This window comes from Tasmannia lanceolata, unplaced genomic scaffold, assembly GCF_043159265.1.
Source record: "Tasmannia lanceolata isolate RefF3 unplaced genomic scaffold, GAP_Taslan_0.1 ptg000018l, whole genome shotgun sequence".
NCBI classification, from domain to species: Eukaryota; Viridiplantae; Streptophyta; class Magnoliopsida; order Canellales; family Winteraceae; genus Tasmannia; species Tasmannia lanceolata.
This window is the reverse complement of record NW_027518695.1, coordinates 620208-747737: the sequence shown is the minus strand read 5'-3', so window position 1 is coordinate 747737 and position 127530 is coordinate 620208. Positions and strand designations below refer to the sequence as shown.

General features: G+C 38.6%; 6 protein-coding genes, 1 long non-coding RNA gene and 1 pseudogene across 11 annotated transcripts; 5 read left to right on the top strand and 3 right to left on the bottom strand.

Moving 5' to 3' along the window:
• The first annotated feature begins 8911 nt into the window (after positions 1–8911).
• Positions 8912–20867, top strand: LOC143851702 (protein transport protein sft2-like). Its single transcript, XM_077361185.1, has 4 exons — positions 8912–9393; positions 17079–17346; positions 19564–19668; positions 20607–20867. The coding sequence occupies exons 1-4, from the start codon at positions 9197–9199 to the stop codon at positions 20715–20717; spliced, it is 681 nt and encodes a 226-aa protein (XP_077217300.1). The 5' UTR covers positions 8912–9196; the 3' UTR covers positions 20718–20867.
• Positions 20868–24988: 4121 nt separating this feature from the next.
• On the top strand, positions 24989–46501 carry LOC143849368 (uridine kinase-like protein 3). Of its 2 annotated transcripts, XM_077358373.1 has the most exons (16): positions 24989–25261; positions 26156–26324; positions 29881–29972; positions 30703–30772; positions 33037–33155; positions 33752–33848; positions 34538–34617; positions 36212–36406; positions 36586–36669; positions 36756–36816; positions 42184–42244; positions 43189–43282; positions 43359–43431; positions 44148–44230; positions 44917–45110; positions 46257–46501. In XM_077358373.1, exons 2-15 carry the CDS (start codon positions 26171–26173, stop codon positions 45088–45090), a joined length of 1437 nt encoding a protein of 478 aa, XP_077214488.1. In that variant the 5' UTR covers positions 24989–25261; positions 26156–26170; the 3' UTR covers positions 45091–45110; positions 46257–46501. The 2 variants fall into 2 exon arrangements, with proteins under 2 accessions (XP_077214488.1, XP_077214489.1); XM_077358374.1 differs by lacking the exon at positions 36212–36406.
• A 2988-nt stretch (positions 46502–49489) lies between these two features.
• On the top strand, positions 49490–51718 carry LOC143851146 (fructose-bisphosphate aldolase 5, cytosolic). The gene is made up of 4 exons (XM_077360482.1): positions 49490–49644; positions 49952–50415; positions 50897–51115; positions 51214–51718. Exons 1-4 carry the CDS (start codon positions 49617–49619, stop codon positions 51574–51576), a joined length of 1074 nt encoding a protein of 357 aa, XP_077216597.1. The 5' UTR covers positions 49490–49616; the 3' UTR covers positions 51577–51718.
• Positions 51719–54399: 2681 nt separating this feature from the next.
• On the top strand, positions 54400–59387 carry LOC143851046 (sufE-like protein 1, chloroplastic/mitochondrial pseudogene; annotated as a pseudogene). Of its 2 annotated transcripts, none has more exons than XR_013236192.1 (2): positions 54400–55744; positions 58803–59387. The product of XR_013236192.1 is annotated as a sufE-like protein 1, chloroplastic/mitochondrial pseudogene, transcript variant X2 (transcript). The 2 variants fall into 2 exon arrangements; XR_013236191.1 differs by having other exon boundaries at positions 58525–59387.
• Positions 59388–60332: 945 nt separating this feature from the next.
• On the bottom strand, positions 60333–71010 carry LOC143851441 (putative membrane protein At3g27390). Of its 2 annotated transcripts, XM_077360878.1 has the most exons (10): positions 70794–71010; positions 70164–70272; positions 67190–67382; positions 66934–67070; positions 66018–66306; positions 65381–65487; positions 64909–65080; positions 64623–64818; positions 64301–64541; positions 60333–60825 (listed from the first exon to the last, which is right to left on the bottom strand). In XM_077360878.1, the coding sequence occupies exons 1-10, from the start codon at positions 70888–70890 to the stop codon at positions 60582–60584; spliced, it is 1785 nt and encodes a 594-aa protein (XP_077216993.1). In that variant the 5' UTR covers positions 70891–71010; the 3' UTR covers positions 60333–60581. The 2 variants fall into 2 exon arrangements, with proteins under 2 accessions (XP_077216993.1, XP_077216994.1); XM_077360879.1 differs by lacking the exons at positions 70164–70272; positions 70794–71010 and adding an exon at positions 69200–69374.
• Positions 71011–74318: 3308 nt separating this feature from the next.
• Positions 74319–75203, bottom strand: LOC143851906 (uncharacterized). The gene is made up of 2 exons (XR_013236556.1): positions 74788–75203; positions 74319–74527 (listed from the first exon to the last, which is right to left on the bottom strand). It is a non-coding gene; the product is annotated as an uncharacterized LOC143851906 (long non-coding RNA).
• Positions 75204–77422: 2219 nt separating this feature from the next.
• On the bottom strand, positions 77423–85132 carry LOC143849427 (ATP-dependent 6-phosphofructokinase 2-like). The gene is given in 8 exon segments (XM_077358428.1): positions 77423–77581; positions 77583–77730; positions 77732–77881; positions 77883–77943; positions 82862–83088; positions 83090–83199; positions 84425–84479; positions 85011–85132. Coding segments are annotated over 8 exon segments (1032 nt in total).
• Positions 85133–87520: 2388 nt separating this feature from the next.
• On the top strand, positions 87521–90064 carry LOC143851223 (disease resistance protein Pik-1-like). Its single transcript, XM_077360570.1, has 3 exons — positions 87521–87887; positions 88110–88185; positions 89630–90064. The coding sequence occupies exons 1-3, from the start codon at positions 87882–87884 to the stop codon at positions 89959–89961; spliced, it is 414 nt and encodes a 137-aa protein (XP_077216685.1). The 5' UTR covers positions 87521–87881; the 3' UTR covers positions 89962–90064.
• The last annotated feature ends 37466 nt before the right edge of the window (positions 90065–127530 follow it).

The following is a 127530-nucleotide window of genomic DNA, read 5'->3' as shown; positions in this document are numbered from 1 at the left end:
GAGGCTTCGCACAAGCGACGCGAACTCGGGTTCGGTCAAAATGGGGTGTCTACACTAATAAGACAAATTTCTGAATACATACAATTGCAAACAATGGGCGAGACATAACATTTGGAGAAGGTGGCTAGCGAACATTCATACATTTTTTACCCTCACATAGTATGTACAGATATGTGGGGAGGGCAAAAAACGGTAAAAAGCATCCACTTTGACGTGTTAAATGGACAAAATTCTCTCATTTTCTTCATATCCAGGTACTCGCTGTCCATAATTTCCCTCCCAAACTTTATTACGTAATGATTATTATTGATAGCTTCTTTCTTTACGTATTATTGCTAGCAAGCTTTCAAGAAATAGTATTTTCGTCCAGTTTTTCAACACATCTAATAAGACAAATTTCTGAATACATACAATTGCAAACGATGGGCGAGATATAGCGTTTGGAGAAGGTGGCTAGCGAACATTCATACCTTTTTTACCCTCACATAAATAGTATGTATAGATATGTGGGGAGGGCAAAAAATGGTAAAAATCATCCACATTGACATATTAAATGGACAAAATTCTCTCCTTTTCTTCTGCTATATAGTAGTAGATACTCGTTGTCCGTAATTTCCCTCTCAAACTTTACTACATAATGATTATTATTTGATAGCTTCTTTCTTTACGTATTATTGCTAGCAACATTTCAAGAAATAGTATTTCCGTGCAGTTTTTCATCACATTAATAAGACAAATTTTTGAATACATACAATTACAAATGATGGGTGAGACATAGCGTTTGGAGAAGGTGGCTAGCGAACATTCATACCTTTTTTACCCTCACATAGATAGTATGTACAGATATGTGGGGAGGCAAAAAACGGTAAAAATCATCCACATTGACGTGTTAAATGGACAAAATTCTCTCATTTTCTTCTGCTATATAGTAGTAGAAACTCGTTGTCCGTAATTCTCCTCCCAAACTTTACTACATAATGATTATTATTGATAGCTTCTTTCTTTACGTATTATTGCTAGCAATCTTTCAAGAAATAGTATTTTCGTGCAGTTTTTCATCACATATAATAAGACAAATTTCTGAATACATACAATTGCAAATGATGGGCGAGACATGGCGTTTGGAGAAGGTAGCTAGCGAACATTCATACATTTTTTACCCTCACATAGATAGTATGTACAGATATGTGGGGAGGGCAAAAAACAGTAAAAATCATCCACTTTGACGTGTTAAATGGACAAAATTCTGTCATTTTCTTCTGCTATATAGTACTAGATACTCGTTGTCCGTAATTTTCCTCCCAAACTTTACTACGTAATGATTATTATTGATAGCTTATTTCTTTCCATATTATTGCTAGCAACCTTTCAAGAGATAGTATTTCCGTGTAGTTTTTCATCACATCTAATAAGACAAATTTCTGAATACATACAATTGCAAACGATGGGTGAGACGTAGCGTTTGGAGAAGGTGGCTAGCGACCATTCTTACCTTGTTTACCCTCACATGGATAGTATGTACAGATATGTGGGGACGGAAAAAAATGGTAAAAATCATCCACATTGACGTGTTAAATGGACAAAATTCTCTCATTTTCTTTTGCTATATAGTAGTAGATACTCGTTGTCTGTAATTTCCCTCCCAAACTTTACTACGTAATTATTATTATTGATAGTTTCTTTCTTTACGTATTATTGCTAGCAACCTTTCAACAAATAGTATTTCCGTGCAGTTTTTCATCACATATAATAAGACAAATTTATGAATACATACAATTGCAAACGATGGGCGAGACATAGCGTTTGGAGAAGGTGGCTAGCGAACATTCATACCTTTTTTACCCTCACATAGATAGTATGTACAGATATGTGGGGACGGCAAAAAACGGTAAAAATCATCCACATTGACGTGTTAAATGGACAAAATTCTCTCCTTTTCTTCTACTATATAGTACTAGATACTCGTTGTCCGTAATTTTCCTCCCAAACTTTACTACGTAATGATTATTATTGATAGCTTCTTTCTTTCCGTATTATTGCTAGCAACATTTCAAGAAATAGTATTTCCGTGCAGTTTTTCATTACATATAATAAGACAAATTTCTGAATACATACAATTGCAAACGATGGGCGAGACATAGCATTTGGAGAAGGTGGCTAGCGAACATTCATACCTCTTTTACCCTCACATAGATAGTATGTACAGATATGTGGGGACGGCAAAAAACGGTAAAAATCATCCACATTGACGTGTTAAATGGACAAAATTATCTCCTTTTCTTCTACTATATAGTACTAGATACTCGTTGTCAGTAATTTTCCTCCCAAACTTTACTACGTAATGATTATTATTGATAGCTTATTTCTTTCCGTATTATTGCCAGCAACCTTTCAAGAAATAGTATTTCCGTGTAGTTTTTCATCAAATCTAATAAGACAAATTTCTGAATACATACAATTGCAAACGATGGGTGAGGCATAGCGTTTGGAGAAGGTGGCTAGCGAACATTCATACCTTTTTTACCCTCACATAGATAGTATGTACAGATATGTGGGGACGACAAAAAACGGTAAAAATCATCCACATTGACGTGTTAAATGGACAAAATTCTCTCCTTTTCTTCTGCTATATAGTAGTAGATACTCGTTGTTCGTAATTTTCCTCCCAAACTTTACTACGTAATGATTATTGTTGATAGTTTCTTTCTTTACGTATTATTATTAGCAACCTATCAAGAAATAGTATTTCCGTGTAGTTTTTCATCACATATAATAAGACAAATTTCTGAATACATACAATTGCAAAGGATGGGCGAGACATAGCGTTTGGAGAAGGTGGCTAGCGAACATTCATACCTTTTTTACCCTCACACAGATAGTATGTACAGATATGTGGGGACGGCAAAAAACGGTAAAAATCATCCACAATGACATGTTAAATGGACAAAATTTTCTCATTTTCTTCTGCTATATAGTAATAGATACTCGTTATCCGTAATTTTCCTCTCAAACTTTACTACGTAATGATTATTATTGATAGCTTCTTTCTTTACGTATTATTGCTAGCAACCTTTCAAGAAATAGTATTTCCGTGCAGTTTTTTTATCACATCTAATAAGACAAATTTCTGAATACATACAATTGCAAAGGATGGGCGAGAAATAGCGTCTGAAGAAGGTGGCTAGCGAACATTCATACGTTTTTTACCTCACATAGATAGTATGTACAGATATGTGGGGAGGGCAAAAAACGGAAAAAATCATCTACATTGACGTGTTAAATGGACAAAATTCTCTCATTTTCTTCTGCTATATAGTACTAGATACTCGTTGTCCGTAATTTCCCTCCCAAACTTTACTACGTAATGATTATTATTGATAGTTTCTTTCTTTACGTATTATTGCTAGCAACCTTTCAAGAAATAGTATTTCCGTGCAGTTTTTCATCACATATAATAAGACAAATTTCTGAATACATACAATTGCAGAGGATGGGCGAGACATAGCGTTTTGAGAAGGTGGCTAGCGAACATTCATACCTTTTTTACCCTCACATAGATAGTATGAACAGATATGTGGGGAGGGCAAAAAACGGAAAAAATCATCGACATTGACGTGTTAAATGGATAAAATTCTCTCATTTTCTCTTCTGCTATATATATATATATATATATATATATATATATATATATATATATATATATAGAGAGAGAGAGAGAGAGAGAGAGAGAGAGAGAGGAAACTGTTGGTGAGCTTAAGCTCACCAAACTTATGGTGAGCTAACTTGCCCAATCACATGGGTCCCACATTTTGGGGAGTGATCCAAACCATTCATTTGCAAGGCCTTATCGTAGATAGGGTGTGTACCAAAAATCAGCTCCATAGGATCATCCTAACCCCTCCATTTGTGGAGGACAAAAATGGACAAACTTGTGTCTGTCCATTTTTGTCCTCCACAAATGGAGGGGTTAGGATGATCCTATGGAGCTGATTTTTGGTACACCCCCCATCTATATAAGGGACTTTCAAATGAATGGTTTGGATCATCCTAACAAAGTGGGCCCCCATGTGATTGGGCAAGCTAGCTCACCATAAGTTTGGTAAGCTTAAGCTCACCAAGAGTTTCCTCATATATATATATTAGCATATGACATTGTCATTTCTTATGGGGGTCTAGTCCAGACGAGAAAATAGGGGCGTAAAACATCCATTTCCAATATTGGACCGGGAATCAAGGGAAAAAGAGAGTAATTTAGAGAAAAACTATCCATTTTCTATCAAAAGTTTTTTCTTCGGAAAAGTTTTTCTTTCAGTGATTTAAAGAGTAATAATATGATGATGGTTAATTTAGAAGGATGTCATCATAAATTGAAAGTCCTTCTAAATAACATTCAATAAGGTTAGTTAAAATTATCACTTTTTGTGAGCAAAAAGATAGAAAATTTAAAATAAAAAATTCCTCTGCAAAATTTTATAGAAAATTCCTACGATCCAAAGAGGGCCTATAAGTCCCCTAATTTTATATGCAACTAGTTTTGAAATTAAAAACGAAGGTAAGTATGACCTACCCTCAAGATAGACTTGAGATGATGGGAGTGAGTGGAGCATGAAAATAAAAAAAAAACAGAAAAAAAAGGAACCCAATTTGAAGGCTTCTAATTCTGGTCCAGATAAACGGGATGGAAGCGGATTGATGAGAACATGCTCTTCAGAATCCTATCTGTTACTCTTGTAAGAAACTTAAACTGAGAAAATTTGGAGATGGGCTTTGTTGGTAGGGTGAGGCAGTGAGCTAAACGAGATTTTAGGAATTCTGATCTTTTTTCATTCTTCACACCTAAAAAAGAAGAGGAAGTCATTATCATAAAGGTTGTGGAACACAACCTTATTATTGTTTACTGGTTTTGAGGGTTTTTTCATGCTGTGTCCATGATCTCTCCACTTGGGCCTCATAACTCTCTCTCCACCTTCCTTCTCAGCTCATCTTTTATCGTTGGGCCCACAAATATTCTATGGAATAATATTTCATGGTTGTCAAACATCCCTTAAAAGTTGGGACTTTCCATTGAACAATAATTGTACAATAATTGCACATTGGTTCACATCCTACCACAAATTGTACAATAATTGGATGGCATGGGTTGACATCTAAGAACATATTGTACAATTATTTGATGGTAGGCTTGCATGACTGATGTGATTTGTGCAAACAAGGCCTAACAAATGGATGTTTTCAGAAACATCAAAAGTTGGATCCCCCACAAGGAACTGGTAGAACTTCAAACAAAGGATCGTATCCATCCATTTCAATGATTCCTTCATCCTCAACAAAGTAAAAGACTTCTGCTAGCAAAACAAAAACCCGTTTTGGATTCGAGAGTTCTACTAAATTGGGTTGCTGTTTTACATTCACATTAATCTCTAGCAGACTTTGAATGGCTTCACTGGGTGAAGCCGCTTTCATGCGCCTCACTCGTTCCCGCCTGTATAAAAAAGAAACCAAACTACTTTCAAAGAGAAATACCAAAGAACAATGACTCTCTTATTGTTAAGATATGATTATATCAGATCTTACCCTTGGGTCTAAGGATAGATTTGTTTGATTAGGTAGTTGGGTTGGGGGAAGATTGGATTAGGATAATCTTCGCTAAATCTTATCTTTATCACTTTCCTTGTTTATCTGTAAAAGCTTATTTAAGCACCTTTACTGATTAATGAAAATCATCCGAGATTTATAGTGAAAATCCATATTTTAACATGGTATCAGAGCAAAACATTCTGACCAACAACTGATCACAACCTATAGAGCGTACGCCGTCCGACGGGCCCTAATCCCAATCCTTAGGCATCAATGTTTCTGTGTTGCTCTCTTCACCTAATACATAGATCTCTGGACTTTATCTTTGCTCGGCCACCATAGATCGATCCCTCCGCAACAACTCCAACCACTTCTCATTGGCTAAGAAAATAAAATCCCAACCAACCGCTGCAAATCAAACCCCCTTCTCTGGGCCATAATATTGAATCACATCTCTTTGTTAGATCTGAAAGCCTTCTCCTAGGCTCTGTTCACTTGTTTTTCCGGGAAAGGAAAAGAAAATGTTTCTTGGGAATCTGACGTGGCATTAGGAAAATAAATCCAGGGAATCTGTGCAGGAAAAGGTTTCCCTGGACTGTTTCTGGATTGTTCACTTCTGCAGGAAAAGGTTTCTAGGGAAACTGCTTGCCCTTCTTTTTGCACTAGTTTTCCAGGGGAAAAAAATTCGAGTGTTTTTGGTCGGAAATGAAACCACAAAAGGGGGGGGGGGGGGGGAGATGGGGTTTTCCATGTCATTTTTTTGACTTATTACAGAAATTCCACATGTGTAATTCTATTTTCCCTGGAAAGAAAGTGAACACCAGAATTCTGTCTTGTCAAGGAAAAAAGAGGCTGTTTTCTAGGGATTTGCTTTCCAGGGAATGCAAGTGAAAAGAGCCCTAGAGAAAAATCAAGGGAAAAGGATGGAGTCACAGTAACAGCACTGGTGGGGTCCTGCCGGAATTGTTGATTTACTCGCCTGCTGCTGTCTCTTCCGAACCCCTTCTAGCGCTTGCATCCATGGTCGTATTAGATCATACAAAGGAAGTCTTCATTCAATGCACTTTCCTATGAAAATGAGGGTGAAAGTAAATGCAAGTAATGATGTCGAGGTAAGAGATCTGGCACCTTGGGATATAAATCATTGGATAAGATATTCTTGTGATTGCCTTGTTGGAAAGTTTCTAAAAGTTTAGGAGTTTCAAAACTTAATGAAATCCCTAAAAGCAAGGATTCTATATTTAGACCTTCTAATTTGAGTGTGGCCTTGCATTCTTAGCAACCTTTTATATCTATAGGGTCATCCCTTAATTTTAGAAGTGTTTGGTGAAGGAAACTTACCTCAAAATCACTTTCTATTTTGGGTGTAAGTGAGCAAACGAATTCAACATTAGAATAGAAGCTCTAGGGAGCTTTAGCCTATGAAAGAGACCCTTGGTCCCTCTTTCTACACACCATTGATTTGAGAACTCATTGAGAGAGTGAGAGTTTACTTTGAGAGGTTTCCATAGGCCGGTTGGTGTGGAGGTAAGAGAAGAATCAAGGGGCGTTTCTATCCCTCTTGCCGTGCTTGGAAAGGCTACAAGAATTGTCGGAGTACACACATTGAAGGACAAGCCATGGCACAAAGTACAACAAACCCATCTCATTGATTTGAATTTTCTTTGTTTTCAATGCCAAAGATCCAATGGGATCATTAAAATGATGTTAAACAATAACATTATCCTACTTTGATAAGTTTTATCTTGAAATTCTCTTGTCTGCTGTTCACCAATGTTGTTTTGCTAAGATTAAATGGTAGATGAAATTTTCACCCCCCTGAAACTTTGGATGTTTTGTTAGCAGTGTAGTGTAGAGTAGATTTTGGACTTCAATCAATTCTACATCACAAGACATATGTGTTCTGTTGGGATGTAGGATCGATTTGAGTTTAAAATCGATTCTACAATTACAAACTAATGCCCTGTTTTGCCAAGAGTAAATTTTGGACTCAATAGCTAAAACAAACACGGCCTTAATCTCACTCTTATTCTCCCATTTTAATCGAGCTATTTATGTTCTTAGCTAAACCAGCTAAAGCAGGATTTCCTTTGGAAGAGCTTAACCCACCCAATTGGCGGTGGGTACCAATAATAAAAAGTTCACTAATGTACGATAGTCTAATAAAGTGATCAATACCTTGGATGGAAAGTCGGTCGTTTACCAATTCTTTAACCCTACTTGCAAATGCTTTTTCACCTTTTTGTCTGATAAAATTTTTAAAATGCAACAATGCATTCTGTAACCTCTACCCAATTTACGCCGCTCCTCTAAATCTGCCTTCAAATGCTGCTTGCTGTTGAGATTATACAACAAGCGTTAAGAACACAGCCTTTGAGATTATGGGCTCAAGCCAGCTTAACTACTAAACAAAAAATTAATTTTATAATCTATCGAATGACGGATGATAATATTCGAGACAGAGTTTGTCCATTTTTATGAAAAAGAAGTAAGACTTTCTTGTTGTTGAACTCAATTTTCAAATATAAGATATAGAGGTGTATTTTTTTACATACATATGTTATGGCTTCTTCTTTTTTTTTCCTCCCTTTTTTTTGTTTACCTTCTTTATGTTTAACTCAATTTTTTACTTCAAAATTCCCAGGGGTAGCTAGGGGTGTTTGTTCGGTTATAACCGAACTGAATAGACCGAAATTTGATAACCGAAATAATTTCGGTTATCAAATTTCGATAACCGAAACCCAACCAAAATTTCCAAAAACCGAACTGAAACCGAACAGATTAAAAATTCGGTTATTCAATTATAACCGAATAGTGGGAGAAAAAGAGGAAAAAAAGCAAAATCTTGATTTGGATCATAGAGTTAGGATCATTCTATCGAAATAGTTTTTTGAGCACAACCTAATTAAGTTGTGATAAATTAAATGGACGGTTTTGATCATCCTACAGAGTGACCATATAACACTTTTTTTTTTTTTTCAAAAAATAATGGTTTTTATCCATAATTTCGGTTATTTGGTTAATAGATTTTTTTTGAGATAACCGAAACCGAACCTGAATAACCGAATTAAAAAAAAAAAAACTGAAACCGAACCGAAAAGAAAAAAAATCGAACTGAACCGACCAAACCAATTCGGTTCGGTTCGGTTCGATTCTTCAGTTATAACCGAATAACAAACACCCCTAGGGGTGGCTAGCTTTATATATGGGCGATGATTTTTTCACCCCCTGTAGGATAATGCGCCCCACTGTTAATGTGAATTGTGGGCAGACATAGACTATGATAAACCGTTCAGTAAATTTGACGCCTTTCTCTAAACGCGAGTGACCCTAGCATCTCCATTAATTTCGGCGCATTTTAGTAAATTCGCGGCAAATCCGTACGACGGATGTTACGCTCAGCTGATTCATCATTCGGATCACCCTCCTTTCTGCTCTCAAGATCTCAGTTTCCACCGTTTCAGAAACCGAAGTCCCTCTGCTCTTATTCTCCGCAAAGAAGAAGAACTACGAAACCCGATCTTTGGTGAGACTTTACGAAACCCTAATCTCTAGCCATATTCGGTTCGAAAGAGCTGAAAAAATCGCGTTTTTTCGCTCCCGAATTTCTCCTCAGACCATGCAGAAGACCGCACAATCGTGGTTTATGGGAGGACCGAGCAGCAACGATCAACAGAAGTCTTCGTCTCTGCTTTCTGATTGGAATGCGTACGCCGCTTCGAAATCTGCCGATGATGCTGGATCTTCGGGTCTAGGGTTCGATCTTGAAGCGGCCGTGAGAACAGCAAACGACAAGGTCACCGGAACTTTCAGCGTGTAAGCCCAAACTAACTAGAAATCCTCTTTCTGATTAATCTAGGGTTTTGATTCTTGTTTCATTTTGTTTTAGTCTGTTTCTAGGGCATAGATTTGATCTGAACTTCCATTTGGGGTTTAGATCTGATTCTAGGCAGAGATTTGTATTGAATCACCCTATATTCTTGTTTCATGGTGTTTTAGTCCGATTCTAGGGCATAGGCTTGTAATGAAGCCTGAACTACTTATCTGAACTTCGATTTGGGGTTTAGATCTGATTCTAGGGCATAGATTTGTATTGAAGCACACTAGATTCTTGTTTCATGGTGTTTTAGTCTGATTCTAGGGCATTGATTTCTATTGAAGCCTGAACTTCTGATCTGATCTTCGATTTGATGTTTAGATCTGAACTCTTGTCAGCTATCTGGTTTTGTTGGTTTTATGGTTTCGGATCTTCATTGGCTTTCTAGATTGAATCGAGTGGTGTTTCTTTCTTTTGTTCTAGTTTTCTGAAACTTTAACATAATTTTGTACCTGTAGAGTTAGTGATCATGTATTTCTTTTTCGTCTGCTGTCCGGCTTGCTTGTTTGTGTAGTTTTGAAAAAAATTGTAATTTTAATTTTTGAATGCCCATTGTGGTATAGTATTACTATCTCCTAACATTTTCTTGGTGATTTTTTTTTGAAATTTGTGTCTATTGAACTATGGACCTTGAATTTGTGTTTTGTAATTTGTTTCTGTAATTTGGTGGAATTTTTATTTTGAATTTCCAACTCTCGTCATAGATATCTTATGTATTCATATGTATCATTAAGAAACGAGGGCTGCACTGTCAGGTTTGGACCATGTGATAATGTAAAACTAGCCTGCTTTAAATGTTTTTTTTTTTTTAAATGGGTTCTTTATTTTATTTTTTTTCCTTTTTGGGTGTCATTCCTTGAATGGGTTCATTGGCTGTTGAAATAATGGGCAGTTATGAAGCCAAGTTTGCATTCCCACAATCGTTTGGGGTGTGATCTATATGAAAACCATCATGATTCAGCATGGAGATATTCTAGCGTACTTTCCAGTAACGATATTGGTACTGGCACTGGTTTGATGATTCATACATTGAAAAGGCTGGAGTTCATGTGAAGATTGATTTTAGGTTGGTACAAGGTCGCTATCTAATTTTATCTTTTTGAGGATGCATTTTAGGAATTGAGCCAGTATGAGGTCTGTTCTGTTCCTATTTTAGATGGGTTGCAGTAGTTTGAATGGCTTCAGATATTGTATTGGAATTACTTTATCTTTTAATTTGGATAGGTTGCAGGATTTTGAATTGGGGTGGTACGATGATTGATAAAGGGTTTCAGGCAAGGTTTGCTACTATAGCTTAGAAATAAGGGATGGTCTTAAATTAGAAATTAATTGTTTGAGGGATTGTTGGAACGATAAATTATAGATTTTGACTCAGGTATCTGCTCAATTTTATGAGGACAAGCTTTTTTCAAAACTCGTTGACTCGGCTTGGAACTCAGCTGAATCGACACAGAATGGGACTAGCATCGGTCTTGAGTTTAGAAATCGGTGTGTTTTAGTAGAGTCAGCACATATTCACGCTTTTTTTATTAGATGTGAAGACTCGACAGTCACTCTCGCCAGTCCGTAGACAATTCCTTACAGTTTTCAATGTACCCTAAGATAAAAAAAAAAATTGGTTAGGAATCTCACCTCAAAATTTTCAGTCAATTTATTCCAAAAATAAATTCAGGCAGACAAAATTTGTATATAATTTCATTTGTGTTCCTCTTCAAGCTTTCAGATCCCAGATTTTATTGAACGTTGACACCTGATCTTTTGTAGTTCCTTTGGAATTTATGTTGTCAGAATGGAGTGGTTCAACGAGTCTCCACCATCTTCCTTGGCCATTTCTCTGTTTTCTCTTATCATTGCTGGGATTATGTGAAAGATGATCTTTGTAAGTTCTTTAAGGAGTTCTATGAAGGTTGCAACATAGTGAAGGGAACTGGGGCCACTTTTATCACTCTAATTCCAAAACTAAAAGGTGCAACTAACATAGTGGATTTCTGCCTTGTTAGCCTAGTGGGTTTTTTGTATAAGGTGTTGTCAAAGGTGTTGGTGGAACGATTAAAGAAGGTTTGACCTTCGACAATATCGAGTACCCAATCAACTTTCATAGGGGAAAGACAGACTTTAGATTGTGCCCTTATTGCCATTGAGGTGATTGATCTCTATGAAAAGAAGGGGGAGGAAGGGCTAGTTTGCAAATTAGATATGGAAAAACCTATGACCGGGTAGAATGGGATTGCTTGGACTACTTGCAGGAAAGAATGGGGTTCGGTCAAAGATTGAGAGCTTGGATATGGAGGTGTCTCTTTGGCATGATTTTCTATTCTAATTAATGGATGTCCTAAGGCTTCTTTAGATCATCTAGAAGGCTTAGACAAGGGGATCCTCTATTGTCTTTCCTCTCCGTGATAATAGCAGAGACTGACCTACCTTGCTAATAATTATCTAGAGTAGTAAGTAAATTGGGTTATCTCACCCGATAACCTAGAATAGCCATACCTTACACTATTATCCATGGTTTTAAATTTCAGTCGAAACGTTTCATTTCGGTTGAAATATTTCGTTTCGGCCGAAATATTTCGGTTTTGGCACTAGCCGAAATATTTCGGTTTTGGCACTAACCGAAATGAAATTCACATGAAGTCGTTTCTTTACAAGATTTTGCCGAAATTTTACCGAAATTTCACTGAAATTCTGAAATGTCGCCGAAATTTCATTTTTGACTTTTTTTTTACAAAATTTCCACCGAAATTTTAAAAATGTACACCAAAATGTTATAATTTCAACCGAAATTTATGAAATTTCCACCGAAATAGCCGAAATTTCAACCAAATCACCAAAATTGACACCGAGATTTTAGACATTTCGGTTGAAATTAAGAAAATAAACGAAATCATAATCATATTTTTACATATTTTGGCCGAAATTTCGGCCTGAAACCAAAACATTTCGGTTTCGGTGGTGGCCGGCACCGAAACTGAAATTTAAAACCTTGCTATTATCTTACTCACAGTGTTAGCCAGATGATTGACAAGGGTAGAGCTACGGGTTTGATAGAGGGTTTCAGGATCGGTATCGAGGGTACGGCTTTGTCCCACTTACAGTTTGCAGATGACACTCTCCTCTTTAGCTCACCTGAATACGGAAAGTTTCTGAAATTGAAGGCAATCCCTAGATGCTATGAAGTAGTTATTGGGCAAAGATCAAATTTCCAAAAATCAGGAATCATCGGAATTCATATGGCTGAAGGACAGGTTGAAGTAGGGTGCAACTCGGGTCGGGTTGGACCCAACCCGAACCCGACCCGACCCGACCAACCATTTGTTCAACGCGAACCCGACCCGAGTTCCAGCCCGACGAGGTTCAACCCGACCCGACCAACCATTTGATCAACCCGAACCCGACCCGAGTTCCAACCCGACGAGGTTCAACCCGACCCGAGGAACCCTTTTTGCCAACCCGAACCCTAGATTTTAAGCTTAAAAAATAAAAAAAATTATTAAAAATGTCGGGTTGACTCGGGTTGGGTTGCCCAAGCCCTCAACCCGAACTCAATTTGGTCTCCTGAGCTAATTGAGCAAATTCAAAGAATTCTTTTTTTTTGGAGAAAGAGAGAGAGAGAGAGAAAACTGCATTTGGTCTCCTGAGAGGAAGTTTGCAAACCCATCAAAGCAGAAGGTCTAGGAATTTAGAAGCTCAAAGCGGCCAATAGTTCACTCCTCGGAAAATGGCTTTGGAGATTTGGTGAGGAGTCAGATCAGCTTTGGGTTAAGGTAATTGAGGGTAAATATGGGGCCGTGCTAGGTAGATGGGAATCAAATGATAGATTCAACAAGGGGGGAGTAATAGTGTCGAGGGATATTTTGCGATTAAAGCACAGATTTGATGAGGGGATTAGGTGGTTTATTCCGGGCATAGGATGAAGTTGTGGCAGCACACGTGGTGTGGTGACTCCATTACATGTGGATTTTCCCAATTTGTTTGCGGTTGTGGTTGATAAGGAGGTATTCGTAAAGGAATGCATGGTGGGAGGGGGATCCCAAATGGCCTGGAGGATCAACTTTAGAAGAAGCTTCTTTGACAGGGAACTGGATAGAGTGGGCCGTTTTTTTTAGAGATTTTGCTGTCTGTTTATGACGAGAAGTCAGAGGATGACACTAGGGTTTGGATCTGGAGCTCTTCCGTAACGTTTAATGTCAAGTCTTTCTACGACCAAATTGCACCTCTCTCTCCTCTGTCGCATTTGGCTAGAATGTGGACTACCCTGCCCCTCAAGGGTTTGGCATTTGGGTGGGTGGCTTGCCTCGTCAAAATCCTCACCGTGGACTATCTTCGCAGTTGCAATATGCTTATTATTGACCATTGCGCCCTTTGTGTGGAGGCGGGAGAATTCGTGGGCCATATGTTTCTACATTGTGAGCTGGCAAGTTATATTTGGGGTAGAATCTTGGACAGGTTTGGCATTTCATATGTATTTCCACGAGCGAATTATTAGAATTAGAATGTTGGCAATTAGCTCCATGGCAAATGAAAGGAAAGATTATTTGGAAAGTGTATTGTTAGCCACATTATGGGTGCTTTGGAAGAAGAGGAACGTAATAGTATTTAGGGGAGAAGTAAAAAGTCCCAACTTCTCTTTTATAAAGGTTCTAGTATTGGCGATTGCATGGGTGCGAATAGGGGTGGCCAACCGGTTCGGTTCTCGGTTCTCGGTTCATTTTTTTTCGGTTCTCGGTTCTCGGTTCCATGAACCGTAAGAACCGAACCGAACCGTAGTACACAGTAGGACCGAACCGAACCGGACCGAAAATAATCGGTTCGGTCCGGTTCGGTTCTTCGGTTCTAATGGCTAATTATTAATTATTAATTATAATTTATAAAAACTTTTAATTAAAGTTATAATATAAGTTACTTTCTTATTATAAGAATAGTATTAACTATTACTTATTAATATTATAAGTAATTTATATTATTAAGTATATATATAATAGAATATAAAAATATTATATATATATATATTCAAAGTTCGGTTCTTCGGTTCCGGAACCGAACCGAGAACATTAGACCCGGAACCGAACCGAAATTTTTCGGTTCTTCATCAGTGGAACCGAACCGGACCAAAAATATTTTTTTACAGTTCGGTTCCGGTTCGGTTCTTCGGTTCCGGTTCGGTTCTTCGGTTCTGGTTCGGTTCTGGCCACCCCTAGGTGCGAATCCTTCCCCCTTTTCAGGTTCGTCTCAACATTTCAGCTATGGCATGGGTGGAGAGAGATATGTTGGGGAAGAGAGCAGAGACCAACTATCTCTCAAGTTTGTTACCCTCCTGAGCCTGCCTTTTGAACCTAAACTTCGATGGCTCAAGTCTAGGGAATCCAGGTTCGTTCGGGATTGGGGGAATTCTCAGGGATATAGTGGATCAACTAAGTGCGCTTTCTCCGGTCCCATTGGTATTCCCGATTCTAACGAGGCGGAGGTGAGAGCGGTGCTCCAAGGATTAAGGAAATTGGGATCAGATATCCTAGATAAGGTTGTGGTGGAAGGCAATTCTCTCAATGATCTGTTGGCTAAAAGGATCTTCTTGTTCCCCTTGGCGATTTGCACATTGGATGTACATGATCTCAGATCGTATTGGTGGATCTAGGATCTCATTTCATCATGTTAGAAGATAGGCTAATAGTGATGCCAATAGGCTTGGTTTAGATGGTATAGATAGGGCTTCCTTGAGCGTTTTGTACATTATGATGTAGTTCTTTCTCCCCTTTCGTTGCTTGTATTGACCATCTCGGTCACGGGGTTCCGACCGCTCATTTTATTGCTTAATTCAATCTATTACCATTCAAAAAAAGGAAAAAAAAGAACACCAACCCAAATACCTAGAGGACCCACATGATAACCCTACTGTATTGCATACTCCCCCCTTTATCGCTCTTGTTAGACATCCAAATGAAAACTATACTGATTAGGGTTAGTGGAGCTGATCTAAAACCATATTTAAATAGAAAAACTTTCCACTCTTCACAATCTTTTCAACGAGTTTCATTCTCGTTCTCATTTTAAACTTGATTCTCTGGCTAAGGTGCTCAAAGGGCATATGACCAATTCCTCCACACTTAAAACCCTAAGTGTTGTTTGAGCTGTCCTTTCGAGAATCAGAAAAAAAATTTCTCATCCCCCCGGCCCCCCTCTTACAAACACACACACACACACACACACACACACACACACACACCACCACCACCACCACCACCACACAACTTGTAAGCGTTGATCCACTGCTTTGATTACCAACTTGAGTTTTTATTCATCTTTAAGGGCTAATTTATAACCTTCTTGGGCTGTCTAAATTCAGTAGGCCATTAATTCAGCATGAATTTGAATGCAAAGGCCACCAACATAATTGTTTGCAAGTTGCTTTTCCATCTCTACTAGATTAGATCAGCTTTTGTTTGAAGTTCGAAAAATTCATCCATATACTCCTCCGCGCTTCTGCCTTGCTTCCACAAGTGGTATCAATTGAAGAGAGCTTGGGCACAGTGTTCTAGTAGAAACCTTTTCCTAAGCTACTTATTTTTTGTTTTATACCAAAAATTTGCTATTTATCCTTCATATTATGGGATTTGCTAGCGACCATCGCAGAAGGCATTTTGCAGATGGTCTGTTGCATGTGAGAGCAGCCACACAGGCTCACTTTTCAGGATGTTTTGTCTTTATTCATTTAATTCATCTGAGGTGGCTGCTATCACATGCAACAGCCCATCCGCGAAATGCCTTCTGCGATGGTCCCTGGCAAATCCCTCATATTATTATTATATAAAAAGTTTCCGTAGAAGTTAGAAATGCATCGTCCTTGTATGCAAAGTTAATACACTAGCCATTTCTTGGGCTAAAGTCCTCCCCAGCTTCAGCTTGTACTCGGCCATCAGGCGATGGAGGATTGGAAGGAGATATGCCTTAACGGAGAGTGTGAGAAGGTAACCGCCCCTAGATGGAAGCCCCCTTACCCCAGATGGCTTAAATTAAACTTTGGCGGGTCCAGTTTGGGTAATTCAGGGCCATCGGGCATTGGGGTCATCCTTAGATATGAGAATGGTTCCACCAAGTGGGCCTTTTTAGGGTCGGCTGGTATTAAGGATTCCTGCGAGGCGGAAGTCACAGCGGTCCTTCAGGGTATTACGCTATTGGTGGACAGAGACATGGACAACCTTTTAGTGAGGGAGATTCACTCAATGTTATCAGGTGGCTAGGTAGGAGATACCCTCCCCCCTTGGAGATTTTTAGAGTTTATTGATGAGATTCTCGACCGAAGGTCGGTTGGTTCAATTCCACCATGTCAGGATATCAGTGAATGGAGAGGCGGATAGGCTAGCTCGGTCGGGTGTGTCTAGATCTGCATTAGAGATTTTTTATTGTATTCCCCTTGAGGCCTGGACTTTTGTTTATGTTCTCTTTTTCTCTCGTACTCTTGTTCGCCTCAACTTTCTCGGTCATGGGCTTGCTCTTCTAATAATATCTCATGATTTTTTTTAAAAAAAGGGTTCTGTATGATCAATAAATATTTTCCTCCTAGAATTTATAGTCTTTTTCCATTTTAGTACTGGCTAAATTTGCTATCTGTTGGTTTTGTATTTGCTAGGGTTTCACAAGGAGTGAGAGAAATACCAGGGAACTTCCAGTCCGCTACTAGCAATGTTCCTTCTGGGAAATCTCTCATGTACTTTGGCTTGCTACTAGCCACTGGTATTTTCTTCATTTTCATTGCATTCACCATGTTCCTTCCTGTGATGGTGCTGATGCCTCAAAAGTTTGCTATCTGTTTTACTCTTGGTTGTGCCTTTATCATTGGATCATTCTTTGCACTCAAAGGTCCAAAAAATCAGCTTGCACACATGTCATCAAAAGAGGTATGTCAGCTCCTTTTTTCATTTGATTAATCTTATTGCTTCCTTTTTTATCAAACATCTTAACATTTGCACTTTCAATGCTCCTTTATTGCGTTATTTATTTATTGCACGCACCAAATATACTATACTGGATGTAAAGATAACGCATAAATAGATTTAGTATGCACTTGTGACAAGAAAATGTCTCAATTTTTTATTCTCTTGCAATATAGAGTATTTTGCTTGTGATAAAAAAATATATTTAATTGTGCATCCAATCAGGCCCCATTAAGTAAGATGAAGCTTCCTATAATTTGGTTACTTCTAACTTTCCGAACTTCAACTATTCAACTTATTACTTTGGAAAAGAGTACTGTAATTGTCTTGGCTGGGTTGCCATGCTTGGCGTTCAGGGGTCTAACGAAACAGTTGGTAATTACTAGTTTAGTTAACCTACATTGCAAATTACTAACTGTACATACTTTTCAATATTTACATTGTGTACCACAAGGCCATATGAAATAAGTATTTTTTGCTGTAGTGGCAAAGTAACATTACAAAATTCCCTATTGAAAGTTGTCTTTGTTGTAGTGGCAAAATTGTGTAGTCATCTTTCAAAAAATAAAAAATTGAAAGTTGCCTTTGTTAACTTGAAAATTGAAAGTTGTCTTTGTTAAGACAAACTACAGTTATACTATTCCAAAAAAAAAGGGACAAACTACAGTTATCAGGGGAACATGCAAAATGTGCTAGTCTGGAAATTGTTGTTGTTGTTTTTCCTTTGTTTTTTGAATGATGAAGATTACATTAAAAGATAGCAGAAAAAGAGGAAGGTCCAAGGCGGTTTATATCAGCAAAAGAAGGAAATAGAAACAAAAGGAGGTCTCAGAAATCCCATGGAAACTCAGAAGAGTGGCCGCCCAATCGAGAAGATTCGCCTCTGAATGCTGTGATTGCCTCTAGAAACTCCTTTAAAGACTAGACTGCGAAACTCCTTTAAAGACTAGACTGCAAAGGAACAGGCCCGTCTGGAAATTGTTATGAAGAGTTCTGAACTAGACTTTTGCAATTTTTTTTTATACATTGTGAATTTAACAATTTATTTGTGAAATTTAAAATTTCTGTCTGAAGTTGATTCCATTAAAGACAATTTCCAAATGAATAGGGGTGTCAATGGATCCAGACAGCCCGATGGCTCGTCCGAATCCGAACGTTAATGAACGGGATCTAAACATATGAATAGGATCCATGGGCATATTTCGGATCATCAAATCTGGGATCCGAAAATTTTTGGATTGTGTATGGGCACGCCACAAATGCCCATTAGATAGTCACGATCCGAAATGTTTTGCAAAAATACCCTCCAAATTTTGTTAATGCTAACCATTCTATGAAAGGCATTTTGGTAAAAACCTCTCTTATCACTTAATGAATTGGATGGGAATGTGATTTCACTCATTTCATTTCATACTTTCACGGAGGAAAAGAGAGAGGGGTTTTAAGGTAATTTATTAGTTGATAATAGTTATACATTATATTTGTGTATGTAATTTTGATTAGTTTTAGTGTTTACTAGCATTATTTTACACATAGATTAAACATAGATTAAACATAGACAAATTTTAATTTAGTTGAAGAAAATGCATAGAGACACACTAATAGTGGATTGCCATTCTAACTCTTTTTAAAAAAAAAAAAATTGTTTATTTAGCTTAGTGGGACATAATAGGACACTCCGATGGACGGTCCGAATTAAAATGGATCGTGATCATGACGTGCAAAGTAGGATCCGAAGAACAATCTGACTCCGACCCGACTGATAAGGAATTTAAATGGATCGTGACTGTGACATAGGTGGATCCGACCCGAAGTGGATCCGTTGACAGCCCTACAAATGAATCCTGCTTCAGTTCTCTGTCGTACTTCCATTTGTAGATTGGATTGGACCATGGATGGGACCTATGACAGACTGGAGGTCCCATTGATAGGTCCTAACATTGGGTGGAAGTTTCTCCTGTGGAATACTGTATCTTTTCCAAAACAAATGGCATGCGGGAAGTTGCATAGAATTGCGGTTTCTGGAACTGCTGCTTTGTTGTTGATGATATGGAAAATGTAATAATTTTATGCTTGAGTGTGCCTTGTTTTGACATGTCTATTCCGAGCATTATTATTATTATTTTTTTCTAATTTACTGTATAATTCACTGTATAATAAGTCTGTTTATGGTTTTGGCAGAGGCTTCCTTTCACACTTGGATTCATTGGCACCATGGTGGGTACTGTCTATGTGTCCATGGTGCTTCACAGTTACGTTCTCTCTGTGCTCTTCTCTGCCTTACAGGTATCAAACCCCCTGTTCTTAACCTTTCCCTCTTTTCATTTCTTTTTAAACTTTCTTGTTTCTGTATCACTTAAATGATCATATTGCTTTCTTGCTTTAATGAAAACAAACTGATGAAACACAGACTTTTCTCCTCCCTCCGTCCGTTTCCTCCCACATCAACCCTTTAGCGTCATGAGTCTCACTAACTGTAGCAATAGGTAGTGCAGATCAGTGCATTTATACCTGAGGATTGGCATGCTGCCATGCACCCATCTACGTTTTCATTCCATTAAATTTGGCGATGGCCAGGGACAGTGATTAAGCTTGATTTCTTGGTTCTTTTCTCGTACATGAGTGCTCTAGGTACTAGTCGGTAAGGGTGCTAGGAGCCTGCCCCATTGATGAGCATGAGACCTGCACGATATAGTGACATGACACAGAATTTTGCTTCCCCTCTCGTTTTGTCACAAGTCCAATTACTTATTTGTGGAGTGCTGATCAGCATATTCATGCTAGACTGATCCAGGTATCAACATATCGGCACTCCTCCTTTTAATCCTCTGCGTAGTGCATGGCAGCTTCTTCCATTTAGTTTACTTTATCTATGATTTTCCTCTTTGTTCTTTGTTCTTTGTTCTGCATCCCTCTTCAACCTGTTACATTGCAGCACTATCAAAGAAATTGATTGATCCCTGATTTCTTAGTTCCCATCTCCTACGCAAGTGTGTTCGATTCTAATCTGACTTGTTAAAGAGAAAACTATTGTTCTATTGTCCATAGACAAAAAAGACACTATATGTTTGATTCTAAGCCATTTCCTACGCAAGTGTGTTCGATTCTAATCTGACTTGTGAAAGAAAAAAACTATTGTTCTATTGTCCATTGGCAAAAAGGACACTATATGTTTGATTCTAAGCTAACTTATGGAATAAAAAATTATTGTTCTGTTGTGCTAGGTTCTTGCGCTTTCATACTATGCTGTTTCATACTTCCCCGGAGGATCTGCTGGAATGAAGTTCCTTTCTTCAACACTTGCATCTTCAATACTGAAATGCTTTGGCAGGTGACATTGATGTCTATTTTTTTACTTTAATTTCCTTTTTCCCTTTCCCTTTTCATTCCCCCGAGGTACCCATATGAGATTTAGAAGGTTTGTGAGATACATTCTGCTTGTAAAAGCAGCCAGATTTGTGGTATATGTTTTTTTTTGGTGCTTCCATTGTTTTTGGTTTACTACCACTTCTTTCGAAAAGAGAAATCATACGCAAAGATCATTGCAACTAGGACCATGTTTGGCTACCATGAATTTGTTTGGGAGACGGTTTGACCTGAGAGGGATTGAATGAAGAGAGGGTTTCAAAATCTATTTTTTTTTTCCCTTTTTTTATTCACTTGTCACCCTCTCGTCATCCTTGCCCTCTCCAGTCTCTCCTCAGTCTTCTCTATCCCTCTCTTGCCACTCGATAATCTAATATTTCATGGAAAAGACTTTCGTTGTTGCCAAACATGGCCTAAATTTTACTGTTTACTCGTTCATGTAGCGACAGTATTTATCAGTGAAATGCTATCCTCACACCCTTAGTTTTATATTGGGACTCCCTTATTTTGTTATAGGTTTGTTACAGTGGCCTATATAAGTAGTTTTCACCCAGCCAGGGACAGTTTAAAATTGGAATGTCAATAGCAGGAGGGACTCCCTAACTACGTCATCCTCTTTTAAAACGCAGTAGGCGTTCATGGTTTCTCATATCTTCATTGGGGACTCAGATTAATCCTTGACCAAAGCATGAATTTGCTGCTCTATTTGGTTGGAAGATCTTTAGTATGAGAGTTTAAAATGCTCGAAATGCTGTCATTTTTAGGAAATGAAGCAAGCAAAAGTGGAAATGCTGAAAATGGGGTTGGAAGTATTATTTCACCTTCAGAAAAAGTATTTGGTCTACCGAGGTAAAAAAAATTAAGATAAATTAGGGTAAAATATGTCTGGCCAACCACTTGCTGGTGCAAGATGTCTTTGCCTGTTCTTCCATTTTTTATGGGTATTTTGGTTCTTTAAAAAGGGGGGCACTAAAGTGAGAATTTATATGGTGGCCGACTGTTAAACATCAAGGGTAGAGAGAGAAAAAACTCTCCCTCTTGATTTTTGATCCAGGTCGAACCCTCTTTATTGACTTTCTCCTGGATAAAAAATCAAAGGGTGGATATTTTCTCTCTCCGCCCTTTATATGTAAAAGGGTGACAGCCAAATAATTTAATTTCTCAAAATGAGGTGCATTGAAAATGTATATATATATATATATATATATATATATATATATGAGTTAAGTGAAGCTACACATACGTGTAGCTAACTTATCTACACCGACGGCTTAAAATACAGTGGGCCCCACATTGTTTGGGTGATGTGGGCCCTCACATAGATAGGGTGTGCTAAAAAAATCAGCTCCATAGGATCATCCCAACCCTACGATTTGTGAAGGCAAAAATGGACGTGTAAAAACCTTTACAAATCTGTCCATTTTTGCCTCCATAGTTTGAAGGGTTGAGATCATCCAATGGAGCTGATTTTTTTGGCACACCCTATCAATGTGAGGTCCTATCAAATGAATGGTTTGGATCACCCAAATAATGTGGGCCCACTGTATTTTAAGCCGTCGGTGTAGCTAAGTTAGCTACACGTATGTGTAGCTACACTTTTCTCTCTCTCTCTATATATATATATATATATAATAAATTTACGCAAGAGTTAAGAGTTTTACATGGCTTTGGAGTCTTTTTTTTCTCAAAAAATGTGTAGATTTACATTTCCATTGCACCGAGTGCCCTCCTTAACAAAAACCTAATGAAGTTGAAACGGTCGAGAATAAGGATGTTGAAATTTCCAAATAGGGAAGCGATATATTTGCTCCCGTTTCTTCCCGGGCCACCCCCTCTAGTGTATTTATTAATCTATTTAGACTACAAGGGGGTGGCCTACGGAAGAAAAGGGGGTGCATATAACCGTCCATTTGACATCTCTTGCTTCGGATCTCCCATTGCCAAAAAATCATGCCAATAGAAGCGAGTATTTTCACTTCTTGTTTTTTAGGCTAAAATCTATCAGGATAAAATAAAAACTGGCTTTCTATCCTCATGTTGAACAGCCCCATTTTTTTGGTAGTGCTATATTATTCTTGTGTTTTTATTTCGTGTGTGGTCGTATAGTCCAATATTTTTCATAAGGTACTGTACGGCCAACACCATAGGATGATCCAAACCGTCCATTTATTGGGCCACAACACAAATAGATTGTGAAATGCACATCCGATATGCAGTAGAACTGCACATTATAGAAGCCTCTATAGATATGAGGGTTAGTATCATCATAATGAAATGATATATTAGTGCACAACCTATTTACGTTGTGGCCCAATAAATGGAAGGTTTAGATCGTCCTAAGGAGGGGGCCGTATAGTACTTTTTGAAAAGATACTGGACCATGTAAAATCTCCATTTCATTTTTTTTTGGGTATGCTAAAATTGAAAATTACATTATACACATTGGTGAATCATAACACACACCATTTCCGAAAAAAAAAAAAAAAAAACTTTCAGCCCAACATGTTTAACATATGTTGGGGCGCCACGTGATAGCAAAGATCCCACATTGGGGAAGTGAATGGATCTGGAATGGCTTGTAAGTACTTGGGAACTGTCCTCTTAATGGCTAGGTTTTAAGGTGAGTTCCATCACGGACTCAATGGAATCAAAGCTGGGGGGCAATGTAACCCTGGTTTACTCTCGAGGACTGAGAAAATTCTTCAGGAAAGATCTCAATAACCCCCATCAAAAAAATGAGACAGTCCCTCAAGAAAGATCTCGTAGTTCACAGTGACAACCTCTCCTAAACGGCTAGCTTTCAAGGGTGACTTTTAAGTGTCCCAACAACTTATTGGCCAATACATGAAGTAACAGAAATTTAAGGGACAGTAATGTACGAGGGATGTGATCTTTGTTGGAAAAAATTGAGGGTATTGTTGTTGATAGAAAACAGAAACTTGTTGCTTCAAGGCGTGATATCACTTTCCTTAAGACAAGATTCGCCCCCACTAATAGTGTGCAAAGGGGATCTGCGAATTGCCTCCAAGATACAATGAAGCCTAGTAGGGAAGCCCTACTAATGTTTGATGACGCGTAGCACTAGCGGAATCAAACCCGAAATGCCCTTCCGAAATTTCAAGCCTTAGAGAAATTTCTAGATAATGTTTCTGCAGAAAAACAGTATCTAAAACAGTAAACAAAAGAAAAACAGTATATAAAAATACTTGGGGATTTTGTAGGAGTGTAGAAGAGAGTGTAAAGTGTGTCATAATTGCCAATTCGTTTTTCAGTGTGAAAACACCTCTACAGGGCACATTTTCAGAATGTTTGAAATTTGACCGTTAGATCGCACCCATTGATATTGAACGGTCCTGATCGATCCTAGAGGTGACTGTTGGTTTGAGTAAAACCTCTCTCCAACCCAGTTATCGTTAGATCAACCATCTATGGTGTGGATCGCACCCCCTTGGCACTTGACTGTTGGGGGAAGGGACACAACCCATTTGATCACACTCTTTGACCGTTGGAGTTATGGGCTCGTTGGGCCGACCATTAGGCCCGAACCGAAGCCCAACCCAACCGAACCATTTGGCTTGATGGGCGTATGAACCATTTGAAGTGCAAAGTGCGCCTAAAAAAGCGCCAATAAAGCGCCACTATGTACCTTATAGCCCATTGCCCACGCCGCGTGTGTGTGTGTGAACGGTGCGTTGCACCATCCCGCGGGTCCAACCATGGGTTCAACCCAATGTGCAATCAACAAGCATTAGAAAAGTGTAGTGCTTTATAAGCCATTCTCTTTCCTTTCTCTCATCCGGTACGGGACTATCTTTTCAACTACACTTCTACATCCTTTTGTAAAAGCAAATCTTTCCAAGAAAACATTGTCTTTTTTCCAAACGCTTTTGATAAAATATTTTCCAAAACACTAAAACATGCAAAATCCATGATTTTGAAAATCCAAAATCACTAACAATCTTATCTTAGAGATAACATTTAGCCAAAGAGAAATGCTCGTACAAGTTTACATAAAGCTACAAACCTTCATGTCAATAAAAAAGAAAAGAAAAAGGGAAATGATGTCAGCACTACCATGTTTTGATATTTCCACTAAAGCAGGTTGTGCTGATGTCACTTCCCTAAAACAAAGGGCAGTGATGAATCGACCCCCAAAATGATAAATCGACTCCCCATGTGTCTATCTCTCTCCTCTTTCCCTCTCTAACCCGGAGGAGAGAAAAAGAGACATGGGGAGTCGATTTATCACTCCCCAAAACAAATTGCTGAGATTAACAGAGCTTTACAATCTCAGCGGGGTATTTTTGGAACATAAAAAATTCCGATTCGACTATAAAAACCGAAATGGCAAAATATCATTAGTCTTCATCTCTTCTCCCTCGCCGCCTAAGGATTTCCTAGACGATTAAAAAGCGAAGGCGGAAAAAAATAGTTGGTCAAATTACTGTTCAGATCTCAATCTCTCTCTCTCTCTCTCTCTCTCTCTGCATATCTCAGAAATTCCGTTCCCAAGGTATATTTATGCATCTGCATTTGATCTCGATTCTTTCTTTTTCCCTACATTCGAGTTCCTTCTCCGCTTCAGCTTCAATTTTCAGCTTCTCTATATATTGACTTATCGATGTATGATTTTGTATCGGAAGGTCTCTGTGGATTTCTTTCAGAAATGTTAGCTCTATGTTGCTGATTTTTATTAGATCGGTGTGTTGCGATTGAGTGGTTTTGATTCCATTCTTCATTAGATTACACACACACACACACATACATACCTACACGCATGCATACATACATACATACATAGCACATGCATACACATGTATGTCATGCTGTCTGGCAGTTGAAGTTTGAGATCTTACGATTGATCAGATTGTATTGACATTGATGTTCAAAGTAGAACATACTTGGCAATTCCATTCTCATTTGACCTGTTGTTTTGTTGCTTTGTTGATTTTGTATTCTGTGTGTATTTTTACTCTATTGGATTAAATGTCATGCAATTCGGTGGCATAATGTGTTCTGATGGATGATTGCAGACTATACATTGAATTAATCTTTCACTTATACAAGCATGCTTACATACATACATAGCACATGCTTTGCACGCATATATGTGAGTACTGACTTGCCGTTGCAGTTTGAAACAATGGAATTAGTCGGATTGTAATGGTATTGATGTTCGAAGTAGAAGACTGTGATCTGATTCGTGTTTGATGTTTTTTTTTTCTTGCTTAGTCGATTTTGAATTTTGTATGTTGTTTATGTTATGTTGGATTGAATGTTTTGTAAATTGGGTATCATCAATTTGTTAGAATGGATGATTCCAGAGTAATTCATCATATTAATATCATGTTCATATTCTTTTCTCTAGCGGCTAGTGATATCTTTATTCTGGAAATGTTTTTTCTAGGTTAGGTCCTTGCATATGGGTTCTAAATCAGTAGAGGATTTGCTAGAGGTCTCTACAGGAGTTCATTTTTCAGGATTTCACTTGGATGACTTGGAGCCAAGAAGTTTGGGGGTGGAGCAACCAACAACCTCAGCAGCTGAAAGTGTGCCTAAGCAACCTTTTGTAATTGGTTAGTATTAGAAATCCTTAAGAAAGATCTTTTAGTGTTTGGGCTGCATCTGTTGTCAGATGAACAAAGAATGGTGTTGAACACTAAACAAACCCGTGGGTGTTTCACCTTTAAATATTAAGTCTAAATATGATAAGCCCAATATCGGGATGGGGCATGCCCGTTATGTTTTTGGTCATCAAAATATGGTCTTTTTATTTCTCTTTTTATTTTCTTTATGTCATACCTAGTAATTTATCCTTAAAAATTTCATCAATTCACATCTTTTTTTTGCTTAATTGATATTACTGCCAGCAATATGCCCTTCATGAAGTAGAGTTAAAAGTTAAAACTGATCATTTTAAAGTTTAAAGCACATGATATGTCAAAAGTGCTGACCCCGACTAGTTTGGGACAGAGGCTTAGTTGAGTTGAATTGATATGTCAAAATCTTAGGTAGAGGTAATGGATGGCAATATACTTCTCTTACTTCTTTGTCGATGCCCTCATCAATTTGTTGAAAATTTGGCTTTGTCTATTATTCCAATATTGCAACAATCACTTAATTCCTATGAGGGGTTTTGAGCATTTTCACAGAGATGTTCAACTTAGGATGGGAGATGGATCTAGAATCCGCTTTTGGCATGCTCTACGGTGTGGGTCCAACACCCTGATATCTGATTTCCAAGGGATCTATAGTGTGCGGGGGAAACTGGAGTTAGTCGTAGAGTTAAAAAGGGGGGGCAAGAAAGCAAGGTTTTTCAGAAGGTGAAGTTCCACTGAAGATTCTTTGATAGGGAGATTGACTCAGTTGAAGCAATAATGGCTTGATTTGACTTAGTGTTAGCAGAACAAGTCAGTTGGGACGTTCTTTGTCTGTTCTTTTGACAGCCAGTTTATTATGTGTTCATTGACTTCATTCTCTCCTCCATCTAAGAGGCTGTGAAAGATTCTTGTTTCCTTTCATGTTTGCTCATGATTGAACATTCGGGTAATAGAAGGAAGTTTATTACTAATCATTGCAGGATGTGTTGTGTTGGGGAGGAGACCGTTGATCATCTATATCTTCATTTTCGTCAATGAGGCATTTTCATTTATTTTTGGGCTTTTTGGGGTGGATTGGGAGCTCATGATGCATATTGTGGATTTGTTAGAAAGTTGGTCTTTGCACGTGGCCTCTCAGGGGAGGTTTCTTTGGAGTATTCTCTTACAAAAACTTTGTGGTTTGTTTGGAAGGAGAGGAATAGGAGGATATTTTAGGGATCATATAATGGAGTGTGCTTCCATTATATGGAAGCAAAGAAACAGCCTCTCTACAAAGCAGGGGTAAGGCTGCATACATCTAACCCTCCCTAGACCCCGCAATGGTGGGAGCCTCGTGCGCTGGGCCGCCCTTTAGAATGGAGTGTGCTTCCTGAAGCAATGGATTTTCTCTTCAATAATGCGATGGGCGGCAAATTTATTATTTATTGGCTTTTAGAAATATATCTGAATCCTCCATTCGATTCTCTTGGGATGTGATTTGGTTGTGCCAAAGTCAGTTGTATCGTCCTTTCCTGAGATGCAGTCCACCCCCCCCCTTCCGGATAGATTAGTTTAGATGAATTTTGATGGTTCAAACTTGGATAACACAGGGCCTGCTGGGATGGGGAGCCTTCTCTGAGATGAGAAGGGTGTGGTGCAATGTGTGTTTTTTCAAGCCGCTTGGTGATACAGATTCCAAATGAGGCTGAAGTTCATGCTCTTTTGAGAGGAATTTGGCTTGTAGATTCATCCCATCTTGATTCCTTAGTGGCTGATGGAGACTCTCTCAATGTTATTCGTTCGATTAAGGGGTTTGCTTTGGAGTTACAGATTCCATCGAGGAGATTTTGGACTTGGTTGAGGGGCATGAGACTTTATTTCAGAATGTCTTTCGAGTTTCGATCCTCCAATGGCAAGACAGACCAGCTGGCCCGTTCTGATGCGTCTCGGGCGGAGTTGGAGGTGTTGATCATCTCCTGCCTCAGAGAGTAGCTTTGTTTTTCTTTTTCCTTGTCTGCCTGTTTGTTTCTCTTGACCATCTCAGTCTCTTCGTCTTTTGTTCCTCTTATTCTTTAACAAAAATCCACCATTAAAAAAAATTCACCTAATTCCTTGTCCAGAAGGGGCTAATGGTAATGTTTGTGCAAAGCATTCTTTGCTATTTAGCAGTCACCCTTACTGACTACCAATGGGCATCTTCTTGGATAAGAAACTAATAGTTCTGTCATACTAGTGGAGATACTACTGTGTTATTTTTTATTCTCTAAGATTTTTGTTTTTGGCTGGAATTTTCTTCTGATCATTGATTGGGCCAATGTTTTTGGAAGTTATAAATTCTAAGGTTAACTGTTATTTCAAATGTCAACACCATTGAGAAAAAAACTTAGGAATATCTAAAGTTTGTATAAGCATACATTTTATCTAGTATTCTGTTTGGGTAAATTGCAGGCAGCCATTGGTCTTATATCTTTAGACAAAATGATTGGTTGTTCCTTGCTATTGCTACTTGCAGTCTGGTCAAAGCCCCTTAGCATGTGATACATTATCAAATCATGGGTAATCAAAGAGTCTTTTAACTGAACATAGCTTACACTACCTATGCTAGTTAGTCTTCCAAAGTAGTATGATTCATGTGTCTGCCCGTATCTGTTACGCTGACCCCTGTTGTTGATTTAGATTGACTTTTCTGGTCATTATTTGATATGATACGGTAGATTAGTAGAATCTACAAATTTAGGGTATATTTTCCTAAATAATTTTGTTGTTGTTGTTCTTGATTTGTCTGAAGTTGAAGTGTTGACCTTGAACACCCACTTGTTGTCGATTTGGGCTGACTTATTTGGTTAGTATCTAATTTTAATTGGCAGATTTAGTAGTATTTTATTTATCCAGACCAGATTTACTTGCGTATGATTTTGTTGATTATTTTGACTGAAAAGCATTGAGGCATGCCTCATGCCTTGTTTTTACCAATACCTTTCGAAAGTTATTCAGCCTAGCTTATGGGTAATGTGGCTCAGAATGTTAGAAAACCAAAAATATTTGAAAGTTATTAGAATTTAGATTTGCGGTGAAATATAGCTGAGACTTCAGTTAATAATACTCCGGGAAATCATTTACGAGTTGCATCTGCTCATACCTATTTTATTATTATTTTTCAATCAGTACTCAGCATGTATTGTTCCAATCAAGGATTTACATGACTTAAAGAGGAAGTTTGTATCCAGGAAATGATAAAACCAGTTATTAGTTAACTAGTAGTCCACTGCCAGTATACAAAAACTCTAGAAGGCATGCCCTAAAAGCTTAGCTTTTCCTTGCAGTTTCAAATATATCCCTAGATGCATCGAATTTCGGTGTTTTAAATTTTGCTGATCCTCAATGTGACATTGGCTCCAGTTATTTTCATTCATTGGTCTATCAATGTTGCTCCTGGAGTTTATGTTCTTTGAAAATAATGCTACATTACATGAATTTGAATATGTTGTAGCTTGTTTTCCTTTTCTTGTTGGGTTAGTTCCCGACCTTGATGCTTTTAGTGAATGCTGTGCAGGAGTTGCTGGTGGTGCAGCATCAGGGAAGACCACTGTCTGTGATATGATTATTGAGCAGCTTCATGATCAACGTGTTGTCCTTGTCAATCAAGTAATCTCTGCTTCTTAAAAGAAGTTTAATATTTTTATCAGTAATAATTGATCCATTTCGAAGAAAGAACAAAATATAACGTTACTCATCAGGATAAGTGATTTCTACATTAACCTTCTCTACTAACCCTAAGATTGCTGACCATCAGCCACCAGGTTCAGCTCTCCACGCATCTGTAAAATCATGAAAGCTTTGAAACCGTACAAAAGGATGAGCCACTTTATTATCTGTCACATCTTTCAGGGAAAATATCTCCAACATTATGATTCATCTCACCCTAATTCCATTTTCTTTGCTCCCATATTAATTAATATTTTGATTCAAAAGAGGGATCCAGGTAAATGACTACTGAGGGCCGTGGCTAACTTTTCCAAATGGCTCAACAAATTGAATATCCAACATCTTTCTTTGCAGATGGCGATCCTTCTGTCCTTGAAGAGGTTTCTATGTTTTAATTTGTTTATAAGATGAGCTATAAACAGTGGGTTGATATCACTGTGGTAAATAATGACAAGTTCTTTTGGATTTCTTAAGCCAAGATATAGGAGCCTGTTTGAGGCTATTCATGGGAATTATGTAGGTTTCTTTAACTTAACAAGTGACTGAAAAATAATACACTGCCCGGTTTCATCTTTATTTATCTTTTACTGAATCCCCACATGCTTTTGTTTATGAAAATGAGCTTTTCTTTACTCTCAAATTAAATCATTTTCTGTGCATATTTTTGCAGGATTCCTTTTATCACAATTTGACTGAAGAGGAACTAATGCGAGCTCATGATTATAACTTTGATCATCCTGGTAATTTCCATCTTCTAATAGAATACTAGAAACAACTATTGATGAAGAATTTCCTCACTTTAGCGTATATTTTTACATTTATTATCAGTTTCTGCAGTCCTTTTTAAGCTGTGTAATGTTTCTACAGAATTTTTACCATCTGTGAATTATTTGAAAGATGTTCAGCTCTTACAATAATATTTGAAACAGGATCATCAATCATCCATCTACAAAAAAGGAAAGAGTAGGAAGAGAAAGGGACAAGAATCTGAGGGTATTTTATTTATTGTTATAAGTTCTATCAATTGCATATGTCTTGTTAGGGGGAGTTAATTTAAGTTTTAGGATTTTTTTTAAGTCGGGCTTTGACTTACCCTATCAATTTCATTCGTTTTGTTAGGGAAGTTGGGGTTTAAGATGATGTCTAAACTAGGGGCACTTTAGGCAGTGTAATATTTTCTAAGTTATTTTGTGTCGTTTGGGGGCAAATAAATGTAATTTGGTTGACCTTTAGAGTTTTCTTTTGAGCCAGGTTAGGTCTTTGGAGAATCTTGATCAATGTTCGATAAGTAGGGTTCAGGAGTATTGGTAATGAATGTAAATTGTTCTTTTGCTATAACTCTCAGTAGCTTTTCTGATATTGGAATGTGATTTCCTTCTCTGAGTATGATACCGGAGGTTTTCATACAGTGATCGTATAAAGATCATGTCTTGTGATATACATGATCAGTGGTATGATTCTAACAAACCAATGAGTTCTTTTGTTCTTGAGTTTTCAAGGGCAACTTTTGCTGGAAATTTTGTGACTTTTCATGTAGATTTTCTGCTATTTTTTTGCACGAGTATTTGAACAAGAAAATTGAATGGGAGTTGAAGGTACATTGTTGTGAATTAATCTTTCCTGCATTAAATTAGTATCCAAGCAAGTTCTGATTCCATGGAAAAGGAAGAACTTGAAGTGAGTAAATATGAACTTGAAGTTCAGAGGCACGTAAGTGATGCAGTCTTTGGGCTGGGATAAAATGAATCATCGTGGAATGGGAAAGTGATAATGCAGATTGGAGAAGGAAAAAACTGGTAAAAAAAATTCATTTTAATTCAATTTATTGGAGATAAGTTGTTTCATAGTTGAAAGTTATGAGGTCACACATGACGTTCATTCAATTTTTTTCCTTTATAAGCAGCACAAGGAGCATACAACTGGTTACTCCTTTTACCTGTCTATAGGAAACAGAAGAGGCATATAACTGGTTGCTCTTTAAACTTTGTTTTATCATTGTTCCCAAAATATTGGAACTGTATATGATTTTCATATTTTATGCATAGCCATCTTCTTCTTTTACCTCCCTTAGTTACCATCAGAAATTAATATTTTTTACTGCTAGGCTATAGACTATTTTTGTTCTTTTTTCAGATGATACAAGAAAATTGTATTTTTTTGTTAAATGTACAAGAAATTGTATGACCAATATAAACCAGTATTTTAAAGTTTTACTTTAGTATTCAATGACGTTAGTCCTTCTCCATCGGAAGCTCTGAGTTCAAGGATGCAGCTGCATTGGTTGGCAAGCTTCCGTTAAGCATCTTAGACTTTGTTGTCTCCTTGTTGAGAAATTAAACCCAATCTAGGCCATTTCAGCAGAACAATTTGCCTCTATGCTTTTGTTTTTTTTGAATGGTACAATTTGCCTCAATGCTGACTAGCGATTGTTGTGAAGTACAAATTGTGCTCTTTAATGTAGTTCGATTTCTTATTGTATCTCCAAAGAAAAGTACTCCTAGATAAAATTGCGCATCAAAAGCCCCAAGTTATTGTCATTTCAACAATGTAGCTTCTTGCATTTCAGCTGTTTGTTGATTCTGAGGCTTGACGGTCTATAATCCATTCAATTATCTTGGCAATTTCATCTGATTGATCTCCTTCCTTATTCTTCAATTTTTTTTTCGAGCAAGCTAAAACTAATCTTGGTAAAACATTTTGTTCACATAGATTATTTCTCCCTTGCAGTTTAATGTGACAGCATTGCATGGTCATGACCAAGCAATTAGCTTGATTTCAGCAATTGCTTCACTACATATTGGAATAGTAGTTCTGGCTTCTGCTAGTAATTCATAATCTGGTGCAAATATGATGTCAATAGCCCACAGTTCATAAACTATAAGTTATAAATGCAACTTCAACATCTGATTGTTTGACTTCTAAATAGGTATAACATATTTTTCCGCTATTATCTGCTTTGACGCTGATCACTTATTCAAACAAGATCTCTTTTTCTTGTTTTCAGATGCCTTTGACACTGAACAACTACTTGATTGCATGGAGAAGTTGAGGCACGGACAGGCAGTTGATATTCCACATTACGACCTAAAGAGTTATAAGAACTACATAATGCCATCAAGAAAGGTACTAGTACTACGTGCTACTTGCTTATTGAATGTAAATGATATGTGCTCCTACTAATGCATTAGCTTCTATTGCAAGATGATGTAGTATCTTGGAGCTAGGGATCAGAACTAGTCTATATTCATATGCAAGTGTTCTACCTATTTCTTTTCATAAATGGATATCTTGGGAAAGTTATATATGCTTCTCAAAAAGATCTTTAGGACTTGCTCTATATTTTCTTGAAATAGTGGTATCTAATTACCAGCTGTTCATATATAGTAGTCTTGCCCTTTTTAACTCTTGATACCTGATATCTGCTGGGGTCTTTGGTGTATCCAAAAATTTCTGATGGTTACTTAATGGATTTTACCAAATCTACATTTTTTCTGTTGTTAGAAGGTGCCCAGGAACTTTTATGGAACTTTCTACACTACTGCACAAACAATTTTTCTCGTACTCCTACCATTCGAAAAAAAAAAAAAAAACTCGTACTCCTGCCTTTAGCATATTGTTGTGAAAAGCTAGATGTGATAGTGTTGTTTTTACCTGTTCGTTAGGTTTTTTGATATGAATCAGTGATTATGATGGTTATGAACCTTGTAGTTTTTTGGCAGGTCAATCCTTCAGATGTGATAATTTTGGAAGGGATACTTATTTTTCATGATCCTAGGGTCCGAGAATTGATGAACATGAAGATCTTTGTTGACACAGGTTCTTCTTGCTTCCCCTTCGTTTGGATCTTAAGAAGCATTCTATATTTCTTATATTCACCTTGTTGATGAGCAGGTTATATGCCATAAACATCACATCGAAGCACGGATTCATTTTTAGATCCAAATGTATTTACTTTTATCATTTTCACACTAGTTGTCTCTATGTAAAAAAATCATTTTTTTCTGTTGATCATTATACAGATTACTTTATGGGTTGTCTTCCACTCTTCCTTTCTTTCATATTGCTTGTTAGAAAGTCATTTTTGGAACTTCTGCACATATGAGATCTAATAGGTTATTGCATACAATTGATCTCGATTGTTTTGTGTTATTAAATGTGCATGAAGATTATAATTCAACCCATCACATCCACTGCCTATGGGTCGTCGCTTGTTTTGCACTTCTACTTATTGCTTGTAGGTTAGAATTTCTTGATCCCTTACCTTATGTTTTACTTTTCATACCTTAGCATATTAGAAGTATGTTTGTCATCAATACTTTGCAAAGTATTATTGGTGTAACTTTTGTTTTTGGTAGGTATGTTGGTGTAACTTGACTAGACTTAGCAGTTATATGTAATTCTCTGTCATCCTTGTGTACTTCTCCGTTTGTTTCTAGATTACTGCACTGGTTTCCATGTTACGCTGTTGCTCTTATTGTCTTCATGATGAAAATTTTTCAGTGCAGATGCTGATGTACGCTTGGCAAGGAGGATAAGGCGCGATACAATTGAGAAGGGTAGAGACATTAGAACAGTACTAGACCAGGTTAGCAACTTGTTAATTTGTTTATGACATGAACAGTAGAGACATTAGAACAAGTACTAGACCAGGTTAACAACTTGTTAATTTGTCTATGATTTAGCCGACGCTTTGAATTTATTGCTGGCACACGTGTCGTACCATGCCCGACACAACACGCGTGTCCACATGTGTCGACACTCCTTTGAACACTTTTAAATGTATTGTTGGAAGTGTTAGACTTAATGTGGACGTGAGGACACATTTTTGTATGGTGTCAAGTGTGACATTCCGTTTGATTATTGAATATTGTGTTTACCAATTTTATATGGGTTTTGCTAATGAGTGCCCTAAGGGCACTTGTTAAGCATCATTTAATTACTGTTGGAAATATGAATTTACACATACTTTGAGACTTTTACACATGCTTTGAGATTTTTTCCTCCAAGTATGTGTAAATTCAAGATCCCGAGGGCAATTAAATGATGTTTAACAAGTGCCCTCGTTAGCAAAACCCTTTTATTATTAACTCTACTTTAATTATAAACTCTTCTTTTAGCTCTTCTTTTAATTATTGAAAATTGCAAGATCATACAAATTAAGATTCAATCATGGGATTCAAATCGAAATCCATAAGATTTGATTTGAATTGTAAATCACAAGATTTTCAAAACAATGCATATATTATCAAATTACTTGTTGTAGAAAATATTATAATTTGTGATGAAGTTCTTATAATTACTAGCAATAGCATACTACATCCCAACTGAAATCCACACTTAAGGATGCTTGAGAGATAATAACATTGGGTATTTGACTTTCTCCTCATGCTACATGTCTAGTCCCTTTCAATCCAAGCAAAAAATATTCATTACAAATTTATGAAGGAAATGATATGAAGACATGAATGTGTCAAGGTTGTCTCAAAGAGCCCTCCTAATTTTGTCAAGTGTACCAAAGCATGGACATGTTTGTCATTTTATGGAATGATAAGGGTACTTTTGTCATAAAAAGTACATCCTTGAAAAGATAGCAGAATAAGGAGGGCTGTCGAGGACATCCCTGACATGGACGTGCCTTCCTAGCTTCCCTCAATTTATAATAAAAGAATATGCATTCAATATTGTACTCAGCTTTATTGTCTATTTGACTTAACTTATTATTCATGCGCAGATCCTCATCACTAAACCAGTTCATAAATTGTGTGTAGTTTTATTAGCTGGATTATCAAATTTTATGTTTGAATATTTATTTAATCTTCATTGTTGGTAGAAACATGTAATGCATTCTCATAGCATGGGAGTCTCTAGTTTCTGGATCCATATATTTACACAAAGTTTTGCGCCATTTCTGGATCTTATTTTATTGGTATATCATGCATGGTTTTTCTTAACTTACAGTATCTGAAGAATCTCAGGATCTTATTCTGCTACAATTCTTAATGTATTATGTGGTAATATCCTTTCATAACCTATAGATAATTGATCATTTAATTTAAGTGATGGTCATATCTCATAGATAATGGTTACATTTCTACTTATGCGATTGGTAATGTTTGAAGGTTGTTATTTTCATATGCCAAAAGGTGTGCACTGACTGAGTCTGTAATTTACAAGTGCAGTACTCAAAATTTGTGAAGCCTGCTTTTGATGACTTCATACTTCCAACAAAAAAGTATGCAGATATTATCATCCCCCGTGGGGGAGATAATAATGTAGCAGTTGATTTGATTATGCAACATATACGTACAAAACTTGGTCAGCATGATCTCTGTAAAATATATTCAAATCTTTATGTCATTCAGTCGACTTTTCAGGTACAGCCACTCGTTTTCTGATTAAAATTTTCATCTCTCTTTATCTGAGTTGGGAGTCTGCTTTGAGTTCCAAGTTTTATGTGATTATTATCCCAATTCTTGGTCCCCTGAGTTATTGAGTTTAATATTCATTTTGTGTGTTTCTTGAAGTTTTACTAATTCCTGCCAGCTTTCTCCAGATACGAGGTATGCATACGCTAATACGTGATGCTAAAACAACAAAGCATGACTTTGTATTTTATTCTGATAGATTGATTCGTTTGGTAAGTACATTCTTTGATGTAGTAATGATTTGTTTTGATCACTTAAAAAAAGTTATCTTATGATTCTTTCTTGGGATATTTAACAGGTTGTCGAACATGGTCTGGGCCATCTTCCATTCACTGAAAAGCAGGTGACAACTCCAACTGGTAAGCCGCTGTTACTCTCTTTGTATAGGTTCTATTTAATGTTTGTTAAGTTTGTGGTGAACCATCTTAATATACTTTTATAGGCTATTCAAATTTGGTGCTGATAGAAACTGTCACTGACAATGATATACTTTCGACATATGAAACCTGTAATTTTTCTGCTTCCGATGCGTCTACAAGGCAATTCAAATATGCATTTGCTGTATCCTTCGGCTTCTACTTTATGCTGTTGTTAGCCTTCAGTTTGTGTAAATCACAAGGCGGTGTAATTATTTATTCTGTAAATCTTATAAACATGACTTGAGCAGTGCCTAAGAAGCACAGATATACAAGGTATGCAACGACATGTTGATGTAGGATCGGGAAGGGAAATAGACGAAAAGGGATAGAATTAGAAGAATAGGGGAAGAAGAGACGAAAAGAACCTGAAAAAGAGATAAAAAGAACCAGAAGAAGAAGATAATAGAAGAAGAGAATAGAAGAGAAGAAGAAGAATAGAGGAGGAAGAGAAGAGGAAGAGAAGAGAAGAAAAAACCTGTAGAGGGGAGAAGAATCTTTATTCAATAATCATCAAAAGTTACAAAATAAGCTGTAAAGAGGCCTATATATAGTCATCCCCTTTCATCTATTTCCCTTCCCGATCCTACATCAGTTTGGTATCAGAGCTAAAGATCCAAGTCTTCTAAGAATTGTTCCCGCGGAAATCACGGCCGGATTTTTTCTCCCAGCCACCAAATCCTCAACCCTCAGTTATTTGGGTTCACACTAGTCATAACTTTCTTGTGTTTTGCTGAAACTGATCAATAACCCCTACTTATTTTAGCCTGTTTAGCCTAAGCTAGCCCTCGTCCCTCACAAACCAACTTTCTACTTTCAACTGAAATCACACCTTTGTCCCTACACCATAAACAACCATGCTACCCTCTCTGTTTTGATCATACAAAACCAGTCCCATTATCCTCTTTAACAGCCACTTACAATAGGCTTTTATTGTCCCTTAACCCAATAACCTGCCCAAATAAACAATTCTTCTCAGCCCAAAACCCTATCTAAGCCCTACCTTATACTCGATTCCTCACTGGCGCACCATCTTGCTGATCTTTCCGCATTATTTAGGTTGTTTATTTACCTATATATAGGCCTCTTTACAGCTTTATTGTTAACTTTGATGATTAATAAAGATTGATTGGCTTCTCCCCCTAAAGGTTTCATCTCTTCCCTCTAATTTCTTCTCTTCTTTTCTCTCTTCTTCTATTCTCTTCTTCCCTTCGTCTTCTCTTCTATTCTTCTTCTCTTCCATGTTATTAGTTTCTAGGATTTTATTTTCTATGTTATTTTTAGGAATTCTTATTTTAGTAGGTTTCTATCTTTTATGTTGTTTATTTGCCTATATATAGGCCTCTTTACAGTTTTATTGTTAACTTTGATGATTAATAAAGATTGATTGGCTTCTCCCCCTAAAGGTTTCTTCTCTTCCCTCTAATTTCGTCTCTTCTTTTCTCTCTTCTTCCCTTCGTCTTCTTTTCTATTCTCTTATTTCCCTATTCGTTTTCTCTTCTTTTCTCCCCTTTCTTCTATTTCCTTTCACGGTGCTACATCACTTTGGTATCAAAGCGAAAGATCCAAGTGTCTACGGCGAAAGAGCCAGGTAATCGCTCGCAATAGCGCGCCAAGAAAATCTTCTCCTCAGCCTTGAGGCCTATATATAGGCAAATAAACAACCTAAAAGATAGAAACCTACTAAAATAAGAATTCCTAAAAATAACATGGAAATTAAAATCCTAGAAACTAATAACATGGAAATAAAAATATTAGAAACTAAATAATGCGGAAATAAATCATAATAATGGGCTTGTCGTCGCACAGTTTCTTTAGCCCAGTAGATACTCTAGAGGTGATCATGGCCATTGTACTCATGATATGCATCTAGAGCATCGATCCAACGTAAACATGCATCCTCATAATAGCGAAAGTGAGTGCGGCCATCCCAATAGCTTTCGTCGTACCCATCAAAAAACGGAATAAATGGTGGAGTCATTGGGATCGGCGTCAAAACTGAAATCAACCGTCTGATCTATCTGGTATGTCGAAAGAAGCACAACGTCTGTCGTGGATCTGAAATCGGACTCCTGGATGGCTTGGATCAACAGTTGGATCAAATCGGATGGGTGGCCAAAGTTGCACGAAGTAGTGCTTGCAGTCATTGCTGATTGCTGGAAGTAGCCCGGATATGCACTAAAAGTTGTCACGAACAACTTTTGTGTTGATGGCGAAATTCAATTTTGAGAGGAAATAGCCCAAAGGAAGAGAGAGAAAACAATTGGGGAGTGGAGAGAGAGAGAGAGTACTACTTCTTTTTTTCTCTATGTTTTTCCTCTCTTTCAATGGCAACACACTTGTGGAACAGATGCAACAGATTCAATTCGAAACAATTACCAACAAGTAAAAAAGGGCGGGTGCCTAAGGGAAAAATTGGGGGTTGAAATTTCATTAACTAATGAAAGGTGGGTGTCCAAGGTAATTAAGGAGGGGTGGTAAATCTGCTAAGGGGTGTCCACGTGGGAAGGGGAGGTCAGAAAAGAGAAAGCTAACTGTTTTTAAATTTTTTTTTTTTAATTCTCAGTTACTCATTATGTAACTGAGTGCTACTGCACTCCTCCTTTTTTTATGTGGGCCCCTAGCTTTCAAGCTGATCGGGTGACTGTAAGCTAGCTTATAAGGCAACTTATAATAAAAGTAACCGACCTAATACTAAGTGGAAACAAAAGTTTAAAAGAGAGGTGGGGACCACCCACTTAGGAGGAAATAGAAGCCTTATAAGGCAACTTACCTTGACACAATGACTCGTACTGCTGCTTCCTTGAGAAGGAAGTTTTTATGTTGCCAAAAAAATATCTCCAAGGTTTTCTTCAACAACACGAAAGAGCATGGGTCCTGTGACGCAGTGGTGCACTGTGTGATACCGGCGAGGAGTGCCGGTAGTGGTTTTGCAGCGGGAAGGCTAGCGGGGGGCATGGCACTAGTCGGAAAGACATATTAAAATATGAACTCTTAAAGAAGCCTACTAAAATAAGAACTCTAAATAACCGAATGACTAAAATACCCATAATAAAATACTAATTGGCAAATATGCCACTTATTTAGGCCTAATATTTGCATCACATGTCCATTCATTCGCTGGTTCGGTTCTTGTTTCATGGTTCACAACTAGTGACATTGCTATCAAGGCCATAATTTGCAAGAACTTCCTTATCATCTAGTGCAAGCTGGTTTGTATCTTGTAGGTTCTTAAGGCATTGTCCTCACTCAGTCGCTTCAAAATGTTCTTATTTCATCAGTGATGACTGATTAACAATGACCCAACTGTATACACTTCCGGTACATATAAGCTAGTATTATTTATTAAGGGATTCCATTTATACATTAATAATGTAGCATCGTGAGCATTAGTCACAAAATTATACATATAATCTTGCTTACCTATATTCGTTTAGACTGCCCCTAAGTATGATCAGTTCAAGAAGTGACAATATGCACACAATGAGTTGTTAACGATCTCAAGTCATGATCCTATTTGACTGGTCAACAATTTGAAGGTCGTCACATATTCCAGAAATCTATTTGGCTTTGGTACTTTAATTTTTATAAATAAAATATCTGGCAGTTTGCGCTATTTATTGTTGGAAAGTGATTTGAAACTGTTGGTATTTCCTTAGTTTTTCTTGTTACCGAGGTTATAGCATTTGGAAGATGGTTTGCCCTATTCTCAACTGTTTGTTTTGCCTGGTTAGTATATATGAAGTGAATCTTTTACGATGTATTGTGCAAACATAGATAGACCGTAATCCTGAACTCTCCAATATCCATGAAAGTTTACAGCAGAACAAAATTAAAACAACAAAGCAGGCCCAATCAATTAGAAATTCGGGCTTTCTTGCAGTTTTCAGCTATGGGTATTTATTGTGGATTTTGTTCTGTTTGATAGAAGCTGGTTTACTGGGTTTTCTATGCGGTGCTATAAACTTTTAGGGTTTTTTTTTATATGCTAGAAAGTTTTTGACTTGGAGTTGGAGGCTAGGAGGCTAGGAGGCTATGCGGCATCCGTATGGGCACAAGTGTTGGAATCTGACATGGGTATCGAGTGTCAGATTCGGTAAACCTCACAAAGAACGAGTCATGGATTCACCAAAATATTTTAATTAATTCTCAAATTTTAATTTTTTACATAATAAAATGGTTATAGGCTTATAGCAAGTAATATATTGAAAAATTTATAGGTTAAGTAGATATAGTGTTGTATTTCCATTTAAGAAAACTTACTATTATGATGGGTAATGCTCAAAACATATGGTAATTGTAAAGCTGTGGTAATACTGTTCAGAAAAAAAGATTAAAGATATCTAGGAGTGTTTCAGAGAATCCTGCAGTATTGGAGTCTGAGACTTGTCCGACATGGGTACTTCGCCCATTTAGAAGAATCCCTGTTACCTGGATTGGAGAAGTGGATTTTACTTTTTTTTAATGGTAGGAGTTGATTCTACTTTTGGAGTAGATTCTCTATCTCCTCGTGTCTTTATGTTAATTTTCCCTCTATATCTCTTGTTTGCTTCTTTTTTGATGCAATTGTTTCTTTGTTTATGCAATTGAATCTTGTTTCTTGCATCTCTGTTGCGGTTGGCGGATTTATTGCAACAAATTTGCATCAATATTTATGCCATCCAGTACTTATTCAAGAAATTGTTGTTTTATTTTTATCTTGCTAGTAGAAATTCTATTGTTAGCGAAAGGGCTCTTAGTCTGCAGGTTTTTTTATTTCTCTGCATATGGTTCATACTGTAATTTTTTTTTGTACAATCAATTCTACATAATTGGTTCATTTAAAGTGAGAAAACAGGATTCCATACTTGATCTACGAGATAAATATAGAATTCTATGGTAAGATGTATTCAACCTGTAATTATCCAAGCAGCAATGATAGTATCTCTATAAAATTTTGAAACCGCACGATCACTGATCAAACCATCAATATCTCATGCAAATCAATTTTATGATATATATATATATATATATATATATATATATATATATATATATATATATATATATATTCAAATCAATATTTAAATTATAGGAAGATGATTAACCCTAAGATTAGGTTTCTGATATATAACCATTAGTGCACCTTTTGAAAGCTTAGTGCCCTTTCAAAATTGGCTTAGATAGCTCTATTTTAAGAATAACATTGAAATCTGAGGGGGATAAGATTGATTTATTCATTACGAATTGATAGTTGATTGTGTTGTGTTTGTGAAGTTGCAGTTTTGCCGGGAAACTGGTTTCATTATGTTTTTATTTTTACAAATGCAGGATCGGTGTATACTGGGGTGGATTTCTGCAAAAGGCTATGCGGTGTCTCAATAATAAGAAGGTATATTGTTTAGTCACAGTTTTAGTCTCATTATTATTTTCATCCGAAGTAAGTACATGAAGAGAAGAACATCTAATATAACTTCAACAACACTTCTCTTTGTTTATGAATCTTTGCCAACTTTGAATATGTGAATTGTGACTGTATAAAAAGATGGGTGATGTAGAATGTGTCACAGATAGTCTGAGGTGCTTGCTAGCTGGATGCCATGCTCTCTAGTCAGTGTAATATATGTGCTGTTTAGTAGGACACTCAACAGAATAAAGGCATTTGCTGCATGATTTTTCATGATTATGAAATGATTCCTAATCATCAGGCTGATACTTAGAAATTATGTGCTTTGAGCCCGACAATTGACCAGAGTGTCGAACTTCCTTGAGATTTCTTAGAATGCTCATAAAAGTTTCTATCAATGGAAAGGGTCGTTGTAGCATTGTCAGGTGGTTAGAACTTAGAACTGTCATAGTTAGTATGTCAATAAATGCAAATCAGAAACATGAGAATCTCAAACAAGACTACAGGGATAAAAGTTACAAAATAAACATTTCGGTCTCACTTAATAAATCTGAAGTTCCTTCCCATTTGTCACATGTCATCATTTCCACAGTTTCTCAGAAACAAAGAATACAAAGCCTAAGAGTGTCAACATGGTAATTGGACACAAACTACTTCGTAATCGGTCCAGGCCGGGCCAGGCCTATTCATTTCTTTTTTGAAAGGAAAGCCCATGCCTGGCCCGCTGGTTCCCCTATCAAAGACTGCTTCTTCCTTTTTAATACTGAATAAAAAACAATTTTGAGTATCTACACACCATGTACAACTTAGTAGAGTTACTTGCCTCTTGCTGTTTTCATATTTTACACTATGTAATCTACTTGAATGTCACTGTTATCTTTGCTCAGATCCTTTTGAATGATGAATTACACCTGTCTAACTAATGTCAGTGGTGAAAGTATGGAGAACGCGTTGCGGGCATGTTGTAAAGGAATCAAGATTGGGAAGATTCTTATTCATAGAGAGGGAGATAACGGTCAGCAGGTTGGGGTGGAGCTTCTGATGTTTCTTTCCTCTTATTTTCTTACACTGCCTTTTTGACATTTTGACTGCTGTGCAGCTAATTTATGAGAAATTGCCAAATGACATCTCAGATAGGCATGTGCTACTTTTGGATCCTATTCTAGGGACAGGTTGGGATGTTCTTAAAGTGGAGATTTTCTTTTCATGCTTCTGTTTCTTACTATATTGGAATTAATTATGCTTAGGCATCAAATGTTTGTCAATATTTCTTCGTCGCATGTCTGCTATATGCAATGAATACACACCTGAATGCAATAATGTGAAAAACTTAGACTTTGAATCTGACCATGGAGCTAGACTAGTATTCCAGGGCTAAGTAGGCTTGGGAACATAAACTGAAGTGGACTTATGATCACAATCACAAATATCTCCTACTTTTTCAAAATATTGTGCTTTTATCGCGACATTTTGATAAAATGACAAAACTCTGAGATTTTAAAACATCTCGCTATATTTCTATTTTTATCAAAAATATCTTGGTAAAATTACAATATTTTTATTTTATATTTTTCTTAAAATATAAATTTACCAAATACCTTTGCCCTTCTCATTCTTGTTAAAAAACTAACTGAATGATATACTTCCATATGTATGTCTGAATGTATGTATGTGTTTTACGGAACACGCTACAAGAATTAATTTGTAGTATGACAAATCATACTAGTATAATAGATAATGATCTGCTTATTACTAAACAACTTGGAATTTTAACTTGCCATCCAATGTAGAGAAGCAAATCCAAATTTTGTGTTGAATTCTCATTGCTTAGTGCTTGGTGCAGATGCCTTACTGAATTATTTGTCCCCACTATTACTTTTTTTTCCAGGGAATTCAGCTGTTCAAGCTATTTCTTTGCTCATACGGAAGGGTGTACCAGAATGCAACATCATTTTTCTCAATCTCATATCTGTAAGTTGAAATTACCTTCTAGGGGAGGATTTTCCCAGCTACTCTTTTGCCCTGCAAGTATAAGTGCAGTTGAACAGTAAAAATAGGATTTTCGTACTGATTATATTTAAAGACTAAGTTGGCCTCTCGCTCTTGCGAAGGGCCTCCTAGGAATCTCGCCACTGGTCGTTGACTTGTTTGTTTCTGGTTTTCTTTCTAGTCTCATTTCTTGCAAAAGACCTGAGAATAAGATAATATGATGAGGCAGCAAAAGACTCACTGACTGCTCTTGTGAAATCAGTTAATCTAATTGGGAATCACTGCGCCATTACTCATGGAGTAGCATTCTATACTGATATTTCTCACTGAGTTGATGCATAACCTTATATTTAATAATACACAAAATATCTTGCAAAGAATTCTATTTGTAATAGCTATTACCAAAATATTTTTTTCCATTCCATAGATTTCAATTTCCCATTTTCAATATATTTGTTTTTTATGTCTTTATATGGTTAGAGGGTGAGCCTTGGCGCAACAGTAAGGTTGCTCCATTGTGACCTGGTGTCACAGGTTCGAGTCATGGATAGCACCTTATTCAGTTTTCATGGTTGACTAAAACTACTATTAAAGTAGGTTTTCCCTCTGATCTTCCTCGATGCTTATAATGTTGTTAAGATGCTGAAATGGTTTCTTCAATATGATAGGCACCCCAAGGAGTGCATGTTGTTTGCAAAAGCTTCCCAAGACTTAAAATTGTGACGTCTGAGATTGAAAATGGCTTAAATGAAGATTATCGTGTCATTCCTGGCATGGGTGAGTATGGAGACCGGTATTTCGGTACTGACGATGATGAGCAGAATGTTATTTCCCAGATATAGTTTACCGGACTTCAATCCGAGTAAGTTACTTCTACCTACACGTATACATACTGTTAAAAGTATAAAGGAGTAAATAACGTCATCTCCTACAGCTTAAGCTTTTGGACTAATTGGTTGTTTCCAACATACAAACACACATTGATACATTTTTGTTTCATTTCATGTATTGAGCTGCTCTTGTTTTCTCTTGTACGGAAAATAAAAAGAAAAGGCAAATAGTGCCTCAGGCCCTCAGCCATTGTGTTTGTTTGGCTCTACATGCCCATATACCTCCGACAAATAAGTAAATATCACGTTTTCTCGAAAACACCTTGAAACACCGTAGTGAATCCTTCAATTCTACTTTACCACTACTCTACAAGACAACTACGTGCCACCAAACAGACAATTACTTTTTCTTCTCTTCAATTGCCTCCATTAATTGAAGTATTCTTTATGTTACACGGATTCTGGATTCCAATATTTTAGGATTCTTTGTGACACTTCTAGATCTCTTTAATCTGTTTTTTTTTTAATACTGCTACAATTTCTGCACCTTTTGAGATTTATCCATCCAATTAGTAAGTTTTTATATTGAAATAAAATATTATATTTACCTATTTAAATTTTAATGTCACCTTATTTTTATGTAAAAAAAAGTAAAATTTTAAAATTGATTAAATTATATTAGTGAATCCATGAATCTGCCTTTTTGAGGTTTGCTGAATCTGACACTCAGATATCTGTGTTGGATTCCGATGATATCTGTGTCGGATTCCGACACTCACTGATGCAACATAGAGTGCAAATTTTCTTCTTCTTTTTTTCCTTAGGAAATTCACCCATATTTTACTACCTTTTAATTCTCCTCTAATAATAATAGTAATAATAATAATAATAATATATGGGAAATGATATCAGCACTTCAATGTTTTGACATCCACTCTCTCCTTGCTTGTCTGTTAGTATTTAATGGGCTTGTGAGAGCTTTTTGGGAACTGTAATAACCTGTTGACAGCCTTTTATATACTAAAAGACAAGCTAGTGATATCAAAACATTGGAGTGTTGATATCATTTCCCTAATAATAGTAATAATAATAATAATAATAATAATAATAATAATAATAACAAAAACAACTTTTCCATCGACATCAATGCTCATACGATTTCTTAGCTCTTTCCGCAGATTTTGCATGGGGCTATTATTCCAGTTAAATGAGCAACCGGTGTACGCCTACAATTTTCGAGTTTTGATTTCAATTGAACCTTCTTTCAGCTCTGAAATCTTCCTCTCCATGGCTTGGAATAATTATCTCTTATGTTCAATATATGCCATTACTTGTTCCCATTCCATTTAGTATCATGCTGAATCTTTGTTGTGCTTTGTTCTTGTATATAAAGGAAGCTTTTACTTTTCCATATGTATTAGAATTTATGTGGTTATTATATAAAAAGGAAACTTTTACTTGGTATGGGCTTTTCTTTTTCTTGTTACACGAGTAATGATACTATGAGATGCTAATGACAAGCTCTCCATTTTTTTGTGTTATGCCATCTTCGTGTAGGGCCTACCATTAAGGGTTTAGATCGCTCCAATGCCTTGTGGCTCGGCCAAGATGAGGCTAGTCGTATGCTTTTTGCACCATCATATCTCCTTTGTTTTTTTTGTTTTTTGTTTTTTGTTTTTTGTTTTTTTTTTAATAGTACCATCATATCTCCTTTTATCATTATTATTTCGTGGTAATGTTATGGTTCTGAGAGGGGTCTGCCTAGGTGGCACACTTGTATGGGTCATGTTTAAAGGACCTAGCCTAACATGTTCCATAGTTCTGAGTGGGGTCTGCCTAGGTGGGACATTTGTATGGGTCATGTTTAAAGGGCCTAGCGTAACATGTTCCGTCAGCTCTGGAGCTTTTGGCATATTGGTTGGGTACCTAACATTTGGTATTAGAGTAAGCCACCACGTGACTCACAGAAAGAGCAGCATGCGGAAAGGGCTATATGAAAAAATGCCATACATTTTCCAAAAAAAAAAAAAAAGCAAAACAAAAAAGGGGCCATAGAAAAAGTCGTCACAGGGTAGGTGGATGTGGAAGCGTAGTAGAACGTTAGGTTTTTGAGTGGAGGTCTGCCTATGTATGTATGGACTGGTTGGGACCAGGTCTGGTATGCGACATGTTTAAAAGGCCTAGTCTTACACATACAATTAGGGGTGTAATATTGGTTAGGAACCTAACAATGTGCTCCATGAATGATAGATGGTTTCTGATCTGCGCTGCCCTTGTTAACTGTTAACTCATGATTTTTAAAATTCCCATATGGGTTAACAGTGCCCATGAAATTCCATATGGGGCTGTTTCGATGCAGGGGAAATTATTTTTGGAGTCTTTTTCTGTGGAAAAATGAAATTTCAGTGTTTGGTAACTCATTTTTCATGGAAATTTTTTCCAAATAAAAGTTTTCCTTAATTTTCAAATAAAACTGTAAACCAACTAGGCACTAGGGTTTTATTTTTCATAATTTTCTTTTCCCTTGATCCAAATACCCCCAATAAGTTTTTTTCCTTTACAGTTCCTTATCATTGGAGAAAACATCCTTATTGCTCTGTTTGGATGCCGGTAGATGTTGGGAGGATTTGGAGAAGAAGAAGTCAAAGGGAATTTAAAAGCAAATCAAAAGGGAATCAGTCAACGGAGAGATTGAGAGCAAATCTCCCAGACGTTGTTTGGTTGGGTTAGGAAATTTTTTTTGGGAAATGTTATCAGCACTACTGTATTTTGATAAGGGCACTCTCACTTTATTAAAAGTACAATATGGCCCACACCATTGGATGATCCAAACTGTCCATTAGATGGGCCATAGCCTAAATAGGTTGTGCCCCAAAAATAATTTCCATAGGTTGATCCTAACCGTCCAATCTATAGAGGGTTAGGATCAACCCTCTAACATTCAGATCGGAGGGTTAGGATCAACTTACGGAAATGATTTTTGGGGCACAACCTACATGGGTTGTGGCCCATCTAATGGACGGTTTGGATCATCCTATGGAGCAGTCCATACCGTACTTTTAATAAAGTAGAGTGCCATGATCAAAATACAGCATTGCTGATAACTTTTTCCTTTTTACAGGAATTTGCTAGCCACCTTCGCGGAGGCCACTTGCTCGGCTTGTGGCCCATCCATTGATGGAAGAAGACATGAGTGCAAAGGTGGCTAGCAAAAGCATAAAATGGAAAAAATAAGTAATCATTACTATTTATTAGATTTGTGATAGAAGTGGAAAATTACCAAAAAAAATACGAATATGTGGTAATAACATATGACAATTACCAAAAAAATTACTGAGAAATTCATCCCGCGAATTTTGAGGGTTCCACGTCACCGATAAGTGCCCGACATCCCCGGCGGTCAAACTCCCTAATTTCTTTACATTCCCTATCAAACACCCTTCGACGAATTAGTAGAATTACATTCCCTGCTATTTTTCTCAAAATTAGAGAACCAAACAGAGCATATGGGTTGGAGGGTGAATGATATTATAAGGTCCACTTGGACTAATTAGACACCCTGCGATTGAATCCCCTCTGACAATTAGGACCAGATATCTTGTGGGGCCCACTATGAAGATGCCAGCACTCAGTGGACGTTTCTAACCAATCTAATTAGATGATTTGAATCATTCCACATGTGTTTTGTTTTTCTAACTGTGTCACTGATCAGACGAGTTACATCATCTAATCAGTGATTTTCCGGTAGGGTAGTATCTGAGGTGCACTCATATGTTTTTGTTAGTATCATACTATCATATTCTCATCCTTTATTGCCGATTTCAGGTTTGGGATCATCCGTTGTGGGGCCATGAGTCCCACAAAAATGGACCACTAGATCAATGATCGCAAATAATTAACCATAGAGCCATATGGTGCGACTGAGGCTTCCAATAGGGGTACGAAGCTTCTTAGCATTTTCTTATGAAAATTACATGCACGGTCGCCTATATTGCTAGCGTCCATCGCATAAGGCATTTCGCAGATGGTCTGTTGCATCTTACAGCAGCCACCTTGTGAATGAAGACAAAACATACTGAAAAGTGAGCCGGTGTGTGTGCTGTCAGATGCAACAAACCATCCGCGGAATGCCTTCTGCGATGTACCCCTAGCAAATCCCATAAGTTTATTCCTCATTGAGGATATGGATTCAACATTAAAAAAAAAAAAACCCAATTTAAATTAAATGAAAAAAACTGGAAAATAAAATGCGAGGTCTCAATCTCTTAGAAGTTAGAACGTCCCCCCAAACCTCTTTCAATTCTGGAATGGACAGAGCGGTGAGAGGCATCACTCGTTTCTCCTCTAAAAGGATAAGTCCACGTCAGCTCTGAGATGGATCACTCATTTCTCTAACTAACGATGATAACCCTACATTCAAACACGTGTCAACCTCATATGCATTACATCCTTCCAGAATATTCCATGGATCAGGGTGGATAAAAAGGATTCTCATACTATTGTTGCTTCTCCATCCTTCCATATTCTAAACTGAAAAGATGTCCGCCTTTGTGGGAAAACATGCAGGTATACTTACTTCTCCTCTACATCTATCTTTCTTCTCCCTTTCACAGAATATACTGATAATAGCACGACTTACACAGACTCTACTTGTAATGGCACTTTGAGTGTCGTGACAGTTAAAAAGTTGTAAAGCAAAGTGAGTAGTGTCATTATCATAATATCGTGCAGATATAATGTGCAATCAAAGGTGGGATCCACTATGCTGTAGCATGAAAGCCCACAGTACCATTTTGTGGACCAAGATTCCCTTATCCTCCAATTATAAGACGATTAGAATACCCTCCCTCACCTTCATCTTTTATTATTACAGATGAGTTGATCAAGAATGCCAAGTACATAGCAACTCCCGGCAAGGGAATTCTGGCCGCCGATGAGAGCACGGGCACTATCGGCAAGCGCCTCGCCAGCATCAACGTGGAGAACATTGAATCCAACCGCCAGGCCCTCCGCGAGCTCCTCTTTACCGCCCCCAATGCCCTACCCTACCTCTCCGGCGTCATACTCTTCGAAGAAACCCTCTACCAGAAAACCTCCGACGGAAAACCTTTTGTTGAGGTTCTCCAAGAAAATGGAGTCATCCCCGGCATCAAGGTCGACAAGGGTACAGTCGACCTCGCCGGAACAAATGGAGAGACGACGACCCAAGGCTTGGATTCCCTTGGCGCCCGCTGCCAACAATACTACAAGGCTGGTGCCCGCTTTGCCAAATGGCGTGCCGTTCTTAAGATTGGAACCACAGAGCCATCAGAGTTGTCAATCCAGCAAAATGCACAGGTTAAACTACTAATTACTCCAAAAACTTAAGCTGTTAGAATTGGTGTTATTTAACTAGAAAAATTATATAATGAAAGGGCATACAAACACGTAGAGGTGCCACGATGGAAGTACCATGCCCTTGATATTTGATCCAACAGCAGCTTCTCAAAAAGTGAGCTAATGTTGGATCAAATACCAAGGATGGGATGATAAGTACGTGTTTGTACGACCTTCATCATATAATTTCTCATTTAATCATTTATTCATTAACAACCCCTCACGCGTGATCCCTCTTTTTTGGGTTGCCTGGGCACACGTGACACATGTGGCCCACTCTTTTGGGCTGGCCATACATGCGGATTTTTAATATGCAGGAGTTGTTGGCTTTTGAACTCATGACCTGAGCCAATAGGTGTGATAGCATGTTAAACAACCAATTACTCTAAAAGCTTAAGCTGTTAGAATTGGTGTTATTTAATCATTTATACTTCAACAACAGGGTCTTGCCCGCTACGCGATAATTTGTCAGGAGAATGGGCTCGTACCGATTGTCGAGCCGGAGGTATTGACCGACGGGAATCATGACATAAAGAAATGTGCTGCTGTTACTGAAACTGTACTGGCTGCAGTGTACAAAGCACTGAATGATCAACATGTTCTTCTTGAGGGGACGCTCCTTAAGCCCAACATGGTCACACCTGGTTCAGACAGCCCAAAGGTGACGTGGGTTTTGGCCTTTGTAATCTAATCCAATTCTCAATCTTAATTTGGTATTAGAGTTTTCGTGTTTTTGATTTACATTGCTGTATTTCACAGGTAACACCTGAGGTGATAGCGGAATACACGGTGACGGCATTGCGTCGGACAGTCCCACCGGCGGTGCCCGGAATCGTGTTTCTCTCCGGCGGGCAGAGCGAGGAGGAGGCGACGTTGAATCTCAATGCAATGAATAAGTTGGAGGTGTTGAAGCCATGGACATTGTCCTTCTCATTTGGGCGTGCTCTTCAGCAGAGCACTCTCAAGCTGTGGGCTGGGAAGAAGGAGAACATTGGCACTGCTCAGAAGGGTTTCCTTGCAAGGTGCAAAGCCAACTCGGAGGCAACACTCGGAAAGTATTCCGGTGGGATTTCCGGGGGATTGGCTTCGGAGAGTTTGTATGTGAAGGGGTACAAGTACTGACAAAGATTACAAGCCAAAATGTGTCTGTCTTGCGGGCTTTCTTTTCTTTCTTCCAACTCTTTTTCCGCTGTATTGATTGGTCAGGTCATGGTTTATATTACAAGTGGCCTCGATCTTGCTCGCCTTGCACATGACACAGCTCGCCATTGCCTTAATTATCTGTTCAATTTGCCTTTGGTCATCATTTATAGGCCATCGATAAAATCAGCCGGATTGAATTTATCCTACAGAGGGGTGGATTTATCACCGCCCTAAATTTTTTGTGGCTATTAAATATCTTATATTTTTTAATTATAGTTACAAAAGCATGCATTTTTACATGAATAATATTGCGTGTGACATTTTCTTATACTTATTATAAGGAAATCCTAGTAAAGAATCTTAAATCCTTCTAATTTTTTTTTAAAATTTAATGAGAGCAAAAACTAGAGTTTTCAATATTCTAAGTCAAAATTCAAAATTTCAAAACATTGTTAAAAGGAAGACCCAACAAAAGAGCTTAAAATAAAGGACGATAGGGGATCATGCTTTTCATGTGGTTTGTCACCATTAAGTGGAACCCAAAATCAAATCAGCCTTTCACTTTTCTGTGAACGGATGAGATTAATCTTACTAAAAATATTAACCATTCGTAGAAACAAAAAAGTAAAAGGGTAGCTGATTTCGGGACCCAGGTGAAACAATCTCTAGTTTTTATACAGGCCAATTATGTCTCAATCAGTGTCTCATTCTCATGCATAGGCAAGTAATAGAAATCCAAATCAGCCAAAAAGTTGATAGGCTGATGCATGCCAAAACTTGCGCCCAATTCAGTGATATTACCCAATATATCTATGATTTATTGGTCATACCGGCCAATGGAAAAATCACATAACAAGATCTAAACCATTCAAAAGTTGGAATGCAATCTAAACCCTTCAAAACTTAAGCCCCCCGACATAGATAGGCATTGTGGAAAAAATATTTCTCGTACAAATTTCTTTCCTAAGAAAAAATTTCACTTCCACGGTTATACCTTACTTAGAGAAATAGTATTATTAATTGAAGGTCTCACCAAATAAAATGTTGTATCGTGTGGCTGTCAGCCCTCAATAAGAGATTTGTGATGGTGACGATCATCACATGATAATCCCCAGACATGTGTTGCACACGCACATGTATTGATTTATATATTATATTATTTTTATTATGTTTTATTGAAAACTAATTTCCAACTGGGTGCGCTTATCAATCTCATGGCATATGCATTGAGGATATTAGGAGAAGATGAACCTGCCACATCATTAGGTGAGTCAATTCGGTGTGGGGGGCTCATTAGGTGGTTGACAATATCCTACCTAGTGAGAGGGTAGTTTCTTAGGAGGGTGTGTGCAATTGGTGGTGATGAGGCCATTGTAGGAATGAGAAGTCTCTCTATATGTTTGGAGATGAAAAGTCTTCCTCAGGCGGTAATCCGACCCTCGAACTGATTGTGAATTAACCTAAATGATAGGCCATGCTGGGGATGGAAAAGTCTCTCGAGGGAGTTGTTAGAAAAGAGCTACAACCACTATATGAGAGTGTATATCCTAGAAAATCAAGAAGAGTGACCGTGTGCTGAAAAGCTACAAAGGATCACGAGACCATACCGTCATGAGAGAACATTAGCTAGTGTATCCTTTGGATTATCATACCCAAACTCCTTCCTTTATGTACATCCATCCACTGATCTAGGCACTCCAAGTTTTGCAGGTACCTTCCAAGAAATTCCTGCAATCTAAACTGGGCCGGCCTATAGATGATCCTAACTCTCCTGTGGAGATTTCATTATTGTTCCGTCCATCTTAAACCTCTATAGATCATATGGTTAGGATCATCATATATATGGCCGGAGAAGATTTTTGGGGCACAACCTAGCTTATCTAGGTTGGGCCCAACTTTTGAGTGTTTTAGTTCACTCAATAATGTGGACTTCACTAGTTGGTTTTAACACTCACATAGTGTGTTGATTTCTGATTTAACAAGTCCAAGCATGTTGTGCCCCAAAAATCCCATATTTCGGGCGATTCTCTGATTAATTGCCAATATTTTTGTCCCAGAGTTTTTATATGGTGTGTGGCTATTTTTCTTCCATTCATTGGGCCACAAGGTAAAGACTAGATAGGTTGTACCCGAGAAATCATTTCCATAGGATGATCCTAACCCTATGATACATAGAGGTTTCCATAATGCGCAGTTAATCAGAGGGTCAGGATCATCCTATGAAAAGGATCTACAATTGGGCGGTTTGGATCATCTCATGAAGTGGGCCGTGCTGTACTTTCTGAAAAATATTAGACCATACAGATACGGCCACACACCAATACACCATACAAGATCTTTGTCTCAAATAGGGAAAATGATTGATATATGAGAAAACGGTTCCTACACATATGTGTAGAGAGTTCTCTACACACTAGCTTCAAATACAGTGGGGGCCCACATTGTTTGGATGATCCAAGCCATCCATTTTAAAGGCCCTCACATAGATATGGTGTCTACAAAAAATCAGATCCATAGGATCATCCCAACCCTACGATTTGTGGAGGTAAAATGGATGTCTTTAAACCTTCACAAATTAGTCCATTTTTTGCCTCCACATTTCGAATGGTTAGGATGTTCCTATGGATCTGATTTTTTGTGGACACCCTATCTATGTGAGGGCCTTAAAAATGAATGGTTTGGATCACCCAAATAATGTGGCCCCCACTGTATTTTAAGTATGTGTCACTTCAAAAGAGTTGGGTCTTTTTTTCCAAAACGGGATCCCGTTTTGCTAGCAGATTGCCAAAAACCAAACACGAGGAGGCCCTCCCTGCTCCGTCGAGAATCATCAGGTGCAACCAGAATTGTTCCTTCCCAGTTTTACTCCACATTTTAAGTTTAACATCCTTTTCTACTTCTCCATTTTTATCCTTCCGAAAAAGAGCAGCCCATCACCAAACCCTAATCCTCTTCCCCTCCACCATAAAAGAAAGAAAGAAAAAACCCATGTCGATTTCCTCATCTTTTCGTCTATTTTCCCCCAAAATCCCACAATCCATCCGTTCCTCAAAACCCATCACCAAAACCCCATTCCCCTCATTCATCCCTTCAAAACCCTCCTTATTCTCATCAATTTCACTTCAGAAACAACCCCAACCCCCTTCATCTCTTTCAATGTCTCTTCAACCCCTAGAACATCTCCCACCAAAACTCCAAAACATCATCAAACTCTTCCAAACCGTCCAAGACCCTCGTTCCAAATACGAGCAACTCTTATACTACGGCCGTAACCTACCTCCTCTTCAAACCCACTTCAAAACGGTCGAAAACAAGGTCCAGGGCTGCGTCTCTCAGGTTTGGGTTAGGGCTTTCCTAGATTCCGATAACAACGTTTGCTTTGAGGCCGATTCGGACTCCGGACTCACCAAGGGCCTCGCGGCCCTCCTCGTCGAGGGCCTCTCCGGATATCCGGCGCCGGAGATTGCCCGCGTTTCCCCCGATTTTGTCCATTTGCTAGGGCTCCAGCAGAGCCTAACTCCGTCGAGGAATAATGGGTTCCTCAACATGTTGAGATTGATGCAGAGAAAGGCGCTTTTGTTGAAAGACGAGGCGGTTGGTAGTTCAGTGAATGGTAGGGTTTCTAGGGTTGAAGGGTCTAATTTGGATTCAAATCCCAACAGGATTTCGAGCCATGGGATCGAGAACTTGAATTTGGGCGGGAAAGGCAGTGGTGAAATTTTGAATTCTGGTGGGGATTCAAAGGTTGGAGAGGGGATTCAGGATTCGATTTCGTCTGGGACTGATGATTTGAATCGGGATACGAATGTCGGTAGCGAATTTATGTTAAATTCTGGTGAGGGTTTGGGGAGTAGAGGGCAGAGGATTAAGGAGCTATTGGGGAGGGAACTTTGTCCTGTTGAATTGGAAGTAGAAGATATTTCACATCTCCACGCGGGGCATGCAGGTGTCAGGGAGAACAACAGTGGGGAGACGCATTTTAATGTGAGAATTGTGTCCAAGGATTTTGAAGGGAAGAGTCTAGTCAAGCGGCATCGTCTTGTTTACAATCTGTTGCAAGAGGAATTGCAGAGTGGCTTGCACGCTCTTTCGATTGTTGCAAAGACTCCGTCGGAAGCTGATGGGAGATGATGGGTAGAAGAAGGAGGTTTCTTCTTCCTTTCTTTTTTGATGTTTCTGTTTTTATCTATGCTGATGTTTAGCTTATTCAAAGAGTACTGTATAGTGTTAGATGTGATAGTTAGAAAACCATGGAGATTGATATCTTCCTGTGATGCTCAAATGAGTTGTTTATTTACAGGTTTGAGAAATAATTAATGAAAGCAATTATTGTCTAATTGTCTTGCCAACATACAAAATCCTTTACTTTTCTCTTTGATTTTGATGATGGGTTGAACTTGTCATGTCATGCCAATGTACTACTGATTTTTGTGACAATCTGATAATTAAATCATTATGCCAATATGCTAGTAATTTTTTGTGACAACCTGCAACCTGATAATTTAATCATTTTAGACACATAGGATGCTTAGATAGGTGGCATTGCTTAGCCTTGTGATCATTAAATGCAACACATGCAAACCCTCGACTAGCGTGAGGCAATTCTACAATGGATAATTGCCAGTGAATGTAGGCGTTTAGGCTTGCTACAAAGAATTTAGCACCTTCAATACATGGTTCATTGGCTTACTGTTCAGTTGCTGCTGCTCCCCTTCGAATGCAGTCCTCAACAACATTCCCTCTATTTCTGGTGTCATTGGAATGGATGGAGTGGGAGAGGCAATAAAAGAATAAAAAAAAGAAAGGCTATTTTATGACCTAACGCATCTACAAATAGTGAGCTTCTGAAGTACGATGGTTATCTACCAAGCGAAGTACTCTTTGAATAATCCATGGTAAGACCATTCAAAATAAATAAAAAATCCATGGTAGGCTTGTCTTGGTGATCTACTAAGAGAAGCATTCTGAGTTTCTGACCAAGGGCTCACCCAAGATTGAGAATGAATCGACAATGTGACCCTCAATCGCGATCAAAATTTCCTTTCACCTGCAAACCACCATGGGTATCCATTTCAATTCCTAATTCACCACATCAAACATTGGTTGCCAATTGTCACGTTAGCCTCATCAACCATTTCTTTCCTAGGCAGAGTACTTTTATGCCTGGTTGGGCTCCATGTGTTATTTGGAGAGCAAATCATTGTCTGAACCCTCTTGATCCCTTTTTGCTCTTTCCACCCTCGTTTGTGACTTCTTATTTTCCTTTATGCCCCTATCTAGTTACTGGGAGGGGGTTAATAGTAGCAACTTCCTCCTTATCATCTTCTCCTTTAGCTTCTTTTGCCATAACATACGTATTATCAATCTATGTCATGACTATATTCTTTCTGGATTTTTATTTTCTCTAATACTCCAATACCATATGTATTATCAATCTATGCCATGACTATATTCTTTCTAGATTTTTATTTTTCTCTAATCCTCCAAAATCATGACAACTCTCAATTTTACATCTTATGGAACCTTCCTACATGCTGTTACTTTACCTGGAATGCTCGCTAGATATTCTTTTATCAGGTAATACCTCCCCCCAATATAACCTTATTACAAAATATGCAAATGTTTTTTCAGTTGATCCGACACTAGCAAACTATAAGCTCATGCCGGGCCATTCGATCTAGCAGGAACGGAACCCATGAACGTTGCTCATGAGAAGTCTCAAAGCCATTTTGGGCGAGAAATATAGTAAAAAATGGTAGGTTTTTTTAAAAGGTAAAAATGGTAGATACAACAAAGAAAGCCATAATAAGGCAAAGGAAATCCTAAAATATGATACAGATTTCGAAGTCACCTCTTTGATAGAGGCAAAGACGGACTCTCCCCCTTGTGTAGAATGCAATTAAAGGAGATATTGCATGAGAAAATGGCAAAATATCCTTGCCTTCAACCTTCAGGTATGATGAAGAAATGGGTTTTGCAAAAGTATATAAATGAGTAATGTGATTTTAACCCTTCCATTTGTTTGGGAGGGTTAAAGGACATCAAATGCCCTTAAAGCAATTATAAAACAACCACAAATGAGGTTAAAAATGGAAAATAAAATAAATCTGTTGCAAAGTTATGTATCTGGACATTTTTTTCAGTTTTTTGCGTGGTTTCGTCTGAAACAGGGTGTTTCGCCCTGTTTCATTTGGAAAGACAAAATGGAATGAAACACAACGAAACACATTGGATTAGACCGAATTCCCTCGAGAGATGTTTCGATTGGGTTTTTGTTTCGTTTTTCGAAACGGAACGAAACTTTCATCCATTCCAAATGAAACAAAACAGAATTCTTAAATATGATACTCCTCTTTGTTCAATTGGTATTCTCGGCTAGCTTTTGTCAAATATGAGCTTGTTTATATACCCTCTTCTCTTGGCTGATAATTCCTAGGTAATATGTTTAAGTTGACGAGCCTTTTAGTTTTGGCCCAGACATATGACTATATGAGGGGGGTTTAGATATATCAACGTCGTTTACTTTATGATGTTTTGACTTTGGAGTATTGTCGAAGAACTCTCTGCATTAGTCATTGACACCCCCCAAGTTGACTTAGCCTTTCCAAAATCGAATTTCTTTTGAAGCCAAGAGTCCCAAAAAAAACTTTGCCTTGGTCAGTCAACCAAGTTTACTTGATTTTACCCTTGGCTAGTTATTATCTGAGTATTTAAATACAGTACAGTGTTGATATCTTCTTGTGATGCACACATGAGTTGTGTATTTATGGATGAGAGACAGATTAACTTAGAGATATTTTTTTAACTGTTTTACCAACATTCTTTACTTATATGTTCAATTTGAATGTTGGATTGGGCTTGTCATGTCATACAATAATACAATATATTACTTATTTTTTTAACAACTTGATAATCAAATCATTTCAGATACGCTGGATGCGTGGATGGTTGGTGTTGCTTAGCCTTATAAGCATCATTTGCAACACATCAATGCAGGAATAAACACTTGAACATGCATTGGAAATTGTTGTTATAGTTAGTCTTGTAGGCCGCTCACGTACGCAAACACTCAACTAGTGTAAGATATTGTATTGGGTAATTGCCAGTTGATGTAGGCATTTAGCATTGCTGTGCAGAATTCGACACCTTCAATACATGCTTCAAAGGTTTAGTATTCAGTTGCTAACACTTCCCTTTGAATGCAGTCCTCATCAACTCACTCTAGTTTGGTTTTAATTCAAATGACTGACGACAGTGATGTTAGTACCCTCCCGTTGTTTTTACATTTTGACTAGAAGGCAGCAGCCAATATGCTAAAGGATGCTTGTTTGATAAAACACATCTCAAGTGGTAACTGCACCATCACTTCTTTTGCTAGTTTTTTTTTCCTGTTCGTTCTGTCTTCCTTTGCCTTGGATGTGCTAGTTATGCAACAGGTACGCTCTAGAAAGAATATATGGAGAAAGCGGCAGCGTGTAGCTAACAGATGTTCAGAAGTTTGGATTCTTAAACCTTGCATGACACTCTGTCTTGGTGTCACAGAAATAGAGAGTTGACGTGCCAATGTCGTTGGTTGGTCGAGGGAGGACTGAGCCTGGCTTTGAGAGTTGGCATGCTGTCTATGTTCAAAATGTAGCTTGATGGTGGATTTTATTTTTATTTTTATTTTTGGTGATTGAACACTCATTCGAACTATGTGTAAAAATCCCTAATTTTGTAGGGTTTTCCCTTTCTACTCCATTCAGATGTCTTTTCTCATTTGCTCTTTATTTATTTTGGAGCTGTTTCTATCTCGAGGTGTAACTTTTTAATTTTCAAAAAAAAAAAAAAAACCTTTGTAAGAGAAGGATTCTGCATAGAGCTAGAGCTATGCTAAAGAACCAGATGAGGAATTAAATTGATTATATATATATATATATATATATATATATATATATATATATATATATATATATTTTTTTTTTATAATTTTGTGATCAACGTGGCATGGGAGGTATTAAACTGCATCGAGCAGCATTTATTGGGGATTCATCTCTCTGCCTTCAGATCGAAACCTCCTAAAAAGTTATCTCAAGTTCTTCTCTCCCTTCAATGTCATATTAAATGCATCTTCCAAGCTGTAGATAACAAAGTAGCCTAATAAAGTTAGTGGGCTTATTTGAGTGAGCGCTATGATTTTGGGTGGGAACGCTATGATTTTCCTTCCAGTTATTATAAATAAGGGATTGGTCCTTCTTGTTATTTCTTCAATTTGTAATGCACATGACGAAGAAGTAGAGAGAGTAGAAGAGCACCCCATATTGGTTTTTTTTTTTTTTTTTTTGGGAGGATTGAAATCAATCCGGGGCTGAGAAACTCGATGGATTTAACATCAGCATTTCTTGTTGGCTCGATGCTGAGAGCTCTCTTCCAGGCGCCTTCTCTTTACCATCCTTTTAAATTTGAAGTTTGTTGTCAGTTTCTCCATCCAAGTGGCTTTGGAGCCAGCTTCTGTGTAAGATGACTCTTTCCTTAAAGCGATGACTTATGCCATGAGAGAGTATACGTATATATAGTTCTTATTTTTTTTTATTTTTTTTGCATTATCAAACATGGCCTAAACAAATTATATAGTTTTTACTCGAGCATTATTTTTATTTATTTTTGAATGGTTTTACTCTAAGCATTATTCTTCCATCAAAAGGGCAATCGCGTCGAAACACCCAGCCATAAACATACCTTTCAGAAGCAAAAACTGCGGTCAGAAACGAGAGTGCATTAAAGCATTAGGTGTATTTATCTCATCATGTAACAAAATATTAGAGGGGACATAAGCTCAACAACAACCTAGACAACTCAGAACTGGTTGGCGTGGCCTATAGACTTCTGAGAAGTAAACGAGCTGTAAACATATAGGGTGTGTTTGTATTGCCCAGGAATCGGAATGGATATAATATTTCGATTTCTATTCAGATTCAGTGCAACAGAAGAGTAAAGCGAAACCTTCATACAATGTCGATGTCGCCATTGTCAAAGGGTCTTGTGCCAACCTTATTTTCAGCCACTTCTTCATCTTGTTTATCACCATGGTTGTTTGATCTACTAGTATCGCCTTTGGATTTGTTGCTCTCTTGATCTGAACTCAAGGCACCAGTTGCTATTGCTTCCACATATAACACCTTCACCAAGTTCCTGAACCGGCGCCTGAATGTCGGTATTAGCGACATGGAAGTGACAATCCCCTGCAACCTGCATACAGAACTTGTGCATGTCAACTATGAACCAACAGTAACATAATATTTCTTAAACAAAAGGGCGATGATATTTTCACTCCCCCTGCGTTAGGCATGCGCCCCCCTTATAACGTGATTTGACGTGAACAGTGGGCAACTTTAACACTTTTTGACGTCAAATCACGTCATAAGGGAGGGTGCATGCCTAATGCGGGGGGAGTGAAAATATCATCTCCCAAACAAAATCAGACAACAGAATCCAAATTTCCAGAGAGCAAAGAATGGGGCATTCATGTGGGTGGTTGTCAAATACCCACCAATGTACATTTCACACATGGTATATTCTAACTATTATAAACCTCCCCAAAATACTGTACGTCTCGGACAATATCATCACGCTCTTAGTTTCTTTTTCATTACTGCAGTGGTAGCTACTGGTTTACAATTCTACACAGCTCTTGTGTGGTAAATCAAGAGCATCCTTGTTTTAGGTGTTTTTCCGTTCTTTTTTACTGTCAAATGCACTTCTACATCAAGTCTCCCATTTTTCAAACTTCTTGAATACACCTTTGTGCTAGGCATCAACTTTAGTTATAATTTCATTAAAAAAAAATGGTATCAGATTTTCAACATAAGGTTATGGTCATGCCTCTCCAATTTTGAGGACTCACTTTCAAAAGGGCTTGGGGCCCCAGCAGCGAGCGGGGATACGGGAATGGAATAGGGAAGACTTTCGAGCTAAGGCTTTCAATAACTCTAGAAGTAGAAGTAGAGGTGCGTAGCCGAATCAGAGACGAAAGGTAGGATATCTGTATCCGTATGAATTGAAAAGACCTGATCTCTGATCGAAGTACCTCGGATAGTGCCACAATCTGTCCTATCAATAAACAAGTAAAACAATGAGCTGAAAAACTTCAGCAAGTGTATCCTGTATCCAACTGTCTTAAGCTTCCGCTTTGGCTAAGCGATCAACTTTCCTATTAAGGTTACGAGGGATACGAACCCTATGCTAGTGTGGATAGGGGTTGAGAGGATGTATGTCACGGCAAAGTTTTGTGATTGGCATTCTTGGTGGGATCCTAACAGAATTTTTTATAGCTTCTGAGAAGGTTTATGGCATGACGAAGTTTTGCAACTGGCATTCATGGCGGGACTGCTCCAACTGTGTGACTCAACCAAGCATGACCTGAATACATGAGACAACCATGCCAAGCTAATGATGAGTGATGATTCCAGCTTAGTCAGTGGCGAATCCAACATAAATCATCCCATTTTGAACTAAGATCATTTCCTAATGCAATTTGCATGAGATGAGAAGCATAACTTAGGCAATAGAACTATTGGCTCGATAGATTCATCTTATCCCTCATGATTCCATGTTTTCCTATCTTTTTTCTTGATTCTGACAATAGATTAATTTTTGGGGCCGCTCGACCAATGACGTCTAGGTTGCACACATCAATCGGACCCCTAGGCTTTTATGTTATTGCTCTACTTACCTTGGATCCTCTTCTCCCTCTCAGTTCCATGACCTATCTCCCTATCCTTTCCCTTCTCACATCCTCTTTCTCTCATCCCTTCATCCCTTTTCCCTCCTTTCCCTCCTTCCCTGAGTTTTCCTTCTCTCCTCTCTCACCCCCACAGTTGGATTCATAAGCTGACCCCTCCTATCTTTCTCCTTTCTTGATCTAGGTTCTCTGTTTTTTTTCCTCTCTTCATCGTGGCTTTGAACAATTCTTCTTTTCCATAGAAATCCTGCTACCTTGAGTCGATATCCTAACCTGAGTTTTGATACCAAAATGATGTAAAGACAAAAATTCTTACAACAAAACTCTAGCAAAAATTCTACTTAACAAATAAGACCTATCCTAAGAGAACTAAATGGCCTATCCTTTAATAACTCCACAATTAAATGAATAAAAGTTGATGAAAATAAAAATGAGCCAACCTATTGTGGGCCCAATTGGAATGGACTCCTCATTGAATGACAAAATAGGCGTGGTGGACTATTTGACTGAAGTCAAACAATTTGTCAACTTGCCTTGCTCCACTCGGTCTCCTCTCGATATTTCTTCAAAATCAAGAGGGTGCTCCCCGTGGCCCCAACTACATCACATGGTTGATCACCATTTGCTCTAGGCCCCTTTTCTTGTTGAATTTGATCCCTATAATTGTGTTTGTTGGCAACTTCATTGTCACTGTTGATATGGATGGAGAGAACATTATTTATTAGTTATTAACAGGATTCTGGTAACCACTCACCCTTTACCTTCTCAGAGCCCAACTCAGTGTCGTGTTCTTCCTACTCTACATGTTGGCTATCTGTATTAGCTCCATCAGTATCCATGTCCTCTCCACTACTTCATTCCCTTCTAGTGCACTGACTACCATGGGATATCAGATATTTAGTCACCATAATCACCCACTACTATTGTTGTGACTCCTAGTACCGGCAATTTCCTCCGACAGCTCTAGCACATTAGATGGGAGATCTTGCCCTTTCGTCATCATCTGAAGCTTCATGGCTTTTTTACTCGAGTGCTACACATCATCTTCATCTTCTCATTACTCAAGTAGGATACCTTCTCATGTTCCTTATTGTGGTTCCTCTCACATTGTGTTGGATGATGACTTGTTCATTTCCATTACTCACGCTGGTTTTGCTTCTATTTCTTCTTTTGGTTTCTGTTTCTCTCATTTCTTCCTTTGGTTCATTTCTGTGCATGATGTCCTTGGAAAAATTATTCTCTCTCTAAATTTACTTCAGAGTTTTGGCGCAACGGTAAGGTTGCTCCATTGTGACCTTGTGGTCACGGGTTCGAGTGACAGAAACAGCCTCTCTGCAAAGCAGGGGTAAGGCTGCATACATCTAGCCCTCCCAGACCCCACCCCTTTTTTAAAAAAAATTTACTTCAGAGTTTTCCTGCTTCATATTTTTATATCGCAATCTGTTAGTGAAGGATCAGTGCTCCGTAAAGCTCCTAGCTAGAGGAACACATTTATGGTGACATACGTTTTTGTTTCTGCCAGTGTCATGTCCTCACAGAGATTCTGGAATTTTGTTTTTTCTGTGTCTGCATACTCTGTCCTCTGTATGGAATCACTGACTGGCTCATACAAACGATATAGTTTTTTCAATGTTCAAACAGACAAGCTACACACACATGGAGATACATAGATGATGATATCATGAGGGGTTGTGGTTTATTATTGACAGAAAAAAAAACCAAAGATATGCAGACGTAGATTTACAAACATTGAAGGGAAACCGTCTTGGAGTTGGAGCTAGAATTCCCATGTTGTATATATTTCAAAAAACGTAATATTTCAAGGATCTATCATAAGAGTAGACTTTAGAAAGAGAAACTTTTGTCAGTTGGAGTTCAACCACAGTAGAAATTGAATAAAAGAAATAACAATTACGTTAACATTTTTGCTTACAGGTAGTGGCAAGTTGAAGACCTCTCACTAGAAGCTATTGCTTCACATACCTCCTAAATATGGCTTGCAGTTGAGCTCTCCTCACATTGTCATCTGCTGGAAATCCGCTATCATTCCAGTCCTCTGGATTCTCATTGTTGTATCCCATGATCAACTTGCTCACGCAGGCTTCCTCATTCTCATCTAACTGAAGCCCTCTGATTTGCTCCTTCATAATCAGTAATGGCCCAAGAAACCACTCTAACACTTTATCATTTGGCCAGTTAAACATTGTCAGTTCTATCTCTTCGGCTGAAAAATTCATGTGTCTGATTAAGAACCAATACTAACTCGGGAGAGGGAAAAACCACATAGTTTAAAAGAGAGACATACTGATAAGCAATCCAGGTGAGTTGGACCTAGCTGATCTAAGCAGACACTGCAAAATACAATAAGCAGGTAGCTTGATGCTCAATTTCTTGCATCTTCCCTTTAGAATGCATTCCCCTATGTCTGCAACGCTTATCAGACCATCTCGGAATAGTATCCTACCATGCAGCTCACAAGATTGAAAAAGCCAGTCCCATATCTGATAGTTAGACATTCAACGATTTTCTTACATTTTCAAGAATCAAATGCAGAAAAAGAAACAAATAAATCCCAAATTTCATGCTCTTACTTGAATAGGTTTTAACTGTTGGATAGCCTTCTTCAGTGTTTTTGACCGTTCTGTGACCAACTTTGTTCCGTAAGGGCCTCCTTTGCCATTCTTCTGCTCATATTTGCTATTGTTGATGGACTGCTTCCTTTCAAGGAGTCCAGGAGGGGATCCTTTTTTATGGTATTTGGGCCTGGCTGTCGTATGCATTGTGACTTAGCATCAATATTCCAAGTGTAAAGACAGAAAAACAAAAGCAAGATACTTCCTTATGCAATGAGACAAACTTATCTCCCACAAATTTCGAATAATCTTAAAGAAGCTTGCAAAGCATCTGGATGAGTCCCAGCAGGCACATACTTTTAATTCAAATGTACTAGGCAGCTTAAAAACTCACAAGATCTAGCTGAAGTGATACTTGTGGTAGAAATTAAGACAACTGCTAACATGTATCACAACAGCACAAAGATAAAATCCCAGAAGATGATGTTACCTGGGAAGGCAAGATCCCTCCCTCAAATAAAGTAAATCATTTGTGTATTCATCGAACATCGAAATTATTGATATTATGTACGCAAATCCCATCTGAAGAGAATTTTCCTGCATAAAAATACAAAGTTCAGTAAAAATATTGGCTACTTCAATTTGCTTGAATGGCACAACACATGCTGCTAATCCATGAGACTCATACACGGACATGGATAAATGCATACGGTAACCAGGGATGCAGTTTTATGTTCCAAGTAATCAGGACACACTCTATTTGTAGCTAGATATTTGTATTTAGTTTTATGACTTCTATAAGAATGACCAGCCTCATGCTATTCGTTTTAATTTCATTAAACTAAATATCTTTTAGTCTTTGTAGTTGCTAAATTTACAAACTTCTAATATTTAGCGTATTTGCAGCATGATTCCTTATACATTTGCTTTTTATTTTTTTTATGACCAATAAAGGAGAGAAAATTGCTAAAGAAAATAATGATTCTAATATAACAGGAAATTGTTACGCATATACCACTAGTATCCCATACTGTTAGTGTGAATATCTGGATTTTTCATCAGAACCTACATTCAAACTTAATAATATGATTTAGAGTCTTCGTTCTGAAACAAGAAATGCCATAAACCTGATGGACGATGACTCCAGCATAGAGTCCAAGAAAGAAGCTGCAGATGAAAGCAGCGACCACGGCTCCCACCACAGCAATTGGCCATAAAATGATGGCAAGTCCAGCAAAGGGTACGCAAACTGTCTCCAAGAAAGGCCCTTCTCTTCCAATCAAGTCCTCAAACAGACGCTGCCATCCTTTAAAGAGCATGTAAGGACTTTTCCACAATGCCAAGATCGTTATTATCAGCACATCTATGGGCACTGCAAGTAAGCTGGCCAGCAGACAACTTGGTAGCATCTTTATCCTTCCATGAGCAACATAACACCACATCAATTCTCTGCTGTGGATTGATACTTCCCACATAAACAAGTGATGCATTGAAGCTCGATACAATGAATTAGTGATTGTTGTCAATGGTATAACATAAGATAAGATGCATTTTCTACTTTTTTTTCTGAAATTTTGCAAAACATTTGCCTTGTCAAATAATTCTTTGATCCAAAATTTGAAACTATGTTCACCTGTTTATTTTTCTAAGTTAACAAAAGCATAGAAGTTAAGTGCACATGTTTGTTTGATTTGGACATGAGTTCGGTGCTGTTAGCTATAATGTCTTCTTCAATAATTTTGTTTTTCACGAGATTTACAAATAATATATATGAAATCGACGAATTATTTGTGACATTATTATTAATTTGGAAATTTTTTTGTGATTCGAAAAAATCGGATTTAATACAAAAAAAGTGAAGCTTTTGAATTATTCTCAATTTTTTAAATATAAAGTGGGTCACCTAAAATTTGGGTTTTGGGGCATAAAAAATTTGGGTTTTTTTCAATAGTTTTCAATTATTCTGAGTTTTTTGTAACTGCAAAGCATTTTTTTTTTTTTTCAAATCAAATACCACAAGAAAGATCGAGAGGCATTTATTACTTGATATCTGCAGGTTTCTCATCCTCGGCTACTTTTTCACACAGTTCATCCATGTATGAGAAGTAGGAATGGAAGCAAAAATCCGTAACATCCCGTACGATTGTACAACTCCCCTCAAGTGTACTCCAGCAGCCATCCTGATTTGAGAACAAAAATTATAGATCATTCACTTAAAAACTAAAGATCTCAGATTGTCAACATACCATTTAGGTGTAAACGTTCAGGCAATTCACATGGAGATTCAAAGAGGACTTACAATGAAACAGTGGAAAAGCTTGTCTACTACTTGCTCTCCCACAGCCTCAAAAGTTGCAATGAGGGGAGCGAAAAATCCATATCCGATTGCGAGTAGAATGCTTCCAACAATGCCAAGGATTGGCCACAGAATCAAGGGCACTGGCAAGAATAGCAAAACAAGAGTCTTCAAAACTGGTCCAAGCTTCTTGGTTCTGCCATGAGAAATGTGCAGAATAAATAAAAGGACTAAATGAAAAATCAAATGAGAAATCGTAAACAAGAACATGAAAGATAGCAGCTATAGCTTAAACTCATACTAATAATTGAATGCGGGGTGTCCATCTCATTATTATTATGCCACACTTTTGTCGAATATGTTGCATAGTTTTTGTCATCACTAACACTTGCACAGAGGCAGAGGGGTCAGGCCGGCAATCGTAGTGGCAGACCCACAACCATGCATGAGGGCCCCACATCATAACATCAATAATGGTGTCGTAAAAGACCAAAGGGGTTTCCATAGGAAGTCTCTTTCAAGAGATATATATATATATATATATATATATATATATATATATATATATATATATATATATATATATATATATATATATATATATATATCTTAGGGAACATTTATATCTTGTTACATTTTATTGGCTTTTGAAGTTTTACTCAAAAGCTTCCTATTACTGTTTAGAAGTTAGTTGTATTAGAAACATGTTTCTTTTGATATCTATATATAGGGAAGGTGGTCGAAGGGTATTGTAGTTACAAATTATTAAAAAAAAATTACATTCTAGTTTCTTTACAAAAATGAAAAGCAAAAGAGGAGAATAGTCAATTCTAGGTTTCTCTATTTTAACTTTTAGTGTGTTCGATTATTGTTTTTGTTTCATGCAAGTGGAGGAAATGTAAGTAGCCCTTTTTTGTTTCTTCTCCTCGTTTCATCTTCATCTTCTTATTGCTTTGGCTTGCTTGTTGAGATTATATTAAGAGTGTTTGCACTCGTACTTTTCAGCAAAGATCCAAGAGTACACAATAAGAGTGTTTACAATCGTATTTTTCTTGAGAGACAATACAATCAAGTTCTCGCACTCCTATTTTCTCGTACATTCAGAACTTGTTTGATCGGTTTTTGCTGCGTAGAACTCACGAGAAGTGGTACCAGAGTGAGGTCATTTCTCTTGGAGAACCCATACTAGTCGGATCGTGTTCATGAATTTGATGCTATTAGTAAATCATAAACCTGCACTGCTGAAGATGATTAGTTTTGAATAAGATGGTCGCTGATGGAAGTTTCTCAATCTCTAGAAAACTGAACCACTCCAACTATGAGTTTTGGAAGACTTGTATGGAGTCGTATCTACGTAGATAAGAACTGTGGGAGGTAACATGTGGATCAAACATGGTTGCCCAAAAAGAGCGAAATCAAAAGACCACGTGGAATGCCTAGGCCAGGAAAACACTACATGCATTGAATTATTCTCTTGATGATGCCAACATGTTGATCCATATCCAAGATGCAAAAACTCTCAAAGAAGCATGAGATGCATTTGGAGTGTTATTCTCGAAAAATAGCACCTATAGTCTCTAACACCTAGAGAAGGAGATTGGGATTTTTAAATAGGGGAAAAAACTCTATTTTGGAGTACTTCCTTCACATGAAAATTTTTGTTAGGAGCTGCCCAACTTGGATACTGAAAATAAAATCAAAGAATCCAATCTAAGGAAACTTTTGATCAACAAATTTAGACCGAAGTAGAAAGCATATTTGGCATCCATTGCTGATTGGGCAATGCAGGCATTTGTTGATAGGTTAGAAGGTCTACTCATTGGTCATGAGATGGTGCTCACTTAAACATCCAAGTTGAAAATTGTGGAAAAGGAGGAAGCTTTGTTCTCAAAGGACGCAAAGGAGAACTGTGCTGATCTAACCGTAAACTGAACAGCCAGAAGGGCATAAAAAACTTTATCAATAAAAATCGAATTAATTGCATGGGTGAGAAACAAAAAGGGTCTGACTTACGGAACTAGTGAAATTTTACGCAACTGGAGCGCTGTAATTTGGGAAAGAAAGATAAAGCCAAAAGTCACACCAAAATGGATAACACCGCCTGTGGGATGGATGAAGATGAACTTTGATGGAAGTTCCTTTGGGAATCCTGGGAGAGCTGGCATTGGAGGGGTGATTAGAGATTCTAGAGGGCAGATTAGGATGAATTTCTCAGGTCCGGCTGGTATATGCGATGCAAATGAAGCGGAAGCGAGGGCTCTTTGCTTCGGCCTTCGGTGGTATTCAGGAAACAATTTGGGTCCATTAATAATTGAGGGCGATTCTACGAATGTGGTTGCATGGGCAAAGAATGTATCTCCGGGACCATGGGAACTTCACAGAATTATTGCAGAAGTTAGGGACCGGATTCGATTGATTTGCCCCCAAATTTCCCATCGAAGGAGGTCGGCAAATAACCTAGCTGATCAATTGCCAAAAGAGGGGGCATTCTTGGAATCGACTGCTATAATTATACCCGACTTTCATTTCATTTGGAGGATGTTAATGGGTAGTTTTGGATATATTCTTTTTGTTGTTCTATGCTTTTGATGTAATACTTGATGGTGACAACTTGTCCCGGCTTGTAGTTTTCATCATTAGTAATATATAGTCATCTTTTTTTTAAAAAAAAAGGAAAAAAAGAAGGGCATAAAAAACAGAGGGATTCCATTTCCAACAATCAAGAGAAGAGAGAATAGAAGACACAAAAGGAGGTCACTGCTAAATTCGTAGATTTGTCCATGATTGCTATCATAGCGAAGACAGAGATAGGCTCATATTTTCTTGTATAAGCTTGTGAGTTTGATGGGATTTCAGCCGCGTAGAACTCTAGCAGTTTACACCTTTGACATCATAACATGGATCATATTCCTTTAAGCAATATATATGTTGATAAAACTAAGTTGATCAAGAGGGCATAAAGAGGTAAGAAGCATACTTAGCAACGCAGTAGTAAGTCCAGGTAAAATGTGCGGGCCATAGGCCGAGAATTACAGCAGAATTTCCAATTACAATGATGGCAACTGCAACTGGACCGATTATGGCAGCTGCAAAAGAAATAGACATCAGTAACATATATAAATACATATACACACATACTTACGTGTGTACTTATTGATCAGTTTTGGACTCAAAATCCAGACTCCCTTTTAAACTTGTAATCTAGCCCCATCTCCCAACTCTCAATCCCTGTGGATGCCATATCTCTCTCACTTAATACTTGATACTTAAATGACTTAAAAACCCCCAATCATTATAAAAATCTCCGACTAAGGCCCTGCCCCTTTTTTATTTAGAGAAGCGACTGTGAGTCCCAAACTGATTCTTAGACTCAGAATTAAACGTTTAATTCTGAGTCCAAGAATCAGTTTTGGACTCTCAATCGCTTCTCAAAATCCAAAACGAACAGGGCCCTCTTTATCTAGGAAAGAAAATAGGAAATGGCATTGCCATCCCCATTTTTGGTACTTGCCATTCATCTCTGTTGGTTGATGTAAATTACTGTAAAAAAAAAAAATTCTATAATGACAAAAAGAAGGGAAGTGAGAGAAAGAGGAGGGCATGTTACCTTTAATAACGCCGAGAATTAAGAGGAGGAAAAAGAAAGGAAGAAATGAGATGAAGCTCCATAGCTTAGCACCAAACCCAATAGGAATCTCCATCATTATATATAGATAGATAAGCAAACACAGAAATGACAAGTTAAATGGGGGGTTCTGAGACGGGAAACACAAATAAATGAATGAATGGCACTGAGAAAGTCTATGAGGATGGGAGAGAGAGCGAAATGCAGAGACAAGGTGTAGGGTTTTGCGTGGCAAAAGTGAGAAAGCTGTGTCCGTCACGTGTCCCTCGGAAAATAAGACACCTTGCTACTCCGTGACGACCATTGCGGTAAGTGATGGTTGAGATTACGTCGAACTCCCTCCTTCACTCTAACGGTAACTCCCTCCTTCACTCTAATGTCAATTTTGGCTCGGCTTGAATCCTTAATGAGCCGAGCCGGCTCGCCAGGCTCGTTAAGCTTAACCAGCCGAGCCCGATTTAGGCTAGGCTCGGCTCGTTAAGGCTCGTTAAGAATTTAATATATTTAAATATATATATATATATATATATATATATATATATACACACTAAAAGGGTTGTCCAGGGAGTGAAAGGGGGAGGCAAAATATGTCACTTCCATTTTTGGAACCCCATTTGTTACTTGGACCACCCCCCATAGTGTAAAAAAAGTAGTCAAATTACACTAGATAGGGCTGTCCAGGGAAGATGAGGGGTGTGAACTTAATATAACCCGAGCTCGGTAAGGCTCGCGAGCCTGACCGAGCCGAGCCGAGCTTTTGAGCTTAACGAGCTGAGCCGAGCCTGGCCAAGCTCGGCTCGGCTCGTTTACACCTCTACTTCACTCTTACTTGTAGTGTATGAGCCGGAAAAGGCAGGATTCTTTGTGATTTCCACAATAAAATAAAATGCCATATCTTTTAAGCGCTCATTTGTTTTTTGCTCACCCTTGCTTTGATACTTACTTGCACCCTATCTTTATTTTAAGCTTTGATAAATTGCGCTGTTGATAGGGGTGGCAAAATTGGCCCAACTGAACTGAAGCCGGAACTGAACCGAAAATTCGGTTTTGTTGAAATTTCAGTTCGGTTCGATTTGGGGTCAAACCGAACCGAAACCGACCTGTTGCAACAAAAAGTAAAATTAAATTTTTATTGGGTTGGGGATACCTCATGTCATAAAAAAAGGTGGAAATGTGATAAATTATATGATGCCCGACCGTCAAGTCCCATGAAGGTGGTGCTTCAAAAGTACCACCCTTGATATTTGATCCAACAGCAGCCTCTTAAAAAGTAGGCTGATGTTGGATCACATATCAAGGGGGGTACCGATTTGACGGTACTTTTACGGTCGGGCTCCATATAAAAACTCTTATAATGTTGCCCCAGGAATTTCATTTGAATTAAATTTTTTATTTTAATTTTTTTCCATTCTTGTTAAAAGGAAAATCCAAACAGTAATTGGACATTATAAGAAATGAGGTTTCTATTGGTGTAATTTTACCGGCATTCAGTCTAAACCGACTCCAGGCTCTGTTTGGATATATGTAGTTACCTTGTAGATTAGTGGCATAAGTATATAATAGGGATAAGTAGTGTTTGGTTGCCAACCTCATAGAGTAGTGTGAGAGGGTGTCAATACCAGCATAGAAGAAACATAGAGAAAGAGAAAAAGCAAAATTCTCCCTTTTTGAGAAATTTGGCTTGAAAAGTATAAGGAGGGAACATTGATGCCACATCACTAGACATGCAATTATTACCTCCGAAAGTTGTCTGTAGTCTCCAAGGATTTCGATGCTAAACTAGCAACCAAACACCATAAAGTTACAAAAAGTGCATTTTTTTGCTTTGAAAATCCTTGAGGATGCCAGGCATGTGGCAGCCAAACAGTCGGTATCCATCTTCTGGTAACACCCACATATACTCTTTTTCAATGACAAAAGTGGAACCCATCCATTAGACGAAGCTCTTCCCCATCACCTTACTTTCCCTATTCCACATCGCTTTACTTTTCCAATGTGGGATGGTTACTTTCATCCAACAATCTTCCTTTACAATAATGCCAAAACAACATGGGAACTACATGATCTTAACCCAGGGATTTTCTCCATCCTCGATGGTACACACTCGTTTGGATGCCGAGAAGATTTTGATTTGGATTTCTCACATTTGCAGCCCTTTTTGCATTGTAATTTGGCTCGGATCAAATTCTTAGATTTCTAATTCAGCAGGCGGACAGTGAAAAAAAATTAGATTTCTAAATTTGCCGTGGAAATAAGAAATTGGAAATCCACAGATTTGGCAGTTTCCTTCACCCTCTTTGCTCCTCAACCTCTCCCCTCCACTAGGAAGTACCCCTTCCCTCTCTGTCACCCTCTACATGAGCTGCCGGATCTATTCAATTTGTATTCAAAACTCAATTCCAAATCCAAATACAAAATGGGAGGTATCCAAACGGGCCCTTAAGGTTTTAAACTCTAAGGGGCCGTTTGGATACGCGGATTTTAGAATTCGGGATTTCTTCAAAATTGTAGCTAAAGGACAAGAGAAGAAGCGGACCAGCCGTCGTTTTTGACTTCTCGCCCTTCTTTCCGTCAGCAAGAGAGTAGCAGATCCTCCAATATTTTCAGGTTTTAGAAATCTTAGGATGCAAGAGAGATTTTTAACCTGAATTTCTCACTTAAAATCCAAGAAACGCTGTCAGGACAGCATACAACAGCTTGATCATGAACCCTCTTTTACACTGTTTTCAAACTAAAAACCTGGATTCTAAAATCTGCGTATCCAAATGGCCCCAGGGATTTTCTCCATCATTGAGGGTACACCGGGCTTACCTGAGTCCTTATAAGCCCTTCCACATCACTTTACTTTTCCAACGTGGGATTGTTGCTTTCACATAGAACCCCAATAATGGTTTGGTTTATGCCTAGATAAAAAATTGAAACTGGGTGGTCTAAGTTACTTTTTTTTTTTTTTTTTCCAGGCGTAATCAAACAAAAAGTTTTTTCTGTTTGTATTTCCTGTTCCGACCTTCTCAGTAGGTTTGCTTGTATTTTGTTGGTCTCTTTAATAAGTTTTCCATCATTCGGAAAAAAGTGTAATTAAACAATGGAAAAGCAAGACATTTTGTAATAGTTTTTCTTTCCCATTCTTTTCACGAAAAATCCTGCAATCCAAACAGGGCAAAGGAGGGATGATTTTTGGGCCGTTAGGGATTCAAAATGCGGGCAAAGGAGTGGAGATCCTTGATAAACCAAAGGTTGGGCCTATTGTATACGTATGTTGCGCCTCTCCAAAGCACTCTACTAACCCATGATGGTTTCCATTGAGGACAACAATCGATCTTTTTTGCTTTCAACCATCGAAATTTAAAAGCCATTAATCTGACGGCTAGGATTGTCCAATTCCTGTGATGTTTGTACCATGTATGGCACATCATGGTAAGGTCTACTATATAGACTGTCCAGATCATCTGACAAAGGCACATAACTACATTTACGAAGATGATGTACAATATAGATGCAAGTATGCATGATTAACGGAAGATTATTGGTCTAATCAACTCATTACGCCTTATTTAAATACTTAATATACATGTATGGCACTACATAGATATCAGCACAACATCATCTCAAAGAGAGTTTTCTGCTCATTTATTTATGATAATCTTCCTCCATGCTCCGACGGCCCCCTCCATGCTAAGCAGGTCAATTGCAAAGAGGGATCAAGCACAAGGCAGCTTCAATAACAAGAAGCCAAATAGTTAGTAAAATCAGAAATTAAAGCATATTACTAAAATCTGGTGAGTTGACTCGACTCAACTTCACAAAAAATCAATTGAGTCCTTCAATGTCTTGATGAATAATTTTCTAATGAAAACATATAATATATATATCGATAAATTTCAATATCAGAGGGATCTACAAGGATATTTGATCTTTTCAATCAGGAAAAGAAAATCCATAAACAGAAGAAGAGGAGTAGCAGGGTTAAGCATACGGGGGAGGGCAATTGGCGGGCGTTTAACTATGTGAAATCGCTTAACTATGTGAAATCGAATGCTGTTGCCGCTCAAGACACTAAGCAATGCTATCATGATCCACAACACTATAGCCAACATTGTGTGCTTCCTCACCATCTTCCTCCCTCCTTTTCTTTTTCCACTTCTTCTTCTTCAAATTAAAAGAAAACGAATTGTAACCCTTCTCTCTTAGCAACCCCAATTTATACAAGTATTAACAAAGTCACTTCTTTTGCAAACATATAAGCAGATAAAGGGGAATTATAAGCAGATAGAGAACTAGTGGCGTACAATGAAGGCCTAATAAAGAGAACAGGTAGATGTTTATCAGATCATTTTGTTGAACCTTTATACAACACATGCTCACTTTACAACTTTGCTCTTTTGTCATCGTAGAAGACGAACCAGATTTAGTGTTGCGGACTAGACATGCAAGTTTATTACGAAATATATAGTTATGTGCACGGATAAAAAAAAAAAGCATATGGACCAAAATCAAACTGAGCCGAGCTGGATGATCAACCGACATAATCTACAGGGAAAAACTACAGTTCGGTGGTGACGGTAAATTACTACAATACCTAATTTTATATGGTCACCAACATAAAATTGTGGAAAGTTGCTTTAAGCCCTTGAAACCCATCGGCCTTTTAAATTACACGATAAGTGTAAGCCGTAGAGTCGAGTATGCTTACACCATAGGATGATCCAAACTGTCCATTTGATGGGCTATAGTCTAAATACATTCTACCCAAAAATCATTTTTATCGGATGGTCTTAGCCCTAAGATCTATAGGGGAATTGCATATTTTGGACACTTCTATATAATTATAGGGCACACTCTATTTACGTTCTTCACCATCAAATCGACGGTTTAGAAATTATTTGGAAATGGGATATTTTGGAAACCTCTATAAATCAATGTCGAGATTATCCTATGGAAATATCTTTGGGCACGTAGTTGTCCATCAAATGGACGGTTTAGATCATCCTATGGGGCACAATCTACTTTCGTTGCTGCCCATCAAACAGACGGTTTGGACACCTTATGGTGTAAGCTATACAGTACTTTTGAAAAATACTGGACTATACGGCTCTCGCTAACACGTAATTGAAAAAGCAGGGACAAAGATGTCATTTTGTCCTTAAAAAATACAGCTGGGTTTCAAGGGCTTAAAGCAACTTTCCAAAAGGCAAGGAGGCATGCTTTTATTGGGCCACCTAGACGGGGTGAACGACTTCCTTAGACCCCGACTTGAGCGAAGTTTCCTTCTTTGTTTTAGTGTGGCCAACCATCTCTGCCAAATTCATGCATTTTTTTTTAATTATTTTTTTAAGGAAAAATTACATTTACTTCCACCCCTATAGTTTAAAACGTGACAAATACACCCCTGTAGTTTCAATTTGTTTAAGGTTTGCCCCCTCAGCTGAAGGTTCGTCCATAGATTGAAGGTCTAGGATGATCTGATGGAGCTGATTTTTTGGGCACACCCAATCTATGTCAGGACCCATCAAATGAACGCTTTTGGATCATCCAAATAATGTGGGCCCATACCCGAATCCAAACACTACCAAAAAATCATCCAAATAATGTGGGCCTACATTGTTTGGATGATCCAAAGCGTTCATTTGATGGGCCCTGACATAGATAGGGTGTGCCCAAAAAATCAGCTCCATCGGATCAACCTAACCCTTCAATCTATGGACGAACCTTCAGCTGAGGGGGCCTACCTTAAACAAATTGAAACTATAGGGGTGTATTTGTCACGTTTTAAACTATAGGTGTGGAAGTGGATGTGTCAAAAACTAGAGGGGGTGTAAATGTAATTTTTCCTTTTTTTTATAGTGTGGCCAACCATCTCTGCCAAATTCATGCGTGCGTAGTAGCATGGGTCCCATCATTTACACCTAATTTTAGGGAATCGAATCACCCCTGCCACCTTTTGGCTTTTTGTAGTGCAAAAGACTTGAGTCATAAATACACTAGATGGGGCTGGCCAGGGAAGAAATGGGGTGAATATAACACTTCCCAACAACTTTAAATGGTATGGGGCCTACATTTTACACCTCATATTTTAATGGGTGGGTCCCACATCTCTGCCCTATGCCATGCACGGGGTTGGACCCTTCATTTTGCCGTAACCCATGAATGCTAGTCTAGCTATACACGTATAGGTACTTTAGATAATGGAAAACTTGGCATAAAATACCAAAAATAGATCATTGATCCATTAATTAGTGCTATGTTTGGTTGCCATTTTTTGAGAAAAATTAGCCGGGAATGTAATTCTATTGATTTGCTTAAGGGTGTTTGGTAGGGAATTTAGCAAAATTGGGGAGTTTGACCACCGGGGACGTCGGGCGATTGTCGGTGACGTAGAATCCTGAAAATTCGCTCCATGGTTTTCTCCAAATCTAAGAAAAAATGAGAGAAATTCTTGGGCAAATCTCATCTTTTGAGTCTTATTAGGAAGTGGCGAATCTTCGGCAAATCTTGGCCAAACGAAATAACATCTTTTAGATTTTCTCTCAATCTCCCAGTTGACTGATTTGCTTTTAATCTCCCTTTGACTTTTTCTTCTCCAAATCCTCCCCAGCCCATATGGCAGTAAATTATCCATGGGACTGCCCATACGTTGGGTCTATGTACTTGACAGTAAATAATTCTCCTACGTGATCTTGGGCCCACAACCGTTTTAATTCGGACTTCAACCAGACTCCAACATCCAAGTAGACCGGGTTGTCCGATTCGTCTTCCTCCTCTTTCTGAGCAGAGTTTTTTGGGTATCAAATTCTGCCCGGCATTTTCTTTCAAACGCTGCCCGAGGAATTCGAATAGCCCTCCTTTTCCATCTAAGTAAAAATCAATCTCAGGAATTAAACAGCAATCTACTTCTCTGCTGCTTAGGGTTGCATGGAGTAAGCTTAACCAGGCCGATTCCATTAACTGCACTCTCAGCCTCCACGTGTGCTGCATTGAGTGCCTGTTGAGCAATCTCCACAGCAGTTTGGAACCCAAATGACCTGTCAATAAGGCAGATGTCATTGTCGAAAGTTTTGGTGATTCCAGTGACGTATTTCGTTGAAGATCTTGACTGCACCACGCATTTTGCCATCGCCCCCTATGATGTATATAGACCTGGCAAACGCGACCCGTGCCCGTGGGTCGACCCAACCCACCCGCAAATTTGTAGGCACGGGTCGGGGTTTTAGTGACCCGCCAAAACCGATCTGCGGGTGACCCAACCCGCAAAAACACAGGTCGGGTCAACCCGCGATTTTTTGGATTTTTTTTATATTTTATATTTTAAAATAGAAAGTGAGATCAAGGGCTAAGAGCATCTCACTTATTAAGCTGGAATAGTGCACTTGTGATTGGAAATCAGCCCTTCTAATAGCATCTCACTTTTTGAGGACTCCCAACTTCCACAACTCATGAGCATTACTAATTTACTATGCATGAATACTCTCCCTATTTTTCAAAATGGATGATCGGAAGGTACAACCCACACCATAGGATGATCCAAACCGGGCATTGAATGGGCCATAATGTAAATAGGTTGGGCCCCAAAAATCATTAGCATAGGATGATTCTAACCCTCCGATCTAAAGAGGGACTGACAATATCGAAACTTCTATAGATAGAAACGGTTGAGATCGTCCTATGGCAATGATTTTTGGGGCACGATCTATTTACGTTGTGGCTCATCAAATGGACGGTTTGGATCATCCTATGGTGTAGGTTGTATGGTCCATTTTGAAAATTAGGGGGTGAATTCATACATAGAAAGGGGTGAATTTATCACCGCCCAATAAAAACTCTGTTTTGGAAAAACATGCGGGTAACCTGCGGGTCGACCCGACCCACCCGCACTGGGTCCGGGTCACCTGGTTGCTGACCCGTAGGAATGCGGGTCATTTTGACCCACACCCTCATGACCCGCGGGTCGACCCGACCCGACCCACCCGTTTGCCAGGTCTGGATGTAAACCTGCCATTTTGTAAGAACAGTGAAGAACAGTTGATGGGCCCCCAAAATTCTCCTCCATGGTGCCCAAATCCAACCCACTATGACAGTGTACCGTCCAGACCATAGGATGATCCAAGCGGTCCATTTGATAGGCCACATCATAAATAGGTTGTGTCCCAAAAAACTATTTTCATATGATGATCCTAGCCCTCAGATATGAAGAGAAATTGCTTATTATGGAAACCTCTATAGCTTGGAGGGTTGTGATCACCCTATGCAAATGATTTTGGGGCACAACCCATTTACGTTATGGCCCATCAAATGGACGGCTCGGATCAAACTATTGTCTGGACAATACAGTTTATTTTAAAAAATATGGGTGGGGCCTAAATTAGGCCTTAATGTTACTGTACGGACCACACCATAGGATGATCCAAACCATGGATGGCTTGGATCATCCTATGTTGTGGATGGTACGCTTCAATTTGAAAAATATCGGTGGGGCCTATGATTGGGCCTTAATGTTACTGTACGACCAAGTCCATAGGATTATCCAAACCATGGACGGCTTGGATCATCCTATGTTGTGGACGGGCCTTAATGTTACTGTACTACCAACTCAATAGGATGATCCAAACCATTCATTTGATGGGCCACAATGTAAATAGGTTTAGCCCCAAAAATCATTTCCATAGGATGATCCAACCCTACAATCTATAGAGGTTGTATAAGATGTAGTTTTATTTAGATCGGAGGGCTAGGATCAGCCTATGGAAATGATATTTTGGGACGCAACCTATTTACGTTTATGGTGGAGAAAAGACCGCAGAAAACCGATTATGGGGGAATATCAGCGCCCTAAACCAATTGAAACAGGAACAAAGACAGTGTGAAGCTACCCATGGAATTGGTGGAGAAAGGACCGTAAAACTTAGTTGTTTGGATAGAAAAGCTCCAGAGATTAGGCGTCCACCTATGTCTAAGCCGCGATCTATTCAAATCCCTTATCGGTTGGATGATATTACTTCTCGTGTCTATGTCAAGATCCATTTCAGATTGGACCGTCCATCCGAGTGTCCTAGTCAGTGTTTAAAAACGCGCTAACTCGGCCCAGTCTACTCGATTTAGTGGCGACCACATTTTGGAGTCGCAGACTCGGCGAGTCTGGACCGAGTCAAGCAATATCACTCATCTGTGAAATGATACATTCGGCCCTTTTCTTACTGGAACAGCCCTCTCTAAAAAAAGACAGTAATAAACACACTGCGGTGGCTTTTCCAAGTAAAAACTGGCTCTCTTTATTTCCTTTCTTCTTTCTTTTTTTTCCAAAAATACTCTTTGATTATATTTGAGTAAGTTCCAATATTGACAAATGAGCCCACCAGAAGTCATTGATGGAGTGATTTTAACCGTTTGATCAATAATATACGGAGTAACATTGGCCTCATTTGTTTTATTTTTTGCTAGTTTACCAAATAATACACAGTCAAAGTAAATATAAAATGAAGATAATCAATAATTAAATTGAAGATAATCATCCAATGAGGTAATGCCACATGGCATTCAGGATTTTTAGAATCATTAATGTCATTTATTTCCAGGTGTACTAGGCCGCTAAAGTAGACCCATTTTTCTATGCAAATGTTTAAAAAATTGGTCTGCAATTGAAATTTTAATGTTGGATGATCCAAACCGTTGAATGATCCCTTGTCATATCTGTTGTAATTGGATGGATCATCCAGGCCATCCATTTGATAGGTAATAACGTAAGTAGGTTGCGCTCAAAAATTCATTTCAATAGGATGATACCAGCCCTACGATCCAAATAAGTGGAACTGCATGGAAACCCCTATAGATATAGGGTTGGGATCATCCAATGAAAATGATTTTTGGGGCACAACATATTGACAATCTGGCTCATCAAATGGACAACTCGTCTGACTTGGCCACATCAACCGCGTCGAGTCGACAAGAATTTTCTTCGGCTACGTTCTGTGTCAAAACCACATTTTTAAACACTAACTTAGATTGACCATTTGAATCTGAACTTAAACGGACAGGACTTGGACACAGGGGCAGATCCATGCACACATTTCGGATCTCTATTAAACATTTTATAAAAGTCGCTCCCATATTTTATAACATAAAGTTTATTTTAGAGGTTGCATGTGAGATCAGCCACCTAGGCTCACTTTCCAACAGAGTTTGTCATTATGAATAAGGTGGCTGCTCTCACATGCAGCAAACGTTTTGCGAAGTGCCTTTTGCGAAGGACGCTAGCATATCCCTTAGTAATAATAGGCCATGTGCAGATTTTCAGTATTTTATCATTCCTCCTTGTCGTTACCCACTGCCACTACCTTCTTGTATATAATTTAGACTATGATCTTCTATGCAATTTAGATTAGTTTTATTGTTTACAAGCGTTATTTTACTTATTTAGAAGTTTAAATAAGTCATAAATAAAGGGTTATAATTTAGACTATTTTCTTGAATAAAATTTAGATTAGTTTTATTGTTTACAAGCATTATTTTACTTATTTAAAAGTTTAAATTAGTCATAAATAAAGGGTTATAATTTAGACTATTTTCTTGAATAAAATTTAGATTAGTTTTATTGTTTACAACCATTATTTTACTTATTTAGAAGTTTAAATTAGTCATAAATAAAGGGTTATAATTTAGACTATGTTCTTGAATAAAATTTAGATTAGTCTTATTGTTTACAAGCATTATTTTACTTCTTTAGAAGTTTAAATTAGTCCTAAATAAAGAGTTATAATTTATCTAAATTAATTGCATCAACACACACTAATAGCAGACTGGACATTCTAACTTCTTTTTAAAAATTCTAACCATGTACAATGTAATTAGGATATGCTAGGACCAGTGTTTAAAAATGTGGTTTCGACGCGGAACGTGGCCGAAGAAAATCCTCGTTGACTCGACACGAACGGTTGTAGCGGCCAAGTCAGATGAGTCATCCATTTGATAAGCCAAATTGTAAATATGTTGTATCCCAAAAATCATTTTCTTTGGATGATCCCAACCCTATGATCTATAGAGGTTTCCATGCAGTTCCACTTTGGATCGTAGGGCTGGGATCATCCTATTGACATGAATTTTTGAGCGCAACCTACTTACATGATTACCCATCAAATTTGGAACTTATGACAAGGGGTCATTCAAAGTTTTGGATCATCCAATGTTAAAATTTCAATTGCAGCCCAATTTTTTCAACATTTGCTTAGAAAAATGGGTCTTCTTTAGCTGCCTACTACACCTTGAAATAAATGACATTAATGATTCTAGAAAGCCTGAATGCTAGGTGGCATTGGCTCATTGAATGATTATCTCTAGTTTAATTTTTCATTTTATATTTACTTTGACCGTGTGTTATTTGGTAAACTAGCAAAAAATAAAACAAATGAGGCCAATATTACTGTGTATATTATTGATCAAACGATTAAAAGCACTTCATCAATGACTTTTGGTTAGCTCATTTGTCAATATTTGAACTTATTCAAATATAATCAAAGAGAATTACAGGGGAAAAAAGAAAGAAGAAAGGAAATAAAGAGGGCAGGGTTGGGTCACCATGAGAGACAGAAAGGACTATTAAAGTCTGTCAAAGCAATTTTGAAAAAGTTTTTCTTTTCTTAACTAAGGATAGTGATATATGCAACCCTCATTTTTTTACTTGGAAAAGCCACCTCAGTCTGTTTATTATTATCTTTTCTTAGAGACGGCTGTTCCAGTGAGAAAAGGGCTAAATGTATCATTTCATAGATGGTTGATATTGCTTGACTCGGTACAGACGCGCCACGTCCGCGACTCCAAAACTCGGTTGCCACTAAACCAACGATTCGGCCAAGTTCCGGGCCGAGTCAGGGCGTTTTTCTAAGTAATGCCCACCTCCAAATCGATCAATTTTCAGGGCCTATCTGAGCAATGTGCTACTCCCTTGTCATGGACAGTCCGGATCAACGGACTACGTGGGATCCACCTAATGCAAAAGATCTATAATAGAGAAAAAAAAAAGTAACCAGAAAATTCTCTTTAATGACTATCAGAAATACGAACCTGGTTAAACCCCCAAGCTTCAATGGCATTGACGATCTTTTCAAGATCAAACCCACCACGGGACGTCTGCAGGGCGGTCCCACCGCGCTTGTGCCAGTACTTTGCACGCACGAGCTTGGGGTCCAACTTCACTGGCTCGTACGTGTAAAGTCCCCGGTATCCCGACAAGACACCATAAACCTGACGCACACCATAGAGCTTCCATAGCCCCACCACAAGCTCCCTCCCCGCACGTGACAATGGTAGCCCTGGCGTGAGAAGGGTGGAAGAAGATGGTCTTGCGTGGGCCCGCCCGGTGGTAGGCTAGGTTGGGAGGGGTGGTAGAAGGGGTTTTGGTCTAGAGGGTTTGTGAAGGTTTGGAGGTTTTGGTAGTAGTGGTAGAGGTGGGGTAGGGTTTGTAGCACAATGGAGGAGAGACAGTGTTTGGGAGAAGAAGGGTGGTTTTCTGGTTTTCCGTCGTCGGAGATTTCGCCGATGTTGGCGGTTTTGGAGAAGAGAGAATGGTAGAGATTTTTGAAAGGAACGAGAGAGAGAGAGAGAGAGAGAGAGAGAGAGTAAATGCTCCGCCCAGGTGGCGCAATGCACGGGAACTGGAAAGAGAAAAATGCCATTTTTTTTTCTGTACGATGATATTTTCACCCCCTCGCAATACTAATTCACCCCTTCCTAAGGTGATTTGACGTCAAAAAGAGTTAACAGCTGCCTCTGTTCATGTTATCAGCGGGGCGAATACGTACTGTAGAGGGGGTGAAAATATGGGTGAAAATATGATCTCCCTTTTCTTAAAATAAAATGTAGGGAAGTGATATATCAGCCACTTTTCATTACTCGGGACACCCACGTGCAGTGTATCTATGACTGGAAAAGGGCTCTTGTAATTTTGGACCACCATCTTGAATATAACAACACATTTCCGTTTTCAAAGTGGTATTCCTAAGCACCCAACCGCAGAAGAATTTAGTTGTTCTTGCCTCTTGGATAGGGCTGGGCGGGGCGGGGCTGTTGCATTCCCCGTCCCATCCCTGCCGGAAGGGGAATTCCCCGTCCCTGCTTCGGGCCGCTTCGGGGATGGCGGTGATCCCCGTCTCTACCCCGCAGGGAATATCTAATCCCCTTCCCCACCCCGCCCATGCTTCGAGGAATTTTAAAGTCCCCGCCCCGTGCGGGGCGGATCTCCGTTTTCATGGGTGAAATTGCCGGCCCTATTCTTGGAGTTAGTTTCAAAGAATTTTAAATTTAATTTAGTTGATTTTTAATGAATTTTCAATTCCAAGATGCTTAAAAAAGGGACTTTGAGCATGGATAGGAGATGGATTCACTCCTAAGAATCCTAAGAAATGAGCTTTAATCTTTGATTTTCAATACTTTTTTATGAAACAACCCATTACTCCAAAAGCTTAAGCTGTTAAGAGTGGGTGTTATCTAGGCTGCCTACCGGGGCGGCACCTAATTATTTTTATAATTGAAAATCATACAAGTGGAGGACATGCCACCTTGCCTCTAAACTCAACAAAAATAAATGGTGAAATAAGAACACCATCTAATGTTCATGTTTGGGATACCCAGAAGATCACACCTCGCAGCACCTTGAGCATGATTGGGCAGTTCTTCCCAACTCTGATAAATCAAATTCTTCTAATTTACAAAGAATTTCATAGTTTTGTTTATTCCCTACTTTATACCCTTTGCATTAACTTGTGAATAGGCGATCTCTCTTTTACATAATTTTCTATTTTTAGTATGTTTAGCACACGTTACACTATTCATTATTTATATAAAATATTACTCATAGTCCTATAGTACTCCTAACCTCCTCAGACCTTCTCTGTCGTGGGCTCCCTCTTTTCCTGTAATAAAATTCCACCATTTCAAAAATAAAAAATAAAAAAATCAGAATCTTATAGTAAAGACTGACGGCGAAGTTGTGCAGAAAGAGTGCATAACTCCTTCCACTTTAGTAATCAAATAACATATTGTTGCGGGTAAAATGAGTCATAGACACATGTCTTGATCCCACAAGGACCCCCAACTCCCTGGCCAGCATGGAACCTCCAGCCCACATGACACCCAAAACTCACACGCCACTCCACCACACAATCCGCTATCGCCTTGAAGCTCCTCGGACAGAACAACGTCAGTAACAATCACCTTGCAGCACATGCAACGTCGGAGCTAATCATACCCTTTGCATGCGATGCCGGAAGAACCCTGCAAGCTTGTAACACTGATAGAAGCACCAATGCCAATGATGGTGATGGCGGCCACGCCATCTTAACCCGATTAACAACGGAACCTCCACATATAAAAAGAAAACCCTCACACCATTAGAGGAAGAGAGGTCTATTCAATTCAACCCCAATGCATTAGTTGAATGCAGGTGTTGTTGGAGACATATGGATGGTGGAGATGGTGAGGCTCGTAATCACTTTCCTAAAGACGATATTCGCCCCCATCAGTAGTGTGCAAAGAGGAACTATGAATTCGCCTCTAAGATACAATGAAGCCTGGTGAATTCCTCACCAAATGCTTGATGACGTTTTGCACCAAACGACACCAAACCCTGAATCACCCTTTGGATTTTTCAAGTATGTGAGACTCTAGTGACTGTTTCTGCAGTATAACAGCACACTAGAACAAAAAACTTGTAGATATATGGTAAAGAGAAAGGTTAGAAAAGCTTTATGAGAGTGTAAATGCTTTGGGAAATATCAATTAAGGAGTCTCCTCCTGGATTTTCGAATTATGCTGTAAATGCCAAGAATCTGCTCTATTTATAAAGCTTCCGGTGGCCTTTCTAGTTGAATTACACCCGTAGAGGGCACCTTGCCATAGTGGGGTTGAAATTTCCCACTATTAGATCGCGCCCTTTTCTATATGATAAGTGGTTGCTTTATTTTTGACACTCTTACCTGTAGGGCGGGCAATGGGTTGAGATTTTTCGCCGAGATAATGGGTTCTACGGTTGAACCAGGGTTTTGAAAAACCCGACCCTGTTGCAGCCCTACTAGACATTATCCACGATCCACCAGTCACTCCCCACGCCTAGCGCGTACAGTGCGTCCCGTGCGTCCGTCCTTGCCTAAAACCCAATGTGCAACAAATCAAGAGGTGAAAGTAGGTATAGATTTATATACCTCTCTCCAACTTTCTAACTTTTCGATGTGACTATCTTTTTGCCTCCTAAAATCATTGTTTCCCTATCTTTCAAAGCACCAACTTTTTCAAATAAAAAACTCTTTTATTTATATAACTTTACAAAATTGTTTTTTATTTTGAAAATTCTCCACGTAGGTCAGACCAAAAATTCAGGCTCTTAGCATTTGGCACTGAAGTCTATGTGTTACCTCTACTTACTTGAGCATCAAAGGGTTTCCCGGGCTTACGATTCCGGGCATTCTCAATCTTCTTTTGACTGCAGGCAGTCACCCTGATGCTCCTCTACCCAAACTAGACCTGAGAAGGACCCTTCGATCGACCCAAGCCGGATTTGAGAAGCAACACATATCATGTCCTAGGTGACATGCCTAGCTTTACAAAGTCATAATGTCAAACTTTGGTGGTGACTCTCAGAGTGGTTCAAACTCAGACCAGAATCAGATCTTTCGATTGGCAATGACTGAAAGGTTTGAATGTTACACATTCAATGATTTTTCGGCTAACTTTCTTATATCTATCGTTACGGTTTCTGTCAGGGTCTTTCGATCTAGGGGAAAACTTTGATGGAAAATCATATTTTCTGTAAAACAAATTCCAGAATCTAGTAGGGTTGTATTTTCACTTGAAAATAGGGAATTTTTTTATAACAAAAATGAAATTTCAAGAAAAAATGAGTTATTTAGGGGTTTAGTGGTCCGACTGTGACTTTACAAGGCACACGAGAATAACATGACATTGAGCTGTTGGACCATCATGTAAAGTACATGCTAATCTATCATTGAATATATATAGAATTTAATGCTTTAAACATTTGATTGCTGTGGGCCAGCAAGCTTCATGTAATTAGACGAAATGTGATCGTTGCTAGAGTTTTTTATGTCTACTTCGCTTATATTTCAAAGAGTACAGTCGTCCCACCTTTTTCGAAGATCCAAACCATTCATTTAGATCTCCGCAACATAAGTAGGTTGAGCACCAAAAAATCTCCAAAGGATAGAGTTTCTACAGATCAGAGGGTTAGGATCATCCTTTGGAGATGATTTTTGAGGTCCAACCTATTTAGGTTGGGGCGATGTAAATGAATGGTTTAGATCTTCGAACACGGTGAGCCCCATTATGCATTTTGAAAAATACATGCAAGTAGTACGCGCAGACATCATAAAAAATCCCCATGGCTATTATAACACTGGTATGGGTGTGAAAATGAAAATTGCTTGTAGATTTTGAGTGGAAACTTCTCAAAAGTAAGAAGCAAGCTAGTGATTTCTCTGTCTCTTACTTTATTGACTTGGTTAAGTCAACAATCTTGGCCCTGTGCAATGCGTTGAACCCCACTCCACATTAATGAAATATATCAAATTGAAATGAAAACCAACTCGTCATTTTTAACTTGTGAAACCATAGACTCTTGAGGGTGAATATTAATAAAAACTTCATGTCATGGTCTCATGATCGCCTTAAATTTAAATGGTTGAAGTTTTCCAGAGGCAAAAGGCGCTAATCTCGGGTCAAGCCACATGTAGGACCCACCAAACCTGGCCAACAACCGAGTTGGAAAAACACACACCTTGCAACTGTAGGGGTCCAGCTCCAGCACATGAACTGTCACAGGAAGTAAAGCGTAAGAAAGTTAGCAAGAATCGTCACTCTCCTTATATCATTTGTAATAGTGATACGAAGTATCTTACACCCTACGTAGATTTGGAAATCGTCAAGAATCTTCCTTTATTTTACTTTTCTCTATAAAAGGATGGGCCTTTCTCCTCATTCACGGTAAAGAGATTCCCTCAAAAGCTTCGTCTCTTGTTGGAGTTTGGAGATCTATACAACTGCCTAAGGAGTGTCAGAGGCTAGCTAGAAAATATGAAGGTATGTCTTCCTTGACATTAAAACATGATTTTATTTTTTCGAATGTGGGTTTCTTTTCTTGTAAATTTTGAATAATTCTGTTTATCAAAATTGGTTTCTTTTGGGGGAATTTGATATGGGTCTCGTGGGAAATTAGTTTTTAGTGTTGGGAAGCTAAGAAAATTGTTATAGATTCAAAAGGTTTGATGCTTTGATTAATTTTAAACTGATTCGATTGTGCAGCAAAAGATTGTGATGAAGGTGCAGATGAACTGCCAGAAATGCCGAACAAAGGCACTGGAGGTCGCCGCTGTTGAAGGTTTGTCTTTACCCTAAACTCTTATTATATGTGTAGGGTATGTGTTTTTGGAGAGAGAGAGAGAGAGGCTAGGGGTTAAGGAATTGGATTATGGGCTAATCCCCCCTTTAATTCTTATTTTGCCTTCTTTTCATTCTTTTTTTTTTTGGAAACGGCGCTCCTCGGATTATTGATGCATTATATTGAGAAGGGATTTGCTAGAGACCATCCCAGAAAGCAACTCGCAGGCCGACTGTTGCATTAGAGTGCAGCCACATAAACTCACTTTTCAACAGATTTTGTCTGATTGATTGCCCTTTTTTTAAATAACTAAGTACTGGAAATTTATATTCCCAAGTTATATTACATACTTTCTTGACGGCGAAGGAACCCAATAAACCAAAATAAATAAATTTCTAGGCTACTGATATTGGCACTACCATGTTTTAATAATTGCACAAATCCAGCATGTGTTTTCTATTTTAATTGGTTCTTAAGAGTTTTCAGAAAACTGTAATAATATTTAACAGCTATTTAATTAAATGATAAAAGACAAGTAGTGCAATTATCAAAAGAGTTGTTTGATAATTACAGAAAAGCTGATTTCTTCTTTTGAAAGGGAAATGATATTAGCACTGCGATATTTTGATATTTCCTCTAAAACATCTTGTCTTCTAGTATTTAAAGAGCTGTCAAAAGTTATTAAAGTTCCCAAAAAGCTCTCACAAGCCGATTGAAGAGGAAAGGAAAAACATTGTTGTGCTGATATCATTTTCCCTTGAAAATGTCAACTTTGTCTTTTCTTGTCCTCCCATCAAATTAGAATCATGTCTCTGTCACAAGAGTCAAACCTTGCCAACCAAAGAGCCCCCAAATGCACGTTTTCCCCTCAAATGATTTTTCTAGGAATTAGGTGGCTACACTTTCCTAATTATTGAACTTAGCTTAAATATTAGGAATAATTCTGATTTGGTTCTCCCAATCTAACTACAAATGATGTCTGCTTCTTCTTTGGATTGACTTTGGAATTCTTATCAACATGAGGTTACGTGAGGGAAGAGGGATGAAACTCGAGAGGGGATAGGATAATCAACAAAAATTAGGAAAATAAAATATCATTTTTAATGTTTTGATGTTATGAAAATGGCCCGGATTAGAAGACATAAATGAACAAAAATTAGACGGGTGTTTTCATACATTGGCGCTCTCCGTTCGGATCTAGGAGTTCGATCGGATTTTTTTACTACATCTAGTCACAATCCGCTTACGATATGGATCCACCATTGATCCTCTAGTCATTCATTTAAAATTATACACACACTAAGGATATATAGAATGATTAAATTTGTTTTTGTTTTTTAATTCAAGTTTTTCTTTCATAGAACAAGTGCCATTTTTCTGTGTTGTGTTGTGTAGTGTACTCATTACTTGAAATTTTGTATAATAATTTCCCACATTGAAAAAGGTGCCGATTCGGTCGCGATAGAAGGGAAGGAGAAAGAGCTGGTGGTGGTTATTGGAGAAGGAGTTGATGCAGTTAGCTTGGCGAGCTTAATGAGGAAGAAGGTGGGTCACACAGAGCTAGTCAGTGTAAATGAGGTGAAGAAAAAAGATGAAAAGAAAGAGAAAGAGATTGAATTTGAGGTGAAGAAAAAAGATGAGAAGAAAGAGAAAAATATTGGATTTGAATATACAGTCCCACCTCAATGGATTCCAAATTTCCATCCATATCCACCACAATTTACGACTTATGAAGTGGTCTATGATAAGAATCCAGATTCATGCTCTATCATGTAAAGATATAGGCAGAGGAATTTAATTTTTATCCTTTTTTTTCAATTTTAGAAATGTAATTTTGGGTGTGGAGTGACTTTGAATACATGTTGTCAATTTTTCAATTTTTCTTAGATTTTCATTATAATTGCGAAAATATGTTGGGTCTGTCCTGCGTTGTCTTGATATTGGCACTCTCTTTTTTAAACATAGGCTCCATTTCTTTAAACGTGAAATGAGCGTAAAACAAAATTTACGACCCTTTTCCCACTTAAAAAAAGCCTAAAATTTATTTTATGACCATTTTACATGAAAGAAACCGAGCCTAAGAAAAAAAACAAGGGGGTGGTGTTTTGGTAAGTGGCCGCAATGGCTTAAACGTAACGTCTGGGGAGGGCATGCTATAGAAATAGTGAAATACATAACGTGCAGGATAAAGAGGGCGGCGTAATGGACGCAAAAGGCATGTCTATATGGATGGGAAGGTTAAGAGAATATCATTGTAAAACCTTGTTTGAGCTGTTGAAGGTGATGAAGAAAAGATCTTTTATTCAGTATACATTTTTTAAATGACTTTTAAATGTGCGAGAGACAAAACAGATTACTGGGATCTCCAATTCTTAGAGAGATTGGATGTACTCTTGCACATTCAATATGATGGAGACAACTAAGCAAACTCATAACAATGTGATATCAAATGGGTTTTATAATTCAGTGCTATTGACTTTGTCTATTATAAAACCAATCTGCAAAATCATCTGGTTCACAAATCAAGAGTGACTCATTATTTAAAATTTGTAGCAGGGCATGGATAATTTGAAGTATATGCCTTGTGTAAATTATAAAATCGTTCAGAGATTGTAGATGATGGATGGTTAAAGATGACTATTCTGTTTCATTGCTTGGCTCATGCAATTACTCTGATGCATTATGAGCTCGAATAACTCAGGTGGTGAACGAGCAATAGTAAGAACGTGATTAAATTTTACAAAGTGACTTTTCATAATATAATTATAAACTTTTATTTATAATAAATAATGATAATTGTTTTTCATTTTTTATTTTGTGGAAAAAACGTTAACATCATGGATGGAGCTTCAGAAGCAATTTAATTATAAGACAATTCTATCATCAATTTGGGAGATACAATGAATCACTAGTTGTATGAGTTTATTAGATACGCCTGAAGATTGTCATCTTTAATGGCATGGTCTGATAAAAAAAACTGACAAGATGCCGGTGAATGGTCGAATTTTTATTAAGTTCATGCACTTGAGTTGATCCTATAGGCCGATTTTTGGTACACACCATATCCATGGAAGGACCTTCCAAATGAATGCTTTATATCCCCAAAAAAAATGTGGGGCCACAAGTGTTTTTGAGCTATAGCTCAGATAGCTTATCTGAGCTATAGCTCAGGAACGCTTTCCTCTCTCTCTCTCTCTCTCTCTCTCTATATATATATATATATATATATATATATATATATAGAGAGAGAGAGAGAGAGAGAGAGAGAGAACGGTTCCTACACACATGTGTAGATAAGTTATCTCCACACTAGCTTAAAATACAGTGGGGGCCACATTATTTGGGTGATCCAAACCATTCATTTTTAAGGCCCTCTCATAGATAGGGTGTCCACAAAAAATCAGATCCATAGGATCATCCTAACCATTCGAACTGTGGAGGCAAAAAATGGACTAATTTGTGAAGGTTTAAAGACATCTATTTTACCTCCACAAATCGTAGGGTTGAGATGATCCTATGGATCTGATTTTTTGTAGACACCCTATCTTTATGAGGGCCTTTAAAATGGATGGCTTGGATCACCTAAACAATGTGGGCCCCCACTATATTTTAAGCTAGTGTGTAGAGAACTCTTTAAACATATGTGTAGGAGCCGTTTTCTCTCTCTCTCTCTCTCTCTCTATATATATATATATATATATATATATATATATATATATTGAGAAAAGTGTAGCTACACGTACGGGTAGCTAACTTAGCTACTCCGTCGGCTTAAAATACAGTGACGTGGGCTGTGCCGGGCTGAGGGTTTAGACATGAGAAGCGGCCCGGCACGACAATAATCAGTGTAAAAGGGACTTTATGTGGCTGTTTTCTCTTGCTGGCACGGCACGGCAGAGGTGTCAATTCATATCCTCATTTTTCGTAATGAGACTCTCAAAAGGAACAATTATTGCTTTTGGACAGGTCATTATGCAAGTGGATATGTCAATTCGTGTTTTCTTGTTTCGTTGTGGAGCTCTCAAGATGTTCAAATCTTTTTCTCGTTTTTATTTGTAGGGCTCCCGAAGTTACGATTATTGCTTTGAACAGCAGCCACACTGTATTTCAAAATTCGTGTCATCTTTACTATTTTAAATTAAGAATAACTACATATTTACTCTTGGATTTAATTATGGCACCCAATATTTAATTAAACACGTTTTGAAAGCATTTTTAGACACTGTAACTATATTTAGAAGCAGATTAGATAAGGCTCTGTTCACTTCTTTTCCCCGGAAAGTAAAGGAAATGATTTCGTTTTCCTTTCCTTTCCAGGTGACATGGCAGAAGGAAAAGGAATCCAAGGAAACTGTCAAGCAAAATGCTTCATTTTCCTTGGAAAGCCTCTTTCCGATATATTTAATCGGAAAGAAAATCTCAAGTAACAAAGAAAAAATCAATTTCCACATCATTTTCAGCTTTCAAATGAATGGTTTGGATCACCCAAACAATGTGGGCTCACAATATATATATATATATATATATATAGAGAGAGAGAGAGAGAGAGAGAGAGAGAGAGAGAGAGGAAACTGTTGGCTCACCAAACTTATGGTGAGCTAGCTTACCCAATCACATGGGGGCCCACTTTGTTAGGATGATCCAAAGCATTCATTTGAAAGTCCCTTACATAGATGAGGGGTGTACCAAAAATCAGCTCCAAAGGATCATCCTAACCCCTCCATTTGTGGAGGACAAAAATGGACAGACACAAATCTGCCCCATTTTTGTCCTTCACAAATGGAGGGGTAAGGATGATCCTATGGAGCTGATTTTTGGTACACCCGCTATCTATGATAAGGCCTTGCAAATGAATGGTTTGGATCACTCCCCAAAATGTGGGACCCATGTGATTGGGCAAGCTAGCTCACCATAAGTTTGGTGCGCTTAAGCTCCCCAATCACATGACTCCCCAATCACATGTGGTGATCCAAACCATTCATTTGCAAGGTCTTATGATAGATAAGGGGTGTACCAAAAACCATCTCCATAGGATCATCCTAACCCCTCCATTTGTGGAGGACAAAAAATGGGCAGATTTGTGTCTGTCCATTTTTGTCTTCCACAAATGGAGGGGTTAGGGTGATCCTATGAAGCTGATTTTTGGTACACCCCTATCTATGTAAGGGACTTTAAAATGAATGCTTTGGATCATCCTAACAAAGTGGGCCCCCATGTGATTGGGCGCTTATGGTGAGCTTAAGCGCACCAACAGTTTCCTTATATATATATATATATATATATATATATATATATATATATATATATATATATATATATATATATATAAGGTCTACCTTCTATACGGGGAAATTAGTTATGGAAAAAGGATAATTTAATATAAATAAAATAAATATTTATTTATTTATATTGCATGGAAAAGAAAAAGGTGAGTTAACCTCTTTCAAATTTCCTAGACTTAGAGAAATATTTTATAATAACTTTGATATTTTATCTATGGTTCAAAGTTAGATTTGCATGTAAATCTACTTATGTTAGTTGGAACTTGAATCTACTTACTTTTTTATTTGAGAAATATTCAAAATAAATTATTTTAATTTATTTACAATTGTCACTAATTTTTTACAATTATTATAATTCTATTAAATTTTTAGTGGGTACCCTTCATGTTTGGTTCCCTCCCGCTTTCCTTTTCGTTTTTCAAACCTTCACGTTTCCTACCGCTTCCCTATCTAAGACCTTCGACTTTTAGATCCTGTTTAAGTATTTTCGGTAAAGTTGATTGCCAAACCGACCATAACTCTTCAACTCTTCTTAGATGGCTTCACACCAAGAAATAGGTCGTTTTTCCTACTTGCCTAACCATGAGTCATGACTATAATTAAGTTGAGATATGTCATCCTCCCATTGCAAGTGCGATAGAGACAGTGATAGGGATATGTTTCTTGTCATGGAAGAGTCCTCGAAGGGTTGCAATTGCAAATATGATGGAGACAAGGGCAGTTAAGTTCCCCATAATTAAAAAAAAACAGAGAAATGATATATTTGCTCTTTTTTTACTTGGGACAGCCCCCCCAAGTGTAAAAGAATTGTCATAAATACACTAGAGGGGCTGCCCCAAGTAAGAAAAAAAGGCAATCATTACAAAAAATAAATAAAAAGAAGTACAAAGATAATGAGCTATGTGAGGTCATTATCAAAGAAATTTCATTCAATGTGCGCAACTACTTTTCTACGTTCGTACTTGGACAAACTTGTTGAGGTGCATATGAGAGACCACCAATTTCATAAGATAAATTGGGCTAGGGCTACAAGTAAGGGCAATTTGTAATTAACCATGGCTTGCAACTAGACCCGGCAAACGGGTGGGTTAGGCCGGGTCAACCCGCGGGTGATGCGGGTGCGGGTCACACGGGTCGGGTCAGGAGATGACCCGCATTTTTGCGGGTCAGAATTTTGGTGACCCGTGCATAGAGGGTTAGGATCAAGTGATCAACCCTCTAACATTCAAATCAGAGGGTTGGGATCAACCTATGGTGCTAGCCACAACCTATTTATATTCTATGATGCCAGCCATAACCTATTTAGGCATCAAACCCTTTAAAAATAGATTAGCATGACAAAATCTAACTAGATTAGCATAACAAAATCACCACCCTTTAAAAAGCCAAGTGACTCACTGACTTGCGGGTGCCCGCGGGTTGACCCGACCCGACCCGTGTTTTTGCGGGTTGGGTCACCCGCGGGTTAGTTTTGACGGGTCACTAAAACTCAGACCCGTGCCCGCAAATTTGCGGGTGGGTCGGGTCGACCCGCGGGCACGGGTCGCTTTTGCCAGGTCTACTTGCAACTAGGAGTATCTTTCTCAAAAGCATGTAAAGGGGGGAGTGTCATTATTGAAAAAAAAAGGGTGTAATTAATGTTAATATATCCTCGTTACAAAAGTATAGAAAGAAAAAGTACCAAGAAAAAAAAAAAACCTACTGAAAGAGAACGACTAGGAAGGTCGCTGTTCATGCAAAACATCATGAGCCGAAACACATGGTCACAGTCCCGTACCAATCGGGCATCTCATGCATATAAGACCAAGAACGATGGAAATGAACGGTTTAGCTTTTCTTGTCGGAAGCATAAACGAGCCTGATTAATCAAGGCTACTGATATTGGCAATACCATATTGTGGTAAGGAAAACACTTCATGTTAGGGCTAAAATTGGTATATCCAGTACCAAATCTCAAACCCCTCCCCCATTATTCAAACCAAATCAATGCAACCCTGTAGACACCCCATTTTGACCGTACCTTGAGCCTCCCGTGTTTGAGCAAAAATCCAACCAAATCAATCAGCTAGGATCCCAAACATCACCCTAGGCTAGCTTAAGATCTCAGCTAGGCCCCTGCAAAATTTTGTCGAATTCCGAGTGCGTTTGCCTAGCGAACGAGATGGGAGAGTGTCCATAGGGTAAACCAGAAAAGGGGGGTGGATTATCCTGGACGAGGCCGAACCTGGGCCGAATGAGACAAATTTGACGGGCGCGCCATAGCAGTTTTCCGCGCGCCCATCAAATGGTAGTGCTATTATCAATTCCCCTTTTCCTTATAAAAATGAAAAAAATTCGTATGCAGAAGGGAGAATTCTCATTTTTGGGAAAAAATTTTTGGAAACAGAGAGAGAGCGAGAGAGAGCAGAGATCACCTTCTCCGGTCATCACTCGCCGCCGGCCAACGGAATCCAGCTGAATTTTCTCATTGATTTCAAAAAAAAAAAAAAAAAATCTGATTGTAGGAGGAGGATTTTCGTTTGGGTTTCTCTTGAGAAATCAAAGCAGATCTGAGAGAGGGAGCGAAAGAGAGGAGCTAGGGTTCCTAAGCAAAGCTCATCTTCTCCGGGCAGCTAGTACGGGAACCAGATCAGAGCCAAGTTTCAGGAGGTGATCTGTGCAGAGCATGGCATAAATGCTGCTTGGAGAAGAGGATTTTTCTTATTTTCGTTTGCAGAAAGAGAGAGAGAAGGGCAAAATTCCGAAACCTTATTTCCGATCCTTCTTCTCCGCTCAAGCTCCGGTTGAGCTCCGGTTACACTTCCTAACTTCGAATCAAGATTATAAAACCTTAGATCTAACTTTTCCTCTGCAAAATCTGTCGATTTCATACCCTAACTTTGGTGGATCTCCATTAAATCCGTGCAAATCCTAGATCCTTTTCCTCTCTAGCTTCAGAACCTCTAAACCCTGGATCTGTACCTTACCGGAGCTCCGGCCGGCATCAACATCAACAGATCTAGACTCGGATTTATTCTCTGGTTCTGATGGCCGATCCTCCAACGGTGCCCGGCGATCCGTCCTCGCTTTTAAATCCGATCCTCTGCAAGCTCTGACAACATCTGCAACATCCGATCATATCCTTCTTTCTTCTTCTTCTCCGGTGAGCTCGCCTCATTTTCCGGTCATCAAGCTCCGGCCATTCCTTTGTGTTGTGAATTAATTGGAGAATATCTCAGTTGCTTACGGATCTCATTTCTAACGGGAAAGATCTGAGTAAAATAGCTAAGAAAGAGAGAGAGAGACCTGTGGAGAAGAAAGTTGAGAAAAAGAAGGGGTTTAATTTAGGAGATTTGATTCAGATCAAAGGTTATAATAATGAAATTGCAAGGGGAGAAGAAGGAAGCACAATCGCTTTCTTTAAGAATTTCGGTCATTTATCTTCAGCTCCGGTGACTTCGCCGGAATCCGTTGACTCTGACAATTTCACCTGTGCACCTTCCATCAATTCAAACCCTAGCTTGGTTCTTCAAAGATCCATTTTTTGTAGATTCAATGGCTTTTGGTTGAAATCTGAGAACTTGCAACTTCAATCTATGGTATCAAGTATCTGCTAAGGTGTTTCATTATATCTTGAAAGAGGTTTTGCTTAAACCTGTAAAGGAAAGGAGATCTAAGAGCTTGAACAATCGATTGCTGCATAGAGATATAGATTTCGGAAAAAGAGGTATTGATATGAACATTTTCAGGTATTTATCTCAATTTTGCTTTAAATATACTTTGTGTTGAATGATTTTTTTTTTTGTGGAATAATTTTACGTTTAATTTGATTGCAATGTTTTAGTTATGATTAATATTAATCAATTTTGAACTCCAGTTATAGTATTGATTAGTGTTTAGGAGTTTTGCAATGATAGATAATTGTAATATTATTCTTTGTTATTTAAATAAATTGTTAATAGGAAGAAGGAGATCAGATGACTACTCTGTTCGATATTATCGACATGAGTACTGTCTGATCTCAAGGCGGGATTAGAAATATTATCATGTGTATTTGATATCAGATGATTACTTTGGCATCATCTGATTTCATTGGAGTCCCCGTATTGGGGTTTGTGGTTGGTTTTGAAGTGTTTGATATTGTTTTTACTTTATTAGGCTATCCAGCGGCTGGTCTGGACTAATTAATGTTGTTTATCATTTTATAATTGCTATAGATCGTGTATTGTTTTATTGAAAATTTTTCTTTGTTTAGTACTTGATTTATTTTTATAAGAATAGAATGGAATTTGTGATTATCTGGTAGACTTTCCTTCTCTCTTTGATAGACTAACACAGTCTTTTAGATTTTTGTTAAAATTCTTTAGATATTAGAATTCCTTATCATTGCAAGGGCGATGAAGGCGCTAGCCTAAGCCCATCCTTAGGGGATTCTCAAAGTCCGAGTAGCCCTTCCCTCGTTTGTTTTTAAGACGTGCCCAGTCTTTTGAGATACCCTTAAACTTTGTCATTTAGAGCCTCAATTTAGGGAGACAGGCTATGTCTCAGACAGAGAAAGTTGTATCATTTAGAGACAAGCTTTGTCTCATTAGTGAGTCTATCCTTAGGAGACATGCCATGTCTCATCAGCACCTCTCTTGGAGCTCATCTTTTTGTTTAGGAGTCTCACCCAATCTCATTTTTCTTTCTAAACCTCTTTTTTGTGCGTCTTTTGGTTTTGGGAGAACACCTTGCTCGGCTTGGCATCATACCCCTTACCCTATGGGTATAGGGTTGCACATTTGTTGCACCCTAGGGCTAGGTAGCTGTCCGGCCCGGCTGGGTGTTTTACTTAAACCAAATAGGCACAAGGTCTCTTTTTCCTTGTTCGCATTTTTTTCTCTATCCTACCTATATGTCTAAGAGACTTGCCCAGTCTCATTCTATTATCATCCTCCTCTTTGTGCATCATTTGGTTTTGGGAGAACATCCTACTCGGCTTGGCATCATACCCCTTACCCTTACGGGTATTGGGTTGCACATTTGTTGCACCCTAGGGCTAGGTAGCTGTCCGGCCCGGCTGGATGTTTTACCTTTGCTAAATATGCGCAAGGTCTCTTTTTCCTTGTTACTTGTGAGCTTTATCTTAGCTTGATAGTCTCACTAGCACCCTTCTTTATCTCATTTTCTTTTAGGAGACAGGCTTTGTCTCATTAGCACCTCCTTCTTAGAATCCTATTTTCAGAGTCAGTCCTTTGCCTAGGAGTCTGTCCTTAGCTAGAGAGTCTGTCTTTCTTTCAGGTTTCAGTCCTATCATCATAGGGGTTAGGATTTTATCCAACCTCTCATCAAATCTTGTGTTTTTCTATCCGCTCTTGTAAGGTATAGGATGCTGTCCAACCCTTGCAGAGTCGTGTTTCTGTTCTTTCTCCCGCAAAGCATAGGATGCTGTCCAACCTTTGCGGGATTTCAGGAGTCTGTCCTCCCCTTATGATGATAGGATTCAGTCCTCTTGCGTCAAAAACTCAAAAAACACTATAAAAACAACCAAAATATCAAAAACATCTAAAAAACCAAAAATCTCAAAAATCTTGAGTCATTAGGAGTAGTTAGGAAATCTGTTTCGAACTACGTTGGCTTGATCCTCTTCCACGAGGTACGTAGTGCAGCTTGAGATTCTTATCTCAGGTCCAGCCAAACCTTTGTAAATAAATCATTTACCCATTTTAAGAAAAAATACCAAAAATCTTCAAAATCTTGTTTTCAACAAGATCTTCCTCTAGAGTTAGGAGTTTGTCCTAGATAAAGAGTTTTAGAGTTTTGAGTTTGTCTTTGATGTGTTGTGTGGTTTGTTTGTGTTTGTGTTAGAGTTAGGAGTTTGTCCTAGAGTTATAGGAGCGCCTCCGTCCAGTCAGTGGCGATTCATATCGCCGACTGATGATTAAGTCTTGGATACGCTAGTGATCCCATTGTTTCCCTTAGGGCGTACAGCCTAGCTACACATAGATTATAGGAACCACCTGCATTAGCTTAGGGCTAACCTGCATTTAGTATAGGCATATAAGGTGTCCTAAAATCTACAATCCAGTGGAATTTAAATAATCACACAAGAAGCTTTAAGAACTAGTCCGGTCTTTTAGATCGAGTCTAAGATAGAGGTCTAGATGTCTTAGGCATCATAGCTTAGAATAGGTGCGAAGAACTACGTTGCCTTGATTCTCGTGGAGGCGGGGATACGTAGGCTTCTTTGGATGAACATCAGATCATCTAAAGACTCGGGCCTAGGTATAGATTAGAGTCTTAGGGTTGTATAGTATCGAGTCTTTTTTCTATGTTTTGTAGTGTTTTCTTACTTTATTGCGCAGACCTTATACTTTTTTGGTGTGTCGTGCATGTGTTTGTTCATCAGAACTTAGACACCCATTAGGCATGTCACTTATAACCTAGCTATGCTTAGGTGACACATGTTTCTTTTATTTTATCTTGTGTGCCTTTGATTTCATCTCCGAGACATGCATGATTAGATAGACGTCTTCTCGGAGATATTCATTCCCATTCCATATGATTTTCGCCCAAAACTCTTCAAAATTATTAAGTAAATGGCATAAGAGACTAGGTGTTTGCACTTGGGCGGATGAGGTGCTCTTTAGACCTTCCGAATTCGTAACCAGGCACGAACCTTATTTTATATCTCTGGTTATCCGTTGCAACAGAGTATAGTATGGGATCCAGGGCCCATTTGCTTTTTTCCTTGGATGGCGACTCTTCTTTGTTTAAGGTACGCCTCGAATCTGGGCTAGTCCCCGAATCGAGAGGTATCTCACCTTTGTATCGCCACTCATGCTGTGAGGGGCATTATTCTTTCGAGAGTTCCTTGGTAGAGCTCTCCATTCATGTGGATGATCCTGAGACCCTTAGCGCGTGGGGTTCGTCCCTCACCGCCGCTCTCTCTCGGATCGGGGTCCACAGGCTGGCGACTCTGCTGGGGATATTCTTTCGAGATATTGCCTAACTCTGTTAAAATGCCATTTGTTATTAATTTTGAAGAATTTTGAACTAAAGTCATTATCAATGGGAATTTAATCGATTAGAATCCAGGGTCACCAAATAGGTGTTTAAAACAAGGGATTCACACACTGCATAGCATACATCATGTTTATTTTATTTTTTCTTTTATTGATTTTTATTATTATTGGCTCCAAGGGATAGATATAATGCGTGCCTCATGGGATATCACTATCCAGATGGTGCTGTTGTATCTATTACCAAGCTATGCGCCAGTGCTGCAGTCGTAAACACTCGGTGTACTTGTGTTTACAGCAGCCGGTGAGCAATGAAGCATACTGTATATAACACTCGGTGTACTTGTGTTATATACTTAAAGTATGGATCATATGCATAGTACCCGATATATTGAGTCCGGAGCTCTACTTTCATTTTACATATATTATGTACTTGGATATATTTGTTGATTTAGTAAAACCTAATTAGGATCTGCATGTGCTTATATATATATATTGCATTCATATAAGGACGAACATGTGTTGCTTACACATGTTGGAGCCGAGATTTATGAGCCATATCCTATCCATAGATTATTGTAGCTCACCCTATGTGGCTACAGCGCTGTCATAGTGCACTTACATGTCTGTCATGAGTCGAGACTCTCTCGACTCCACTAGATTAGAATTAGAGCTGGTGCCTCTGGTTAGGGTGTATATATGTATATACACCTATTTATTGATTATTAGATTAGGGCTTACTCCTTTGTAATGTTTCCTATCTAATCCAATCAGTCATATTCTTTGAGATTTAGATTTGATCGGTGACTTCTATTTGTCATCGTTATGACCATGGTTTTTGTTCTGATCTTTCGATCATAGATCTGGTTCATACCTTGTATCATTGATCCATATTCCATATATTTAGATTAGGGCCTACCTCTTAGTTAGGTTCTCCCTCGTAATCTAATCAATTATTTCTAGTTATCCATCCTGTGGATTATCATTAGATTATTGGCTCTTTATCAATAATCTATCCCGTGATCTATTGTTCATAAAATTGATCCATGTTTTCCATCGTGTATTTACATTATTAGATTAGGGTTTACCTCTTAGTTAGGTTTTCATTCTTAATCTAATCAATTATCCCTATCTATTCATTCTTTTAGATTATGATCAGATCGATGACTTCTAATCATCATTCTTATGGTCACGATCTATCCTTCGATCTTTTGGTTGCAAATTCAACCCATCTATAAATGTCGTCATTCATGATCAGTCCCTCATTTGATCACATCCCTCTGATGACCATATTCTGTTTTCCACTCATGAGCCTATCTTGCCACCATCATTTGAGTGCAAGTATCCTTGCTGGGAGACCTATACTATTGAGTTTATCCATATACCCTTGAGATGACTTGTGGGGTCCCTTTGTGTGGCCGTCATGCTGCCAAATTTTACCCAACACATTTTCAGTGTGATCGCCATCTTTTGGGATTGTTGATGAGTCATGTGTTTATCTTACCATAATCCTTCTTCCAATTGTTATGATGTTGGTTCTTATCCGAGGGAGAGATGTGTTTGTATTATCTCTTGTTTCAACTTGTGTATAACATTCGACAAGATTGCCTCATACTAAAGTTAGTGTTTGTCATTTCCATGACAGGAGTCAGACCTAACTGACTTCACCCATTTGTTGAACCAGTTTCCTTTCATTTCACCCAGCCAGGTCAACAGGACCTACACCAGGGTTGAACCCCCAGTTATGGACATCATGGAGGAAGGAGTGTCACCCATAACCTTTCAATGCCAGTTCATTTACCATCGAAGAAGTGTCCTGTTTTGTTAAGTTTGTCTTTCGTTGAGTGTACACCAACTTTCTTCACTCAAAGTTGGTAAGTCTTATTTTGTCAATGTCAAACAAAAGAAAGAAATGTGTGTGTCATGTTTGCCAGCCGTGTTCATTCACAGTTTGTTGCTTCCATCCTTTGTCAAGTTCGATGTAGAGCTCATTGAGGCGTGTCGAAAAAAAAAAAGTTACTGATGTACTTCAGAGTCTTCAATTCAATAAAGTTGTTCATTTTGTATCTTTGATGTTCTATGATTCACTCTTAGATCTAATGTTTAAACCAAAACTAAAGACACCCTTCTCAAATGAGAATGCAGACTAAATTCCCCTCGAGATCTGAAACATGATCAAACGAGAGGAAGAGCGTCGAGCGTAGCCACTCAAAGAAGAAATCAAAGCTGTTGATAGTGGTATTGAAATCCGAAACTCGGGAAAGATGGATTGGCAAAACTTTATCTTCCGAGGAGAGCGAGGAATTGATAAACCTGTTTATAGGGGTTTGAGGTAGTCTTGCTTGATCCTATAAGGATAAACCAGGTGAACGCCTTGTTGTTGTGAAAAGCAAGACTCATTCCGCTTTAGACACTCAGTCGAAAAGTAAGAATTTGAGAGGGATGAACATCAAGCATTAAGTGAAGCTGATGAAGACATTGAGAGATGACTTTCAGAAAAGAAAGCCATAGACTTGATCCCCAAGAAGAGCATTTGTGTTGTACATCTTGGTGGGATTTCAAGTCATCGTATTCAGATAGTAAGGACAGTTTTTATGTCCAAGAGAAAGAGAATGTTCAAAAGAAAGAAAAGCATGAGAAAAAGAGACAGAAGGAGAAGGGAATGTGTCCCTAAGACAACATCTTGGAAAAATCAAAGACCCAAGTGATGGAGTCTATGAGATGGATTGAATATCAGAATTGTCTCCAACATTTGGGAGACTATTGAGAGCAGTATAATCTTGAGCATGAGTTCAATATTCGAGAAGCGCACAAGTTTAAGTGGAGCACCATGGTTGAAGTCTTGCTTGCAAATACCGCCAGACTCTAAAAAAAAAAAACAACAAAAAAAAAAATAAAAAAATTTCAAAGTCTTGAACCTTAAACATTCAAAAGCTTGTACATCAAAACACCAGGAGGCCATCCTTGGATGTTTGAGCCTTTATAGCCAAAATCCCAATGTTTAAAAATCCTTTTGTGAGCCCTTTGAGCCAATATTTTAAAACCAAATAATTCTTTCAACCACATTATAAACCAAGGGCATTTTATGCACCTGAACTACGTCATGACCTGATCCCCAACTCTTCGGGGGTACGTAGGCAACCTGATCAATTCAGGTTCGGTCAAATCCTTGGGGATAAAAGCCAAATCATTCCCTTTCCAAAATTTTGAAGCTAAAAAGCTAAACCATTCTTTGTTAAACCCCAAAGCGAACTACGCGGATCTGATCCTCCATTTTTGGGGTACGTAGGTAGTCTGGCAAGACCAGATTCGGTCCAAATCGTTTGAACTTTTGATATCTAACCCTTTTGAACCAGAGCCTACCTATAAAGTTCTTCTGGTGAGACGAGCAAAGGTTTAAGGCATTTGAAAACAAAAACAGAAGAAAATGAAAAGAACGAGAGTCTGAAGACCCACTAGGTTGAAAACCCGAAAGGGCAGCCTAGAATCGTGCATTTGCTAAGTCGATAACCAAATGAGATGGCTTATGCAAAATGAGGGTAGCGGTCTACTGGATTAAAAAATTGAAGAGGCAATCCAGTCAGAGGCGAAGACTTCCCACAAAAAGTGGGCTGATAAACATGGAAGGAGTTCATCGGTTATGAAGAACTTTGACGTTTGAATAGTGTGAGAATTCCAGGCAAAAGCTGAGGCAAATGGTTTGCTAGACCAGAAACCTGGAATGCTATAATCATGAGTTCCCACCAGAGGAAACTCGAAAAGGTGAAGAAGCCATCACTACACAGAGCAGGATCTTGGAATCCGAGTAGTGTCAGTGAGACTTACTTTGACACCTTTCTAAACTAGGGGCATTGAAACTGAGCAATCCGAAGGGGGTAATAACCATGACGGAAATACCGATGGAGGAAATTAATGCCTCTTGACATGGTTTTTGAAATTATTCTGAGAGCGGCTAGCCTTACCATTTAAAAATACACATAAGGTCTAAGGGTGAATCAAAAGTGAGTCAAGTCCCTTGAATAATGTACATTTTCTTTGATAGAGTCTTGGAAGTCTGTTCCTCATTCATATTTGTTTTCCTTCAAGGTCCAAGTCATCTGGCACTGGAAGAATGGGTGTATACTTTCTGAATTGATAAAAATGAATAGACCCTGGTTTAAGTACCAGAGAAAAGCGAGAAATATCCTGTTCAGAAATGTTGAAGATGTCAAATTTCAAGCAGAAGGTGGTGGAAAGAGCGAACCTCAAATAGTGGTCAATGAAAGGAGAAGTCTTTGAGCTTAGCCATTATCCCATTTTTATTCCAAAGAAAGAACCTATACAAACCCAAATTTTCCTACATATCCTGGTTTTACTTTCCTTGGGACTCTTGTTATGGAAGTACAATACACTAGGGGCATCTTTTATGACTTGCGTCATAAAAGATATCAAGCAAAAAAGGCAATCAGTGTCAATGTCTTCAGTAAGTTGAGATAAGAGATGTAAGAGTATATCTCGAACTAAACTTCTAAACTCCTTAGACGAGTCCACTCTCCTGAAGAGTCAATTTCCCAAGAAAAATCAATTTCCTCAGTGGAGTCTAGAATTTGCTCCCCAACCTTCAAACCTCAGCATAATGCTTTTTACCTGTTAAAGAAGGGTCAATACCTGGAATTTTCTTCAAGTTTCTTGAGTTTTATCTTCAGCAAAGATCATACATTTTCAATCATTCTTGGCAAAGAATGACTTATTCACCTTGTGAAATCGATCAAAGTTGGTCATATCTTCAATCATTTCAATGAATTTTTCTTTCATTTAAAAAAAAAAAAAATTTTCGCCAATGGCTCCGTGATTTGGAGTTTGGTCCTTTCTTTCACCATTTGAAAGATGTTAAAGGCTGTTTTCGCCAATGGCTCCGCGATTTGGAGTTTGGTCATTTCTTTCACCATTAGAAAGATTTTAAAAGCTGTTTTCGCCAATGGCTCCGCGATTTGGAGTTTGGTCTTTTCTTTCACCATTTGAAAGATTTTAAAAGCTGTTTTCGCCAATGGCTCCGCGATTTGGAGTTTGGTCCTTTCTTTCACCATTTGAAAGATTTTAAAAGATGTTTTTGCCAATGGCTCCGCGATTTGGAGTTTGGTCTTTTCTTTCACCATTTGAAAGATTTTAAAAGCTGTTTTCGCCAATGGCTCCGTGATTTGGAGTTTGGTCATTTCTTTCATCATTTGAAAGATTTTAAAAGCTGTTTTCGCCAATGGCTCCGCGATTTGGAGTTTGGTCATTTCTTTCACCATTTGAAAGATATAAAAAAAATAAAATGTTTTCGAGGTATTCAAGTCCGTTTTCACACGGCATTCAAGGTATTCAAGTCCGTTTTCACATGGCATTCAAAGTCCGTTTTCACACGGCATTCAAGGTATTCAAGTCCGTTTTCACACGGCATTCAAAGTCCGTTCTCACACGGCATTCAAGGCATTCAAAGTCCGTTTTCACACGGCATCCAAATCATTCCAAGTCCATTTTTACATGGCATTTCAAGTCCGTTTTCACACGGCATTCAAGTATTTCAAGTCCGTTTTCACACGGCATCCAAATCATTCAAGTCCGTTTCCACACGGCATTCAAGACCGTTTTCACACGGCATCCAGATTCATTTTCTCTTCAAATTTCAAGATCATTTACAATCAAATCTATCCTTTAATGTTTTGCAAGAGAGGCTATCTCGTCAATATGTACTGAGTTAAGAGTTGGAGAGAGGCTATCTCACCAGCGTTTGCAGAGTCAGAGTCCGGCGAAAGCCTATTTCACCGTATTATCTTTGTAAATATCATTTTCAAAAATAAAAATAAAAATTTGATTTGCTTCCTTTTCGGGTCGGCCAAAATGGTTTGTCTGTTTAGCTTTGACATTCGCGTGACAAGCACGCTCTGCCAAAGAGGGGCATCTGTAGACACCCCATTTTGACCGTACCTTGAGCCTCCCGTGTTTGAGCAAAAATCCAACCAAATCAATCAGCTAGGATCCCAAACATCACCCTAGGCTAGCTTAAGATCTCAGCTAGGCCCCTGCAAAATTTTGTCGAATTCCGAGTGCGTTTGCCTAGCGAACGAGATGGGAGAGTGTCCATAGGGTAAACCAGAAAAGGGGGGTGGATTATCCTGGACGAGGCCGAACCTGGGCCGAATGAGACAAATTTGACGGGTGCGCCATAGCAGTTTTCCGCGCGCCCATCAAATGGTAGTGCTATTATCAATTCCCCTTTTCCTTATAAAAATGAAAAAAATTCGTATGCAGAAGGGAGAATTCTCATTTTTGGGAAAAAAATTTTGAAAACAGAGAGAGAGCGAGAGAGAGCAGAGATCACCTTCTCCGGTCATCATTCGCCGCCGGCCAACGGAATCCAGCTGAATTTTCTCATTGATTTCAAAAAAAAAAAAAAAAAATCTGATTGTAGGAGGAGGATTTTCGTTTGGGTTTCTCTTGAGAAATCAAAGCAGATCTGAGAGAGGGAGCGAAAGAGAGGAGCTAGGGTTCCTAAGCAAAGCTCATCTTCTCCGGGCAGCTAGTACGGGAACCAGATCAGAGCCAAGTTTCAGGAGGTGATCTGTGCAGAGCATGGCATAAATGCTGCTTGGAGAAGAGGATTTTTCTTATTTTCGTTTGCAGAAAGAGAGAGAGAAGGGCGAAATTCCGAAACCTTATTTCTGATCCTTCTTCTCCGCTCAAGCTCCGGTTGAGCTCCGGTTACACTTCCTAACTTCGAATCAAGATTATAAAACCTTAGATCTAACTTTTCCTCTGCAAAATCTGTCGATTTCATACCCTAACTTTGGTGGATCTCCATTAAATCCGTGCAAATCCTAGATCCTTTTCCTCTCTAGCTTCAGAACCTCTAAACCCTGGATCTGTACCTTACCGGAGCTCCGGCCGGCATCAACATCAACAGATCTAGACTCGGATTTATTCTCTGGTTCTGATGGCCGATCCTCCAACGGTGCCCGGCGATCCGTCCTCGCTTTTAAATCCGATCCTCTGCAAGCTCTGACAACATCTGCAACATCCGATCATATCCTTCTTTCTTCTTCTTCTCCGGTGAGCTCGCCTCATTTTCCGGTCATCAAGCTCCGGCCATTCCTTTGTGTTGTGAATTAATTGGAGAATATCTCAGTTGCTTACGGATCTCATTTCTAACGGGAAAGATCTGAGTAAAATAGCTAAGAAAGAGAGAGAGAGACCTGTGGAGAAGAAAGTTGAGAAAAAGAAGGGGTTTAATTTAGGAGATTTGATTCAGATCAAAGGTTATAATAATGAAATTGCAAGGGGAGAAGAAGGAAGCACAATCGCTTTCTTTAAGAATTTCGGTCATTTATCTTCAGCTCCGGTGACTTCGCCGGAATCCGTTGACTCTGACAATTTCACCTGTGCACCTTCCATCAATTCAAACCCTAGCTTGGTTCTTCAAAGATCCATTTTTTGTAGATTCAATGGCTTTTGGTTGAAATCTGAGAACTTGCAACTTCAATCTATGGTATCAAGTATCTGCTAAGGTGTTTCATTATATCTTGAAAGAGGTTTTGCTTAAACCTGTAAAGGAAAGGAGATCTAAGAGCTTGAACAATCGATTGCTGCATAGAGATATAGATTTCGGAAAAAGAGGTATTGATATGAACATTTTCAGGTATTTATCTCAATTTTGCTTTAAATATACTTTGTGTTGAATGATTTTTTTTTTGTGGAATAATTTTACGTTTAATTTGATTGCAATGTTTTAGTTATGATTAATATTAATCAATTTTGAACTCCAGTTATAGTTTTGATTAGTGTTTAGGAGTTTTGCAATGATAGATAATTGTAATATTATTCTTTGTTATTTAAATAAATTGTTAATAGGAAGAAGGAGATCAGATGACTACTCTGTTCGATATTATCGACATGAGTACTGTCTGATCTCAAGGCGGGATTAGAAATATTATCATGTGTATTTGATATCAGATGATTACTTTGGCATCATCTGATTTCATTGGAGTCCCCGTATTGGGGTTTGTGGTTGGTTTTGAAGTGTTTGATATTGTTTTTACTTTATTAGGCTATCCAGCGGCTGGTCTGGACTAATTAATGTTGTTTATCATTTTATAATTGCTATAGATCGTGTATTGTTTTATTGAAAATTTTTCTTTGTTTAGTACTTGATTTATTTTTATAAGAATAGAATGGAATTTGTGATTATCTGGTAGACTTTCCTTCTCTCTTTGATAGACTAACACAGTCTTTTAGATTTTTGTTAAAATTCTTTAGATATTAGAATTCCTTATCATTGCAAGGGCGATGAAGGCGCTAGCCTAAGCCCATCCTTAGGGGATTCTCAAAGTCCGAGTAGCCCTTCCCTCGTTTGTTTTTAAGACGTGCCCAGTCTTTTGAGATACCCTTAAACTTTGTCATTTAGAGCCTCAATTTAGGGAGACAGGCTATGTCTCAGACAGAGAAAGTTGTATCATTTAGAGACAAGCTTTGTCTCATTAGTGAGTCTATCCTTAGGAGACATGCCATGTCTCATCAGCACCTCTCTTGGAGCTCATCTTTTTGTTTAGGAGTCTCACCCAATCTCATTTTTCTTTCTAAACCTCTTTTTTGTGCGTCTTTTGGTTTTGGGAGAACACCTTGCTCGGCTTGGCATCATACCCCTTACCCTATGGGTATAGGGTTGCACATTTGTTGCACCCTAGGGCTAGGTAGCTGTCCGGCCCGGCTGGGTGTTTTACTTAAACCAAATAGGCACAAGGTCTCTTTTTCCTTGTTCGCATTTTTTTCTCTATCCTACCTATATGTCTAAGAGACTTGCCCAGTCTCATTCTATTATCATCCTCCTCTTTGTGCATCATTTGGTTTTGGGAGAACATCCTACTCGGCTTGGCATCATACCCCTTACCCTTACGGGTATTGGGTTGCACATTTGTTGCACCCTAGGGCTAGGTAGCTGTCCGGCCCGGCTGGATGTTTTACCTTTGCTAAATATGCGCAAGGTCTCTTTTTCCTTGTTACTTGTGAGCTTTATCTTAGCTTGATAGTCTCACTAGCACCCTTCTTTATCTCATTTTCTTTTAGGAGACAGGCTTTGTCTCATTAGCACCTCCTTCTTAGAATCCTATTTTCAGAGTCAGTCCTTTGCCTAGGAGTCTGTCCTTAGCTAGAGAGTCTGTCTTTCTTTCAGGTTTCAGTCCTATCATCATAGGGGTTAGGATTTTATCCAACCTCTCATCAAATCTTGTGTTTTTCTATCCGCTCTTGTAAGGTATAGGATGCTGTCCAACCCTTGCAGAGTCGTGTTTCTGTTCTTTCTCCCGCAAAGCATAGGATGCTGTCCAACCTTTGCGGGATTTCAGGAGTCTGTCCTCCCCTTATGATGATAGGATTCAGTCCTCTTGCGTCAAAAACTCAAAAAACACTATAAAAACAACCAAAATATCAAAAACATCTAAAAAACCAAAAATCTCAAAAATCTTGAGTCATTAGGAGTAGTTAGGAAATCTGTTTCGAACTACGTTGGCTTGATCCTCTTCCACGAGGTACGTAGTGCAGCTTGAGATTCTTATCTCAGGTCCAGCCAAACCTTTGTAAATAAATCATTTACCCATTTTAAGAAAAAATACCAAAAATCTTCAAAATCTTGTTTTCAACAAGATCTTCCTCTAGAGTTAGGAGTTTGTCCTAGATAAAGAGTTTTAGAGTTTTGAGTTTGTCTTTGATGTGTTGTGTGGTTTGTTTGTGTTTGTGTTAGAGTTAGGAGTTTGTCCTAGAGTTATAGGAGCGCCTCCGTCCAGTCAGTGGCGATTCATATCGCCGACTGATGATTAAGTCTTGGATACGCTAGTGATCCCATTGTTTCCCTTAGGGCGTACAGCCTAGCTACACATAGATTATAGGAACCACCTGCATTAGCTTAGGGCTAACCTGCATTTAGTATAGGCATATAAGGTGTCCTAAAATCTACAATCCAGTGGAATTTAAATAATCACACAAGAAGCTTTAAGAACTAGTCCGGTCTTTTAGATCGAGTCTAAGATAGAGGTCTAGATGTCTTAGGCATCATAGCTTAGAATAGGTGCGAAGAACTACGTTGCCTTGATTCTCGTGGAGGCGGGGATACGTAGGCTTCTTTGGATGAACATCAGATCATCTAAAGACTCGGGCCTAGGTATAGATTAGAGTCTTAGGGTTGTATAGTATCGAGTCTTTTTTCTATGTTTTGTAGTGTTTTCTTACTTTATTGCGCAGACCTTATACTTTTTTGGTGTGTCGTGCATGTGTTTGTTCATCAGAACTTAGACACCCATTAGGCATGTCACTTATAACCTAGCTATGCTTAGGTGACACATGTTTCTTTTATTTTATCTTGTGTGCCTTTGATTTCATCTCCGAGACATGCATGATTAGATAGACGTCTTCTCGGAGATATTCATTCCCATTCCATATGATTTTCGCCCAAAACTCTTCAAAATTATTAAGTAAATGGCATAAGAGACTAGGTGTTTGCACTTGGGCGGATGAGGTGCTCTTTAGACCTTCCGAATTCGTAACCAGGCACGAACCTTATTTTATATCTCTGGTTATCCGTTGCAACAGAGTATAGTATGGGATCCAGGGCCCATTTGCTTTTTTCCTTGGATGGCGACTCTTCTTTGTTTAAGGTACGCCTCGAATCTGGGCTAGTCCCCGAATCGAGAGGTATCTCACCTTTGTATCGCCACTCATGCTGTGAGGGGCATTATTCTTTCGAGAGTTCCTTGGTAGAGCTCTCCATTCATGTGGATGATCCTGAGACCCTTAGCGCGTGGGGTTCGTCCCTCACCGCCGCTCTCTCTCGGATCGGGGTCCACAGGCTGGCGACTCTGCTGGGGATATTCTTTCGAGATATTGCCTAACTCTGTTAAAATGCCATTTGTTATTAATTTTGAAGAATTTTGAACTAAAGTCATTATCAATGGGAATTTAATCGATTAGAATCCAGGGTCACCAAATAGGTGTTTAAAACAAGGGATTCACACACTGCATAGCATACATCATGTTTATTTTATTTTTTCTTTTATTGATTTTTATTATTATTGGCTCCAAGGGATAGATATAAACTAGGCTCACACACGTGATGCACATGTGTTCGTATACTACATGCATGTGTGGGTTAATCTAGGGGTAAGGCCAAGAGTTCCCTTAGCGCGAATCCATGTTCGATATACTGTACCAGTGTCCGGCGTATCAGTACGTGAACAAGAGATCCGTTTACGTACCATAAAGGTACTAGGCTAAGGGTGGAATGCTTCTCTAGCACAGAGGCACCAGGTGATGAAATCCCAGTCAACCATGCTAGATAACACTCCGGGTTCCTAAAATAGGACGTGTGTGCATGTGAGATGCAGGGGTTTAGATGAAAGTGATGTAAGTGTGTGCAATAAGTTCGCGCAATCTATGATGCCTTCAGGTTTTGTTAGATTAAGTTTGAGTAAATGTGATGAGAAAATAAAGCATACAAACTACTATTTATAATTACTATACAAGATTACTATTCAAAACTACTATTCAAAACTACTATTCAAAACTACTATTCAAAACTACTATTCAAAACTACTATTCAAAAGTACTATTCACAGTAGGACCTACCAAGTACTATTTATACATCGGCGGGCCCCACACAAACGGGTCCCACATCGGCGGGCCCCACATCAGCGGGTCCCACACAAGCGGGTCCCACACAAGCGGGTCTCACATCGGCAGGCCCCACACAAGCGGGCCCCACACAAGCGGTCCCACATCGGCGGGCCCCACATCAGCGGGTCCCTCGGTAATTGGAAACGAAATAACAATTAAATATTCCACCGAAAGAAAAATAATAATACTTAATTAATAGTAATCATCTCGGTCAAAAAAATTAATAATTTAATAATATTAATAACCGACAAAAATAATAATTTAAATAAAATAATCATTACGGTCAAAAAACAATAATTACTCACCGACAAAAATAATAATTTAATAATATTAATCAACGAAAATAATAATTTAATAATATTAATCGACCTAGTACTGTTCACGCAAGCTTTACTATACACGAAAATAAAAATTTAATCCTATTACTATTCAAACAGCTGTTACTATTTCAACAATTTTAATATTAATAATCTTCGAACAGTCAAACATGCAATGATGAAACGATAAAAAAAATTAAAAAATAAATGAATAAAAAAATACCTGAGCGATGCTGGCAGATTTGTTCGGATTCCCAGCCGAATCTCACCGGAGATGATGATCTAATTGCCGGAAAAAGTGAAGGCCAGCGAGTTCTCAGATCTCAGATCTCAGATCTCAGATCTCTCTACGAAGAAATGAGATCTAGGGCCTTGGATCGGGAGGTGGCCGGAGCTTGCTTGGAGCTTTGATGAGGATGATCGGAAAAGAAGAAGGCGGAAATCGACCGAAATCCGGCAGATCCGATCGGAGAAGAAAACATGAAGACCCACAGTTTTTTTTTTTTTTTTTTTTTTTTTTTTTTTTTTTTAATAAATGAGCTCTTCTCTTCCTCTCTCTCTCTATCTTTTTTTTTTTTTTTTTTTTTTTTTTGCAAATGAGCTCCCCCCCTTCGTTTTTGATTTTTTTTTTATATATAGGTTAAAATAACCTGTTGATATCCGCACCCCCATTTGATGGGCGCACAAAAATGGATGAGTCGCGCCCGCCATTTTTGTCTTATTCGGCCTGGGCGCGACAATCACAGGATAACTCACCCCCCTTTTCAACTGGATATCCCATTCTGCAGATAATTCACCCCCCTTTGGATTTGTACTATGCACCCTCTCCCGGCTCGTCTTATTTGACAAATCGGGTCGGATTTCAATGAAATTTTACGGGGACCTATGGGGGACCCTAACCTAGCTTAGGGTGCAATTCGGGATCCTAACTTGGTGATTAGATGGGGCTTCGCCCAAGCACAGCGAACTTGGGTCCGGTCAAAATGGGGTGTCTACAGATGCCCCTCTTTGGCAGAGCGTGTGTAACACGCGAATGGAAAAGCTGAACAGACGACACATTTTGACTGACCCGAAAGCAAAGCAAATTTTTGGGTTTTCAGTTTTAAAACGATATTCACAAAGATAAAACTCTACCAACAATAGGGAGATAGCCTCTCACCGACTCTTAACTCGGCAACTAAGACATCTCAAAGAGATAGTCTCTCCCTAATACTCATGACTCAACTATCTAAACTAGATAACAAAAACGAACGAACAATTATAAAAACACAAACACACATATATTGATTTTTTTTTTATCAGGCTAAGCCAAAGTAAACATAACAATTGCTCAAAGAGCACCAACCAAACAAACAAACAAATCATTCCAATCACTCAAAGAGTTTTCATTTTTTTTTAGAAACCACAATGTAACTTGTCTAAGACAAGCATAAATCCAAACATTCAAAGAGTTTACTTCTTTTTTTTTTTACCACCGAGTTTTTATCCTGGAATCGACAGCCAGAAAACACCTGACATAACAAAGTTAGAGGTCGAGGGAAGAAACAAAGTCTATAACAATACAAAGCTAGGAGCAAGGAGATACATCGAGTTTTTATCCTGGAGTCGATAGCCAGAAAACACCTGACATAACAAAGTTAGAGGTCGAAGGAAGAAACAATGGCTATAACATAGCAAAGCTAGGAGCCAAGGAGATACATCGAGTTTTTATCCTGGAGTCGAGAGCCAGAAAACACCTGACATAACAAAGTTAGAGGTCGAGAGAAGAAACAATGGCTATAACATAGCAAAGCTAGGAGCCAAGGAGATACATCGAGTTTTTATCCTGGAGTCGAGAGCCAGAAAACACCTGACATAACAAAGTTAGAGGTCGAGAGAAGAAACAATGGCTATAACATAGCAAAGCTAGGAGCCAAGGAGATACATCGAGTTTTTATCCTGGAGTCGAGAGCCAGAAAACACCTGACATAACAAAGTTAGAGGTCGAGGGAAGAAACAATGGCTATAACATAGCAAAGCTAGGAGCCAAGGAGATACATCGAGTTTTTATCCTGGAGTCGAGAGCCAGAAAACACCTGACATAACAAAGTTAGAGGTCGAGGGAAGAAACAATGGCTATAACATAGCAAAGCTAGGAGCCAAGGAGATACATCGAGTTTTTATCCTGGAGTCGAGAGCCAGAAAACACCTGACATAACAAAGTTAGAGGTCGAGAGAAGAAACAATGGCTATAACATAGCAAAGCTAGGAGCCAAGGAGATACATCGAGTTTTTATCCTGGAATCGAGAGCCAGAAAACACCTGACATAACAAAGTTAGAGGTCGAGAGAAGAAACAATGGCTATAACATAGCAAAGCTAGGAGCCAAGGAGATACATCGAGTTTTTATCCTGGAATCGAGAGCCAGAAAACACCTGACATAACAAAGTTAGAGGTCGAGAGAAGAAACAATGGCTATAACATAGCAAAGCTAGGAGCCAAGGAGATACATCGAGTTTTTATCCTGGAATCGAGAGCCAGAAAACACCTGACATAACAAAGTTAGAGGTCGAGAGAAGAAACAATGGCTATAACATAGCAAAGCTAGGAGCCAAGGAGATACATCGAGTTTTTATCCTGGAATCGAGAGCCAGAAAACACCTGACATAACAAAGTTAGAGGTCGAGAGAAGAAACAATGGCTATAACATAGCAAAGCTAGGAGCCAAGGAGATATATCGAAAAACTTTCTAAAGGAATGAAGAATTTATCATCTGTAATCAAATTCACTAATGGGCCAGTCATCTCTTACCGAGAATAATTAAGAGCGCATGATCTTTGCTGAAAGCAAAACTCAAGTAGATTGATGAGATTTTTAGGTGCTGACTCTCTTTAACAGGTGAAAAGCATTCTGATGAAGTTTGAAGGATGCAGGAGTAGACTCTATAATCCGTTGGGAATTGAAGTTTCTGAAACTGACTCCTGAATGTACAATTTGATCAAGGAATTCAACTCAAAGAGTATGCTCAAGCTTCTCTGGTTTCTATTTGCTAAGAATAGATATCTCAGTTATCATTGTGTAATATCTTTTATGACGCAAGTCATAAAAGATGCCCCTAGTATGATGTGCTTCCATGACAAGGTCTTAAGAAAGCAGAACCGAGGTAAGTAGGAAAAAATTGAGTTTGCATGGGTTCTTTCTTTGGTATAGTGGTAAAACCAACTTCACAAAGGCTAGATCTAAGATTCTTCCTTTTTGCTGAATATTACTTGAGGCTTGATGTCTCTGGTAGGTTTGAACCAAATATTTCTTGCCCTTTCCTTGATTCTTAAACCAGGATCTACTCTAGATTTTTCTTTACATTTCAGAAGGCGTACACCCATTCTTTTCAGTGCCAAACACTTTGGATTCTAAAAGAAAACAATGATAAACAAGGAACAGACTCCTGAGGACTCTTTCAAAGAAGACTTACAATATTCAAGGGACTTGACTAAATTTTGATTCACTCTTAAATCAAATGTATCATTTTTTAAATGGTAAGGTCAGCCACTCTTAGAGTAGTCTCAAAAACCAAGTCAAGATGCTCTAATTTCCTCCATCGGGATTTCCGTCATGGTTATTACCCCCTTTGGGTTGCTCGGTTTTAATGCCCCTAGTTTAAAAAGGTGTCAAAGTGAGTCTCGCTGACACTATTCGGATTCCAAGATCCTACCCTATGCAGTGATTGTTTCTCCGTCTTCTTGAGTCTCCTCTTCAAAAGAAGTCACAACTTTTAATTTTCAAGCTTTCAGTCTAAAAGACCACTTGTCTCAACTTTTGCTTTCCAAGTTTTCAGTCTAAAAGACTACTTGTCCTGACTTTTGCTTGCACTCGAACTTAGGAATTCTACGTAACTGAGGAACTCCTTCTGCTTCTATTCAACTCAACTTTTCATGGGAAGTATTTGCCTCTGACTAGATTGTCTCTTCAAGTTTTCAATCCAGCATACCACTACCCTTACTTTCTGATAAGTCAATCATTTTGCTTGTTGACTTAGCAAGAAAAACGACTTTCATCTTTCTCTAGGCCGCCCTTTCGGGTTTTCAACCTAGCGGGTCTTCAGACTCTCATTCTTTTCTTTCTGTTTTTCTTTTCATTCGCCTCGAACCTTTGCTTGTTTCACCAGAAGGACTTTCTAGGTGGGCTTGGGTTCGAAAGGGTTGAATACCTAAGGTTCTAAAGATTTGAACCGAATCTGGTCTAGCCAGACTACCTACGTACCCCAAAGATGGAGGATCAGATCCGCGTAGTTCGCTTTGGGATTTTTCAAAGAATGGTTTAGCATTTAGCTTCAAAATTTTCAAAGGGGATTTTATCCCAAGGTTTGACCGAACTTGAATTAATCAAGTTGCCTACGTACCCCTGAAGAGGTGGGGATCAGGTCCGACGTAGTTCGGGTGCATAAATGCCCCGGGTTTATAATGTGTTTGAAAAGAAGTTGTTTTAATTTTGCTTTTGGCCCAAAGGGTTTACAAATGGATTTTAAAACATTAGGATTTTGGCTATAAAAGCTCAAACGATCAAGGATGGCCTCCTGATGTATTTGATGTACAAGCCCTTTTGTTTAAGGTTCAAAGCCTTTGAAATTTTTTTTTTTTTTTTTTTTTGAGGAGTCTGGTGGTTTTCTGGCAAAACTTCAACCACTGTGCTCCACTCCCGTCTCAAAGATCTTGAATTTATGCTCAAGATTCCACAACTCTGTCTGAAAATCTTCTCTCAATATCTCATCAGCTCCACAGGATGCCTGACGCTTATCTCTTTAAAATTTTATTCCTCAACTGGATGTCTAAAGCAGATGAAGTCTTGCTTTGATCAACGACAGGGCATTCCCCTGGTTTATCCTTATAGGATCAAGCAAAACTACCTCAAACCCCTCTAAACAGGTTTATCAATTCTTTGCGCTCCTTAGGAGATAAAGTTTTTCCAATCCATCCATCCCGAGTTTCGGATTTCGATACCACTATCAATGGCTTTGATTTCTTCTTTAAGTGGCTATGCTCGACGCTCTTCCTCTCGTTCGACCATCTTTCAGATCTCGAGGTGAATTTCGTCTGCATTCTCATCCGAGAAGGGGGTCTTTAGTTATTTAAACATTAAATCCAAGAGTGAATCATAGAGTATCAAAGATACGAAATCAACAATTTTATTGAATTGAAGACTGTAAGTACATTGATGATTTCTGACACACCTCAATGGGCTCTTCATCAGTTCTGACTCCATATAAGAAAGATTGACAGACATGACTTTTTTTTTTTTTTTTTTTTTAACATCTACGTAACTGAACTTTTTCAACTTAGAGAGAAGAAAGTTGATGTACGCTCAATGAAAGACAAATCTAAAGATACAGGACACTTCTTCAGAAGTAGTGAACTGACACTTCTTCAAAAGTAGTGAACTGACACTGAAAGCTTATAGGTGATACACCTTTCCTCATGATAATGATAACTATAAAGTTCAATCCCGGAGTAGAAATCCCAGAAAAGGCAACTCCACAAGGTCTAGGTTAAATGGGGGCAACAAAAGGCTTATGTTGACAATGTGGGTAAAGCAATAGATTGCCTGGATCAAGTATGATTTTGGATATGGTCAGTCTTTTGAAAGAATGGTCTTTCGCTAAACATAGACTCTTGACTTGGAAGCACACATACTAGATCAATAGTCATGGGATAAAGATTCTGAACAAATAGAGAAAAGAGTAATCTTGAAATACACCAAAGGGTATTTTATTCTGAAAATCAAAGAAATATTGTCTATGAAGGTCAAGGAAAAATAGACAGTGATAATATGACCTACATCAACAGGGTTTCAATGAATTCTCAATCCACACCTTGAAGTCTTATTTGAGTATAACTGCTCTTCTTTTTGGGAATGAAAGAGTCAGGAACGATAAACATCCCTAATCAAAATAAATTTCGATCTCAGCAATGATCATGCACTCAAAGAATACAGGTAAGATCAAACTTTCCCATTAATGATTTCGATATGATCCAAGGGTAAAAGATATATGATAGGTAAACATGGATCAATGAAAAATCAATGGTTCAGATAATAGACCATGGCCATAAGAATGACAAAAGTAGGGTCAAAGACCAGATCTAAAATCTGAATGATGGATATCAACAACTGTACGATCAATATGATCAGAAATGGTAGATCATGGTCATAAGGATAGCAAACGAGCTATCGGCCATATCTCAAGACAAAACGGGTAAGGATCTAATCCTACTGAATGATGTATACATGAGAATCAAGACAAGGCAGACTGACTCCAAAGGATAGCAATCATGCTCAACATGTGTTGCGAAAAATTCGGCAGCACAACAGCTATACAAGGAGATCAAGGTCCTGACTAAGTAAACTGACTCTAAAGGGTAGCCGTCATGCTCAAAATGTTCTGGATAAAATCCGGCAGCATAACGACTATACAAGGGATCACCCTAGCTCAATCGAAAGGTATGAATAACGGTTACTAGAGAAGGGTGATCAACAGATGGACTAACCAAAGGTGAGAATATACAACAATGGGTCAAACCCTATAATCAACAGATCAAGGGCTAAACCCGGCCAAGGTAATGGCGGTCAAAATCCACTGACTAGATCTAGATCTAAATTCGGAATGGATATAACCGACTGAAAGGAATAAGGAATCTCTGACTAAGAGGAGAACCATAATATACATAATCAGTATATATAAGTAAATACACATACACACAAATCCTAACCAGGGGCACCAGCCCTAATTCTAATCTAACGGAGTCAAGGAAGTCTCGACTCAAGACAGACTGATGAGTGTACTAGGACCGAGCTGTAGCCATGTAAAAATGAGCTACCCTAGTCTACAAATGGGGCAAAGCTCCTAACTCTAGGCTCCACATGTGTAAGCAACACATGTTCGACCCTACATGAATGCAATATACACACGGGTACTCCCTAGTTGGGCTTCACTAGGTCAGTAAGTATATATATAATATATATAAAACAAAGTAGGGCTCCGGACTCAATCTAATGGGTACTATGCGTATGAAACATACTTAATATGTATAACTCAAGTGCACCGAGTGTTATACATAGTATGCTTCATTGCTCATCGGCGTGTACTAGGACCGAGCTGTAGCCATGTAAAAATGAGCTACCCTAGTCTACAAATGGGGCAAAGCTCCTAACTCTAGGCTCCACATGTGTAAGCAACACATGTTCGACCCTACATGAATGCAATATACACACGGGTACTCCCTAGTTGGGCTTCACTAGGTCAGTAAGTATATATATAATATATATAAAACAAAGTAGGGCTCCGGACTCAATCTAATGGGTACTATGCGTATGAAACATACTTAATATGTATAACTCAAGTGCACCGAGTGTTATACATAGTATGCTTCATTGCTCATCGGCTGCTGTAAACACAAGTGCACCGAGTGTTTACGGCTACAGCGCTGGCGCATAGCTTGGAAATAGATTCAACAGTACCATCAGGGTGAAGACATCCCAGTCGGGCACGCATTGAATCTATCCCGTGGAGCCAAGAAGGAAAAACAAAAATGAAAGAAATAACAAATATGATAATGCATGATATGTAGTGTGTGAATCCTTTGTTTTAATTACGCACCTATCTGGTGCCCCTGGATTCTAAGCGAAAAGGTTCCCATTTAAAATGATTTTAGCTCAAATTTTTCCAAAGTTAATAAAAATGGCATTTTTAAAGAGTTAGGCAATGTTTCAAGAACTCCCCAGCAGAGTCGCCAGCCTGTGGACCCCGATCCGAGAGGACGAGTGCGGAAGGTGAGGGGACAGGTCCCCACACCATCCTCTCTCTGGATCATCCACGTGTGAAGGAGAGCTCTGCCAAGGAACTCTCAAAACGGATGCCACCCTCATTGCATAGCACGAGTGGCGATATAAAAAGAAAGGGATATGTCTTGATTCGGAACCGAGGTTCGAAACCGAGACATACCCAAAATAAACTCAGAGTCGCCATCCATGGATAGGCCATGGAACCCTAAAATCAAATCCTCTGTGCAATGGATAACCAGAAATATATATGGGTTCGTGCCTGGTTACGAATGGGGAAGGTCTGAGAGCACCCCCAATTCGCCCGAGTGCAAGCACTTGGTCTCTTATGCCATTTTCATTAATTCCAAAGAAGTTTGAGTAAAAATCATGTGAAATGGGAACAATCCTCAGGAATCGTCTACCTAAGCATGCATTTCCTGAGAATGGAGAAATAAACACGTAAAATGAAATGAAAAATGTGTCACCTAAGCAAAGCTAGGTTATGAGTGACATGCCTAATGGGTGTCTAAGTTTCTGGTGGACACGCACATGCAAGCTACAACCAAAGGTATAGTATCAGTACAAGAAAGTAAGAAAACATATCAAAACATGAGACACAAATCTATGCTATGTATGACGGGACAAGACAAGTCCTAACTCTAATGCAGGACTGGACTCGGACCAGAATGGCCATCCATCCTAGCTGCGCTACGTATCCCGGCCTCGGGAAGAATCGGAGCCCACGTAGTTCGATGCCCTATTCTAAATTATGATGCCTAAGACATCTAGCCCTCTATCCTAGACTCGATCTAAAAGACCGAACCAGTTATTAAAGCTTCTTGTATGATTATTAAAATTCCAGTGAATTGTGGATTTTAGGACACCCTATATGCCCTAACTAATGCAAGTTGATTAGCCTTAGGCTAATGCAGGTGGTTCCTACAATCCTATGTGTAACTAGGCTGTGCAACCTAATGAAAACCACGGGCTGACTATATGCCTAGTCTAGCCATCGGTTCGACTAAATGTCCAACCGATCGGCTCGAGGCCTCCTAACTCTAGGGACACTCACACGACAGGACATACCATATCAATACAAATCAAGACAAACTCCTAACTCTAGAACACAACCTAAACAGCTAGGACATACTCCTAACTCTAGAGGAAGATCTTTTTGAAAATGGTTTGAATATTTTTGTAACTTTGAAAGATTTAAAATTTTTATTTTTAAAGGTTTGGCTGGACTTGGGATGTGGATCCCAAGCTGCACTACGTACCTCGTGGAAGAGGATCAAGCCAACGTAGTTCGAAACTAACTCTCTAACTATCAAACACTTACGGCAAATCAACTATGCTCTAATAATACTATTATAAGAGCAAATGAGTCAAAGACTCTCTAATGACAGTAACTGAAGAATAAATGAGTCAAAGACTCTCTAATAAAAGCGACTAAAGGATAAACGAGTCAAAGACTCTCTAATAAGAGCAACTGATAACACTGAAATGAGATAACGAAGTCAAAGACTCTCTAATAATACTGCAAATGAAACAGATGAGTCAAAGACTCTCTAAAAACGGAAACACGAGTCAAAGACTCCAATGACACCAACTAAAAGATAAATGAGTCAAAGACTCTCTAAAGGAAAAGAAACACGAGTCAAAGACTCCACTAACATTAACTAAAGGATTAATGAGTAAAGACTCTCTAAAAGAGATGAAAAACACGAGTCAAAGACTCCACTAACACCAACTAAAGGATATATGAGTCAAAGACTCCCTAAAAAAAAAGGAACATGACTCAAAGACTCTACTGACAACAACTAAAGACAGATGAGTCAAAAGACTCTCTAAAAGAGATGGAAACACGATCGAATCAGATAATAGAAGATTGAAAATATGTGATCAAGATGAGATGAGATAGCATAAGATTGCTTTCAACGGATGGATCATGAATGACTAATCCTATGAGATCTTTGAAAATGAATGGGATTTACATCCTAACCCCAAAGGAAAAGTTTTTTTTTTAATCTTCACACATTTTATCAGTGTTACCTGAAGGCATCAACCCTAACCCTAATCTAGCGGAGTGGAGAGAGGATCTCGACTCATGACTTTGTTTGTGTACCTAGGACCGATCGTAGCCATTGGAAGATGGACTACGGCCTAATCTAGACACAAGTGGGTAGGATATCCTAAACTAGGCTCACACACGTGATGCACATGTGTTCGTATACTACATGCATGTGTGGGTTAATCTAGGGGTAAGGCCAAGAGTTCTCTTAGCGCGAATCCATGTTCGATATACTGTACCAGTGTCCGGCGTATCAGTACGTGAACAAGAGATCCGTTTACGTACCATAAAGGTACTAGGCTAAGGGTGGAATGCTTCTCTAGCACAGAGGCACCAGGTGATGAAATCCCAGTCAACCATGCTAGATAACACTCCGGGTTCCTAAAATAGGACGTGTGTGCATGTGAGATGCAGGGGTTTAGATGAAAGTGATGTAAGTGTGTGCAATAAGTTCGCGCAATCTATGATGCCTTCAGGTTTTGTTAGATTAAGTTTGAGTAAATGTGATGAGAAAATAAAGCATACAAACTACTATTTATAATTACTATACAAGAGTACTATTCAAAACTACTATTCAAAACTACTATTCAAAACTACTATTCAAAACTACTATTCACAGTTACTATTCAAAACTACTATTCAAAAGTACTATTCAAAAGTACTATTCAAAAGTACTATTCACAGTAGGACCTACCAAGTACTATTTATACATCGGCGGGCCCCACACAAACGGGTCCCACATCGGCGGGCCCCACATCAGCGGGTCCCACACAAGCGGGTCCCACACAAGCGGGTCTCACATCGGCAGGCCCCACACAAGCGGGCCCCACACAAGCGGTCCCACATCGGCGGGCCCCACATCAGCGGGTCCCTCGGTAATTGGAAACGAAATAACAATTAAATATTCCACCGAAAGAAAAATAATAATACTTAATTAATAGTAATCATCTCGGTCAAAAAAATTAATAATTTAATAATATTAATAACCGACAAAAATAATAATTTAAATAAAATAATCATTACGGTCAAAAAACAATAATTACTCACCGACAAAAATAATAATTTAATAATATTAATCAACGAAAATAATAATTTAATAATATTAATCGACCTAGTACTGTTCACGCAAGCTTTACTATACACGAAAATAAAAATTTAATCCTATTACTATTCAAACAGCTGTTACTATTTCAACAATTTTAATATTAATAATCTTCGAACAGTCAAACATGCAATGATGAAACGATAAAAAAAATTAAAAAATAAATGAATAAAAAAATACCTGAGCGATGCTGGCAGATTTGTTCGGATTCCCAGCCGAATCTCACCGGAGATGATGATCTAATTGCCGGAAAAAGTGAAGGCCAGCGAGTTCTCAGATCTCAGATCTCAGATCTGAGATCTGAGATCTCTCTACGAAGAAATGAGATCTAGGGCCTTGGATCGGGAGGTGGCCGGAGCTTGCTCGGAGCTTTGATGAGGATGATCGGAAAAGAAGAAGGCGGAAATCGACCGAAATCCGGCAGATCCGATCGGAGAAGAAAACATGAAGACCCACAGTTTTTTTTTTTTTTTTTTTTTTTTTTTTTTTTTTTTTTTAATAAATGAGCTCTTCTCTTCCTCTCTCTCTCTATCTTTTTTTTTTTTTTTTTTTTTTTTTTTGCAAATGAGCTCCCCCCCTTCGTTTTTGATTTTTTTTTTATATATAGGTTAAAATAACCTGTTGATATCCGCACCCCCATTTGATGGGCGCACAAAAATGGATGAGTCGCGCCCGCCATTTTTGTCTTATTCGGCCTGGGCGCGACCATCACAGGATAACTCACCCCCCTTTTCAACTGGATATCTCATTCTGCAGATAATTCACCCCCCTTTGGATTTGTACTATGCACCCTCTCCCGGCTCGTCTTATTTGACAAATCGGGTCGGATTTCAATGAAATTTTACGGGGACCTATGGGGGACCCTAACCTAGCTTAGGGTGCAATTCGGGATCCTAACTTGGTGATTAGATGGGGCTTCGCCCAAGCACAGCGAACTTGGGTCCGGTCAAAATGGGGTGTCTACAATGCGCAAGGTCTCTTTTTCCTTGTTACTTGTGAGCTTTATCTTAGCTTGATAGTCTCACTAGCACCCTTCTTTATCTCATTTTCTTTTAGGAGACAGGCTTTGTCTCATTAGCACCTCCTTCTTAGAATCCTATTTTCAGAGTCAGTCCTTTGCCTAGGAGTCTGTCCTTAGCTAGAGAGTCTGTCTTTCTTTCAGGTTTCAGTCCTATCATCATAGGGGTTAGGATTTTATCCAACCTCTCATCAAATCTTGTGTTTTTCTATCCGCTCTTGTAAGGTATAGGATGCTGTCCAACCCTTGCAGAGTCGTGTTTCTGTTCTTTCTCCCGCAAAGCATAGGATGCTGTCCAACCTTTGCGGGATTTCAGGAGTCTGTCCTCCCCTTATGATGATAGGATTCAGTCCTCTTGCGTCAAAAACTCAAAAAATACTATAAAAACAACCAAAATATCAAAAACATCTAAAAAACCAAAAATCTCAAAAATCTTGAGTCATTAGGAGTAGTTAGGAAATCTGTTTCGAACTACGTTGGCTTGATCCTCTTCCACGATGTACGTAGTGCAGCTTGAGATTCTTATCTCAGGTCCAGCCAAACCTTTGTAAATAAATCATTTACCCATTTTAAGAAAAAATACCAAAAATCTTCAAAATCTTGTTTTCAACAAGATCTTCCTCTAGAGTTAGGAGTTTGTCCTAGATAAAGAGTTTTAGAGTTTTGAGTTTGTCTTTGATGTGTTGTGTGGTTTGTTTGTGTTTGTATTAGAGTTAGGAGTTTGTCCTAGAGTTATAGGAGCGCCTCCGTCCAGTCAGTGGCGATTCATATCGCCGACTGATGATTAAGTCTTGGATACGCTAGTGATCCCATTGTTTCCCTTAGGGCGTACAGCCTAGCTACACATAGATTATAGGAACCACCTGCATTAGCTTAGGGCTAACCTGCATTTAGTATAGGCATATAAGGTGTCCTAAAATCTATAATCCAGTGGAATTTAAATAATCACACAAGAAGCTTTAAGAACTAGTCCGGTCTTTTAGATCGAGTCTAAGATAGAGGTCTAGATGTCTTAGGCATCATAGCTTAGAATAGGTGCGAAGAACTACGTTGCCTTGATTCTCGTGGAGGCGGGGATACGTAGGCTTCTTTGGATGAACATCAGATCATCTAAAGACTCGGGCCTAGGTATAGATTAGAGTCTTAGGGTTGTATAGTATCGAGTCTTTTTTCTATGTTTTGCAGTGTTTTCTTACTTTATTGCGCAGACCTTATACTTTTTTGGTGTGTCGTGCATGTGTTTGTTCATCAGAACTTAGACACCTATTAGGCATGTCACTTATAACCTAGCTATGCTTAGGTGACACATGTTTCTTTTATTTTATCTTGTGTGCCTTTGATTTCATCTCCGAGACATGCATGATTAGATAGACGTCTTCTCGGAGATATTCATTCCCATTCCATATGATTTTTGCCCAAAACTCTTCAAAATTATTAAGTAAATGGCATAAGAGACTAGGTGTTTGCACTTGGGCGGATGAGGTGCTCTTTAGACCTTCCGAATTCGTAACCAGGCACGAACCTTATTTTATATCTCTGGTTATCCGTTGCAACAGAGTATAGTATGGGATCCAGGGCCCATTTGCTTTTTTCCTTGGATGGCGACTCTTCTTTGTTTAAGGTACGCCTCGAATCTGGGCTAGTCCCCGAATCGAGAGGTATCTCACCTTTGTATCGCCACTCATGTTGTGAGGGGCATTATTCTTTTGAGAGTTCCTTGGTAGAGCTCTCCATTCATGTGGATGATCCTGAGACCCTTAGCGCGTGGGGTTCGTCCCTCACCGCCGCTCTCTCTCGGATCGGGGTCCACAAACCCCCGCAGAAACATTCAGCAACGAACATTGATCGGACCTCCTTGATACTTCTCCCTTGACCGGTACCGAGCTACCAGGGAAATCAAACATAGTCGCGGGGATCTCGCCCCCAAACGGCTAAGCCAAACAGCCGTTACACGTAAGGCGCGGTTTTTGAATTCAAAACATCCCGCCTAAATCATCACCCACGATCTCCGCCCAGAATCATCGGAAATCATATCTCCACGATTTTATTCGCCAGCTATCACGCTCCACGTGGGCTAAATCCAGGATATGATTGATATCTCCACGATCTTATTCTCCAGCCATCACGCTCCACGTGGGCAAAATCAAAGGCACGATTGATATATCTAAGATTGTGGATCTCCACTCCTATAAAAAGGGGGGCTACGCACTCAAGCAAAGGGATTCAACTCTCCCTCTCTTCTTCTTTGGTTTGGTAACTTGACTTAGCTCTCTCCAATTCCCCATCCATTGTCTATGATTGCCTATCCTTGACTTGAGTGTCGAAGTGGCCGTCCGGAGCCACAACTCCGGGCCCGCTGACACTTTTTCTGTGAGCGTAGGATTACAGGTTCTGCGAAGCTAATCCGTGCAGTCAGATTTTGGGCGTTATCACTTCCAAAACGGGATTTTGTTTGGAAAAAAACGATGAAAGTGGAATTGACCATTGACCGAAGATTTGGTCATTTCCAGTGTTTTATTTGCATTTCGTGGGGATTCAGGCTCACATCCTTGTCTTGTTGGGCATGTGTCATAGTAGAGGGTTTCTTCTCTATTTTCCAGACAAATTCCCATTTTTCTAGCAGCCCTCATTTGGTGATTGTACAATTACCAAAACATGGCAGTGCAATTATCAAAACATGGCAGTGCACATATCAATAGCAATTTCTATTAAAGTATAAAAGATTTAATAACACCTTCTCCAATAGCTTAAGCTTTTGGAGTAACCGGTTGTTTTCACATGGTATCAGAGCCGAAGGTCCTGAGTTCAAATCTCCTCGATAGCAAAAATCCACATTCAATGGCCAAACCCAAAAGAAGGGCCACATGTGCCACATGTAGGCCAACCCTTGAAAGAGGGGCCACATGTGAGGGGGAGTGTTGAAGTATAAAAGATCTAATAACACCTTCTCCAACAGCTTAAGCTTTTGGAGTAACTGGTTGTTTTCACAATTTCAACAGCTTTTGTGCATGATTGTTTCGTGAGAGGAGACATGATCTCATGGATAATTGAAATTAGACAAAACCTAATTTTTCGACTGAGAAGTAGATAGGGTTGCCTCTTTAA

What these genes read in the sequence shown, in the direction of transcription:
- LOC143851702 (XM_077361185.1), top strand. Translation starts at nt 9,197, where the DNA reads ATGCAGAAGACCGCACAATCGTGGTTTATGGGAGGACCGAGCAGCAAC. An exon ending in CACACATGTCATCAAAAGAG is followed by an intron (nt 17,347 to 19,563) that starts GTATGTCAGCTC and finishes TGGTTTTGGCAG; the next exon opens with AGGCTTCCTTTCACACTTGG. An exon ending in TGCTCTTCTCTGCCTTACAG is followed by an intron (nt 19,669 to 20,606) that starts GTATCAAACCCC and finishes CTGTTGTGCTAG; the next exon opens with GTTCTTGCGCTTTCATACTA.
- LOC143849368 (XM_077358373.1), top strand. Translation starts at nt 26,171, where the DNA reads ATGGGTTCTAAATCAGTAGAGGATTTGCTAGAGGTCTCTACAGGAGTT. An exon ending in TTAGAACAGTACTAGACCAG is followed by an intron (nt 34,618 to 36,211) that starts GTTAGCAACTTG and finishes TTACAAGTGCAG; the next exon opens with TACTCAAAATTTGTGAAGCC. An exon ending in TCATTCAGTCGACTTTTCAG is followed by an intron (nt 36,407 to 36,585) that starts GTACAGCCACTC and finishes AGCTTTCTCCAG; the next exon opens with ATACGAGGTATGCATACGCT.
- LOC143851146 (XM_077360482.1), top strand. Translation starts at nt 49,617, where the DNA reads ATGTCCGCCTTTGTGGGAAAACATGCAG. An exon ending in CTTTGTGGGAAAACATGCAG is followed by an intron (nt 49,645 to 49,951) that starts GTATACTTACTT and finishes TTATTATTACAG; the next exon opens with ATGAGTTGATCAAGAATGCC. An exon ending in CTGGTTCAGACAGCCCAAAG is followed by an intron (nt 51,116 to 51,213) that starts GTGACGTGGGTT and finishes TGTATTTCACAG; the next exon opens with GTAACACCTGAGGTGATAGC.
- LOC143851441 (XM_077360878.1), bottom strand. Translation starts at nt 70,890, where the DNA reads ATGATGGAGATTCCTATTGGGTTTGGTGCTAAGCTATGGAGCTTCATC. An exon ending in AATTCTCGGCGTTATTAAAG is followed by an intron (nt 70,273 to 70,793) that starts GTAACATGCCCT and finishes TTTCTTTTGCAG; the next exon opens with CTGCCATAATCGGTCCAGTT. An exon ending in CTGGAGTCATCGTCCATCAG is followed by an intron (nt 65,488 to 66,017) that starts GTTTATGGCATT and finishes ATTTTTATGCAG; the next exon opens with GAAAATTCTCTTCAGATGGG.
- LOC143851223 (XM_077360570.1), top strand. An exon ending in GGAGGTCGCCGCTGTTGAAG is followed by an intron (nt 88,186 to 89,629) that starts GTTTGTCTTTAC and finishes ACATTGAAAAAG; the next exon opens with GTGCCGATTCGGTCGCGATA.